Source organism: Alnus glutinosa, chromosome 10 (genome assembly GCF_958979055.1).
Source record: "Alnus glutinosa chromosome 10, dhAlnGlut1.1, whole genome shotgun sequence".
NCBI classification, from domain to species: Eukaryota; Viridiplantae; Streptophyta; class Magnoliopsida; order Fagales; family Betulaceae; genus Alnus; species Alnus glutinosa.
In genome coordinates this window covers 3848521-3971483 of record NC_084895.1, presented here as the reverse complement: position 1 = coordinate 3971483, position 122963 = coordinate 3848521, and the positions used below count along the sequence as shown (strand labels likewise).

Genomic DNA, 122963 nt, shown 5'->3' with positions numbered 1-122963 from the left:
CCGGCCCTTACTGTTTGTGTGATCTCTGTTTTGTGTTATTCCTGTGTTCCTCCGGTCACAGACTGTCTTTGTAATACTTAAATTTGTACTGAACTATTTATTGGCATGTTACTAGATCAACCCTCTTTTTTTAAGAGTGTGCATTATTATAAAGAGAGGCCCAAACGGTGTCCTTGTATTGTTTCTGTATTGCTAGACAGCTGTTTTTAAGTCAGATCCTTCTGACTTATGATTTAGGGTTCTTGTGCCTCTTTGTCATGTAATTGCCTTCGGGCTTTTAGTAATATATTGTAGCACATGCTATTTGTTCCAAAAAAAAAAAAAAAAAAAAAAAAAAAAAAAAAAAAAGATCCCTAAAACTTGAGCAGCTCTTTTTGCTCTTTTTCTTTTCCTATAAGCATCTTTCTTAATAATATGGCTCTTAAGAATCATGGTTTGATCACAGTATTCCTGTGATCTGCTGGGCAGCACGTAGGGATATTATGTTAATTATGATGAGAAATCTGATTAAGAAGTTGGGGTTCTACGTTCTCTTAGATGGAGCTGCAGTATCATGGTATGCATGTGAACTATAGCCTTGACGCAGGAAGGAAGGGATTTGTCATGCCCTCCGTTTTTGGGATATAAGGAAACGTGAACTATAAAAATAAAAGAACGTCCACACATTTCCAAGAGATAACATAGGATAAGAGAATTAACTTCATACTTCTTATATATGTATGTATATTGCAGTTTTAAGTTAGTACAAAACAATGTCAGGAATAAACAAAAGAAAATATTATACAATATATCAAAAGTTGGTCCAGTTTATGAAGATCTATTGTTATAGGTAAGTCATCGCCATCGCTTTAAAAATCCGGCCTACAGTGTTTAAAGCTATACATAATCAAAAAGAAAAGGTCCCTGGCTATGATATTTTATTATTCAAAACAAACATAAACCCAATAATCCTCATCAATGAGCCAAAACTTCGGGTCGTTATACGTTGCGACCCCAATTGGAATCCTGGCTAGGAGGATGATTACGAAAAGAGTCATCTGAAAAGTTTAGAGGGGAAATGGGTGAGTTCGACAACTTAGTAAGTAACACAATATAATAATAGTAGTACAACTCAATAAGTAACACAACAAACCTTACAGATAAAAGAATTTAAATCAAATAATGAAGAATATAATTATTATTCCTTTATCATGTATATTTAAGCCCTTTTTGTCCCAACTCTGCTTTTAACCATGAGCACATGCATGTTTGGCTTGTTCCAAGAGACCCACATTGACTCATCCTGTCGCCAAAGGGGGGAGCTTTATAGGGATGGGGGCTTTCCTAGGTGAAGGCCACCATGTTGATAGTCCACACCTTCGTGTATCCATCCTTCAGTGTGGTTGTTATACTATCCATATAACACATATGATCCAGATTAATTGTAACATTATGGTGTCGCAGAGTAAAACTTTATTCATATAGTGTATATCATATATATAATGTGAGAACTCATTTATAACCAGTGGCGGAGCCAGGATTCTTGCCCAGGGGGGTCAAGATTTAATTTTTATTTTTATATAAGAAAAAAAGAATAAAGTTAAATATAAATTAATTTTTAAATAAATATAGCTAAAAAAAATTCATTTATTGCTTAAAACATATAAATGTAACATACAATTTATTCTATTACGTATTGCCTAGCCTGTTACTTTATTCAATTATCTTTGACGAGTTTTCATAATTGGTTGACAAACTGAAGAAAAAAAAAATACACTTTAGAATTTCTAAAAAGTTTAAATGGCAATTCTCAATTTGTAAATTTGTTTTTCACTGTCAATGACCTTATTTTTAGCTCAGCTTTTCCTTAATTTAGGCCTTAATATACTATTTGCTTCTTCTTCTTCTTTTTTTTTTTTTTTTTTTTTTTTTAAGTCAGCTATACTTGAGGCTTTTTTTTAAAGTATATATTTAGAGTTTAGACACACCATTGTTTTCTGCCTTTTGTTTTTAAGCCAACACGACCCATTGGCCCACCCCATGCCACATACGTTTTTTTTTTCCTAGCCCACTAACGCAATTTACAAAAGCAAAAATAAACTAAAGAAAGAAAGAAGTTAGTCAAGGCAGTGGCCCACAGGCCACAAGGCCACAAACAAAATAGTCCAACGAATTTATTAAAACGGTGTGTTTAAGGGGCATTGTCATTCTCATCATCTTCTTCCCCATTTTCATCTGGTTCTAACCTAAACGTAAAATTCAGAAAAATTTCAAGATCTAGACGTCCCCGTAGCTGAAGTTTGCCCCTAAAGTTTGATGACTGGGTTTCGATTGTCCCTGATTTTGCAGTTGAGGGTGGGCAAAAAGGGCATCTAGAAGATTTCCTACCATGAGTAAGAAATATTTTTGGAGGTTGAGGGGGGGCATGTGCCCCCCCCTCGACCCCCCCTGGCTCCGCCCCTGTTTATAACTATGTATAATTTCACCAACTTCATATGATCATACGAGATTCTAATCACATTTTATAACAAGAAAATTTATCATGGCTAAAATATAAAAAGGCAAGTAACTCTAGAAACATTAAAAATGAAGAAGTTTAAAGGATTCCGACCTTTTCTTCGAAAATTTTAATAAAATTTATGTCGAGGTTTTTAAGGTTGCGTTCCCTTGCGTGTTTTATGAGTGGGATTAACTACCTTCCACCTAGATTAGATCACAAGAATATATTTAGAGGATATTCAAAAGATAATCAAATTCGGTGCACATTTATACTGAAATTTTATTGAAATAAAATTTGTATAATAAAAACATATAATGGAAAAAACTCAGGCACATGAAACCAGATCACCATCAGGCGAGACATTCCTTTGCATGCATAAAACCATAACACATCAAGCATGCAACAAAATTTCCTCAAAACCGTCGAGAGCAAAGAGACTCCCATGACATTCATAAATATTCTCATGCTATTACCCTATTAAACCAGAACAACCAGTAATTTGAAATTTCTTACTACTCACATTCGAAACATGGTAAAACACTCTATTACTAACACAAAAGTCTCATATGGCAGCTTCAAACATTCCATTCTTATGTATGAAACCCACCCCTTAAGCCTATAGCATCATCCAAAACCCATTTCTTGCCATCCATGAACCTAAAAGATGAAAACACATGGTATTCTCCCCTTGGACAGATTCAGTCTACACACAAAGTCACCAAACTTTTCTGTCTCTCCCTCTCCACTTAAGAAGGCTTTTTATCTTAGCAAGAAAATTCAAGTCAATCCACATTATCAGGCCCCTCTATGTTCGATTAGCATGTCATAATCTTTCTTCAACATTCCAGCAATTACAAAGTTTCATGATCAACAAAAAACTCATCACAACTCAAAATCTCAATAACCCAATTGTTTAAAGAGAGCAACATCATCAATTTAGATCTCATAGTAATGTGAATAGTGTGCTCGACTATGTGTAATGGTATGTTGTTTGTCAAATATACCCATTATCAGTCATTATTATCCCCAATATTTCTTGGAACAGTGTAGCTAGTCCCAAAACACAATTCCTTTCAAGGTATTGTTTTCCTTCTTCTATTTTTTCGTTCATTTTTTCTTTTTTTTGCTCCCGAGAACCGTTCGAAGAACAAAAACAAAAACCGATTTCCTAAAGGACCTGAACTTTCTATAGCTACAGCCTTTCAAATATGGATTCCTAACTTGTCCAGTTCAACTTTTTGTAAGCTGTCATGGTTGAAGTGTGTTATAGGTCTGCATCCTATGGCAGAAGAAATCTTGTAGTAGCAAGACTCTCTTAATTTAGAATGAGAATGTATAATTTTATTAGGAGTTTAAGACTATAATAACTTAGAGATAATAAGTTATCTTTATTGATAACATTAGAATTAAGATTTAAATGTTATAGATAATATATTATCAATAACATTAGAAGTGATTTATTCTAGTTAGTCTTTTACTGATACTTTGCATTTTAAGTATCGATTTAAAGACCCCATAAGTTCTTTAATATAATTAAGCAAAAATTAAGAAATTACAGCCTTATGGTATCTGTTATGTTATGTGCTTCAGAAATTAAGCCCATAACAAATGGCAAATGAATATGCAGAAATTGGCTTAACTAACTTAACTAAAACAGCAGACTTTCTTTTTCCTCAGACATGTTCCCCTACCAGAAACAGAGAAACCCAAAAAAAAAACAAAACAAAAGAATTCAGTTTATTTTGATACATTTTTCGACTGAAATTGATTTCTCATGTATTGGGATTCAAGAAGCTCCTCCAGCAACTTATTGTCCAAACACTCCAACTCTATGACTTCCCCTTCTTGTCCAGTACTCGACGAAGGACTACTCAGGCCAGTAGCACCTGAAGAGGAGGAAGACGATGATAAGGAAGCCATAGATGCCGACGAAGAGCTCGAGGAGTTTTGATGATGATGTTGGTACTCATTTGGGAAGTTGAGGATAGCTTGATGGCCACGGAAAGTAAAAGCAGCTCGGTCATAAGCTCTTGCCGCCTCTTCCGCTGTATCAAATGTTCCCAGCCATAGGCGAGCCCCATTTCTTGAAGGGTCACGTATCTCCGCCGCAAACTTCCCCCATGGCCGCCGGCGAATTCCCCGGTAACGAGCTTCTCTTCCCTCCTCTTCATTCCCTGCTCTCTTGCTCTTCCCGGCCTCCATGGATTTCTCAACGTTTTTTTAGGAATTCAAATTTGGTGGTAACAGCCAGCCAGCCAGCCAACATGTGGCATGTTCTACCGCAGTACTATATATATATATATATCGTGGGGTTGATCGAAACAATTTGAGTCAAATTTAACGGTTGGAATTTGACATCGCTATGTTTGGTTTAGTGCATGGTTTCAATATTTTTTTAAAAAAAATAATAATTTAAAATCGGAGTTAATAAAAACATAATTTTTAAAAAAACAATTAAACGTTTCATAAAATTTATGGTTTGAGAAAAAAATAGAGCCTTAAACTACCCTTAAAATGTGTTTTTTTTTGAAAATAAAATAAAAATAAAAAAATAAAAATTGATGAGTTGCTGATGCTCATTCATTACATTTATCCTAATCCTTCTTCAAAAGAAAATATCCCAAAAAGGCAGTTAATTTTAGCTTGTTTTGATAGAGGGGAAAGTATGATAAAGTCAATAGCCTTACTCTTCCACAAAAGGCACATTAAGGAAAGAGGTTTGCTCAAGGCTTATAAAGCCCACAACCCAAGTATACATTAGCAATGTGAGAATCTTAACACGCCCTCTCACATGTGGCATTATTATCCAAACAAGTGTACATCGATAGAGAAGGCTCAACATTGTCCAAAGCCCTGAAGTTCTGATACCTAAGGAAAGAGGCTCACAACCCAAATATACCTTGACAATGTGAGACTCTTAACAAAGTATAGCTCCTCATAAACTACTATGATAACAAAAAAAAAAAAAAAAAAGAAGAAGAAGAAGTAAAAGATCAAAATCACTCTTCATGGAAATACGTTATCAAAATGCCTAAAACTTGAGTTGTTATCGAGTAGCTCTTTTTGTTCTTATTTCATCAATTTTTTTTTTTTTTTTTTATTTTTTTTAACAAGATACCTGTGAAATATCAAAATTTTTTTCTGAAGAAAAATATTACTAGAAAACAAAACAATTAAAAAATATATATATATATAAAACAAAAAATTCCCAGGCCATGGTGGTCTAACCTCCACGATCACGGGACTTCGATCAAGCATATGTACCAAATTGTTGTCCCAGATCTTTATTGTCTATAGTAAATGTGTGTTTGACATTGCTAGTTCGTAGATAAAAAGTGCAATTTTAAATCAAATCGTAGAAAATGAATCATTTAAAATTGTGTTTAAAAAAAAAAAAAAAAAAAAAAAAAAACTTGCGATTTGAAAACATAAAAAAACTGTGTTTCAAAATCACAAGCAATGGAATGCTTTTTTAAAAATGTACAATTTAAAAAGCTAAACAACAATTTTAAATGTTAAACTGTAATTTTACTAAATGCTTAAATGTCTTTTTTTTTTTTTTTTAAAATCATGTTTTCAAATCATATTTAAATCTCATTTATTAAAATTGCAAAACCAAACAAACCTTAAATTAACTCGATATAGGCACTTATTGACTGGAAAAGTAAAAAAATAATGAAATTTTCTTGTTTAACTGTATTTAGATGAATCAACGTGAATGTAATATATGGTTAAGCAAACTTACAAATATGAATTGTTTGGGAGAACAATTTTTTAAAAAAATTGCAATTTGAAAATACAGAAAAATTTACATTTTTAAATCGTAGATAAGGGAATGCATTTTTAAAAATGCACGATTTTAAAGACTAAACTGCGCTTTTAAAGGCCAAATTGTGATTTAATCCAATGCTTAATTGCATTTTTCAAAACCGCACGTTTTAAAATCGCAAACCCTAAATCAAGTAATATGACATCTCAACAATGCTGGAGAGCAGGAAAATTTGCACTCAAGCATCCCTAAATGAACTCTACCACTCGGAAGTTATGAAGGCCCAAACTATCCTCAAACATGCCATCAGGCATCTTCCCTGTGAACATCAACAAAAGGAAGCCATTTCCAAATCATCATTATACAATAACACCTACTTCCCTCTACCATATTCTGAAATTCACATGGATTCTAGTCATAATGTCAAGGGGCTTCATTTACTGATGAGTCAGAACAAATATTCTGCACATGATATTTTATGTATGAATCCTATGGAAAACGGGAACCTCATTTTTCATGATTGTGGATGTTCTAGAAGGATTTTGGAGGGAACTATTAAGTAAAGACCGATGATTGGAATGCAGAAAATTTTGAACGCCTAGCCGTCAATCCAGAATCTTTGCAAGACAGTTGAGTGTCAGGGTGGTACGCCGCCAAAGGGGGAGGGGGTAACGGCACCACCTCCGATGCTTAAGTCAGTAAAAGCATAAAGGTAAGAATGAGAAACATAAATGGAGATTATAACATGAGAGCATACCTATTCTAGCCTCATACTGACCTTACATAGGCTAAATATAGCTTTGTTAGTGTGCTTTCATAAGACAATTGTCTCGGCCACCAATTTGGCATTTGATTATGGGAAAGATTATGATTCCCCTTCTTTTAATGAGTTGTCTTTTTCAAGTGGGTCCAAACGTTCCTTTCCATAAAAGATTGTTGCTTCATATTGAATTTCTCTTCTAAATGTGTGCTTCACGTAAGGCTGTGTTTGGGCTGGCTGTCCACTAAGCCGATGAAAATTTACACATCTCCACAGGAGGCCTTTTCATAATTGCAACAGAAAGAATTTGGATTCAAATTTACACATCTCCACAGGAGGCCTTTTCATAATTGCAACAGTCCATTTATTGTTTTTGAATTGTTTATCTTTTTGCAACAGAAAGAATTTGGATTCAATGAAGAGAGAATGAGCAATTATGCAGCAGCAGAAGTCCAAATCAAATCGGGGAAAAAGTCAAAATGCTATAAAGAGTTTGGCCTGTGTGATTCGACATCTAATAACAAAAAGAAGAAAATGCCAGAAACAGAGGCTAGATGTGGAGTTGCCATTGTAGAAGAAGTTGTAAGAGAACAATAAGACAACATAGTCCCTTCTCTCGTCAACCCAGACAAATCAGTGTCCAACATATTGTCTGTCATTATTATCCCCAATATTCCTTTCAAGGTATTGTTTTCCTTCTTTTCTTTTTTCATTTATTTATTTTTTTTCATTCTCAAGAACTGTTCGAGAAACAAAAACAAAAACCGATTATTGACGTTGAACTTTTGGTCTTAAGCTCTTAACACTGCATTGAGTACTGAATTAATCTCTTCAATGTTTCCACTTCCAGTACCAAAACTGCTTAAACTAACGTAAAACATTGACACGAGCTCAAATCAGGATTAGGAGGGAAGAACATTTAAGAATACATTAACTTTTTCTTATATATTTAGTAAATTTAGTCAATTTAGTTCAAGTTTCTTAGGAATTCAAATTTGGTCGCAACAGCCAGCCAAATTGAGTCAAATCTGACGGTAGAGCGATGTTTCTTGTGCACGCAAAGTGTAGGGTTGATCGTAATAATTTGAGCGAGATCAGACGGTTGGAATTTGCCATCGCCAGGAAGCTTCCTGATCAAAGAGTCAAAGCAGAACGACATTTCTATTCTTCCACTATTTATTCTGTCAAAGAAATTGCTTTTGACCGTCATGGTACTTGTCATCCTGTCATACATCGTACATGCACCGGGACATAAAGGGGAATGGAATTAAAACCTTATGATTTTAACTTAACATATTTTTCTCGTGAAAATCTAGATTTCTAAATTACATGCAAAAAATAACTCTAAGAGTCTTATAGAGAGAGAAAGAGAGAGCTTGAATATTGGTTGTGTTTGTGCCCGCAGGGGAGGGGTGGGGGGTCCGCTTTTTCTCTAAGCCCTTTTAGGGCTATGAAGGCTTTTGCTCCTCCCTGAGTTAATCTAGTGGAGGCTAGGAGTTTTCCAACCATTAGGGCTGTGGAGTTTTGATTCTCCCGAACTAGATTCAATAGTGGCTGACTTTCTTCTAATCATTCTAGGGCTATAGAGCTTTGTGTTTTTTTAGAAGGAAGGCTCTATCGAGATGTCCCGATTGGGGAGTGGCTACTCCGTTCGAGTCGCCGGCGTTATACTTGGCCAAGCTTTAGTCTTCACCATCTATTTTCGAAGCCAGATCTGTGCATTTCAGCGCGTGGCCAACACGCACCAAGGTGTTTGTTACCTTAGGCCGCACGTGATGGCCATGCTCCGTCTTTCTTGCCATGTTCGATGACGCCCGGTGGACCGTGGTGAACGCCTTGCTACAAGAGTTTCCAGAGAAGGCATGTGTTCTATATGTGCTGTCTCCGATGACGGCAGCTCTCCCGATGGTAGCTCTGTGTTGGATGCTTTCTATATCTGTTTCCTTTTTTTTTTAATGTTGTTTCTTCGGCAGTTTGTTCTGTTTGTTTAGATCAACCTAGTCATTACTTTTAGCCCAAAATGTGTGACCTACTCCCAGTTCAAGCAAAGTTTTATGTCAACGTAAATGCATCATTCTGTTTGGCTAGATTTATTTGTAGTAGCTGTCTATGATGGTTTGGTTGTAACTTGTGTAACTATCCGTTTGGTCTTGATTAATGGAAAGTTTACTTTCTTCTCAAAAAATAAATAAATAAATAGGCTATGTAATGCAAAATAGACAAGATGGTTGTTGGAAGGCAAGATAGATCCGGAAACAAAAGCAGGAGCTGTGAAATATTGAATATTATTACTCGCTCAAGTCAAGCAGATGAAAGCATATCGGAGTGCGACGGTGATTTGTCTCATCTTTTTTACGAAATTACAATTACAAGGTGATGCATTGAAAATTAATGACCCGATATGACCAACTGATTGATGGTGCAAAAATTATGTTAAATAGTTTTTTTTTGTTCTGTAGGTTCTACTTAGTATTTGTGAGTGTTTCTGCTTCCATCAGGTTTCTTTCATCCAAAAAGAAAAAGAAAGAAAGAAAGAATTTGGATTCAATGAAGAGAGAATGAGCAATTATGCAGCAGCAGCAGCAGCTAGAATTCCAAATCAAGCTGGGGAGAAACTCAAAATACTATAAAAAGTAAAAAAAAAAGTTTGGCCTGTGTGATTCGGCATATAATAACAAAAAGAAGAAAATGTCAGAAACAGAGGCTAGATGTGGAGTTGCCATTGTAGAAGAAGTTGTAAGAGACAACAATAACACTGCATAGTCCCTTCTCTTGAAAGTAAAAAGTCTTTTATAGAAAAGTGAAAAAAAAAAAAAAAAAAAAAAAAAAAAAAAAAAAAGAAAGAAGAAGAAGAGGGTAGTATTATAGTGATTTTTTTATTTGAATAATAATCAAAAAATTATTGATATGATATAAAAAATAAAAAAATAAAAAGTGAAAATGTTTTGATGTAGGTTGTTATTGAAAAACATGAAAAAGTTGAAAAAAGAAAAAAAAAAAAAAAAAAAAGAATGAAAAAGTAGTGATGTGAATAATGTGCTCCTCTATGTGTAATGGTACGTTGTTTGTCAGACATACCCATTATTTGTCATTATTATCCCCAATATTTCTTATTTGTCATTATTATCCCCAATATTTCTTGGAACAGTGTAGCCAGTCCCAAAACACAAGTCCTTTCAAGGTATTGTTTTCCTTCTTCTCTCTTTTCATTCATTATTTTTTTATTTTTTTTTATTTTATTTTTTTGTTCTCGACAACCGTTCGAAGAACAAAAACAAAAACCGATTTCCCAAACGACCTGAACTTTCTATAGCTACAGCCTTCCAAATATGGATTCCTGACTTGTTCACTTCAACTTTTTGTAAGCTGTCATGGTTGAAGTGTGTTACGGGTCAGCATCTTATGGCAGAAGAAATCTTGTAGTAACAAGACTCTCTTAATTTAGAATAAGAATGTATAATTTCATTAGGAGTTTAAAACTATAATAACTTAAAGATAATAAGTTATCTTTATTAAGAACATTAGAATTAGGATTAGATTATGAGTTAAATGTTATAGATAATATATTATCAATAACATTAGAAGTGATTTATTCTAGCTAGTCTTTTACTGATACTTTTACATTATAAGTGTCTATTTATAGACCCCATAAATATTTTAATATAATTAAGCAAAAATTAAGAAATTACAGTCTTATTGTATCTGTTATGTGCTTCAGAAATTAAGCCCATAACAAAGTGGCAAATGAATATGCAGAAATTGACTTAACTAACTTAACTAAAACAGCAGACTTTCTTTTTCCTCATACATGTTCTCCTACCAGAAACAGAGAAACCCAAAAAAAACAAAACAAAAGAATCCAGTTTATTTTGATACATTTTTCGACTGAAATTGATTTCTCATGTATTGGGATTCAAGAAGCTCCTCCAGCAACTTATTGTCCAAACACTCCAACTCTATGACTTCCCCTTCTTGTCCAGTACTCGACGAAGAACTACTCAGGCCAGTAGCACCTGAAGAGGAGGACGACGATGATAAGGAAGCCATAGATGCCGACGAAGAGCTCGAGGAGTTTTGATGATGATGTTGGTACTCATTTGGGAAGTTGAGGATAGCTTGATGGCCACGGAAAGCAAAAGCAGCTCGGTCATAAGCTCTTGCCGCCTCTTCCGCTGTTTCAAATGTTCCCAGCCACAGGCGAGCCCCACTTCTTGAAGGGTCACGTATCTCCGCCGCAAACTTCCCCCATGGCCGCCGGCGAATTCCCCGGTAACGAGCTTCTCTTCCCTCCTCTTCATTCCCTGCTCTCTTCCTCTTCCCAGCCTCCATGGATTTCTCAACGTTTTTTCAGGAATTCAAATTTGGTGCTAACAGCCAGCCAGCCAGCCAACATGTGGCGTTCTACCGTAGTACTATATATATATCGTGGGGTTGATCGAAATAATTTGAGTCAGATCTGACGGTTGGAATTTGACATCGCCAGGAAGCTTCCTCGAAGAGTCAAAGCAGAACGACATTTGGATTCTTCCACAATTTATTATGTCGAAGAAATTGTTCATTATCAACGTCATGGTACTTGTCATCCTGTCATACATGTCACGTGACATAAACATATTTTTCTCGTGACATTTTTTAAAGAGAAATTATCCCTACACTCATTTCTCATAACAGCCCCACAACAAGCTGACGTAGCTGGTAATATTTTATTATTTTTTTATTGTAAAAAAATAATAAAATATTACCAGCTACGTCAGCTTGTTGTGAGAAATGAGTGTAGGGATCATTTCTCTTTTTTAAATTTCATGAAAAATGTGAATTTTTAAAAATACACGATTTTGTATCAGTCTTTGTATCATGTGCTCCAATAATTTATCAAAATGCCTTTTGGGTTTTTAATTTTATTAAAAAGATCCCTAAAACTTGAGCAGCTCTTTTGGCTCTTTTTCTTTTCCTATAAGCATCTTTCTTAATAATATGGCTCTTAAGAATCAAGGTTTGATCACAGTATTCTTGTGATCTGCTGGGTAGCACGTAGGGATATTTTGTTAATTATGATGAGAAATCTGATTAAGAATTTGGGGTGCTACGTTCTCTTAGATGGAGCTGCAGTATCATGGTATGCATGTGAACTATAGCCTTGACACAGGAAGGAAGGGATTTGTCACGCCCTCCGTTTTGGGATATAAAGGAAACGTGAACTATAAAAATAAAAGAACGTCCACACATTTCCAAGAGATAACACAAGATAAGAGAATTTACTTCATACTTTTATATATATATTTTAGGTTAGTACAAAACAATACCAGGGATCAACAAAAGAAAACATTGTACAATATATCAAAAGTTGGTCCGGTCTATGAAGATCTATTGTTATAGGGAGGACATCGCCATCCGCTTTAAAAATCCGGCCTACAGTGTTTTAAGCTATACAAAATCAAAAAGAAAAGGTCCCTGGCTATGAAATATTATCATTCAAAATAGACATAAACCCAGTAATCCTCATCAATGAGCCAAAACTTTGGGCCGTTATACGTTGCAACCCCAATTGGAATCCCAGCTAGGAAGACGATTATGAAAAGAGTCATCTGAAAAGTTTAGAGGGGAAATGAGTGAGTTCAACAACTCAGTAAGCAACACAACATAATAATAGTAGTAAAACTCAATAAGTAACACAACAAACCTTACAGATAAAAGAATTTAAATCAAATAATGAAGAATATAATTATTATTCATTTATCATGTATATTTAACCCCTTTTTGTCCCAACTCCGCTTTTAACCATAAGTTACGCATGTTTGACTTGTCCCAAAAGACCCACATGGGCTCATCCTGTCGCTACAGGGGAGAGCTTTACCGGGATAGGGGCTTCCCCAGGTGAAGGCCACCCGGCTAATAGCCCAACCCTTTGCGTATCCGTCCTTCAGTGTGGTTGCCATAGTATCCATATAACACATATGATCCGGATTAATTGTAACATTATGTTGTCGCGGGGTAAAACTTTATTCGTATAGTATATATGTAACATATATATAATTTGAGAACTCGTTTATAACTATGTATAATTTCACCAACTTCATACGATCACATGAGATTCTAATCACATTTTATGACAAGAAAATTTATCATGGCTGAAATATAAAAAGGCAAGTAACTCTAGAAACATTAAAAATGGAATAGTTTTAGAGAATTTCCGACTTTTTCCTAGAAAAATTTAATAAAATTTATGTCAGGGTTTTTAAGGTTATGTTCTCTCACTCAGTATTTTATGAGTTGGGATTAGCTACCTTCAACCTAGATTAGATCACAAGAATATATTTAGAGGATATTCAAAAGATAATCAAATTCGGTGGACATTTATACTGAAATTTTATTGAAATAAATTTTGTATCATAAAAACATATAATGGAAAAAACTCAGGCACATGAAACCAGATCACCATCAGGCGAGACATTCCTTTGCATGCATAAAACCATAACACATCAAGCATGCAACAAAATTTCCTCAAAACCGTCGAGAGCAAAGAGACTCCCATGACATTCATAAATATTCTCATGCTATTACCCTATTAAACCAGAACAACCAGTAATTTGAAATTTCTTACTACTCACATTCGAAACATGGTAAAACACTCGATTACTAACACAAACGTCTCATATGGCAGCTTCAAACATTCCATTCTTATTTATGAAACCCACCCCTTAAGCCTATAGCATCATCCAAAACCCATTTCTTGCCATGCATGAACCTAAAAGATGAAAACACACGGTACTCTCCCCTTGGACAGATTCAGTCTACACACAAAGTCACCAAACCTTTCTGTCTCTCCCTCTCCACTTAAGAAGGCTTTTATCTTAGCAAGAAAATTCAAGTCAATCAACATTATCAGGCCCCTATATGTCCGATTAGCATGTCATAATCTTTCTTCAACATTCCAGCAATTACAAAGTTTCATTATCAACATAAAACTCATCACAACTCAAAATTTCAATAACCCAATTGTTTAAAGAGAGCAACATCATCAATTTAGATCTCATAGTACACTAAAATTGATTTAGAAACATGTAAAGCAACCAATTTTCAAATTCCAACATAGCCAATATATGAAGTTCATAAACAATCAAACTCATCTGGATCTATGTCATCCGATTCTTCTCTCCTTGATTTTCATTTTAAATGTTACAAAATTTCAAGGATCCAAAATTATTCAAACCTTACAGACTTTTATAACAATTCCGAAAACCAACTCTACACAAGCAACCTCAACACAGCACATATACCAAAAGGTCTTAGAGGAATTATTACAAACACTTTGTCCTCCTTTATGAACTCCTAACATGCAAACCCATCAAGGATTGAGTGAATCCCATAACAAAATCCCCAAATTGTACTACCCCACACTGTCGAGTATGATAGAAAATCCAAACTTCAATTAACCAACACACTAACATTAACATTAAATCCAAGAACAAGCATCATTATTCCACAAGCGAATTGAGACAAAATTAGAGACATGCAGTGAGGGATTTACGGGTCATACAGCACCTACACCTTGAGATCCTTAAGTGAAATTGGAAAACTAACACTAAAATTTATAACCTTACTTATCTTCCCCTTCTTGTCCACTCGACAAACAACTACTCCGGCCAGGAGCACCTGAAGAGGAGGAAGACAACGATAAGGATTTCATAGATGCCGACGAAGAGCTCGAGTTTTGATGATGATTTTGGCACTCATTTGGGAAGTTGAGGATAGCTTGATGGCCACGGGAAGCAAAAGCAGCTCGGTCATAAGCTCTTGCCGCCTCTTCCGCTGTATCAAATGTTCCCACACACTGGCGAGCCCCATTTCTTGAAGGGTCACGTATCTCCGCCGTAAACTACCCCCATGGCCGCCGCCGAACTCCCCGGTAACGAGCTTCTCTTCCCTCCTCTTCATTACCTGCTCTCTTCCTCTTCCCGGCCTCCATGGATTTCTCAACGTTTTTTAGGAATTCAAATTTGGTCGCAAGTCGCAACAGCCAGCCAAATTGAGTCAAATCTGACGGTAAAGCGATGTTTCTTGTGCACACAAGTGTAGGGATGATCGTAATAATTTGAGCCAGATCAGACGGTTGGAATTTGCCATCGCCAGGAAGCTTCCTGATCAAAGAGTCAAAGCAGAACGAGACTTCGATTCTTCCACTATTTATTCTGTCAAAGAAATTGCTTTTGACCGTCATGGTACTTGTCATCCTGTCATACATCATACATGCACCGGGACATAAAGGGGAATGGAATTAAAACCTTATGATTTTAACTTAACATATTTTTCTCATGAAAAAGCTTTCTAGATATAATACGACAAATACAATTTGAAATTTCTTTAACCCAAACTCTATCTATGATACACACAATAGTCTTTTTGCCTATTGTATGAATTGTTGCATTTGCATCCCGCTTAACATGGTCAATTCTCAAAGATCGCAGTTGCCTCAGCTTCAGTTTGATGCCATCTATAATATGACCAAAGCTGCTCCAATTGTTACATATCGCTTTAATTGCATTGATAATCTGTAGAGCATCTTCCTCTAGAATTATATCATGAAAGCCCATCTCTTTATTTGTTTCCACGGCATGGAGAGCTGCCAACGCTTTAGCCACCTTAGGTATAACTAAAAAAATTTTTGGTAGTGCTCCGTGTAGCTAAGACAACCCTCTCTTGATCCTTAACAACAAGGTCATATCCAATCCGCCCCTTCTTCTTATCCACAATTGCATTTTAATTAACTTTAGAAAAACCTTGGGGGGGGGGAGGGGGGTGGCGGCTGCCATAATGCGAGGAATATTGCATGGATTGGGCTTCATATTGTCAAACCTAATGCTCTTCTATACTTCGAACAATTTAGGTAACTATTTGTGAAAGAGTTTTTGTTGCATTGTTTTGCACTCACATTACAATTTGGATTTAGGAGCCATGGCCCACACAGGCCTTCATGTGGCTCTGCCACTACTCGTAGAAGTACCTCTTTGGTGAGCAAGTCCTTAATGACAAAAGAAGAAGATATGAAAATTGAAATAACAAATCATGCTTTGGCAAATCTTTTGAAAAGAAATGAGATTATATGAAGTATTGGGACAATGTAAAATATCATCAAGAAATAATTTAGTATGAGGTATAACAATTACAGAATAAACAGTATTGGTTGTCATATCTGTAGAACATTGTCATTGCCAACATTGACATTTTCATTTTCTTGGTTAGGTTGCTGCATGGTCAAGTTCTCAAGATCATCAGTCACATGATTGTTAGCACCACTATCAAGATACCAAAGTTGTTCTCCTTTAAATACGACATGGGTATGAGTTGTCATTGCAGCCAATTGAGATGGAGGATGCCTCCTTAATTTGATAAGAAAAATCTATGCCGGTGATAGCAGTTCAAAGCTTGATGATCTATTTGTTTTGCCGCAAATCTGACATGGATAAAATATTCTATATTTTATCTAATTTGAATTTAGTATTTGAATTTCCAATTTCAAGAATAAGGTTTTTAAGTTTTGCCAAATTTTAAATAAGACATTCAGTCACTCTATTGTCAAAATTAACAATTTGTCATCTGACACGTCATGCATCCATGTCAGCAAGTGCCATGTCATCCATAAAAAAAAAAAAAAAAAAAAAAAAAAAAAAAAAAATTAAAGACCCAACTCTAAATACGTTAAACCAATCGAGTAGACATTCGGTGTGGAAACTCTTAGAGAGAAGCAAAAACTTGAGATTTAGAGAAACAAAAAATATATTCTTTGTTATAGTTTCTAAAGCATTTTGATTAGGGATATAATATGCATCTTAGGGCAGGAAATTTATTTCCTTTTCCTAAGAAAAGTTCACCATTAACGCATTTGCGTTAATCCAATCAGGGGAATCATTTTGGTTAAATTCTTTGTAGAGAACTCGTAGAGCATAGATTGCTTTGTGAAGAACCTTAGGGTAGTGTTTCAGATTGATCACCATCCCTCAATGCCATTTTATGTCACTAGTCTTAGCAATATAAGCCATCCCAAGGAACTGTCTGGCTATAGGTGAGCCTAGGAAACCCTGATACAAAAAAATATAAGCTTTGAATTTTTATTTTTTATTATTATTTTTTTTAATGTCTTGATCTGATTTTATGTTCCATGTTTGTGGTTTTGCAGCAGAGGATTACTTTTGCATGACCTCTATGTATTAGTTGCTTTTCTGGAACAAGAATTTGACATCTAGAGATTTTTTTTTTTTAATTTTTTTTTTGATGTAAAATGCTCTCAAGAAAATTATTTTTCAGGAAAAATTTTCAGTATCTGACGCAAACGAAAAATTATTTTTCAAGAAGTTGAGCATTGTTTGGAATAATCTCACTCAAACGCAAGCCATCTAAAAAATCTCGGGCCTCGAGGCCAGTACCGGCCCACGGCCCACCTAAAGAGTCCCAGGCCTCAAGGCCAGCACCGGCTCATGAAGAATTGTGATCCCCAATTCCTCAAGTCCACTATTTTTATACCCAGCAGTTGATCTTAAGGGGGTCATGGAGTTTGACCTTTATAGCCAGGCTCTACTGGCCATACCTTTTTTCTTTTTCTTTTTTTGGTGACAGGGTGTTTGTGAAATGCCAATCATCCAGATGGTCCCCTACTGCGCAACTATGGTCAAAGGATCACAAATGAGTCAGCCATGAAAATGCCAAACTGCTAGTGTGAACATATGGTACCAAGCCCAGAGGATGAGGATCATACCTATTGGGTAAATCAAGGATGTTTGTTCTACTGATGAATGGAATGCAGAAATCGGATGGGCTCAAAGCAACTGGAAAGCAAAATCTCTTCTTGTTTTGCTCTTGAAACTGGATTTGATGGAACATATCTCCCACATATGGATAGAGAGGAATGCACACGATCATGCAAATAGATTTGTTTTTCTTTTATTCCTTTTTTCCTCAGCAATCATGTGAACTGATTCAAAGATGAAGAATGGCTACTCAATACTATTTCCCAAGATGTCAGATAAAGAGTTTCTTCTGATAGACACATCAAATCTGGACATCTCCACAGAAGACCTGCTCATAATTGCAATAGTCCATTTATTGTTTTTGAATTGGTTATCTTTGTTGTTCTGTAGGTTCTACTTATTATCTGTAACTGGGCTTCAGAGTGTTTCTGCTGGCCCCAAAACACAAGTCCTTTCAAAAGGCTAGAACTTTTTATGCCTACAAACTTTCAAATATAGATTCCTCAGTACTGACTTCTCCAGTTCAACTTTCTATAAGCTGTCATGGTTTAAGAGGCAAATGACCATGCCGAAATTGGCTTAACTAACTAAACTAAAACAGCAGACTTGCTTTTCCTATAAGCATCTTTTTCTAAATAATATGGCTCTTAAGAATCTAGGTTTGGTCACAGTATCCTTGTGATCTGCTGGGTAGCACGTAGGGATATTGTGTTAATTATGATGAGAAATCTGACTAAGAATTTGGTGTGCTACATTCTCTTAGATGGAGCTGCAGTATCATGGTATGTATGTGAACTATCGCCCTGACTCAGGACGGAAGGGATTTGTCATGCCCCCGTTTCGGGATATAGGGAAAACGTGAACTATACAAATAAAAGAACATCCACACATTTTCAAGAAATAACACAAGATAAGAGAATTAACTTCATCCTACTTTTATATATATTGCAATTTTAGGTTAGTACAAAACAATACAAGGGATCAACAAAAGAAAACACTATACAATATATCAAAAGTTGGTCCGGTCTATGAAGATCTACGTTATAGGGAGGTCATTGCCATCCGCTTTAAAAATCCAGCCTACAGTGTTTTAAGCTATACATAATCAAAAAGAAAAGGTCCCTATGAAATATTATTATTCAAAACAGACATAAACCCAATGATCCTCATCAATAAGCCAAAACTCTAGGTCGTTAAACGTTGCGACCCCAATTGGAATCCCGACTAGGAGACGATTATGAAAATAGTCAACTGAAAAGTTTAGAAGAAAAATGGGTGAGTTCAACAACTCAGTAAGTAACACAACATAATAATAGTAGTACAACTCAATAACACAACAAACCTTACGGATAAAAGAATTTAAATCAAATAATGAAGAATATAATTGTTATTTCTTTATCATGTATAATTAACCCTTTTTTGTCCCAACTTTACTTTTAACCATGAGCGACGCATGTTTGGCTTGTCCCAAAAGACCCACATGGGCTTATCCTGTCGCTACAGGGGAGAGCTTTACCGGAAGGGGGCTTCCCTAGGTGAAGGCCACCTGGCTGATAGCCCACACCTTCATGCATCCGCCCTTCGGTGTGGTTGCCATAGTATCCATATAACACATGATCCGGATTAATTGTAACATTATGGTGTTGCGGGGTAAAACTTTATTCATATATATATGTAAATTGAGAACTCATTTATAACTGTATAATTTCACCAACTTCATATGACCACATGAGATTCTAATCACATTTTATGACAAGAAAATTTATCAAGGTTGAAATATAAAAAGGCAAGTAACTCTAGAAACATTAAAAATGAAGTTTAGAAAATTTCCGACTTTTTCTTAGAAAAGTATAATAAGATTTATGTCGGAGTTTTTAAGGTTGTGTTCTTTACCTGGTGTTTTATGAGTGGGATTAGCTACCTTCAACCTAGATTAGATCACAAGAATATATTTAGAGGATATTCAAAAGATAATCAAATTCGGTGCACATTTATACTGAAATTTTATTGAAATAAAATTTGTATAATAAAAACATATAATGGAAAAAACTCAGGCACATGAAACCAGATCACCATCAGGCGAGACATTCCTTTGCATGCATAAAACCATAACACATCAAGCATGCAACAAAATCTCCTCAAAATCGTCGAGAGCAAAGAGACTCCCATGACATTCATAAATATTCTCATGCTATTACCCTATTAAACCAGAACAACCAGTAATTTGAAATTTCTTACTACTCACATTCGAAACATGGTAAAACACTCGATTACTAACACAAAAGTCTCATATGGCAGCTTCAAACATTCCATTCTTATGTATGAAACCCACCCCTTAAGCCTATAGCATCATCCAAAACCCATTTCTTGCCATCCATGAACCTAAAAGATGAAAACACATGGTACTCTCCCCTTGGACAGATTCAGTCTACACACAAAGTCACCAAACCTTTCTGTCTCTCCCTCTCCACTTAAGAAGGCTTTTTATCTTAGCAAGAAAATTCAAGTCAATCCACATTATCAGGCCCCTATATGTTCGATTACCATGTCATAATCTTTCTTCAACATTCCAGCAATTACTAAGTTTCATGATCAACAAAAAACTCATCACAACTTAAAATCTCAATAACCCAATTGTTTAAAGAGAGCAACATCATCAATTTAGATCTCATAGTACACTAAAATTGATTTAGAAACATGTAAGGCAACCAATTTTCAAATTCCAACATAGCCAATATATGAAGTTCATAAACAATCAAACTCATCTGGATCTATGTCATCCGATTCTTCTCTCCTTCATTTTCATTTTAAATGTTACAAAATTTCAAGGATCCAAAATTATTCAAACCTTAACAGATTTTTATAACAATTACGAAAATCAACTCTACAGAAGCAACCTCAACACATCACATATACCAAAAGGTCTTAGAGGAATTATTACAAACACTTTGTCCTCCTTTATGAACTCCTAATATGCAAACCCATCAAGGATTGAGTGAATCCCATAGCAAAATCCCCAAATTGTACTACCCCACACTGTCGAGCATGATAGAAAATCCAAACTTCAATTAACCAACACACTAACATTAACAGTAAATCCAAGAACACACATCATTATTCCACACACGAATTGAGACAAAATTAGAGACATGCAGTGAGGGATTTACGGGTCATACAGCACCTACACCTTGAGATCCTTAAGTGAAATTGGAAAACCAACACTAAAATTTATAACCTTACTTATCTTCCCCTTCTTGTCCACTCGACAAACAACTACTCCGGCCAGGAGCACCTGAAGAGGAGGAGGACAACGATAAGGATTTCATAGATGCCGACGAAGAGCTCGAGTTTTGATGATGATTTTGGTACTCATTTGGGAAGTTGAGGATAGCTTGATGGCCACGGGAAGCAAAAGCAGCTCGGTCATAAGCTCTTGCCGCCTCTTCCGCTGTATCAAATGTTCCCACACACTGGCGAGCCCCATTTCTTGAAGGGTCACGTATCTCGGCCGCAAACTTCCCCCATGGCCGCCGGCGAACTCCCCGGAAACGAGCTTCTCTTCCCTCCTCTTCATTACCTGCTCTCTCCCTCTTCCCTCCTCTTCCCTCCTCTTGTGTTCCCTCACCTGGTAGTTTATGAGTGGGATTAGCTACCTTCCCCCTAGATTAGATCACAAGAATGTATTTAGAGGATATTCAAAAGATAATCAAATTCGGTGCACATTTATACTGAAATTTTATTGAAATAAAATTTGTATAATAAAAACATATAATGGAAAAAACTCAGGCACAAGAAACCAGATCACCATCAGGCAAGACATTCCTTTGCATGCATAAAACCATAACACATCAAGCATGCAACAAAATTTCCTCAAAACCGTCGAGAGCAAAGAGACTTCCATGACATTCATAAATATTCTCATGCTATTACCCTAACAAACCAGAACAGCCAGTAATTTGAAATTTCTTACTGCTCACATTCGAAACATGGTAAAACACTCAATTACTAACACAAATGTCTCATATGGCAGCTTCAAACATTCTATTCTTATGTATGAAACCCACCCCTTAAGCCTATAGCATCATCCAAAACCCATTTCTTGCCATGCATGAACCTAAAAGATGAAACACATGGTACTCTCCCCTTGGACAGATTCAGTCTACACACAAAGTCACCAAACCTTTGTGTCTCTCCCTCTCCACTTAAGAAGGCTTTTATCTTAGCAAAAAAAATCAAGTCAATCCACATTATCAGGCCCCTGTATGTTCGATTAGCATGTCATAATCATTCTTCAACATTCCAGCAATTACAAAGTTTCATTATCAACACAAAACTCATCACAACTCAAAATCTCAATAACCCAAATGTTTAAAGAGAGCAACATCATCAATTTAGATCTCATAGTTCACTAAAATTGATTTAGAAACATTTAAGGCAACCAATTTTCAAATTCCAACATAGCCAATATAAGAAGTTCATAAACAATCAAACTCATGTGGATCTATGTCATCCAATTCTTCTCTCCTTGATTTTCATTTTAAATGTTACAAAATTTCAAGGATCCAAAATTATTCAAACCTTACAGATTTTTATAACAATTACGAAAATCAACTCTACTCAAGCAACCTCAACACAGCACATATACCAAAAGGTCTTAGAGGAATTATTACAAACACTTTGTCCTCCTTTATGAACTCCGAACATGCGAACCCGTCAAGGATCGAGTGAATCCCATAACAAAATCCCCAAATCGTACTACCCCACACTGTCGAGCATGATAGAAAATCCAAGCTTCAATTAACCAACACACTAACATTCACATTAAATCCAAGAACAAGCATCATTATTCCACACACGAATTGAGACAAAATTAGAGACACGCAGTGAGGGATTTACGGGTCCTACCCCCAAGTTCCACACACAAACCAATGTCGCTTAATCTTCAACCTAAAACTCACCGTTTAATTCATAAATTCATGCTCCAATTGCAAAGGCAAATCAAAATCACCAAGAAAAGATTCAGAACCTTGCACCTTACTTGGTCTTTGCATGTTAAAAATTTGGGGAAACTTCACTTGCACCCTTTTCTTGCCTATAACTAATTTACTCCAAGTAGTCTACACTGTTATCCTAATCAAGAAGAAAACAAAAGCATTGTGGAAAACACAAGAAATCAGCAGATAAATTGCCATCCAGAGTTCAATTGTTGCTTAGATGAACCTTTTCTTTATCCTAACTTCATACAGCACCTACACCTTGAGATCCTTAAGTGAAATTGGAAATCCAACACTAAAATTTACAACCTTACTTATCTTCCCCTTCTTGTCCACTCGACAAACAGCTACTCCGGCCAGGAGCACCTGAAGAGGAGAAGGACGACGATAAGGATGCCATAGTTGCCGACGAAGAGCTCGAGTTTTGATGATGATGTTGGTACTCATTTGGGAAGTTGAGGATAGTTTGATGGCCACGGGAAGCAAAAGCAGCTTGGTCATAAGCTCTTGCCGCCTCTTCCGCTGTATCAAATTTTCCCAGAAACTGGCGAGCCCCATTTCTTGAAGAGTCACGTATCTCCGCCACAAACTTCCCCCATGGCCGCCGGCGAACTCCCCGGTAACGAGCTTCTCTTCCCTCCTCTTCATTACCTGCTCTCTTCCTCTTCCCGGCCTCCATGGATTTCTCAACTTTTTTTAGGAATTCAAATTTGGTCGCAACAGCCAGCCAAATTGAGTCAGATTTGACGGTAGAGCAATGTTTCTTGTACACTTTGTACCCAAAGGGTAGGGATGATTAGGGCCGGCTTCATGTATCGTGAGGCACACTGATATCTAACCATTTTTTTTTAAATTTAAGGATTTTATCTAAAAACACTTTCCTCACAATAACATTTCTTAATTTTTTTTAAAATTATTAAAATATTTTTTTTTTATTTTTACTTTTTTCTTTTCTTTCATTTTATTATTATAAGAAAAGAGAGATGAGAGGAAAGAGGAAAGAGAATCGAATTTAGGATTATAATAATCATTGGAAATGCTACACTGCTTTCCAATGCATTGGGAAACTTGTAGGGAATTTGCTACGGAGAATTTTTTGTGATTTTTGGACATTTTTCCTATATTTAGGAAAGTGACTTATCTATAGAATATTTGCTACTAGTACTCTTAGGGTGCGTTTTGAATTGTGATTTAGTAGACAATAAGTGCGATTTTAAACAAAATCGTAGAACATAAATCGTTTGGGAACTGCATTTTTAAAAATTGCAATTTGAAAACGTATAAAATCTACTTTTTCAAATCGCAGGAAAGATGGTGCTTTTTTAAAAACGCAAAATTTTAAAAGTTAATTTGCAATTTTAAATGCTAAACTGTAATTTTGCCAAACGCTTAACTGCATTTTTAAAAATCACTTTTTTCAAATCGTACATTTTAAAATTATAATTTTAAATCGCACTTTTTGAAATCGCAAATCCAAAAGAACCCTTAAGAGAAAATTTTATGTAAGGCATTTTTTATATTTAAATATCAAATATTTTTAAATTTTATATTATATTCTGATTTAATCTCTTTTTATTTTTTATGCTTTTGAGATTCAATATTATTATTATTGCTAGTATTAGATTTGTTTAGAATTTCCTTTTTAGATTTAATTAAATTTTTTTTTCAAGTTTATCATATTCAATGCATATTTCTAACAAATATTTATTATTAAAAAAATTTACATAAAAGAATAATTGAACCTAATTCATCAAAGGAGCTTCATTTTTGTAATAAGATCATCTAACACTTTCAATTACGAGTAATGATAATTTTTTTTAATAATTAGTAAGGACTAATTATTCAACATAACAATTGACTAAAAAGAGAAAAGGTAGGAAACACGTAAGGAAGAACCTCATATAGAAGTAATATTACATATCACTTTTATGTCTTTTTTTTGTCCCCTTCAAATTAATATGATTTTTAAAATCACGATTGAATTTATAATATACTACTATTTGATTTTGATCCAACTGTAATTTTAAGAGCTACAATAATTTTGAAGTGACAAAAAGAAAACACAAGGGTGCTATGTCCACCGGGGCCTTAGGCGACCTAGGGAAAGAGCCGACCCTGGAGTTGATCGTAATAATTTGAGTTAGATCTGACGGTTGGAATTTGCCATCGCCAGGAAGCTTCCAGATCAAAGACTCATAGCAGAACGACATTTCAATTCTTCCACTATTTATTATGTCAAAGAAATTGCTTTTGAACGTCGTGGTGCTTGTCATCTTGTCATACATGCACCGTGACATAAAGGGAAATGGAATTAAAACCTAACGATTTTAACTTGACATATGTGTCTCATGAAAATCTAAGTTTTTAAATTTCATGCAAAAAAAAAAAAAAAAAAGTGTGTTTTTAAATATACATGATTTTTTTATCAAAATTTGAATTGTGTGCTCCAAGCTGTTCCAGCTTGAAGCTAGATTTTTTTTTATTTTTTTTTTTTTTGAAAAATATGATAATCTTTATTGAATAAACTTCAATCGCCTAAAGGCAAAAGCTCCCTAGATATAATACCACAAATATAATTTGGAATTTCTATAACCCAAACTCTATTTGTGACATACAAAATAGCCTCTTTGGCTATGGTATGAGTTGTTGTATTTGCATCCCGCTTAACATGGTCAATTCTCCAAGATCGCAATTGTCTCAGCTCCAGTTTGATGTCATCTACAATATGACCAAAGTTGCTCCAAATGTTACCGGTCACTTTTATCGCATTAACAATTTGTAAAGCATCTTCCTCTAGACTTATATCATGAAAGCCCATCCCTTTACTTATTTCCATAGCATGGAGAGCTGCCAACGCTTCAACCACCTTAGGTGTAACTAAAAAATTATTGGGTAGTGCTCCGCGCACCCAAGACAAACCCCTTATGATCCCTAACAACAAGGTCATATCCAATCCACCCCTGCTTCTTATCCACAATTGCATCCCCATTAACTTTAAAAAAACCTGTGGGGAGTGACTGCCATAATGTGGGGGATACTGCATGGATTGGGCTTCGTGTTGTCAAATCTGTCCTAGCCCCTCTTCTAAAATCTTCAATGGAGGTACTTGCTTCCCTGAATACTTGTTGAGGATGAGTAAAATCGCCTCCATGCACCACCCCATTACGACGAAACCAATTTTTTCGAGCCATAACAGCCACGAGCTCTAGGTCTAGAACATCACAGCGTCCCATAAGTTCCTCAAAGATATTTATAAAAGTTGAACCCACATTCATACATTTTTGGAGTTTTTTGGGACTGCATCCACATACATCTTGGGCGGACGGGCAACTACAGAAGATATGCATTACAATTTCGTCTTCTCTCAGGTAAATCAGACAAAAAGAATTAGAGACAACCCCTCGTCAGAAAAGATTCATCTTGGTCGGGAGAAGATCATTACACGTTTTCCACATAAACATGTTAACTACCTGTGGAACTCTTAGGTTCCAAATCATCTTCCAAACCGAATCCCCAACACCTTGTCTAGAGCTCCCACTACGCCTAATAGCTTGTGATTCTGTTTCCATGTGATACGCAGTTCTAACAGAAAACTCCCCATTTGATGTACCTCATCAAATTAGAGAATCATTTTGCTTGCACAGGACTCAAATGAATTTGACAAATAGTGTGAGCTTCATTGATGTAGGACAGAATTTAATAATATTTTCAGTGCAAACGAAAATAGAAGAGATGCCAAAAATAATATTGAAGCAGAGCCGTTTAATTAGAAGTTTACCTGTTCGCAGACAATGGAAGTACAAAAGGAAAGACTTGATCGTCAAGCCAAGAGTTTATTTTATTTTTATTTCCTTATTAGAATTAAGATTTTATTTCCTTTACTTATTAGGACTAGATTTGCTTTATTTATTTCTTTTCCTTTTAGAATAAGTTTTACTTTTACTACTAGAATAAGGTTTACTATTGTTACTAGAATAAGGTTTACTATTACTATTAGGATTAGGATTACTTTCTCTACAAGTATTTCTCTTTTATAAATAGGCTTGCTTATTATGTAAAACTCAGAATCAATTGAATTGTTATAAAATCAGAGAATTCTCTCTCAAGTACTCTGCGGAGTTTTATCTTTCTTTTAGCCTGCGGGCTTGTTTTATCTTTTGGGGTAGAAGACGAAGACGCTTCTCCTTGCAGAATCGAAGACGCTGTTCTTTGATTAGTTACCTTAGTCTTCCGCTACGTCATTCATTTTCAAAAAAAGTATCATGTATGAGCTTGGGGTTCCACCACTTTGTATCTTGGTTGATGAGCTCCATCACCCTTGCATCCGCCGCAAAACCTCGATGTGGAGACTAAATAGAAAAAGAGATTGGAGCCAGAATCCATTTGTCACCCAAAATCCAAATATCTCGACCATCCCCCACCCGCCAAATGAGCCCATTTTAAGCACATCGCATGTAGACATTAAGCTCCTCCAAGTAAAAGAATGTCTTTTACCCATAGTGGCCTCCAAAATTGTTGAATTTAGATAATATTTTGCCCCAATAATCTGAGTTGTCAAAGAAGTGGGGTTCTTCAAAAGTCTCCAACATTGCTTTGTCAAAAGAGCTTTATTTAAGTATACCAAATCTCTAAAATCCAACCCCCCTTGGGTTTTCCAGACCCCCATACGATCATAGCTCATCCAATGGATCTTGGCCTCATTCTCTTGGTGCCCCCACCAAAACTTCTACATCAACCCATTTATTTCTTTGCAAAGACCAATGTGAAGTTGAAAAATGCTCATACTGTACGTAGGGTTAACTTGAATCACAGCTTTTAAGAGGATTTTCTTCCCTGCTTGTAAAAGGAATTTAACCTTCCAGTTGTGTTACCTGTTCTACACTTTATCCTTTATACTCTGGAAAGCCTGGGAGCGAGACTTCCCCACAAGTGTAGGTAGCCCAAGGTACTTCTCACACCTATGCGTGACTTGAAAGCATAATAGATGGGAAATCTCATGTCGCCTTTCTGGACTTGTATTCATGCTGAAGAAGATAGAAGTTTTAGCCTTATTGAGCTTTTGGCTAGATGCAATTTCATACTTCTCTAGCAATCTCATTAATCTGCGTCATTCCACAGAGTTTGCCTTACAAAATAACAAATTGTCATCTACAAATAATAAATGACTAAGTCGAGGGCCCCGCTTAGAAGTTGGGATGCCATTAATGCAACCTGACGTCTCTGCATGGTGAAGAAGAGAACTCAAAGCTTCAACGCACATAATGAAAATATAAGGAGACATAGGATCCCCTTGCCTGATTCCTCTGGAAGGTACAATTCTACCTGCTGGTTGGCCATTCACCACAATACCATAAGAAACCGTTCGGATGCATGTCAGGATTAGCCTTATCCATCTGCTAGCAAATTCCATTTTCCTCATAACTGCTTCAATGAAGTCCAACTCCACCCTGTCATAAGCTTTGCTCATATCGAGCTTTATTCCCATATACCCCACTTTACCCCACAATCTGATCTGCATGGAATGAAGAGTTTCATAAGCTGCCGGGATGTTATCAAATATCAATCTTCCAGGGATAAAAGCACTCTGGTTAACAGAGCTAATGTGGGAAGTACCTCTTTTAAACGGTTGGCTAGAACCTTGGAAATCAATTTATAAATCACATTGTTGAGGCTAATAGGACGAAATTCTGAGACATGCGTGGGTTTTTTCACTTTAGGAATAAGAGCAATGTTTGTAACATTAATCTGTTCATCCAATTGTCCAGAATTTAGGAAACAAAGTATACCTTTACATACCTCCTCACCAACTGTCGCCCAGTTTTGTTGATAAAAGCAAGCCGCAAAACCATCTGGCCCAGGTTCTTTCAAAGGCTACATCTGATTTAGCGCTTGATTGATCTGAATTTGGATAGGAGCTTCAAGTTCATATCTTGGCTGAATTTTCTTTCAATGGCATGAATACAACTCCCAATGTTATTTTGCTCTGCTCTAATGAATAAGTGATGATAATATTGGATGAAGGGATTGGCAATGTCATCATTCGTAGTAACCGCATCCGATCTCCAAAAAAAAAAAAAAAAAAAAATACCAATTGTTTCGAACTTTTTATTTTTGGAATGGAATATTTACAGAATCCCCACGAATAGGATCAAACCTTATTCCATGGTATTTACATGAGATTCCTCTTTATTATCATTAAACAGGTCACACAACCTACCGCTTTCATCTTGGATTTGCACAATCATGTTCCCTTTGCACCTTTGATTAGCGCAAGCGTGAAAGTATTTGGTATTGCGGTCACCATGTTTTAGCTAGTTCTCTTTCGCTCGTTGCCTCCATTTTAAGTCCTCCTGTTCCATTAGCCCATGCAATTCATCTTGAATTTTTTGTATGCCGGCTAAATCAGTTGGCCCATCCTGCTGTTGTTTGTCAACCAGCTCCTTGGAATTTTGCTTGATTACATCCTCTGTCAAATTCACATTTTTTTAACCCATGTCTGCAATGTTTGTTGGCATCTTTTGAGTTTCCCTTGCACAACTCCCCACATATTTCCCGGCCTTGGCTGTTCCTTCCAGGTGGTTTTAACAATCTCTCTATAATCTGCATGCATCGACTAACTTGCTTCTACTTGAAAATTGGAACGCTTTTTCCATCTATTAGCCTCAGATTGAAAAAATGAAATGAGGATAGGATTATGATCAAAGCTTCGACCTACTAGCACAAGCACATCTGCCTCACCATAAAGCTCACACCATTCCTTGTTTGCAATTGCCCGGTCTAATTGTTTGCTTTTTTCAAAAATAATAATAATAATAATAATAATAATTGGGCTTATATATATATAAATGCTCCAGCTTGAAAAAAAGAGTGTTAGAAGAGTTATAAAGGTTTGCTAGAGTTATTAGGGTTGTGGGTATTTTGGTCATTGTTATATTTCTTAAAACCTATATAATAAGATGTGTGAGGTAGGCTATGAAATAGAAACAAGCCTTTGCCTTTTCTCTAAACATTAAAAAAAAAAAAAAATTAAAAAAAAAAAAAATTAAAATAGGACTCAATAGTAATTTTTACTGTCATATCTTAGAATGTGCACGTGAGAGTGCACGTAGCATTTTTCTAATGCATAAACCCACAATCAAATTCAAACTCAACGAACGTGGATTCCCTAACCACTCTAACTTTCAAGCCTAATAGAAATTGGAATCAAGACAAATAACCAAGTACATGGAGTCCAAAAATAAGTCTGTTTGGGTTTATCGATTTCAAAACTAACTGTTTGAAAAAATAATATTTTCAAAACGCAATTAATAAAAATATGATTTTTTTAAAAAAAAAAAAAAAAAAAAAAAGGGTTTAGTAAAATCAGCGGTTTGAAGAACTAGTGACTTAAACTATCTTTAAAATCATGCATTTTTAAAGAAACATCACTCGTCTGTTGCGTGAAAGCATTTTTTTTTTTTTTTTTTTTAATGTTTTCAAACTGACAATTCTTTATTTCAAACCCATTATCAAATAGGATAATTTGTTTAAAAATGTGCCGAATAGGCTAGTTCACACTCCTAGTTTTGAAACCATGCTTTAGCATCGAATCCTATGGTTTAAGCTAATGGGTGATAGCCTACAAGTACATATACCATAAGGTCCATAACCAAGCACACAATCAACCGACTTAGGATTTCTTTACAGCACAATATGAATATCCAATAATCTCAAGGGCATCACAAAATTATGATAGAAGATCAATGAAGTCTGAGAAGTGATGATACCGTAAACCATGAGGGAAAAATCATACTTAGTCTCTAGGTTTTATCTAATTTGAATTTAGTCTTTGAATTTCCAATTTCAAGAATAAGGTTTTTAAGTTTTGCCAAATTTCAGATAAGACATTCTGTCACTCTACTGTCAAAGTTAACAATTTGTCATCTGCCACGTCAGGCATCCATGTCAGCAAGTGCCATGTCATTCATAGAAAAACAAATTAAAGACCGAACTCTAAATGCGTAAAACCGATTGATTAGACCTTTGGCGCGGAAACTCTTAGAGATCGAGAAGCAAAAACTTAAGATTTAGAGAAACAAAAACTAAATTCTTTATTATAGTTTCTAAAGCATTTTGATTGGGGATTTAATATGCATCTTAGGGCTTGAAATTTATTTCCTTTTCCCAAGAAAAGTTCACCATTAACGCATTTGCGTTAATCCAATCAGGGGAATCATTTTGGTTAAATTCTTTGTAGAGAACTCGTAGAGCATAGATTGCTTTGTGAAGAACCTTAGGGTAGTGTTTCAGATTGATCACCATCCCTCAATGCCATTTTATGGCACTAGCCTTAGCAATATAAGCCATCCCGAGGAACTGTCTGGCTATAGGTGAGCCTAGGAAACCCTGATAAAAAAAATAAATAAATAAGCTTTGAATTTTTATTTTTTATTTTTATTTTTTTTATTGTCTTGATCTGTTTTTTATGTTCCATGTTTGTGGTTTTGCAGCAGACCTCTATGTATTAGTTGCTTTTCTGGAACAAGAATCTGACATCCTGAGATTTTCTTTTGTTTTGATGTAAAATGTTTTCAAGAAAATTATTTTTCAGGAAAAATTTTCAGTATTTGACGCAAACGAAAAATTATTTTTCAAGAACTTGAGCATTGTTTGGAATAATCTCACTCAAACGCCAGCCATCTAAAAAATCTCAGGCCTCGAGGCCAGTACCGGCCCACCTAAAGAGTCCCAGGCCTCAAGGCCAGCACCGGCTCATGAAGAATTGTGATCCCCAATTCCTCAAGGCCACTATTTTTATACCCAGCAGTTAATCTTAAGGGGGTCATGGAGTTTGACCTTCATAGCCAGGCTCTACTGGCCATACCTTTTTTCTTTTTCTTTTTTTGGTGACAGGGTGTTTGTGAAATGCCAATCATCCAGATGGTCCCCTACTGCGCAACTATGGTCAAGAGTCAGCCATGAAAATGCCAAACTGCTAGTGTGAACATATGGTACCAAGCCCAGAGGAGGAGGATCATACCTACTGGGTAAATCAAGGATGTTTGTTCTACTGATGAATGGAATGCAGAAATCAGATGGGCTCAAAGCAACTGGAAAGCAAAATCTCTTCTTGTTTTGCTCTTGAAACTGGATTTGATGGAACATATCTCCCACATATGAATAGAGAGGAATGCACACAATCATGCAAACAGATTTGTTTTTCTTTATTTCCTTTTTTCCTCAGCAATCATGTGAACTGATTCAAAGATGAAGAATGGCTACTCAATACTATTTCCCAAGATGTCAGATAACGAGTTTCTTCTGATAGACACATCAAATCTGCACATCTCCACAGAAGACCTGCTCATAATTGCAATAGTCCATTTATTGTTTTTGAATTGGTTATCTTTTTTGTTCTGTAGGTTCTACTTATTATCTGTAACTGGGCTTCAGAGTGTTTCTGCTGGCCCCAAAACACAAGTCCTTTCAAAATTGCTAGAACTTTTTATGCCTACAACCTTTCAAATATGGATTCCTGAGTCCTGACTTCTCCAGTTCAACTTTCTGTAAGCTGTCAGGGTTTAAGAGGCAAACATGCAGAAATTGGCTTAACTAACTAAACTAAAACAGCAGACTTTCTTTTCCTATAAGCATCTTTCTAAATAATTTGGCTCTTAAGAATCTAGGTTTGGTCACGGTATCCTTGTGATATGCTGGGTAGCACGTAGGGATATTGTGTTAATTATGATGAGAAATATGATTAAGTATTTGGTGTGCTACGTTCTCTTAGATGGAGCAGTAGTGTCATGGTATGTATGTGAACTATTGCCATGACGCAGGATAGAAGGGATTTCCACAAAATAGATAAATAACAACAGAAAATAAAGATAAATCTTACGTTAATAACGATAAGAAGGGGTTGAACCAGAATCTCACTGGCCTTGGCAGAGTCTCACCACCAAAAGATAAGAAAAATTGTATCTCAAAGAAAACATCTTTTTTTCATTCATCATAATCTGAATCATAAAGTGAAAAATTGTATCTCAAAGAAAACATCTTTTTTTCATTCATCATAATCTGAATCATAAAGTTACAAAAGGCTGTTTAAATAGACTCTCTGACAGAAACTCTAACTCTAAATTGACCGACTTTTGGGCCAAGCCCATTATTAAATTCTAACTCTTAAGATATAATTCTCGTTAAATATTACTAACCATTACAAAATAAATAAAACTTAAACTAATATTCTTTCTTCATTCTGCATCAAACCCACTTCAACACAGCATCATGTAACAGTGAAGAATTATTGAGAAACCAGTGGCAGATCAGATGATTTTATTGATGTATCCAGCATAGTTAACAGGTATAACTAACAAACAGCCGTGCCCTAGATGCAGAAAACTATTACATACGTGTTATGAAGAGAAAAATATTGGGTCCAGACAATAAAGCTGACCTAGTTGGAAACCTAGAAACAAAAGACTGTCTGGTCTCTTGATCTTGAACCATCCAGCCGTGTCTGGTGCATGTGAACCCAGGTGAACCCGTCTGGTACCTCAGCCTGCTAAAACTCACAAGAAATCATGGGAAATAATTACCATACTTTTGCTCTTTCTGATATAATCATGAACTAGTAAATTGGATTGAGAACAACTGGTTTAAGGTAATACCTTTAAGCTCAATAAGACTGTGGTCACACAGCAGTGCAGCTCATCCCCTATAAGAATAACCAACAATTTAGCAATGAACATGTGTTCTTGTCAAGAAAAATTCCCATGACATTCGCCATCTTTAATTTTTCTTAGCAAAATAAATAATCCAAATAAAAAGGTCAATTAGGCAATTTGATTGTGAGATGACATCTGAGAATTTCATTTTCTTAACTTCTCTCACCCTCTGTTCTTTTCTTTCTCTATCTACCTGCAATGAATACACACCCTCTTGCTGCACAAGCTTTTTTCCCCTATATTTTTGTGTATGCAAAGGCTTGTGTTTTTATTTTTTCTTTCTTTTTGAAAAATAAAAAATATAAAAAAAATAAAAAATAAATAAAAAAGGAAAGAAAACCCCATGAAATTTTTTCAACAACCACAGAACCAGCTACGAGCTGTTGCCTTTCATAGTTTTCCATTTGATTCATAGATGTCAATGGTTGGAGTTAGCAACATGGATAATGATGTGAACATGTTTCAATGCTACTGCATAAGAGCTTTGTTTCACATCTTTTAGAAAAATAAAATATTAAAAATAGCAAATTCACAATAAACAATAAGTAACAGGCATCTGTGAACAAATGCCATTCATTTCATCCATGCAATATCCGAACTACTGAAATGAAGAGACAACAGCTGAAACGCTTAATTTATAGAATTTTTCCTATACTGGTAAAAGGAAAGAAGTAAGAGAAGATTGCATCACTGAGAGACAGAGTTGGAGTTATTCCAGTCCTAAGGCAAAAGAGAATTTGTATTGCCACCTGGGATATGGAAAGAAACTTTATATTTGGGTACATTTTCTAGGAAAAATAATATGTCTTAGCCAAATTCATTTATCTGCTTTATGCACAAATTTTGCGTTAAAAACTAACAGCACGGAAAGTTGCAAAAGATGAGGCTAATTTTGGGTGATTAGACAACAATTTGTTGAATAGTCTAGGACAGCATAGTCAGGACCAGTTCTGATTAGGATCAGTAGTCTGCATTGAGTTCATAACCGAGACATGCTTCAAATAGAGAGGGCTGAAACAGGACTGAACCAGGCTGAGCATAGCCCAATTCATCCCTAAAAATGTAAAGTAGAATAACAGACTATGATCTCAGATATTGATATCAATTATGTTAAATCAAGCAAACCTCACCAGATAATTCCCACTTATCAAACTTCACCAACCATGTGTCTGAACCAATTTGTGCCGAAGATACTCGATCTAACCATATTCGAAATCGGTGCCCCTGCTTGTCCCCATACAACTTTGTCATAGAATCTATACACTGGTGGAAAGGTTGCTCAACTCCTGAGGGATGGACAAAGATACCCAATGGACACTGGAGGATAGAAGGGAAAAAGAAAAAAGCAAACTGGTAATTGAAATGCTCGATTTTTAGCAAATTTAATAAATTGTAATGACGGAAAAGAGATGCATGGTCAGAATTTACAATCCATACATAAAGCCGTTACAAAAAGTAAGCCAGGACACTTAAGTTTGGAAAATGGGTCAATGACTTCCCAAGTTCAAATCATATCAAATAATTCGTGAAAAGCTCTTATGTCAAACATATTTTGAGATTTAAAGCAATTATCTATTCCAGAAATTTGATTCTTGACAAGCACACAGCATGATCCATAGAAATAAAGAAATGGGTAGATATTGATTCTGCCACAAATTAGAGAACACTTAACTCGATGCAGCAAACCATATCCTAGCTATTTAGGGTCATCTACACAAATCCAAGTTTTCCATTTTTCTCTATCTCCGGTCACATTTGTTATTGATCAAAGAACATAATTTCTTGTCTCACTGCCTAAATCCACCTGTTTCTTCACAACCCCCCCCCCTCCCCCCCCCCTCTACATCTTCCAGCGTTCTGTAATTCTACTAAACATTATCAACTCTTAAACCCAAAAAAATCAGTCTTCAATTTTGCAAATGGACTTCTAAATGGCTCTTGGCAGTCTAGAATGCTGGGTCTACAGCAATGCTTAAAAAAGGAATGAAGGTTCCATAAGATTAGTAAAACTACTACCAGATCACACTTACAAAGACTGACTTTAGATTTTGCACATACTGCTCAGATGTAACGACTTCTGCACGTCGCCATCTCTCATAAAAGAAATAAAACTTCACCACTTCATGACCAGGACTGAAGATGTCCACTTTGCATTTCTGGGAGTCTCTAATATCTCTAGGAGACACATTTGGACCCAGACAAAAATTACCAACGGCTTGTATGATCCCAGCCGCGCATCTCTCAGTGGCATGAATTATATTAGGATTGTTCTTTGCATTTTGTGTATACCACTGCAACAATTCTTCCTGCGAGTTGCTAACCTGCATATTCAAGAACAAGCAGCACTTGACATCACAAGCATCCAATGTATGATTATAAGGACATAAAAAATGTACATGATGAACTAAACAATGCTTATGAGACTACAAACCATCACACCATAGACTTCAGGAACGCTGAACAGTTCAGCATCATTTCCGGAGTCACCACAAACAAGAGTATTTATCGGAACTTTTCCATCAACTTTGAAATTTTTAAGCAAATATGCAAGAGCTTGTCCTTTGCCAGCACCTTGTGGTAATATGTCCAATGCAATCCCACGATTCCCACTGCTATAAATTATTTTGACATCTAACTGGCCATGAACAAATCAAGATTAGTTATATATGTCTACAAGAATAAGGAAAAGGAAGCTTTTTATGTTTGGATCAACAAAAGATACTTACACCACGTTTCTCCAAACGTTCAGATAGAACATCCATTATTTCCAAGGCCTCCTCCACAAAAAAGCTAACTTTGTGAGGTCGTTGCTCAGTTTCTGACTGCAACAAACCCAAAAAATTCTATGCATGAAAATTCATTACAAATAACTCCATCATCTTAAATGGTTTCACATAATACTTGTATAACATAATACTCGATAGTGTTAAGCACACAGCCCATATGACGGCCAAAGTTATATCAACTACTGAAGTCTATAAGAATGTACCTGAGGAGTAAGTTGAGGAAATTTGGCTGTCTCCTGTATGACTATGTCTCTGTTCCACTTCTGGTTCAGATATTGTGTCCAGTTAGTATCTGGTACCATTGATTCACCATATGTAATCTCAGTTCCCACAGACATTATAGTTATATCAGGGGTCAACAAAGGTTTCCCATTCCTCAACCTTTTGTAACTTGTAGGGGACCTTCCCGTTGAAAATACAAGCAACGAATCATGACGGTAATAAGCTTCCCATAGTGCATTAAATCTAAGAAGAGAGAGGTTCTCTTTATCATTATGATCAACCTGCAACAAGAGACCCCTAATCCATTTGAATCACTTGAGGGATAGCATGAAAAGATGAATTAAGACATCATAAACAAGTTAACAGGAAATCTACCATTGTAGAATCAAGGTCAGAAACTATCATGAGATGGGCAGAACCACTAAGGCGATCCATAAGTCTCCTATCTGCTAAACTCTACAAATACACATCAGGTAAATTGCTGATAAATAACTTTGTTGAATAATGTTCATAACATGACCAAATGCGAATTCTCCATTTTCTATAAAAAGAAAATTAGGAGCTCAAAGTTCCCACATGGTGAATATTACTTTCTCAAAAAGAAAAAAAAAAAAGGGTTATAAAAATGACCCAGATTATAGTGTTTCATAGAACTCATTATCTTTCTATGCTGATTTTGCTTATTTAAAATGTTGGACGGCTGGAAGGCTGCAACTTATTAACCGTGGCAGTTTCTACTATGCTAATAGTTTAGCACACTCTTTGTTGTTACTCTGGGATCCAAAAGCACAGATATTTATAATGATAATGACAACGATAACAATGATAATGGTGACCATGTTGTTTGACCTAATAATGATAATATTGGTGTCCTAGGCGTAGAGAAACCACACCAATCCATCCCAAACTTGGTGGTTAAACTCTACTGCGGTGACAATATTGTAGGTGACGTCCTTACACCTAGGACACCAACATATCAAACTATGAACAAAGAAATGAATGAGAGAAAAGCATATAAATAGTGATTGTGAGACTCTAATTTTTAATTAGAAGGGATACCAAAAGCCATTTCCCTTTATCCTTGTTAAATCACTAATCATTCTAAAAGCTTAAGCTAATAAGAAATGGTGAATTCAATCATTTATTTAGTATTCTAACACTCTCTCTCGCATGTGGGTCCTAACTTCTCCTTAATAACTGAGGCCCAACATGCAAAATTGAAGTAGGAGGTGAATAATAGAGAAAATATTAGAACTCATGACCTTTGCTTTGATACCATGTTAAACCACCAATTATCCCAAAAGCAGACCACCTACTTCGTCCACCTCCGAAGTACATAGAAAAGACGCTCAAGAAACCCCAGCACAACTCTTGTAGCATCTATCACCATGGCATCAATATTTGGATGCTGCAAGGGTCTTCAATTGAGTTATGGTCTTCTACCACCACCGACAAATCACAGACTCCTATCGTGTAGGATACTAATGTTCTAATGCCAGGAAGAGAAGGAAAAAAATGGAGGAAGAAGAATGGAAAAATACTCTTATTTTCCTTGATTATTACTCAAGACTATTACATTGTTATTATAGAAAAGTGATACAATATAATATAGATATATAATCAATGAGAAATAAATGGAAATAAAATCATATTAGCCATTTGGGAAGTTTCCTTCTTCAACAATCCTTTGGATAGATAGAGAGAGAGGTAATGTCACTACAATTGTCAATACCAGTTAAAATGTAACTATCAATACAAATTTGTCAATGAAAATAACTACTAATACAACTCTTAGTGTGATTTTTCCCACTCTATTTAGTGTCGTATATGTAAGGATCATCATAGGGATTGTCACTATTAGATTTACTACTCAAATAACTAAAACTCCAATAATTAGAAAAGGAACCCAGATATACAAATAAAAATAAATAAATAAAAAGGAAAGGATCTGCTTTGACATGAAATGGATATATTCATATATTTCCGACTTCTATTTATGAGATGATAAAATATATGACATAGAATAATAATGATGGTAACATTGATATTATTTTGATAATGGAGCTGACCATGGAAATGTTTATGATGATGTTTACCATGAGCTTGTAGTGCTCACCATCCCACTATAACAATAATCAGTACGACTGTTGAAGGATAACTATTCCCATGATTCCAAAGACCATGAAGCTAATGATGACTACATGACAATAATGGTACCGATTATTCCTTAGATGGTATCTCAATTGTGAATGATAGTGACAAGAAAGCAACGAAGTTGACCATAGCATATCCACTAAATACATTGGTCATGAACAGTGATGAAAAAACAGAAAAAAGCATTGCAGGTGGAGAATGACCATATGCATGATGTATGCCACTCTTGATTATTGGCGAAGTTCATCGAATCAAACTGCAAAAAGCAATTCTAAAATTCATCTTCACACTCTTTTTACAACAGTATCAAAACTGAGAAAATAAAATTCGGCAGTGCCTATTAAATACATTAGTCATGAACAATGATGAAAAAACAGAAAAAAGCATTGCAGGGGGAGAATGACCATGCATGATGTATGCCACTCTTGATTATTGGCAAAGTTTATCGAATCAAACTGCGAAAAGCAATTCTAAAATTCATTTTCACACTCTTTTTACAACAGTATCAAAACTGAGAAAATAAAATTCAGCAGTGCCAACTAAAGTTCACTTTGTCCAATTTTCCATTGAAGAATGAATGGAGACCATCAAGAAACCAAGACCATCACTCTAAATAAATCCCACACGCTTTAAACCCACATCAAAACCTAACTAATTTAGTATATGTAAAATTGCATATAAACTATAATGTTCAGTAGGTTATGCTTTTTGCAGAATAACAAGAAGCTAAGCTTGTTAATCATGATGTGATAAGTTTTAAGAAAGGTAATAAAGGTCATATCCTGCCTACCCTGCTACAATCCCCCACCCGAAGAAACAACCAAAAAAAAAAAAAACTCAGACCCATTTATTGGCCAAGTCAGATATTACATTGCACATAGGAATGGTAATATCATTAATGCAGTGATTATCAGTTGGACAGTGATCACCAATTGAGCTGTAATTCTTCAAAAAAACCCTACCATTGTATAAAAAACCCCACAATCACATTTGTTACCAAGTGCAAATATATTGACTCATCAGCAAAATCACACTGATTACCTTACCTCCAGAATCTTCCTTCCACTTATCTTTCTAAAATGAGATGCTGCCCTCGACAGCAATATTTGACACTACTTTGGCCTAAAACTTAAGCTTTTTGGATAATAGGTGATTTAACATAGTATCAAAACAAAGGTGTTTCGAACTGTGACTCTACAATTTACTCCCATTTCAGTTAAATATTTCATGTATTAGGCTTCACCTATTGAGAAAGAGTTTAACCACACACGCGAGGGGGTGTTAAAATAGTAATAAAATGATTAAATTCATCATTTTCTATCAGCTTGAGCTTTTAGATAAATGGTAATTTAACTAATTTAACAAATACCATGTTGAATAAATTCAGCATCGGCATGAACTATTACGACAAGTGATTCACGTTACACTGTTGCCTTACCTGCCTCCCTCAACCCTACACCAACTTGTCATTTAAATCATTAAACTGCGACATCTGTCACAGGCTGCTCAACTGGCACCTCCAGATAGCTTTCTTCACAAATCAAGGCCAAAAAGAAAAAACAAATAAACAAACCATAACAGCTGCAATCAATTAAATGAACATCCCCCTCCCCCTCCCCCTCTTTATAAGTGAGCTTGGCCCCAAGGCCCGGAGAGGGAGAGATCCAAACTAGTGACAACCGGTTCATGAAGCATGGTCTCTAAGTGATTATGCTACCCCTTGGGGTTAACATGCAGAAAACGCTGCAGCCGTATGAACACAAAGTGCTCGATCAAAATTATAAAATCTCAATTTTTTAGAATCATTTATAAAATCATAGATTGGAGTTAATATTTGAAACATGTGAAGGAATTTTACCAAAATTACTGTTACATTAAATTAATATTCATGTTATCCATATCTAAGGAATGCTGAGAAACTTTCAACCAACATCCTGATAAAACAAATATTCTGCTAAACAGAACACAAGTGGACTTAGCCACCTCCCATGTCAAAACATCCATTCCAAATCCTGGAATCAGCCTAATTTATAAAGAGATCCAAAATGTGTTAAAAGACTATATATTCTTGGAGAAAGGTGAGGAAAAAAAAAAAACAAGGCACGGCTACAAACAAAACGAGAAGCACATTTGTAGGCTTTTACTCATTCAGAAGGGGTTCATAAATATATGTTCTTGGTATTTGTTTTTAAAACATCAGCTTAATACAAGCAACGAAACACCAAGTAACACAAAACCCAACACATATAACCGCAGCCCACATATCTTCTTTAACAACAAGTGCTAAAAATCATGCCTCGTGCATTATCAGCTTCAACAAGATTAAGTTTTTTCTTTTTTTTCTCTTTTTTTTCTTTTCTGGGTCGGTAAGTTTAGAACAACACTACTGTAAATTCTCTATAACCAACTCTGGGAAGGTAATAATAACAAATTTTCGTTTTATGTAATTTGGAGTGACAATGCTAATACTAATTATTGAAAGGAGAAGCTAAGGGAAAGAAATAGTTACCCAAAATGCGAATCCCACAGATAACAGCACTCCACAATGAGAACTGTCTATATGTTCAGCTCTTAGTTTTCAATTTCCTATATATAGAGAGATATCCCAAGTTTATTGGTTTTTTTTTAAAAAATAATAAAAAAAAAATAAAAAAAAAAAAATAAAATAAAATTCCAAATTTTGGTTGGAGAAATGCTAGCATCTAATTCCTTGGGAGTGGAGAACCACGTCTATTGTCTAGTGTGCTTTTCAGATATTTTATTTGGAATAAAAATTAGAATTAATTCTTAGTGTGACTCTCAACCCTTTCTCTTTATTCGTTTTGGCTCAACAGGATTTAATGTAAAAAAAAAAAAAAAAAAAAAAAAAAAAAAAAAAAAAAAAAAAAAAAACTGGTTTTACAATATTATAAAGAAATTTCAAATTTTGGGTGGGAAAGAAATGCTGCGATCTTTCCTTGCAAGTCCAGAAACACTTTCAGTTTGCTTGCACGTATTTTATTTGGGACTTACAAAAAGAAAAAAGTAGTTTTTATTTGGGGTCAAAAGTCAAAACTATAATTAGTTCTTTGTTTGACTTTGAAGTCTATGTTTGATTTTATATAAAGCGAAAACAATTTATATGAAAAAGTAAAAAAAAAAAAAAAAAAAAAAAATTGTATTAGAGTGAGTTTTTTATTTAAATGATAATAAAAAGTTGTTGATGTGATATAAAAAATAAAAAAGATTAAGAATGTTTTGAAATTAATATTTTTTTAAAGAATGTGAAAATAAGAAAAGGAAAGGCAAAGGGGTTATTAAACGGAACATATTGATTTGTCAAATCCTTTAAAAAAAAAAAAAAATAATTGTCAAATCAAAAAGGTAAAAAAAAAAAAAAAACGTCCTTATAAGCAGGTAGTCTAAAGTTTGCATTAGTTTTTTCTTGAGGTGGTTGGCTTCTATTATGCAGTCCTTGGTTTGGTGTTCCGGTCGTTGTCCACCAACAGGGGCTTTCTTAATTTTTTTTTTTTTTTTTTTTTAATGCAGGAAAAAAAAAAACCATTTAAATCAAATTTTTTTATTGTTCTCTAAACTAAAAAAATATTAAAGAAATCAAAAGTTGTAGCCTACATCTAGAGAAGCAAAAATTGTTACTTTAACATTATTTTAATATAAAAACTTTTATCTTTCTTTTATCATTTCTTTAGCATTTACTTGAAACAATATTTAAATAATTTATCTTTCCTCTTTCTTTCTCCTATTATTTAATTTAAATAATATTTGAATGGTATACGGAAAAGATAACAGAGTTCGCTAATGGATTACAATACAAATTATATTTAGAGGTTGTCTTACTATTTATATGATATGGCAAACTAACGGATTCTATTAATTTAGTGGACGGAAAACGGGTTCAGTGAGTGATTTGTAATTATAATTTATCACAAGGACCCTTCATGAACTTTTTGCACCATGGAAGTGATTCATAATTTATGCAACCCCAAGGACCAGTGATGCAATTATCCCAAAGATAAATAAAGCTACTGTGAAGTGCATTTAAATAAGAAAGAAAAAGTGATTTAGTTCCCTAAATTGAGAAAAAGTTTAAGAAAAAATGTTACTAGTGCTATTACAGGATTTACTTAATCCGAAGAGAAATGCTCGACTTCCCAACAAATTTTCCCCAAAATTGGTTCTCAGGGGATGTGTTGTCATCCTATAAGATGGTCACACATTTTTCAAAATAATAAATCTCATCTATAATTGACACATTATTTGAGAATCAATTTCTGAGAGAAAAAATAAATAAATTGGTAAGTGTAACACTTTTCTACTCCGAATAGCTTAACCTTTAAGGATGGCTCATTTATCCTAAGGAAGTGAACCCGGATTAGGATCATTTACAATTATTTGTCCGAATTCTCTCAAATTTGAGCAGGTAATTGTGAGAGACCACTTATGGGACGCACCTGATCAAATAAAAATTGGGTTGTCCAATCACTTATTCGGTTAGGTGTGTCTCATAAGTAGTTTCTTATAATCACTTGCTCATATTTTCTTAAATCTAAACAAATAATTATAGAGAATTCTTATCTGATGAACCCTCCTAGCCTCACTCTCTGCGGGCTGTGCGAACAGGCACGCCAATTATAGTAAATTCCGATATCCTTGGAGACGGGCTCTCTCCTATTTGTATTTAAGTTTAACTTTTTTAATGAAATTTTTATTCATCCAAAAGCGAATCTAAATTTTGGGAATAGCTATGAATCTCAGCATTATATGAATATCTTAACTTAAGAGTAGAGATCCATCGTTAAAATGCATGTTGATATTTTTCCTTACTCGTAACTTGAAACCTTCTATATCTATATTTGTAAATTTAAAAACTTTCTGGGTAAAGTCCTCAATTGTCAAATATATCTATATATGAGCAATGTTACACATCATCCTCTTGTCCTTTTTTTATCACCCCAAAATTGATGTGGCTCTTAAAATCACCATTTGATCAAAATCTAATGGTGATCTATCATAAATCTAATGGTAATTTTAAGAGCCACATCAATTTTGGGGTAATAAAAGGAGGACAAGGGGATGATGTGTAGTATTACTCTATATATATATATATATGTTCATCCTAGTTCATATACGGATAAAAAAGAAAAAAAGTTAAATATTAATTAGCTCCTCAACTGACAATCAAATTTGATGAAATACTGCAAATTGACAAATATTATGATTTGACTTTTTAAATGGTCAATATGCTACGCCCATCAATTTTGATCGTTTTTACAAATATTTTTATTTTGACCATTAAAAAATTAAAATTCTTCAAATTTGGTAAGGAAAGTGGCCGGCAGAATAATTAAAGAAAATTGGATGTGACACATACAGTGTTTCTACCCAGAATTTCAACCAAGCGTGGCCGGTCAAGATGGTGCGCCAAAAAGCTGGACCAACCCACTTCATATCAAATTGAATCTAGAAGATTCAAATACGAGGGGTGATTGGGACCCGAGGGGTGCTACACATGCACCCCTCATCTCTCTCTCATCCTCTCTTTTCATTAAACAAATTAATTTTAATAAAAAAATAGTCTATGATGTAACATTAAGAGACTACTTTTTTATTAAAATCAATTTATTTAATAAAAAGGGAGAATGAATGAGGAATAAAGGGATGTTTTTTAGCATTTTCCTTAGGACCCTAACCGCCCCTTTTTCCTTTTCAATAAATAAATCAGTTTTTTTTTAAAAAAAAAAAAAAAACAATAAAAAAAAATCACTTTCTGAATAAAATTATTTTGAATTTTTTTTTTTTTTTTTTTTTTTTTTAGATACTTGCTAAACAGATTACATCAAAAAGAAAAATACAAATAAAACACGATTGGGCTGGGCAACCCAAGAACAAAGCTAAGAATGAAAGTACGCGGAGCAATGCTTCCGAAGATGCAGACCCTTTGGCTTGAGGCACGGATGCAAATTATTTTGATTATTAAAAAGAGGGGAAGGGGGCCGTTAGTGTCCCCCAATCATTGCTCTTCAAATGCTAGCATTGTTTGAAAAGAACAAGAATAGAAAAGAATAGTGGGTTTTTACTGTTCACATTTTTTTTTGTTTTTACATTTTTTAAAAACAATCAACATCAAAATATTTTTATTTTTTTACTTTTTATATCACATCAATAATTTTTTATTACTATTTAAATAAAAAAATTTACTATAATATAAATTTTTTTTCACTTTTTTATACAATTTTTTTTTTCTTTATATCACATCTTTATTTTTTATTAATTTCAAAATTAACAATCCACTAATCTATTGTATACATACATCTACCAAACAACACCACTATTCATTTCCCATATAAGAATGATCGAATCCTGGATCATGCCACCTTTTGTTTTGTTTTGTTTTGTTTTGTTTTTTTAATTTTTTTTATTATTATTGTTATAATTTATAAGTATGCATGAAATGTGGCTTTTATAGACCATCTTATTATAATTATCATAGTTATCGTCAGTGCATATTTTTTGTATATGCCGTCCAAACCTCAAACTATAATACATATCATTATTGATCATGACGGCCATTCCTTTAGGGTTTGTTTGGGGTACGATATCAAAAAGCGTGATTTAAAATAACGATTTTAAAATGTGCAATTTGAAAAATGTGATTTTTAAAAATGCAGTTAAGCATTTGACAAAATCACAGTTTAGCCTTTAAAATCGTAAATTAGCCTTTAAAATTCTGCGTTTTTAAAAAAGCATTATCTTACCTGCGATTTGAAAAAGCAGATTTTTTGAGTTTTCAAATTACAATTTTTAAAAAAGCAGTTTCCAAACGATTTATATTCTACAATTTGGTTTAAAATCGTACTTATTATCTACGAAACCTCAATCTCAAACGCACCCTTAGCCCTTTCCCCGTTTAGTCAATGAACTATGGAATTATATTTTTTTATTGGTATAAGTATGTGTGAAATGTGGCTTTTATCGAAGGTCTTATTATAGTTAATTATCATACTTATCGTCAATGCATTCTTTTTTATTGTTGTCGAAACCTCAAACTACAATACATATAATTATCACGACGGCTCTCTCCTCGACCTTTTCCCTTTTAGTTAAAGACTATGGAATCAGATTTGTTAGGATTCATTTTCCATTTTAATTTATTGCATTGTATTGGTTATTTTATAAGTATTTGTTGGGTTCCTCATCCCTCTTTTTGTAATTTTATTTTATTAATGTAATGTTTGGTTAAGTTGCTACAAAAAAAAATAAATAATCAAGACAACTGATTGAATAGGTTTTGTTTGGACAACCTTGAATGTCGATGTTCACAATGTTCATGTCAATGCCTAGCCTATTACCTTAATGCCCTAGCCTACTTTTTGCTTTTGTATTTAAATAAACTTTACAATAACTTTCTTTATCATTTCTCTATATCATTTAAGTATTCTTTAAATTAAATGTTTAGAAAAAAAAGAGAGAAAGAGAGATGAAAGAGAAACCATTTAAATAATGTTTGAAATAAATGTCAGAGGAAAGAGATCGAAAGCTTTTTTATATTAAAATAACATTAAGGAACCACTTTTGCTTCCTTAAATTTATGGTACAACATGCATTTTATTCCCTTTGTGTTTCCTGTTTAGATAATAACAAGAGCATCTATTTCAATGAGATTTTTTAAGAGTTTTTCATATATTTAAAGAAAATAATAAGTTTTAAAGAAGATGATGCCGTGCTCTAAGGCAGAACCATATAAGTGTTGAGTTTATATTTAAAGTAAAAACTAAGCGTGCCTAATTGGATGTATTATTTAGAAGGGTATTAATGAAAGGATCAATGTCTTTGATGGGAAGTGGCCTTTCATGCAAAGTATTTATAATAATTGGTCATTAGAGAAAAGAGTATATATATATATATATACACACACAAACTAGTTTGTAGGAAATTTCATATAAACTATAAATAAAATTAACATATGTCTCTATATGATTGAGAGATCTCATCTCTTATTCATACTTGGAGATTAGTGTTTATCTCTAGAAGGATTATTCGTATGTTCTATTCGCTTAAGTTTTTCCTTTGCAAACATCTTCATCAAAAGTTATGAATTTCATGAATTAAGATAAGTACAATATCTACGATCCGTTGATGATAATGAATTCTTACAATATGGTATCAGAACAGGTCATTCTATTTGATTCTTGTTTGAAGCATGCTAGCTTATTCAAGTTATTGCATTAAGGGAGAAGAATTATTGAAATAAAAATGATTTATTTTTATATTTGCCATCTTCCATTCTGATATTCAAAGAAAGTTAAAAACAGGGGTCGAAGATTCAGCGGCGATGGGTTGAAAGATTCTCCATCCCCACAACGTGCAGATTCATGCATTCTCCATCCCCACGGCCTTGTTTGATAAGTTTCTTTACATTACACGGTAATGCTCCTGAGTCCCACCGCAGAAGGTTTCAGTCCACTTTATGTCCAGCCCACGTGATGCAGCTTCTTTTAATTTTCCTGCAACGGTCAACCACGAATTGTTTCAATTTTGCCCATGATTTCAAAACCTCTCTCTCGTGGAACAATTGGAACAATTGGTGGTTGACCGTTGCAAGAAAATCAAAAGAACCTGCATCACGTGGGCTGGACATAAAGACGACTGCAGCCCTCTGCAGTGGGACCTAGGAGCATTACCGTGTACTGTAATGAAGCTTATAATTGACGATATACCAAAAAGATCTTTTTGGTATATGAGATCTTTTTGGTATATGCTGTCTATATAATTGAGAGATCTCATATCTTACTCATGCTTGGAGAGTTGTGTTTCTCTTTAAAAGGATTATTCCTATATTCTCTTCGTTGAAGTTTTTCCTTTGCAAGTATCTTCATCAAGAGTTATGGATTTCATGAATTAATCAAGATAAGGACAATATCTTCAATCCGTTGATGATAATGAATTCTTACACGATGGTATCAGAGTAGGTCATTTAATTTGATTCTATCTTGTTTGAAGATGCTTATTCAAGTTAATTATTGCATTAAGGGAGAAGAATTATTGAAATAAAAATAATTTATTTTTATATTTTATATCTTCCCATTCTGATGTTCAAGAAAGAAAAAACAGGGGGTTGAAGATTGAGTGGCGATGGGTTGAAAGATTCTCCATCCCCACAACAGTTTCATGCATTGTTTTTGTATGGAAATTAAGCCATGACGTGACTTTGCATAAAGTCGTATTTTTTTATTTTTTAATATAAGTGCATAAAGTCATTTCAAAGGGCCAACATTTGCCTGTTTCAAAGCAAAAACAGTGAGCATAAATATCTTTGCCCTTTGCATGCATGGTTGACTACGTGAATTTTTATTTTTTATTTTTATAAAACATGCTTAGCCAAACTTTTTCATGTAAAACTTGCTTTATTTAGATCAGAAAAATCGTACAATTTTATGAAATCATGTGCTAGGACTCGAAACCGTAGTCAATCCTATTTTCAATAGGACTCCAAGTTGTTCAACAATAGTGGCTATGAGTTTCTAGACCCTTTGACTTAATATTAGTCAGTTCTATTTCTCGAGGGGGGCAAGGGATATAACTCAGCGGTAGAGTTTCACCTTGACATGGTGGAAGTCATCAGTTCAAGCCTGAAGACTTCACGTAATCTTTGAATTTTCATCACATTTACAATACTTTCTAAACTTCAAAAACTTTTAATTTGATGTATTCATCTTTTTATTTTTTTTATTTTTTTTTTTCAATTTCACTCATTCGTTATGATTTTCCGTTAAATCATAACAGAATAGTGTCAAAAAATTTCAAAATACACTTTTTTTTTTTAGGAAAAAAAATTGCAAGGATTTAGGCTTTGGTCAGGATTTAACAAAATTTGCAAAAATACTCACACCTGAATCTTTGAAAACTTTAAAAAAATAGGTATTTTAAAAATTTTGATAAGATTTAACGGAAAATCTTAATGGAGTGGTGAAATTGAAAAAAAAAAATTAAAAGATGAATACACTAAATTGAGAATTTTTAAATTTTAAAAGACTAATTGTAAAAGCTACAACAATTCTGGAGAGTTAATTGAAATTTTTATTTTTTTATTAAAAAAAAAAAGGAAGAAGAAGAAGAAGGAAGAGGTTTCTTGTGTATCCTTTTGCATGCAAATGGCGGTATCTTTAAAGTATGGCGTCTTTGAGTAATTCTAGGAGTACATTAAATGTCCATAAAAAAATGAGGTGTCTTTTAAAATCATCATTGGACGTGTGATTAATGAAATGATGATTTTGATTAAATGATGATTTTAAAAGTTACTCTATTTTTGAATGGACATTTAATAAACTCTTAATAGATACTTAAAATGATGTGTTTGTTTTGAAGATTATTTTGAATAATATATTTTTTTTAAAAAAAAAAATCATATTTTTTTAAAATTTTTTAAATTTTTTTAAATTTTATCTCACAAAGTTAAACTTTATAATTTGTGCAATAAATTTGAATAATATTTAAATTTAACACCCAAATAGATCCTTAATATAATCCTAAAATTAAGAGGTGACTTTTGATTTAAAAAAAAAAGAAGACTTTGAGTTTCATGGTTGAAAAATCATAGTAGTACGTGCTTTCAAACCATGGCATAACTTTTCTTTCCAATGCACACGCTTTTCAATGCAATTGGGTTTTTCGATAGAATATTTTGGCTATTTTAAAGTAAAATTGAAATCGATTAGATCATTGTTTTAAACACTAGATCATATGAAAAGTCTTATAATTGTTTATATGTCAATGATAAAAGGGAAATTTAATCATAACATCTTATGTATGAAAAGTATATAGTTGATTATTTTTAATTTTATGATAATGAGACCATACATCCCATAATTTTGGAAAATAATAGATTTACAACACCACCACAATAATTACACAATATTCTCTTACATAGAGTGGGTCTCAATGTGTGGGGCCCATCCCATGTGAAGAAGTGTTGTGCAATTGTTATACCGGTGAAGTGTAGGGATCAAACCCCCATAATTTTGACATTCTAGAAAGTTTATCAGACTCCAATTCTAAGTTCACTCAAATCATCTTTGCTATTAGTTTGAATAAGTTTTCTTACTTTTTTTTTGTTTTATAAATAGAAAAAAAAAAAATATTTGCACATTAAAGATCTTCGTGTTATTGAAGCATAAGATAAGGAGAAGGAGAAAGATCCTCAACTACCTGTGATATTCTAAACAAGAGTTTGAAACTGGGACTACAAGAAATTTCATCATTTTTTGCGTTTATTTTGAATCAGGAAGTAAGTATTAAAAGTCAAGAAACTTCTCCCGACTTTTAATTTTTGACATTAGACTTAAGTCACAACACCCTTAGTCGAGAAAATGCATTTTCTATCACATAACTTTTGTGGCAGGAAAGTTTCGTAGCACATAAGTAATGTGCCTAAAAATATAGTCTCTTGACACATAACTTAAGTGGCAAGAAATAGTTATTCCTAGCACATAATCTTAACGGGTGTGTTTGGTAAATGGTTGTGTTGTGGAATTTTTGTTTGAATAGTAATAAGAAGTGATTATTGTGATATAAAATATAAAAAAGTTTGAAATTATTTTATAGGAATGTGGAAAAGTTTTGTTTTGTAGTAAATTTTTTTATTTGAATAATAATAAAAAAAAATGATTGATATAATATAAAAAGTAAAAATAAAAAAAATAGAATGTTTTGAATTTTACTTTTTTGGGAGAAGTGAAAAAAAAAATAGAAAGGGAGATAAGAGTGTTGCCAAACACACTCGTTACTTCTTCCCCGTTTGGTAACCCCCTCCCCTCAAGTATGAGGGGAAGTTTTTTTTTATTATTTTTTTGAGTTGTTGTAAAAAGTGATTGATGTAATATAAAGTAAAAATAATTTATATGAAAAAATGGGAAGGAAAAAATTTGTATAATAATGGAGTTTTTTTTATTTATTTAAATAGTTATATAAAATTGTTGATGTGATATAAAAAGTTAAGAATGTTTTGAAGCTGAATTTTTTGGAAGAAGTGAAAAGAAGAGAAGGGGGAGTAGTTCTAGATGTCATATTCATATCCCTCTTGGCCTCTTGTGTCCCTCTAAAAATGATATAACTTTTAAAATTACCATTTCATTAAAATTCAATTTTGATAAATCACAAGCACAATGATGATTTTAAAAGCTACTTCATTTTTAGAGGGGTATGGGTATGACATCTAGAATTACTCGGGGAGTTGATTGCCAAACGAGACTAAAATTATGAGAAATACTAGAGTTCCTTCTAGTGTTTTTCTAGTATACATCTGGAAGGATATAAATGTAATAAAAAAAATTATATTTATATCCTTCTGGATGACATTAATGCAATTTTTTATTTTTTTTATTATATTTATATATTTTCAGATGAACATCAAAAAAATACTAGAAAGAATTCTAGCATTTCTCGTAAATTATAATATTCAAGTTTAGTGTAAATTGGGGATTGATTTTTGTACAATCACTCACATTAATGAGACCCATGTGAGTAGAATGGGTACCGCCAATATAAGTGATTGCGGGCCAAATCTGATATGCAACGAGCTTTTTACGTGTAAATTATCGTACAGTTACGCATCTATCATCGACGACGGTTCTAAGGCCCCGTTTGAAATCCCCCTTCCCCTCCCCTCCCCTTCCCTTCACTTCTCCTAAAAAATATCAATTTCAAAACATTCTTACTTTTTTTTACTTTTTATATCACATCAACACTTTTTTTATTACTTTTTAAATAAAAAACTCAATACAATACAAATTTTTCTCACTTTTTCATATAAATTATTTCAACTTTATATCACATCAATCCTATTTTTTAATCATTAAAAAAAATTCCAAAGGAAAGGGAAAGGAAAAGGGGATTTCAAACGGGGCCTAAGTCTATATAAAAAGACTTAGTCAAAGTCAATGTCAAAGTCAAAGTCTTCGTCAAAGTCTTCGATAATTATAGCATTTTGGATATTTGAAAAAGTTCAATAAAAAAACAAAAAAAAGTACAAAGTTTCAACAGCACAGAAGCATGGAAATCTCGCAATTATCAACGACAATAAACGGACCACTAAGATCATCTGATCTGTAGACGAGTCAACGGGGTGTCGGTCGAGGAGGGATCGACAGATCTGAAGAGTTGTGAGGAGCGTTCAAAGCATCAATGGCTGATCACTCTAGCCTACCTACGATCGACAACAAAACTAGAAAAATTGAGAATCATCTGTACCGTTTATCCTGCCACATACCCCCAAGATATATACACGTTTACGTTTCCGACAAAAAAAAAAAAAAAAAAAAAAAAATCTCCTGAAAGATGCATAACGCCTGAGGTTTCGTAATTTTAAGTCAAATCGTAAAAAATGAATTGTTTAAAAATTATATTTTTAAAAATTTGAGATTTGAAAGCTCAAAAAGAATGTTCTTTTGAAAACACAGAATTTTAAAAATTAATCTATGATTTTAAAGATTAAACTGTGATTTTATCAAATATTTAATTTATTTATTTATTTATTTATTTTCCAAATCACATATTTTTAAATTATTATTTTTAAATCAAATTTTTTAAAATCGCAAACTTGGCCGCTGCAAATCTATCACTGAATTGGTTTTCACATTCTGGTAGAATCAAAGGGCTTGTTTGGTAAGTAATTGGGTTAGAAAATATTTGTGTATTGTATAGTAAAAAGTTATTGATGTGATATAAAATTTGAGAATGTTTTATAGAAAAGTGAAAAAGATTTATTTTTTAGTGGATTTTTTTATTTGAATAATAATAAAAAAATTATTAATGTGATATAAAAAGTGTAAAAAAGTTAAAATGTTTTTGATTTGATATTTTTGAAAGAAGTGAAAAGAAATAGAAGGAGAAAGAAAATAGTTTGCCAAACTAGCCCAAAATCTCTTTCGATTTTAGAGATGATTACGAGAATCAAATATGTCATTTTAAATTACTATCTATCTAGCGGTTGGAAATCTAGAGGGCGCGTGGCATATCAAAAAGTCGGTTGCTTTGGATCCCGTGTGCTAAAAAGTCAAAGTCAAGGTTGTATTAAAAAATTTGCCCGCACCAATTAAGTAGTTAAGGTTAGTTTGGCAAACCATTCTAACTCTCCCTATATTTTTTTTTTCACTTTTTCAAAAAAAAAATAATATTTTTTTTACACTTTTTATATCACATCATTCATTTTTTATTACTATTCAAATAAAAAAAAAAAACTCACTATAAAATAAAACTTTTTTCACTTTTCTATAAAACATTATCAAATTTTAAATCACATCAATCACTTTTTACTACATAACACAAATATTCCACAACACAACTACTTTTATTACTTTTATATGATCTCTCTTAAAATAAAAATAAAAAAACTCTTAATTTAATATATCGAACTTCTAATTTTTTGCAATTTCACATTTTTGGTAAAGGTTTTAGATTAAATCTGATTGTCAAAGGTAAATTTTCCTTATACCTTTGTAAACTTTATAAAATTTAGAAATTACCTTTCAATTATAATTTTTTATTTTAAAAAAAAATGATGGGGCATTTTGTTTATTTACTGCGCTACAAAAATTGAGAATCATCTCTACCGTTTATACTGCCACATGCCCCCAAGATATATACTGATGTACACAATTTTTTTTTTTTTTTTAAAGCGTTAGCAATGCATGAAAGCATTGGGGCTATGGAAAAGAAGGTTACTCCAGCTATGAATCAGAGGCTTCTTGCTGCTTTTACCCAGTATGATATTAATACAGTTCTGAATGAGATGTCAACTCTCAAGGCTCTTGGCCCAGATGGTTTCTCAGTATGCTTCTTTCAGCAAAATTGGGCCACGGTCCATAGGGAGGTCAGTAATGCTATTCTTCATTCTTCCAATCTGGGGAGTTAGATGCTTTTATAAACTCCACAAACACTGCCCTTGTTCCAAAAAAAGTCCCCCTACTCATGTAACAGACTTCAGGCCCATTAGTCTATGTAATGTTATCTATAAACTTATTGCCAAAACTTCAGCTAATCGTCTTAAGGAAGTTTTACCGGATATAATTTCCCCTGCCCAAAGTGCGTTTATTCCTGGAAAGTTGATAACTGATAATATCTTAGCTGCATATGAAATTTTACACTCCATGCAAACTAAGATGTGGAGCAAAGTGGGTTTTATGGGCATCAAACTTGACATGAGTTCGGCCTATGACAAGGTCAAATGGAAGTTCTTAGAGGCTGTCATGAGGAAGCTTGGTTTTGAGGATAGATGGATTAATCTGGTTATGTCTTGTGTGCGGTCAATGTCTTACTCGATGGTGATCAATGGCAATCCGGTTGGGCATATTCGTCCTACTAGGGGGATTAAACAGGGGGACCCAATCTCCCCTTATATGTTCCTCCTTTGTGCAAAAGCTTTAAGTACCTTGTTATCTAAGGCAGTGCATTCAGGAACTATCACAGGGATCCCAACTTCTCCCAAGGGTCTTCGGATTAGCCACATTTTCTTTGCGGATGGTAGTTTGCTCTTCTGTAGGACAAATTCAGTGGAATGGAGGAGGTCAATCAAAATTTTGGGGGTTTATGAGGCTGGCTCGGGCCAAAAGCTAAATCTGGACAAAACTTCTGTTTTCTTTAGTCGAAATACCAGCCAAGAAAAAAGGCAAGAAATTCTTAGTTTGTCTGGACTATTTGAGGTTCATCACTTTGATACCTATCCAGGGCTCCCATCTCTCATAGGTAAATCCAAAATTCAAGCCTTCAATAATACTAAGGAGAGAGTTTGGAATGAGTTAACAAACTAGAAGGTAAATTTTTTTTCCCAAGCTAAAAAAGAAATCTTGATTAAAGCTGTGGTCAAAGCGATTCCTACTTATTGTATGAATGTGTTTTTGTTCCCTGTTACCTTATGCAAGGATCTGAATAGTATGATGCAATCTTTTTGGTGGGGACATATGTCTAAAGAGTCAAAAATACATTGGATGAGTTGGAAAAAATTGGGGAGATCAAAATCTGTGGGGGTTCTTGGTTTCAAAGATCTACTTATGTTTAATAAAGCTCTTCTAGCAAAACAAGGATGGCATTTTATTCAAAATCCGTCATCTCTAACAGCCCAAATTTTCCAAGCTAAGTACTTTCCAAAGCCCTCTTTTTTGGAGTCTTCACTTGGGAATAAACCTAGCTTTGTTTGGAGAAGTATTTTTGCGTCCAAAGACTTACTCAAGCAAGGGCTGGTGTGGAGGGTTGGTGATGGAAAAAGTATTCAGATATGGCAGGATCGGTGGTTACCTACCCCTATATCCTTTTCTGTACAATCCCCACAACGCATCATTGGAGCTAACTCTCGGGTTGAGGCTTTAATTGATCCTGAGGTGTGTTATTGGAGGGTAACTTTAATCCAAGAGGTTTTTAATGCAGAAGAAGCAAAAGTGATTGTTAATATCCCTTTGAGCCCTACCCTTCCACCCGATAAGCTTATATGGAATGGGACCATAGATGGAGTCTTCATGGTGATGAGTGCTTATCATATGGGAATGGAGTTCTAGGCACTCAGTAAAGGTAGTACATCTTCTGGTGAGAAAGGCCAGGAAATTTGGAAGACAATTTGGAACCTAAAGGTGCAAAATCCTGCGAAAATTTTTTTATGGAGGGCTTGCCACAACCTCTTGCCTACTAAGGTTAATTTATGTCGTCGGAAGGTAGTTGAAGATGACTTTTGCCCTTGCTGTACTAGGGAAGTAGAATCAATTATCCATGTTTTATGGTGCTATCCTGCAGCCCAAGATGTTTGGGGAAGGGGGTCTATTGTTTTCCAGAAATGCAAGACTAAAGGGGAAAGTTTCAAACAATTAATGGATGAATGCTTAAATCGACCAAGTAAGGAAGACATGGAATTAATGGCAGTGATTTGTAGACGGATTTGGCTTAGAAAAGATGGTTTTTTATCAGATTTTTACTCCCCCCATTGTTGTATATGAGGAAGCTGTTAGGCCCCTTGAAGATTTCAGATTATGTAATTCTACTGAGGAATAGGAAAGTAACCACATAGGGGGATATGCAGCCCTAGTTTCTATTGTTCGTTGGCAAGCTCCACCTTGTGGTAAGATTAAAATTAATTGGGATGCATCTCTCAATAAGGGCATGGATATCATTGGGATTGGAGTGGTAGTTCGGGATAGCTCTGTGAATTTTTTAGGTGGCCGGTGCATTTCAAAACAGTTGAGAGTGGATCCACTTATGGCTAAAGCTATGGCTACTATGGAGGCTGTTATTATCATTAGGGAGGCAGTTTTTTTGATGCTATTTTTGAGGGGGACTCCTTGCAAGTTGTTAAAGCCATCAATGCTAGTACTCCGAATTTATCTAAGATTGGTCATTTTATAGAGAGTATACAAACCGAACTGAGTTATTTTAGGAGTGCTTCTTTTGTCCATGTTTCTAGGGAGTTTAATAGTGTTGCTCATGCTCTTGCAAAAGGAGCTTCTTGTAGTTTGAGGGATTCAGTTTGGTTAGAAGAAGTCCCAGATTTTATTGTTGTTGCTGTACTTAGGGAACAATTGTGTCCCTAGATCCTCTTTTGGGGGTCAATTCTTTCATTATTAATGGAATGAAGTCTCTGTTCTAAAAAAAGACAGAAATATCAAGTGAAAGGTGCATAATGCCCGACAATATTTATGGTTGGTAGTATTTTACACGACTCGCGAATCGATACGAACCCAACACGAAAGTAAAGGATTAAGGTTGAAGAGTCTGACTCGTTTAATTAAATAGATCGAGTTATGATTGACTTATATAGTCTTATATATATGTTTTGACACAACTCAAACCCGACAAGCGACATAACGCAATTTTTTATATAACCCAAACCCGAGACGCGACATAACGCAATTTTTTACATGACCCAAACATGACATGCAACATAATAGCAGGCAAATTTTTATATGACCTGTGAATCCAACACGAAATCAATACAAAATTTATTTAGGATTCATTAACTATTGAGGTTATTAGTATTTCGTTTTATATTTTATTTAAATTTTAAGATTTGTGTTATTTTGTAAATTGTATACGTAATTTAATAAATGGGTTTAGTCCAAGTCAGCCAAATTAGGTTTAGAATTTTTAGTAGTGACTAGTGAGTTTATTTAAATGCTTTTGTCCTATGTCCACCAAGAATGTGGCTAAAGTATTGCTCAAACTAAGAAGAACAAAAGATGCATATCCACTCAATTATACAGTTTTGATGACTAAAACTATAATATGTAATTAACGGTTACATCTAGATTTCTATACATTACAATTGATATATAGGACAACAACCTCCACTACTTTCGGTGCAAGCAAAATTAAGAAAAAAAAAATAATAATAATAATAATTAAAAGAAGAAGAAGAACATCAATCGGAGAATTCGTTTGATGTCGTTCGAGTGGAATCTCAACAAAAAAATGACTTGATTTCCTATAGATTTAGGCCGCCGTGCTCCCTGAAGAATTAGAATTCCAACTGATTTTCTTTTCCTTGTTTTGCATTATTATACTCTGTTTGTTTTGGAGTAAAATGGTTTTTGTTGTAAAATATATTTAGGAAAATCATTTTTCAGAAAAATGTTTTCCGACGTTTGGCGGGAATGAAAAATCGCGAATATTTTTTATATTTTCATTCAATCATATTAATTTATAAAAATCAATTTTTATTCACAATATAAAAAATATTAATATAAAATAATTGCTTAGGGGTGGTCAGAAGGTAGTCCATGGGTGTCTCGTGGTGGTTGAGTGATCGTCCAGGAGTGGCTTCGTGGCGGTCCGGCGGTGGTTTAGGGGGTTCGGTGGTGGCTCAATGATGATCTAGGGTGGCCCAACGGTGGTCTGGGGGTGGCTTGGCGACAGACCGGGAGTGGCTTGGTGATGGTCCAGTGTGGCTTGGCAGTGATCTTGGGGTGGCTAGGTGATGGTCCGGGAGTGACTCAGTGATGGTCCAGTGTGGCTCAGCAGTGGTCTTGGAATGACTAGGTGGTGGCCCGAGGGTGATTCGATGATTGTCCAAAGGTAGTTCAAGAGAATATTTTACATTCTCTTTGACTTTGAGGGTGAATGTTAAAATATTTTATATTCTCTATATTAGGCCTTTATTCTATTTCATTATAGGTCTATTCTCTTCCTTATTTAATTTAGGATTTTTCTTGTCTCACTCATTGTAATACAATTATCATGCATCAATAGTTCGCTTCCTTCGTAACTCAACCACAAAGCCACAATTTATTTGATCACATACATGAACTAGGTCCGATCCCAAACTTGACATGATAGTTGCATGTATTTAATACCAAATGATACAAACTTTAAGTAAAAATCACCCTTTAAAATTGATTTGCAAGAGAAGAGTGTTTAAAAAGCTTATATATATCATGGTTAAAATTAGATTTAACATAAAGATCGTAACATACTCCTGGCACCGGCAAGTCAAGCTTGATAGCAACCATGACTAATTACCTTATCAATGATGCCGATGTTGGTAATTTTATGATGTCATGCATAACTATTTCATGAATCCCAAGTCCCTTCATAAAATTTTCTCAAAAATCAAACAAAATATAATTTTCAGTCCCTACGTATTATCAACTAATTGCCTTGTACATTAATTATGTGTCATCATCATAATCACATTAAAGGAATATCACTAATGATATCAGAATGTTTGTTCTTATATATTACTCAACAGATGACATTTTCGGGACTCCTCAACTGATGAACGAATCATTATTTTCAACACCAATCACAAAGATAGGCTAGCTAGAACCTACTTTGTTGATGCCTTATAATTTTTTATATAATACGAAATGAATGAGTTATAGTTTTATGTAATTGGGTTTAGGTAAAAGTGAGTTGATCCAAATTAATCCGTTTAATAAAAAAAAATTGTATAAAATATAAATTAAATTAGAAATTTTTTATAATTAAAAATCAAAACCCTAACTAAAAGAGTACAAGGTAAAAGGACACAAATTAGCTTTAAACTAGTTTGTAACAATTAACTACAAATCAGTCTAATAAAGTGACATGTGTCCCTTAGCATGTGAGAATTGAGAAACACGTGTTTTTTTAATGAGATATGATACGTTTACAACTCTTGTACAACTTTAACAATTTTTTTTTTTTAAGATCAACCATTGGATATTTAGGACCCACATGTAGGAAAACAGATCCAATGGTTAGTTTGAAAAAAAAAATTATTGAAATTGTACAACAATCATTTCTCTTTTTTAATAGCATGTGTTTCTCACATTTTTTTTTTTTACCTAACCTGAAGTTCGCCTAAATTACGAATCACTCCCTGTAGTATAAAAAATTATTGTAGGGTCTTGTGGTAAACTAAAATTGCGAATCACTCCTTGAAGTCGTTTTTCGTCCACAAAGTTACCAAAAACAGTTGGATTGCCACGTCAGACCAATAAAAATACGACACATGTCGCTCTTAAAAACATATGATACTTTATTGGGATTTGATTCATACACAACACCATCACAACAACCACACAACAACCCCTCACATGAGGGTGGGCCCCAATGTGTGGGGTACACCCTCATGTGAGAGATTGTTGTGTGGTTGTTGTGTTGGTGTTGTAAATTTAACATTTTCCTACTTTATTAGACCGATTTGTAGCTAATTTTTATTGTAAGTAAAATTAGCACGCTTAATCTCATTCTCTGTTCTCTGGCTCTGTGAATCCTTTTCTCTCCCACACTATTGAAGTAACACCAACGGCCAACAGTCCCAACACCCACCGACCGTCGGGACCGCCCAGAAGAAAAGGACAGCCAACAGTCCAACACCCCTTCTCCCCCTTCAAACTCGAGTCCCCTTTTCCCCCTTAACAAGACAAAATTTCTCCCTTCTCTTCTTCGGTAATCACCGAAGGCAGGAAACCAAGAGAATTCGGTTGGGCAACTACTTGAGGTAATTCTCTCTCAAATCTCGCTTTCTTTTCCTATTGAGCTTCAAATTTGTCCCACTACATATATAGTAGATCTTGTATATTAAAGCTAAAGGTTGGACTCAAGCTAAAACTTTGTATCCCCAAGTTTTGATGTTTAATGTTAATACTTTCAATATGTGTGGATCACTTAAACTTATTGAGAAATTTGGATAACAATCAAAATGAATTGGACCATTATACAGACTTGACTCAATTATACCAAGTGTACTATCACTAAAATTAGTGAATCGTGCATCTCTTAAGCATAACAAGACACAGGCGTTAAGACCTTTTCTTGTTAATGTTTTGACTGCAATTTGAACTAAACCAATGTAGATGTAATTATGACCATCTGACCTATGCTTTCTAATGAACTCTAAGCTAAATAGTTGACATGCTTCATGTTCTTTACTTAAAGCATAAACTTGTTCTAGTGTTTTAACATGATGTTCACTTTTAAAGGCTGTGATTGACCATTTTTATCTGTATCTTTCTTTACCAGGGACTTTGGGAATGTTCCAGTCATTTAAATCAATATTAGAGTCTTCTAATTGATATTCAACTTTTTCCTCATTTACTATAACTGGAATCCTGGATATGGATGACCTAGAGCTGACTTATGAATTGGATCTAAAAAGCTTCATCTTTCATAAGTTACTAATTATCTAAATTCTTAATTTAAACCTTTTTACTGTTTTCTTCTACTCAGAAACATGCTTTATCTTTGTGCCCGCAGGATTTGCATACATACCCTCTCATACCCTATTAAAATAACAAGTGAGGAATCACGTGAGTTGTTACTCTTGATGGATAAACAAATAAATAAATTTCTAACTCAACATATAATGATGCAGAGAAATAATATACTCGTAAATGAACATATATATATATATATATATATTGATGATCAAATACTTAAAATTACTCGGTTGACTATTTGAAATCAGAAAACTTTCGAGTACATGATAACTAAGACTGCTTAGTGTTTACAAAGGGAAATAGGATAAAATATTTTGTGAGATACAAAGGATCTTAGAGAATTGAATTTGGGTTGTTCTTCAGCTTGCCTTCAACTTCTGATAGGAGGTCCTTAAATAGGCTGGAGACTGCTCTGGAATTATTGGAGTCTAGCTTGGATTGACTGAATGCAGCAACGAAAGTAAATTCCTTCTGCTTTTACTTTTGCTTTTCCTTTAGATATATCGCACCGAAAGGAAATTTTTGACTAATGGATGAATAGTAAAAAGTCACTATTCATAATATGGTGACTATTTTTGCCTTATCCTGTCAACAGTATTGTGCTGTTGAAGTTGGATGATAGAAGACTGTTTTAGTCTTAAGAATCTTGACCATCTTGAAAATATGGGTCTAACTGGAGTTGCATTTTCTTGATTACTTTACTAGTTGAAGAAGCTTCAGAAGGGGTTGAAGAAGTACTCATCTTCGTCTTCTCCCATTGCTTGACTAGTTGAAGAAGCTTAAGAAGAGGCTGGAGAAGTACTCTCATCTTCGTCTTCTCCCATTTGGTTTACTTGTAGCATAAACTAAGTTGCCAGTTCTTTTAACTCAGACTTAGATCTTCCTTCGATTGAGAGGGAAGCTGAAGCGAATGTATTCAATCTAGCAGGCTTGGGGAGCTGCAGATTGACCAAAGGGAATTTAGAACTTTCTTGCGAGTTCTTTTAACTCAGACTTAGATCTTCCTCCGATTGAGAGGGAAGAGGAAGAGAATGTATTAAATCTGGCAGGCTTGGGAAGCTGCAGATTGACCAAAGGGAATTCAGAACTGTCTTGCCAGTTCTTTTAACTCAGACTTAGATCTTCCTTCGATTGAGAAGGAAGATGAAACGAATGTATTAAATCTGGCAGGCTTGGGGAGCTGCAGATTTTCTTGATTGCTTTACTAGTTGAAGAAGCTTCAGAAGGGGTTGAAGAAGTACTCATCTTCGTCTTCTCCCATTGCTTGACCAGTTGAAGGAGCTTCAGAAGAGGCTGGAGAAGTACTCTCATCTTCGTCTTCTCCCATTTGGATTACTTGTTGCAAAATTTCTTTTAACTTAGACTTAGATCTTCCTTTGAACTGTGTTGCCAGTTCTTTTAACTTAGACTTAGATCTTCCTTCGATTGAGAGGGAAGATGAAGCACATGTATTCAATCTGGAAGGCTTGGGGAGCTCCAGATTGACCAAAGGGAATTCAGAATTAACTTGGGAGATAATTCGATCATGGTTGAATTTTTCCCACCATTTTACTGAGAAGCGTCTGGTGACTACGTCTGAATTGACTTCATAGTGCCATTTGAGGATCCAGGGCACTTTGTATTTACCCATAAAGTGCATCAGTATTGGGAACTTGGCTTTATGCTCGCTCCAATTGAAAACTGTGGAGAAGTATATGACCGAGTCCTGTAACTGAGCAGGAATTAATTCATGGACAGGTCCATGAGCTGACCACCAACTTAGAAACCATAAAGGAAATTGTCCTCTGAATTTTTTATCAAAATTGATTGACCATGAATGACTAAAATTTTCGTTTTGGTATAAAAGAATTTTATACCAAGCATCAATATAATCATGATAACTGTATTGGATTGGATGATTATTGAGATTTCGAAGGGTGTAGGGATGAGATCCCCAATCTTTTTGACTGACAATTTTGTGGATATAAAGGGAATGGTGAATGAGTTTGGTTTGATCACTCTTATCATAGGTAGATTTAATACGGATTGACTCTGTATCACGGAGAATATCTCTATAATATGCAGGTGACTTTGCAGGATGAACAGGGGCAAAATGCCATGATGGAGGAAAGTAAGCTTTGGCTAAATCTTCTGGTGACTCAAGATGACTCATATTGGGTTCGACATAAAACAAGTTTTGACCAGGACTTATGGGAACATAACCAGATGTTTGCTGGGGAAAGTTTACTGGGTGTCTTGGAGAAACTTTGATGGAAGGTGTTTTACTGTGCGATTTGGGTGGCTTTTTATCTGCCATCTTTTCCCTGCAGAAATTTCAAAACAAAAAAAAAAATGTTTAAAATTGATTGCCATCTTGCAAAAATTTGTTTAAATAACATGCTTTGCACTTTCACAATCAACACGAATTAAAAAATTTTGATTTAAAAGATCAAACTATAGATAAAATCTCTTTTTTGATAGTACTATAATTACTTTGAGCTGGTCCCAAATTCTGGAATGAAAACATATCTCATGCGGATCGCCAAAAATAATCTTCAGAAACTTTCTTAAAACATTTTCATGTATCTCATGTTGTTCTCCAGCATTTCAATTTCAAGTTTCAAGTCAATTAGTCTGTAATTTGTAAGTATTTCATTTCAAGTATTTGAGTAATTCATTTTAAGTATTTTTATATATCTTAGGGTGCATTTGAGATTGCGATTTCATAGACAAATAGTGCGATTTTAAATCAAATCGCAGAAAATGAACCGTTTGAAAATTGCATTTTTAAAAAATTGCGATTTAAAAATGTAGAAAACTGTTTTTTCAAATCGCAGATAATTGAGTGTTTTTTAAAAACGCAGAATTTTAAAAGCTAACCTGCAATTTTAAAAGCAAAACTGCAATTTTGTCAAACGTTTATCTACCGTTTTAAAAATCATTTTTTCAAATCGCAAATTTTAAAACAGCATTTTTTGCAATCGTAAATCCAAACAGACCTTAAGTAATTTTCATTTCACTATATATATTACTAAACATATAAAACTACTTACAATTTTGGAAGCAACAGATTTCTTCAACAAAGGTTCCAGAGTTTGTGCGGCTGCCAAGACTTCAACTGTAAGAACTGCCCAACCGGAGTCTTCTACAAAATTTATATTTGTATATAATTAATTTCTGAAATAATAATAAGAATCTTTTGTTTTCTGAAAAATCCCAAGATGATTTTTCCAACATATCAAACATATTATATGTAATCGTTATTTAGTCCAAAAGCATCCAATTCACCGCCGACGACAGGCATCGGTCGGTGGGCGATCAGGTTGATCGGCTTTCTGTCTTCGATCCTCACCGTTCCTTAAGACTGAAGTTCAAGCAAGATTTCAAAAAATATAACAATACTATGAAACACTTCAAACTGGATGCACCGAATGAAAGGAAAATCCAAATCGCAGCCGAACTTTCCATTTTAAACTATACATTATTATTCGCAAAATTGAAGCAACACCAAAAATCATCTATTTTTTTTTAAAAAAAAAACCTTCTGTAACAAAAGGAAAAGTGCTATCCACGCGCTATCATCCCAAAATAATTAGTCAATTTGAAACTTTCCTAAAATTTTTTATAAAGTCCAGTTTCACTTATGCTCTTTTATTTCGACGTAAAATGGTTTTAGGTAAGTCATTTTTCTAGAAAATATTTTTCTCCGAAAACATTTTTCGGTGTTTGGTGCTTACGGAACATCACAAATATTTTTTATATTTTTATTCAATCATATTAACCTAAAAAAATCAAATTTTATTCAAAACATATAAATATTAATGTAAAATAATATAAAAATCATCAGTGACAAGATTCCGTCACTGAACGATGGGATTCCAGCCACTTTTACCGGATTTTGGCTACTATAGCCAGAATCCGAGATAAAGGCCGGAATTCGAATAGTTTCGTCGGAATCTAGGTTGGTCGGATTCCGGCGAAAGTGCCCGGATTCCGGCCAAAACTGCCGGAATTCGAAACAGGACGGCTGGACTCCAGCCTATTGGCCGGAATCCTGCCAGATCCTGGCCAGTCGGCATGGATCCGACCGTTCTGGCCAAATCCGTCCAGCCCGCCGGCAGTTCTAGCCGAGATATTCTGACCAGATGGTCGGAATACGACCAGTTTGGACGTTGGAATTTGGGCAGACCGAATTCCGGCGATATTGACCGGATGTTGTCGGATTTTGGTACAGGCAAGATTTTGGTGATGGTCGACTGCTTGAACGTGAAGGTCGACTGTGTCGTTTAAAAGGGGTCGAATGCGTCTGACGTCTTCGGAAAATGATTTACACTTTTAAAAAGCGTAAATTATTTTCTAAAATTTATTAAGCATTTTTTGTCAAACAAAAATCATTTTCTAGTTGACTATTATTTTCGCCCCTACCAAACACCGGAAATTGCCAAAATCATTTTCCAAAAATCATTTTACTCCGAAACAAACGGAGCATTAGTAACTAGTCTAACATGGGACTTAGCATTGATAAAGATAAACTGCTCACTCTATATGAGTTATTCATCTCTTTTCAATATGAAACAAAAAAAAATAAAAACTAAACAAATTCTAAACTAAACCATACAAAATAAAAAAGGAACAAAAATTTTAAAAACACTAACCTTAATCACCATCGCTAAAGAAACAACTTCGCAGCTCATCGGAATGCCAAGTCTGTGGGAGGATCTGATCTGAAGACTGAAGAGTGATGGGGTGTGATGGATCTGAAGAGTGACGAGGGGTCTTTAAAGGAAAAGAAAGTGAATGTCAAGAGTGAAAAGGTAAGAAAAGTGTTCGGTAAAAGTGATAGGAATAGGGAAGAGTCACGGGCGTGGCAAGCGATAGATGGATTCAATAATCGTGGGCCAGAGACATGGAATACAGCTGGATTCCATAAGCGTGAAAGGAAGAAGAACGGGTAATCATGAGATGAGAACGGGTAACTTGAAGTTTAGTGTTGATTCTTCGCTTCAAGTCTTCAAGATGACTTGCTTTCCATAAACAGTAACGGTGGATGAGCATCACGTGGAGGGGAGGATCCAGTCTTTTGAGACATAAGTGTCTCAAATGAGAGGGTGTCGGTGATAAGATGTGAAATTACTTCCAAACTTAAGGTAAGAATATTTTCCTAATATGCATCGGGGATGACTAAGGGAATAGAACTAATGATTTGGATATCTTTCTTCTTTGTAAATTAGACAATAATATTTTTCACAATGATCTTCATCAATGTAGGTGAGCTTGACGAGATGATTATCATATATGTGCTTAGCTAAAGATAAAAAAGCTCTGATACATGTAAGAACATATAATTTGAAAAAGAGTTGAGAATAAGAAAGAGAGACACATAGAATTAAGGTGGCTCAGCTTATGACCTACATCCACACGTTAAAGCTTTTTATTGGCTACATCTAGGGGTGTTAGATGAGCCCGGCTGCTTGTGAACTCGGTTTGACTCGACTCGCTTAAGCTCGATTCGGTCTCGGTTCGAAAAATAAATGAGTCGTTCATGAACACAATAATTCGCTCCTATATTAAATGAGGCATACTCGTATAAACTCGGCTTGGACAAAGCTCGTGAGCTCAACTTGCATAAGTTCGACTCGACTCGTTCGGCTCGAATCGTTAGCTCACTTGTGTGTGTGTGTGTGTGTGTATGGTATTCATATTTATTAATATATATGTATAAAAATAAGTTTTAGGGTTAAATACAATTCACCCTCTCAAAGTTGTACTTAAACCCCCTTTTCAATCTTGACTCCAATCTTTAAAACTTTGCAACGTGGCCCAACGAAGTTTTTCGATTTTTCAATGTGGCCTATTAGTTAACAATTTCCGTCAGACCATATGGAATGGGCGTCACGTGCTCCACGCGTGATTTTTTTCGATGCAAATATCTCCATTTTACCCTCATTTAGACCTGGTCAATTACCGAATTGACCTTCCCAAATCTCATGCATGCCCATCGAAGTGGGCGTTGCGAGTAGCTTCCTCGCCGGAGTCCTAATTGGCACATACGATGCCAGAGGCTCCAAAGCCTTATAACCCTCTTGCGAAAACATGGCATCCAGCTCCTCGTCGGTTCCTGTCCTTAATATCCTTTTCCCACCTCAAAAAATTGTACTGCTTTGGGGTGATGGAGCCACACAGATTGATTGCCCCCAGCGTCAGGGTCGCCAGATCAACTCCGCCCACGGGAGTAATCCCAGGCATGAATGACGCCACTGCAGCCATAGGCGTTCCCCCTCCATTGGGGTTGCGTTACCATCGTGGCAGGTGTCTCATCCCACCTCGACCTCTGCCTTTTGGAGTGGGTGTGGCGAGGCTTGAAAGCTTTGGCATGGCATCCCACGTCACTAATCAGGTAGGACCGAAATGCCATGACGCGGTACAAATCCAATAGTCCTTTCTTTCTTTCTTTTCTTTTCTTTGCTTTTTTTTTTTTTTTTTTGTTCTTTTTGTTCTTTTGTTTTTTTTTTTTTGGCAAACATTGCCTCTTGTCCCCCACTAGGGCCAACCACCAGTCCATATAATCTTACATTCTTACCTTATCTTATACAATATGCGCGTTAGAGATAAAGGCCACCTGTTAACCCTCTGTTAAGTTCCAAACTGGGCAGCGAAATCTCCAAGCCATACTTCCTCACTAGTTTTATGTATCTAAAATTGAATGAAAAAGGGCATAAAAAATTGTTCAGTGGACTGAAACATGGTCACTATGAAACAAGCTATTTCATATCCAATACTCACTCTTCTGCATTAAAATGTTCAACTCCCAGGTCTTCATCCCACATAAATATGTGGTCATACGGAGCCACTATGCCTCGATGCAGAAATCGTTTGGCATACCACCTTGCAAAAAAATTCAGAGGGTAAAAATAATAAGCATAATTTGAAGAAACCACCAATAAAATATGGTGCACACACATAAAAGCAGTACAATTATTCCTAGATGGAGGAACACACACACACAGATCTTGACATGGACTGTATAGATAAAAACTTAGAAGAAGTGATGTTATCGTTATAATTGAGAATAGGGTCTTAAATTCTCATAAATAGTTTTGGGGAAATGATGCTGCAAAACAGCATATTCAAGGAACAATCCCTGAAAGTGAAGTGAAGCAGGAGAAACACACAATGCAATGTCACACTGATTAGAGCACCAAGCCCTTTATAAGAAATATGAATCACAGTACAAGAAATATTGCTTTACAACCATGTGAATCAACTCCATCTGAGGATCTGAACAATGCCATCTCTTCGATAGTAATTGGGGCTCATGACAAAGCAAATAATATATCTGAAAGATGCCAGAGCACCCAAGCATATAGTTTCTAATTATTGCAGTTGCAACAGTCAAACCATTACACCTAATGCAAAATTTATCGAGTAATTTTCTTTAATTAGTAATCGAAAAAAAATATCATTAAAAGCATAAAGTCGCCCCTATTTATCTAGTAATCCTTTGGACATTATTACACATACGTTTCAATACATATTACATACTTCCCAATCTTCATTTTATTTTCTCATCTTCCATATTACATATTACCACTCGTCAAGCACCAACCAGGTCAATTTATTTCTTAGAAGACAGAAAACCACATAGATATAAACATCTGAAGGAGGTATGGAAGACAAACCTTGAGAGCGTAGCCCACCATTTTTTAAAAAGCTGCAATAGTCACATCTGTTCCTTCTCTCTCAATCTGTGAGCAGTAGACAATTACAAGTGAACAAGAATTGACATTATAATGAGAACACAGTAGGATAACAGTAACAGGCACATCTTTGAGATAATTCATAACGTCACCTTAGCTTTCCTATTGGGAGGCAAAAACTGGAATCAAGAACTTTAGCTGAAACAGGGAATGACTCACCATATCTGAAGCACAATATTTACATCAATAGCAACAATATTTAGCACGATATTCATAATCTTAATACATCATAATCACAATGCACTGATATACTCACAACAACTCATTTTCAAGGAAAACAACAGGATCAGGATCCCTTATTGCAGCCTTTATCAGTCCACGATAATCTTCAGATGGGTATGGGGACAACACTTTCAACCCAGCAGGGCAGGAGGCATACCATGCAGCATAACACTGCATTAAACCAACAAAAAAAAAATTATTATTTAATTAACTATATAGAGCATCGACACATGTTTGTCTCCCTTATACTGTGAAATGAACCCCAAGCATGCTGTGTCATAAAGGACATTGGGAAAATAGGTACACAAATAAAGCCAGCAAAAACATACATGAGAGCACTGGGCGCCAACTCCAGCAGCAGTACCATTAGGCCCTCTAAAAACTATAGGCACAGATATCTGGCCAGCAGACATATAGTTTGATTTTGCAGCAGAATTAATGATGTGGTCAATTGCCTGCAGCGATAGGTAGAATGAGATTCTAAGAGGAAATGAAAGATTTGAAATAAATTAGCAAGGCAAACCAAAACAACATACAAGTAATACAAAGAAAATTAGAAACTGAACAGCATCAAGATAGCTATAAACTAGAAAAATGCACTATAAATAAATGAACCAAAAGTTGTGTTCAAAATTATTAGCATATCAAATTATCGCAGGAGGAAACACCCATTATCCTTCAGTGAAAGACTTCTATGTATGTGTGTGTTAGTTTGAGAGCGAGAGTACAGAAACCATGTTATCTTGATATCATCTTCTTGGAAAAACAAGTGGTTAATTTTAATATGTTGACCTCTACTAGATGTTTAAATTATGCCCTTTAGGGTTTTAGAGGGTAGTTGCGTGCTTGAGTCAACACCATAAAACATTTTTTTTTTATGGTGTTGCAGGATCATCACTAATCTACTTGACCAACTATAGAAGCAACCAAAGAACCAACAAATAGAGGGCAAGTCAAACAGAAATAGCTTCCGTAATTGGTGTATCAAGAACCCTCTCAGGACCATACCTGTCCAAAAGCCCTTTGGATATCTATACAAAATTGAAGATAAGGAGCTGATTGTTAGACAAATGTATAAAGTCGACATCTGGTCTTCACAGGAATACAAAGCTACGAATTCATCTCTTCAAATATTGAAGTCTAACCTTGTATGCACCTTGATATTCCCCAACCTGCGCTCAAAAGATAAAACAGGAACATAAGAAGAAAGAACGAACATCAAATCCAGGAAATACTAGTTTCTTTCCAATTGTCCTCACCTCTCCACCCATCAAAAATACTTTAGGATCAGCAGACATTTCCTCATCAAGTGCAGAGTTTAGAGCGTCTCTCACCGTCATCTGTCCATAATTATCACTTCAATAGAAAAAATCAGTGTTTTCTAAAGAAGAACCATCATGAAGGAGAAAAGACAACCTCTCGTAACATCCAAAAGAAAAAGACTAACCCTTTCAATTAGATCTCTACACCACACCACTGGGGTGAAAAAAATTATAATTCAGGTAAAAAAACGGTTTTCGGGTTCCTTAGATGATGCCCCAATCTTCATACATACTCGTGAGATCGAATGCTCACAAAAATAATTTAAAAAGCATAATTTTTGTTTACGATGTCCTCCTCGATGAATTTCAATTATGCCCCACCGCAACCAAAACTCAGCTTCCTCATGGTCGATTTTCAAATATTACGAAGAACAAAGTGGCATAGCTTGAACGCCGTGAAGAAAATACCTTGCACGTATCAAACAACTGAGACAGATTTAAGCATCACATATAATCTCAGCACGTGAAGAAAACATTCAAATTAAAATAATAAAAATATTTAAAAAACAACAACGCCAGTCCATTTGAAATGCAACGAGCAGCACAGAAATTTATACAAAAACCACCACCATTACCTCTTTCGCTGCTGATGAGTAACTCCTCAACGCCGACGCAGCAGAACGAGTCCTCTGTAAGGACTGTCACAAAATCTACGCAAACCGAAATTCACAGCTAAGCTAATGAAGCTAATCAGAAATCGTTAAAATTAAAACGGAACAAAATCTACAACTATATGAACCTAACATTAACAAAATATAAACAGTAACAGAGAATTTTGTCGGGTGTACCAGAAGAGAAGACCCTCCGGCACCGACTTTTTGCCTCAAAATCCCCAGCATCTTTCTCCCCCCTTCCACTCAGTCTCTCTAATCAAACAAAAAATCGAAGGCCCATTTTCCCTCTCCTAACTCCCTCCCCTCAACCGAAGGCGACGAAGGAGGAGCGGAGGAGCTTTACCATCCGGCGGAGAGAGAGAAAGAGCAGTACAGAGAGATAGGATGTACCGTAGTGGCCGGAGGAGTGGCGGAATTCCGGCGGAGAGAGAGACTAGAGTGATGGAGAGAGAGATCAGATAAGTGATGGCTGGGGGTATGGCGCGGGACTGAAATGTCCCGCGCGCACGCCGCCAGACTCCATGTGGAGTCGTTTTGTATATAAAACGGCGCCAACTAGAGTCGTTTAAACTGTAAAAAGATTCCGGTTGAAGTCGTTTCGGCAAAAACGATTCCAATTGTTTTTAATTTTTTTATATAATTTTTTTGATGCTATATCTATCTATCTATATATATATATATGACTCATATTTTGGTTTAGGGCTATAAATACATATATAGCTAGGGTTAATTAGTCCAACTTGATCGCTCACCCAACTCGTTAGCTCGTTCATATCTCTTATATATATAAAAATATATATTAATATATTACAAAAAATGAGTTATATAAATTTAAAAATGTATATTAGTAATTAAGTAATATATGTTACTTAATATTTATATGTGTGTGTATTAGTTAACATATATACTAATTAGTTAGTTTATAGGGTTAAATACATATTTGCCTCTGTGCTTTACGATCTTTATTTTTTGCCCCCTCAGTTTCACTTTTTATCAAATTTGGTACTGTGGTATATGAAAAGACGGAAATGGTACCTCCGTCTGATTTCCCGTCCAAAACTAACGTCCACCCACGTCATTGGATACCTAAAAATTTGAAGCCCGGAACCCAATTCTTTACACATCGTTTCCAACAACATCCAGACAACAACATGACAGAAAATGCCGTGGGTGGACATTAGTTTTGGACGGGAAATCAGACAGAAGTACCATTTGCGTCTTTTCATATACCACAGGTACCAAATTTGATAAAAAGTGAAACTGAGGGGGCAAAAAATAAAGATCGTAAAGCACATGGGGCAAATATGTATTTAACCCTAGTTTATAAACTAATAAATTATCTAGTTAATTAACATATACTAATACTCCGTTTGTTTCGGCGTAAAATGATTTCTGAAAAATGATTTCGGCATTTTCCGGTGTTTGGTAGGGGCGAAAATAATAGTCAACTGAAAAATGATTTCTGTTTAACTAAAAATGTTTAGTAAATTTCTGAAGAAAAAAAAATCATTTTCCGAAGACGCCAGACGCATTCAACCCCTATAAACGACACAGTCGACCATCACCGAAATCTTGTCGGTACCGAAATCCGACAGCATCCGATCAATGTCGTCGGAATCCGGTGACGAAATTCGGTCAACCCAGATTCCGTTGACCGTATTCCGGCCAATTGGCCGGACAGATCAGGCCATAACGGCCGGTTTTGGCCAGATTATTCCGGCCAGAACGGTCGGATCCCTACCGACTGGCCGGGATCTAGCCAGAAAGGCCGGATTCCGGCCGGCTGGCCGGACAGATCAGGTCAGAACGGCCAGATCCCTACTGACTGGCCGGATTCCAGCGGTTCTAGCAGATTCCAGCCAGTATGCCGAAGTCCGGCCGTTCTGTGTCGGAATCCGGCAATTTTGGCTGGAACCCGGTAACTTTTGGTCGGAATCCGGTCACTTTCGCCAGAATCCGGCCAACCCAGATTTCGACGAAATTGTTCGGATTCCTGCCTTTATCTTGGATTTTGGTTATAGTAGCCGAAATGACGAAATCCGGTAAAAATGGTCGGAATCCTGTCGGTCAGTGACAGAATCTCGTCTTCGGTAATTTTTATATTATTTTACATTAATATTTATATGTTTTGAATAAAAATATTAAAATATTTGTGATTTTTTGTACACGCCAAACACCGAAAAATGCTTTCGGCGAAAAATATTTTCCAGAAAAATGACTTTCCTAAAACCATTTTACGACGGAAACCATTTTATGTCGAAACAAACGGAGCATAAGTAAATATAATTAACTACATGTCACTCGATATTTATATGTATATTAGATATAAAGTAGTTAATTATAGTCTATAGGTCATTGCCAAAGATGCTTCATGGGGATCAATAGGTAAAGTCCACGCATCTAAAACTTGCCTTGTCCCGACTCTCCTTTTTTTTATAATTAAAAAAAATTATATATATATATATATATATATATATATATACACACATACATATATCACATCACACATGCATGGTTAATAATAGTTATATATTATACTTATATTATAATTACTTAGTTATATAGAATATATTAAACTTACTACTTGTTCACATTATACATATATCATAGTTTATATTTTCTAGTTATATATACAATAACATACTGTTAATTTGTTACTTATAGGCTATATTTTATAATATGCCTTGTATACTTACATATTATATATTTCTATTATTAATAAATGTATAAATGTTGTTCACAACTTATATAGTGTTATATATAGTATTATATATAATAGGTTTATACATATATAATATATATACTAAATATAATTATAACCTATATATATAGGGTTTTAAGAAACCGGTTAAAGATAAAAATAATTATAAACTCCAAGTCATTTTTAAAATGGCTCCAAGTGGAGCCGTTTTGTTAAAACAACTACAACCAAAAAGCGACTCGGAAATGCTGATTTTTTGTATTGTAGTGTCAGCCGCCTTTAGTAGGCATCCTCCTGCCACCGCCTCTAGCAGCATTCCTGCGGCATCGCCCTAGCAGCCTCCTCCGACCACTGCCAACAACTATCCTCTAGCCATCTCAACCTTCCACTTGCCATATATTGTCGTCCACTAGCTGGCAACCTTCCACTTATGAGCTAACAATCATATTTTTCTCTACATTGTTATTTTTTGCGGAGACTATATAGATAGCAAATTGGCCTATCCATACAGGAACTTTAACAAGTGCTTGGGGCTAGGCCCGTTCGGATAGGCAGCAGAGCCTATCCGAACAGGAGTTCTAGAAAGTGTCTTGTTTGAGGCAAGTTTGGATGGCGCGTTAGCATGCCCAGACACGCGGGGCGTGGAGCTATGGAACCTTAGTTGCATCCAGACACATCGCGAGGGCTTCAAGACACAGCTGCCTAAAAAATCCGATTTTCTATTTAAAGACCTACTTTGAGACTTTGTTGTGATGAGAAAATTGTAGAAACACTAAGAAGTCTTTTATAGGTTTTCTATAAGGGGGTTTGAGAATTGAATAGTTTAATCAACATCTCTGTATTGTAAAAGTCTCTTGTATTATTTATCCATTGTAGTGAAATATGCTGCAACTCTGTGGACGTAACCTTTAGTGGTGAACCACGTAAATCTTGTGTTCTTGTGTGATTGCCTGAAAGTCCTTCATTATGCTTTCTTCTTGTTTTTCGCATCTCGTGGGTAGGATTAAGTTCCTAACATAAATCACATTGGATTTTTTCCCATTTTAGCTCACATACATTTTTGCTCTCATGTCGCACAGATCGCCATCAACTTCATCAACAGTTTTGAAAGTCGAGCTCATGCTTAGATTTTATTGTTGTCCAAATTAGTTTCAGCTTCAGCTAAAAAAAAAAAAAGAGATCATTTCTTTTCGAAACTCAAGCTTCTACCTTGAGTTTGAGGGTGAATGCTATAATATTTTATATTCTCTATGTTAGGCCTTTATTCTATTTCATTATAGGTTTATTTTATTCCTTATTTGATTTAGGATTTTCTTGTTCAGCACTCTTAATGCATCTATAAATATCATTAATTGTAATACAGTTATCATGCATCAATAGTTCGCCTCCTCCGTAACTCGACCACAAAGCTATAACCTATTTTATCGAATACATGAACTAGGTCCGCTCCCATTCTTGACATGGTAGTTATATTTAATACCAAATTATACAAACATTAAATAGAAGTATTTCTTTATAATTGGCTTACAAAGAGAGAATGCTTAAAAACTTATATACACGTAGTTAAAATTAGATTGAACTTAATTACATACATAAAGATCACAATACCCTCCTAACACTGGCAAGTCAAGCTTGATGGCAACCATGACTAGGAGAGAGCAAAAACCCGCGGACCCACCCCAACCCGCACCCCCCGCCCCGCGCCTAAAAACACAAGTTTTAGTGTTTTTTTTCGCAGGTACTGGTTAGATTTTAACCAACCTGTGCAAGGCGGGGCGGGGCACGGGTTTAATTTTTTTTTTCCACGGATCCCCGCCCCCCCCCCCCCCCCCCCCCTTCTCATATTTCCTTTTTCTTTTCTTTCAGATTCTTCTTATTCTTAGCGCCGTAGCCCTTCTTCTTCTCTTATTCTTCACAGAATCACGAAGATGTAGGTCACCTCCTGACTGAGGGAGGAGTTTGTCAAGAAGTGCCCCAGATGGGTCTCCCAAGCGAATCAGAAAGGGGTGTGGTTTTAGTCCCTCTTCTTCTTCTTCTCCAAAGCCTTCTTCAGGTACTGCTCTATCTTCTTCTCCATGTTCTACTCTCTATTTTTTCTTCAGGTTCTGTTCTATTTTCTTCTCTAGGAACTGCTCTATCTTCTTCTCCAGGAACTGCTCTTTCAAATTTTAGTTTTTTTCCTCTTTTTGTTCGACGATGCCTAGCCTATATATATATATACTTTAACCCATTTTTATTTTTTGTTTTGATGAAACTCCATATTTAGTAAAAGAGAAGCTTGTATTACTCTGAATGTGATGGTTTGCTCATTATATATACATAATTCTACTTATGATTATTGATATGGGTTTTTGGATTATGGTTGATTTTTAGTTGTGTTCTATGTTTGGATGCTAGGAAAAGGGAAAGAATTGGAATTTTGAATTGTGGGTCTTGTTTTTCGATTTTTTGGTTATTTGGGGAACTAAACCCGCGGGGATCCCTGCATACCCGTTCATCCCCGCCCCATCCCCACCCGCCTTGCGTGGGTGCATGGGGTTTTTCACGGGGTGTAAGGTCAAAAAATCCCCATCCCCCCCCCCCCCCCCCCCCCTCTGGCCGCCCCCCACCATGGTCGGCCCTAACCATGACTAATTACCTTAATAATGATGTCAAGGTTATTTACTGCACTATGCCACTATCAAATTGTAGAGCTGATAATAGAGGAGAAACCAACATGATAAGACTGATAATTTTTTATATGATTTGTGAATTTGAGGTAAATTTAATACGAAATTAACAAGTTAAAATTTTGTATATTTTTTTTGTTGGATTCAAAAATTTTGTATAATTGAGTTTAGGTCAAAGCATGTCGATCTGGATTAACTTGTTAAATAAAAAAATACTTATTAAATATAGGGTAAATGTCTACTAAATCCCTGAGTTGAAGCGTCATTTGAATTCGATCCCTCACTTTTTGAAAGTAAGTATTCAGTGCTTAACTTTTTCGTGAATTTGAAACAGGTCTTTCCGTAATTTTTTCATCCATTTTTCTAATTACCGTTAGTGCCACGTCAGCACTTTCGCCACATCATTTTAAAATAATATTATTTTATTTAATTATTAATTTAAAAACTTAAAATGTTGTTTTTATAAAAAAAAAAAAAAAAAAAGAAAAAGAAAAAAGAAAAGAAAAAAAGGGGGTTTGGGGGTGGCTACCGGTAGCAACCACCCCTTTGGGGAGGGGGTGGCCACCCCCAAGGGCCGGGGGTGGCCGCACGGCTACCCCCAGCCACTGAGCAAATTTTGTTGTTGTTGTTGTTGTTGTTCTCGACTCTGCTTTGCTCTCATTCATCACCATCATCATCTTCTCCATCTTCCTTTCCTCCATCAAAGGCACCATCACAGCCTCCGTCCCATTTGACTCCAAATAAAGAAACAAACATTCAATCCACAAAATACCCACACCTATATAATTATGGGAGCCACATCCAAAAGTTTGAAGGCAAAGATCAAGACATTAGCAAAGATCAGAGATAGGAACATTGTTAAAATTCTTGGTTTTTGCCATTCTAATGACTCAATCTTTATAATTTATGAGTTCCTACAGAAGGGAAGCTTAGGGGAATCAAAATCTGTTTGTTGACAACAATTCTCTTGCTTCTACATGCCATTCTGAATATGGGGCTAGTTAGTCAACCACACCGAGATTAATTTTCAAGCTTATCAAATTGATTTCTATGGGTTTTTGTTGTTGAAATACAATTTTAATTGATGTTGTTGTAAAAAGGAAATTGTTTGAATTGAAAATAATTTCTCCAAATCTGGTAGGAGACACCCCATACAAGTTGTTTGTAGAAATGTCTCAATGACTTGATGAGTTGTAGGAATGTTGTTTCTTGGAAACCTTGATTTGGGGTTTGGGCATGTAATGAAATTGTTTTGAAATTTTGGCTTGTAATTCGTTAGTCAACTTAGTCTGATGGTACTGCTTGAGCTATTGGACGTTCCTGTAATTTTCTAGCTTTCATGCTGGGAATGGGGCAGGCCACTCCAAAGGGAGCAGCACCACCTTCGGTGGCAGCCCTCCTAATTCCATACCTTTTTTGTTTATTTTTCTTCTTTTTTTTTTTTTAAAAAAATATTATTATGTTTTTAAATTAATAATTAAATAAAATAATATTATTTTAAGATGATGTGGTTAGTGTGCTGACGTGGCACTAACTGTGGTTAGAAAAATGGATGGAAAAATGACGGAAGGACCTGTTTCAAATTCGTGAAAAAATTAAGCACATAATACTTACTTACAAAAAGTGAGGGATTGAATTCAAATGACGCTCCGATTAGGAATTTATTAGAAATTTAACCATAAATATAAATTAAATTAGATATTTTTTTTTTTTTTTATAATTAAAAATCAAAACCCTAACTAAAAGAGTACAAGGTAAAAATAGCGCGCTCAATCTCATTCTCTGTTATCTGGCTCTCTCCCACACTGGTCTCGACTCTCTATTCAAGTGACGGCTGAAGCAACAGCAACGACCGACGGTCCCAACACCCACCGACCATCGTGACCGCCCAGAAGAAAAGAGCAGCCAACGGTCCAACAGTCCAACATCCCTTCTCCCCCTTCAAACCCGAGTCCCTCTTCCCCCTCAACGGTACAAAATTTCTCCCTTCTCTTCGTCAGTAATCACCGAAGGCAGGAAACCAAGAGGATTTGGTTGGGCAACTACTTGAGGTAATTCTCTCTTTCTCTCGTCTCTCTCTCTCTCTCTCTCTCTCTCTCTCTCTCTCGCTCGCTCAAATCTTGGTTTCTTCTCCCATTGGGGTTCAAATTTTCAGTGTTCGTTGATAATGATGAATCGGTAGCTTTCTTTGAATGCCCATTCGAAGATTTAAGTCAAAATTGCGGCGAATTGTAGAAATTGTGGTAGAACCCAGTAAACCCCCTTTTTCAATTTGTATCGAAGTGTGGGTGTTAGTTGAGTTCAATTTTTGGTAAGAACGGATATGGGTATTTGTATTTGACAACTATTTAAAGAATTAACAATTGGAATTGGGGATTTCGAAGGGGGAAACCGTAAATCTATATATTGCATGTTACGGTTTTGTCTCGATTGTGGAGTATTGATGTTAGCTTCGGATTCCATTTGTTGAGTGGGTGCTAATATGGGCTGTGATTCTCGGATTAAAGGTTGTCCCGAATAGCATGTAGAGAATTTATATTAGTTTTGGATTCTATTTGTTATTAGATACTGATATGGTTGAGAGTCTTGAGACTTTTGGAATTACAGATGCTTAATGGATTTTCTTGTGAATTAATTAACATTCAATAGAAAATGCAATTGATTGTTTAAACTTCTTGTGAGTTGTTTGATGTTTTTAGAAAGTGTACAAGTTGCATGAATTGGCCTTCGATTGATTAGGTGCTGGATTTCCTGGCATGTTGTTTTCAAGTTAAAGTTTGATGTTTGGACCACACGGCCTTAAGATGATTTGATGATTGTTTTTTTTTACAGAGTGTCAATTTATATTTTCGGGTAGCATAAATTTCATGAAGCTAACGTTGGTGTATTCATTTGGATAACCTATGGATTGGTTAGATTTTGTCATTTATAATGTATGCTTTGGAGTGGTAAATTGTTATTTATAAACAACATGATTTTGGGCTAAGTATGAGGAGAGGAAGAATTGGGGATAACTGAATGTCACTTGGAAAAAGGGTTTGAAACTTGAAAGGGATGCCGTTGCTCTCTTGAAACAATTAAATTATTATTAAGCAGGAATAAGTTTTATATTAAAATTGCGTAGTTGCTGGAATTTTGATAATATGAATTGTGAAAAAGTTCAGCCAAGTATACAAGTTGCTCACAAGCTTAAAGCTCGATTTTTTTTTTTTAAAACTGTTTGGAAGGAACCTTGCTACCTTGATAGCAAAGAAAAACAAAAGGGGATGATTTTAATAAGTTGTAATTCTAGTTGTTTGGATTATCACTTGCTGTTCTGGGTTAAATCATTTATGAATCTAACTAGCATGATTTTGTGATAAGTAATATGGTTCTCTACAATGTTGTTGGTTTGTTGAGAAGGTTATGCATAGGTTCTTGTGTTAAAATACATGACTCTTTGCCGTGGAATAATGAGGAAAATGGTGGTTATATTATTTCATTTTTGGTTAGCATGCAAGCTGGATAGCTTTGCTATTTAGTTTATATTGTTGTTTTGGTGGATTTACATGGTGTTCATGACATGTCTGAGAAGGTGGCTGTACTACTGAATTTCATGTTATGTTAGTTTGAACGATGCAGTTTGTTTTTGTTGAGTTGTGTAACTTGTTGTGGACTTAGTTATGCTCTTACATAAATTGCTTTATATGGACTAACATATGTAATAGACCCTACCACTAGTTATTATTGCCTTTTCTTGTGAAGTATGGGAGCATTTTTTTAATGATGTGTACTTTTTTTTTTTATGAATAATAATAATTTTATTGAAAGAAAAGGGGCAAGCCCTTGTGCACGAAAAGCATACAAGAGAACCGAATACCCTAAAGGCTACTCCAATTTAGAAAACAAATCAAATCTACTTGATTCTCTAAGTCAAAATTAGAAACATTTACAATCCAATCCAAAAGAGATCTCAGAAATGAGGATTTTTGAAAAAGTTCATTGGACTCGCTGTCCTCAAAGAGATGCCGATTCCTTGCTCTCTAAATGCTCCACATTAAGAGAGTAGGAATAACTTTCCATATTGCCTCTTTGGGGTGTCTCCGCCCTTGAAATTTCCAGCAATGAAGAAGCTTTAGGATGTTACTAGGCATGACCTAATAGTCCCCGAAAATGTTAAGAACCAAGTGCAAGAGATTAGCAGTATACTCACAATTGATGAGAAGATGATTAATAGTTTCCTCATTCTTTTTACAAAGGCAATACCGGTTAGCTAGATGGAAACACCGCCTTCTGAGGTTATTCGCTGTGAGGATTCTACCCATTGCTGCTGTCCATAAGAACAAAGCAATGCGAGGAGGGGCCTTAACCTTCCAAATACTTTTCTAAGGGAATGAACTATGCTCACCTGACTGTAACATATTGCAAAGTCGTGCCTGCTAGATGGTGTTCACAACATACTATCCATTATGATGCTAGGAGCCTTGGTTCTACTTGGGGCAAAAACAAGAGGGCCTTGCTGTGATGTAATGTTACTGAGGGTTTTTGGGCTGGTTTTTGTTGGGGTGTTTTGGGATTTCTGTTGTGGTTGGGTCTTTGTGGGTTTTGGTTTTTTTTTTTTTTTTTTCTTTTTTTCCCCTTGTTTCTTTGCCCTTTTTGTTTTTATGTCATTTTGTATACTTCCTGTATGCTTAGGGGCACCTACGTTTTTTATAAAATTTCTCTGATTACCTATTAAAGAAAACATACTATCCCCACTTCTCTCGGATGAGTATTCGAAGAGTATAATACCTTGAGGTTGGCTCAAGTAGTAAGGGCCTTGGTCTTTGTGGTAGTCCCACGAGGTCTAACATTCAAATCCTCTTGGCTGGGGCCAGCTCACGGAGTATTACTTGATCTGTGTGGAGGGCTCTTTACACGGGTCCGAGGTTGACCTGACAAAAGTTGGTATATGAAGTGACTCTATCTTGGAGGGGTCCTTTGTCATAAAAAAAAAAGTTGTCGTCAAGAGATTCTAGTTTCCAATCATGGGCTACCGTAATGAAAAACTTGGATTACAATGGATTGGGGAACTAGAGAGGTCCAAATAGTTTGACACTAAGGCCTCGTTACGAGCTATGGAATAGAATTCTGAAAATGAATACTTAGGAGCCCCTTCTCCGCACCACACGTCATGCCAAAAGCAAATGCGGGAATCGGCCCCAACCTTGTAGGAAACTAAGTTGGAAAAAGAACCCCAACCGTTTCTAATATTCCCTCCATAAGGTCCTTGAGCTTCCTTTGAACACCAACCCCCTCTATGGATCTCGTACTTCATAATACTCACCTGTCTCCATAAAGAATGTCCCTCATGCCCGAATCTCAAAAGCCATTTACCGAGGAGAGCTTTGTTGAACAACATGAGATTTTTAATACCCAACGGCCCTCTAGGAACTAGGGAGCAAATAGTCTCCCAATTCACCAAGTGCAATTTGGGTTCCCCGCCTGGACCATCCCAAATAAAATCTCTTTGAAGGCGTTCCAATCTCCTAGCTACTAGGGAATGTGAAAATTATGATAGTGGTATACCAGAATTGTTAGCGATAGTAGTAGCTACCAGGGAATGCGAAAATTATGAAAGCAGTATACCGGTATTTCCAGTGGTAGCAGTGGCTATTGGGAAATAGATTATGGCACAATTGCCTTGAGATTTTTAAAAGTGAAAGAATTTTTTATAAAGAAACGAGAAAACAAATTTTATTTTGAAAACTGATTATTTCTAGATAGAAATGATTATTTTGGTCACAAGGTTTACTTATGGATGTATGGATTTACTTGTTTGTTTATCATGGTAATACTATTATTGATGTTGTTTTTATATATGCTTACTGAGACGTAGATTCATCATTTCAACTGTAAGTTTTAATTTACAAAGAAAAGGAAGTATGGTGTCATATAGGATTAGAGGATAATTAATACCAGAATAGAGACTTCGACTTGACGCCCTAGTCATCAACATAAGATAAGGTAAATTTTAGGGTTAAATACATTTTAGCCTCCCAAACTACTACTCTTTTTCCAGATGGCCCCCCAAACTACCAATACTTAGATTTTGGCCCCCCAAACTACCACTTTCTGATTTTTTTTGTCCCATCCGTCCATTTATGCCGTCAATTCTAACAGAAATTGGGTCATGTGCACGGCACGTGACCCTTTTAGCCCAAAAATTTAAAAATACCCCTCTTACACTTTGAAATTCCCACGGTTAAGGGAGGGGTATTTTCGGATTTTTGGGCTAAAAGAGTCGCGTGCCGTGCACATGATCCAATTTCTGTTAGAATTGACGGCCTAAATGGACGGATGGGGCCAAAAGATCATAAAATGGTAGTTTGGGGGGCTAAAATGTATTTAACCCTAAATTTTAATATAGCTGAAAGCAACATATTATACAATTGAGGTTTTAGTGCTCTGGTTTATTGGACAGGTGGACTGAAAGTTTGAAATTTTCTGTTTTAGATTTGTCAAATGTTTATTTTACTCTTTTCCGTTGTGAAATTGAATCAAGTTTAGTTCACACCCTGAAGTTTCCCCTTTATTGTGGATTCAAAGTTGGCGTGACATAGGTCCTCTCTGCTCTGCAATCAGATACAATTCGAGCTACACTCAGCCATGCCACGGTGCGTTCTTATTTGTCCTCTTTGCTATGCGATCTTTCGTGTATACCTCATTATTATGAATTTTTCATGCTGATATATATATATTGAGGGATATGATTTTGCAGATACTACTGTGATTATTGTGACACGTACTTGACCCACGATTCCGTAAGCCCCTTTGTTCCACTTGATGATTTTCAAAATTGATTGATGCGTTTGGTTTTTTGTGTATATGTTCTAAGAGCTTCTGATCTTGTCTTTTTCTCTGGTTAATTTGTTGCGAAATTTTTGAGCATAAGTGCCAAGATTGAACCCCATGACGCAAATGTTGTCAATTTCTTTCACTGAAGTTGACTGCAAATAGTGCAGGGGCTAGTTACTTTAAGTGGGGAACTATGCAAGTTAACTTTTTTTCTTATTGGGGTTTTTCTTTACTAGAAAATGTCTTTTTTTTTTTTTTTTTTTGTCCTTGTTTTGACATGTGCAATATTTTTTGGTGCTTTTAATTTTCTCTTTGGGTGGTCGCTTAATTGTGAAACAAAGAACTGAAGGTTGTTTGTTTGTTTTTTTGAGTCTAAGGAATACAATATGGTTGATGTTGGGAGGTTAGTTGTCTTTAAGGTTTTTGTCATTTTGAGTCGCAGGGTCTCTTTATAAGTTGGCTCCTAAGGAAGTCCGATTATTTTCTGTATACAATTGGTATTGTTTGTCAATGGACGTTTTATAGCATGTAAGAATCAGAATAGTTTTTCCCGAACTTTTCTTGTTGTACCAGAGCTGCTTTGCTTAGCATATTAATGGTTTAGCCTTTTCAACTTGATTGTGGTCTTAGTTTGAATTGTCAATATCACTTATCACAATAAAAATTAAATGAAGCTTAGCCTATTATTTGCAAGCTCTAGGTTTTGTTAATTGTTGTTGTGGGTTTACTAGGCTCTTCGGTTTTTTGAAATTAATGTTATAAAAACAATTGCATGTCGGTGATAACCTGATTTCCCAGTATCTTTGCCTTTTGAAGTCTGAAATATTTTATGTGCAGTCTCATGTTTATCATACTTGCAGCTCCTAGAAAGTGAGATAATGAACATTCTTGTAATGCTGAAAATCTTGTTTTTATATTTCAGCCATCTGTAAGAAAGCAGCACAATGCAGGTTACAAGCACAAGAACAATGTTCGGACATACTATCAACAATTCGAGGAGCAACAAACCCAAAGCTTGATCGACCAAAGGATTAAGGAACATCTTGGGCAAGCTGCAGCATTCCAGCAGGTTGGTGCTGCTTACAATCAACATCTAATGGGTCAAAGGCCCCGCCTTCCGGTTCTACCTACACCCGTAATGTCACAGATACCTGGAAGTTCACCATTACTCCTAGGGATTAGGCCTCCTGTTTTACCAAGACCAATGGCCGGACCTCCAGGTAAATTGGATAGTGTATATATTATTCGCACCTCATTTGTGGTCCATGCATCGGTCCATGTTTTTGCACATTTTGCATGTAGACTCTCATTTTGTGTTTTGACCTTGTATGTGCCTGCTATCGTTTCTTCTAGTTCAAACAGTTTTGATGTATCTGACTAGATGTATTGCTGTTGCCACTGCCAATTGAAATTATTGTGCACATCTCTGTTCTTCCTTCTAGTGATTTATGCTGCTGTAGGCCATCCAACTTTCAGTGCGTTCCCCACATCGTAGTAATCAAACAGTAGATAGACAAGAACTTTGGTAGATTTCCTTATGTGTTTGGCGTGTTTTCTAAAATACTACCAGTATGTTCTCAATCAATCAAATAGCTTACTTTTCTATCCTTGTCAGACACATGTGATAGACTTTTTATGCAAGTCGTCTTCCACATTTATGTTTTATGCTTGGATCTTCATACCATCATGTTTGATCCATATGCAAGACATGCAATCTTTCCTTTGTCCTTAAGGATGTACTATATTCAATATTTCTGTTGGGGTTGGCAGGGTATATGTCTGCTCCGACAATGGCACCTATGATGGTTCCACCTGGTGCTCCTTCCTTACCTGGTCAATTGAATGCTATTCCAAGGCCTCCTATGAGTGCACCCACAACAGTTCCTGGAAGCACAGCAGCAGCCACTCCCAATGGTGCCCCACGTATGGTTGCACCGCCATTGTATCAAGCCAGTCCAGTGCCATCAACAAGTGGGGGCTATGATCTCAATGCCAATGCCCAAGCTACTGAGGCTAATCATTAGCTTTGAGAAACTGGTTGGTTTTACTTATGTTTCTATTTGATTTTTTTTTTCCTGATCTATCTCTGTCATTACACTTGTCAAAAAAAAAGGACTCAAATTTATCTTGTTGAGTTATTACGCGAAAGAGAAACTTGTGTAGAAACTGGTTGCCACAGCATGTAATGGCCTCACCTAAAATTTGAATCTATTAGAGAAAATTAACAAAATTGTGTCAACTTGGAAATTGAGAAATATATCGGTTACTAAATTTATGAATGAATCGTTTGAAGAGTTATGCATAAATGTTATTCTATGTTTAGCTTTTGTCTCTATGCTCTGGTCGGCATATACTTACTGCAGAAGTTCTTTGACTTGTTAGCTGAAGTACAGGAGGAAGAGGGAGAGGAAGGATGGGGAGAGGGAGAGGAGTGGGAAGGTGATGGATATTTTAATTAATAAAATGTTCTTTAAGAGCTTGTCACCTGGTGCTAAATGTAGAGAATAGTTGTGGAATCTGATTTTTGTAAACATTATATATAATGGATTCATTTCTAGTTGTGGCTACTGGAGAAGTTGTGCTTGTCCAGAATTATTATCTAATTTGAGCTGCTCTTATTCTGTAGCAGAGATTGTTGCTTGAAATATGTATTTTGGAAAAACAATTTACAACCAAGTGGTGGTTGAAGGATGAGACAAATATTTTGACAAATTCTATTGTAGTTTTCTTTGGCTCTACCTGTGCAACCTTCACTATCTTCACTCTTCACAGGAAGGACCATTTCCTTGTTTATGAATGGCAATAGGGCTTGAAGATAAATGCTACAGTAGGATTCTTGGTGAGCCTGTGGCATGTTTTTAAAGGATTTAGAATAGATTGAAAGAATAAACATGTTCTGCATGAGATAAAAGCAAGGCTGGCGTTTTTATTTTAATTTTTTAGAACTTTATGAATCCTCATGTATTTATTTTGGATATTTATTGTTTTTTTTTTAATAAAATAAAAAAAGCCCTAATGGGCCTTCTGTGCTGATCAATACTGCTTTATCATGAGGAGGCTTTTGTTCTGATCTTAATGATTCTTGGAGCAAAAAGGAGGAAGTGAATAGTCTTTTTGGAGCAAAAATGAAAAAGTCTGGTAAAGATGACAGAAACTTCAAAGACAAAATGAACGCATTTGAGGAGTAGTTACACCATTCAGCAGAAAATAGGATCATTTAACTGAATAAAATAGGTTCAACTCTGTTATCTTTCACTGATGTTCACAACAAATATGAACGTACACTTCATCCCTTTCTGTCCGAATGCTGATTTCGCTGCAAGCAATGCTATATATTATGATGGAGAAAAGAATTGTTAGATTTGTTTACATGAACAGAGAAGTTCGGTCGATCATGTGCTACAGTATTCCTTTTTACTATGTAGGGAGAGCTTACCAATGTGATTTGCAAAAATGAAAAAAAAAGAGAGGCTATTTATCTTTACTTGATCTATGAAGAGCTTATATCTATTGTTGAGAAAATGAAAAGGAGTGTTAAAGAAGCAAATAGCTGAAAAGATGCACTACATTTTCTAGAAGAGAGTAGTAGTAGCATACACTCACCAAAAAGAAAAAAAAAGAAAGAAAGAAAAACTTCACTTGACCCCCGGTAAAATTTCGATGTTTTTTCAATTAATTATTTTCTTAAATTTTAAAAACTTTCAATTTAGTTCATTCATCTTTCATTTTTTTTTTTTAATTTATTATTTCACCCCTATGTTAAGAGTTTCCTTTAAATTCTGTCAAAATTTTAAAAATACCATTTAAAAAACAAAATTTCAAATATTCAAGTATATGTATTTTACAAATTCAGTTAAATCCTAACCAAAACCTAAATCCGTGCATTTTTTTTTTTCACCTAAAAGAAAGGATGGATATTTTAAAAATTTTGACAACCTCCGTTAGGATTTTACGAAAAATCCTAACGGGGCAGCGAAAATGAAAAAAATTGAAAGATGAATACATTAAATTGTGAGTTTTTTAAGTTTAAGGAGATAATTACAAATATGATGGAAGCTTAGGAAGATTAAGTGAAGTTTCTTCAAAAAGAAAAGAGTAGCATACTGACTAGATGATTCGTCCGATAATGGGTATACTCAGATGTTGATTGAGAAGCTAGGGTCCTTGATGGGAATAGATGTTGGTGGTTTGGTTTTGGACGCGTCCGTGGTTTTGGAGACTTGGGAATTGGTCGAGACTTTGATTGTTAATGGGCTTGTTGAGCATTCTTGTTATTCGAATTTGGTCAATAGACTTGTGGCAAAGAAGAGGTCAGACTTGATTTGTGTTTGTATTAAGCATGCTTTGGATCTTGGGGGCGTCTGAATTACTTGCCATTTTGAAATATTTTCTTTGTCCTCCAAAAGATGCTTATAGTAGCATGGTGAATGTGAGGAAGGAATGGGAGAAGCAGGCTTTGTCAGCAATTGAGAAGGTAAGTGATAAAGAGTCTCACAGGGAAGAAAGCCTGCTGGGTAAAGGATGCTTCAATTTTGCTTATGATGGCGCACGACGGGTTTGCACTACTTGCTGGCCTCATCAAATGTTGATGCAGTGATACTATCGTCCTCCTTCAATAAGTTGAGTGGCAAGAGATGATGAAATTGATTCAGTATTTAGGGAAGTGGCTGAAGAAGTATGAGAGGTTTCCTCAAGCAGTTCCATGTTCTGAAACGTCATCTAAGTTAGGTTTGAAGGCCTGCAGTTGGGTTCCTAAACTTGAAGATGTCATTGTCATCAACTGTCTTGGGTTGGTGCTGGATGAAAAGTTTTCTTTGCTGGTGTTGCATCCTGAGTCTCATCAGGAGCTGAGATCTATGGAGGGAATGGTTTGTTCTTTAGCCTCAGAAGCCAGACTATGTTGTTTGATGGGTAATGTAGTTGAGAAGCTGAAAGTTGAAGTTTGAAGCCCATAGAACTAGGAGCTGTCACTAATATCAATGCTCCTGGTATTGCATTTGCAGAATTTGGCCTGGCCTATACTGTCAGTAAATTTTTGTGTTTCTTTTCTCCTTTGGGGATGTTGCTTTGTCAGGTTTAATCTGAACTTGCAATAGGAACATTAAGCTTCAATTCTATTATGCCTTCATCTACTCTGGCTCCTCACACTGCAAACAGGTAGGACACCAGAATGTGAGATGAAACAAACACTAACTACAAATAGTCCCCTCACTATGACATATGTCGAACAAAAACTAGGGTTTATGGCATCAATTTGTGTTTAGTCCAATAAAAATTGTTGTTCAACTGAGTTGCCTTAATTTGTCTCGGTAATACGTCGAAGGCGGGTAGTGTTAGTGTTCTGTAAATATATTTCAAGACTAATGCTAGAAATCACATTTTTATTCTATTATTAATATGTTGATATGGCAGTGCTAATTAATTATTGGATTAGCACGTTAGTAATGTATGATAATGGTGAAATAAAGTGTTGTTTCTAGCATTACTCATATCTCAATAATGATGATCAGGATGAAACTTGCAAAAATGTACAATTTATTTGACTCCTAACATCAAAACATCTTAACTTAGTTTAAAACGAAACATAATGCAACTAATACTGTTAAGGGTAATTGGACGTTCAATTTTTTTCACAAAAAGCAAATTCCTTCGACACCTCTAATGTTAACAAAACATATTTGGAAGATGGTGGCGTCTGAATAGTGTATAAGCTTGGAATTTGGAAAGTAGCATTCAATTCACCACTTTTTATCGGCTTAAACTTTTGAAATAAGTGATAATTTAACATATTATTATAGCAAAAAGTCATAAGTTTAAACATTGGCTCCAAATTCACATTCCATTTTATCTAAATATTCCACATGTTTTAAGATAAGTGGTAATTTAAGAAACACAAATTTCAAATGGTAACTAGGATTTTCTTTTTAATCTTTTGTGAAAAAAAGCTAATTTAAGTTTCTTGTGTGAAAAATTAGAGTTTTAATTAGTGTTTTTTTTCTTTAATTTTTTCTTATTTTAAGGAGTCGCTAGTAAATTTCTTTAATTAGGATTCGATTAGTGCTTCATCATGGCCTATAAATATTCAATGTCATATTATCACTGTTATTATGAAATTTCAATAAAAATTTCGAGGTGTTTATCCTTGTATTCACTTTCGTGCTATGTCAATATAAATATCAACACATTCTATGGTTAATGCAGAAAGAAGAAAGAAAAAGATCTCTTTGCTGCACTTCCCATCAGAAGCCTTCAGTATGAGCAAATACTCGACCTGCCAAAGGTGGAGGCAACGCAGATACAGCTTGTTCAATTTCCTGATAAATCAAAGTACAAATTAACAATTTAATTACCATTGATAATAGTGGAGGATTCATCAGAGAAAAAAAGATAATATCTTGCTGACAGAAATAATAAATTACAACAGAAATTTGTATAAAGATACCACAACTCCATAACGAGCTGAAAAGTGGGTGAGAAGAATTGCCTTGTTCTCAAACCTCTCTGCATGACTTATTATCTGACAGCTCAACCACCAAATAAACACAAACAGTAAGTACACCCAGAAAGATGCATCATACGAGATAGTCAGATAGAGGCCAGTGAGGGCAGGCATGAAACATGATAGTTTCTAATAGAAGGGTTTGGAGACTAAACCTCAGATAGATGAGTGTGTCCATAATCTCTTGCCTGCTCCACTGAAACGGAGTTATCCACAAAGGTGCTCTGCAGGAAAAGACATGAGGTATAATATCATAAAAGTATATAAGAGCCTCGGTCAAAGTGCAACCTATCATAGATGCTCACATGAATTTGAGGATAGTGGATATGAGTGACTGCATCATATGTATCTCTGTGTGCATGCATGCTTGGGTGATATGACACATAGGAAGTGTCACTTTGAGCAGAGACTATAAATCGTACCCATCCGAAGAGCACATGTTGCAGAATTGCAACTGATCAATATTAAAGACCCAAGAAGTGGAGAAATATGGTGATTTTCAGTAAGCTTTCGCCTTTCTCTCACCTGGTCCACATGATCTAAATCAAGTATTTGTTATTGAGAATAGCAATCTACAAAAATCTAGAATTACTTTTGGTTAAAACTACAACTATAAATACTCTGGTTAAATCTCAATGTTCCAAAATGTCAAAGCAAAAGCCCATCTTTCGTATAAACCCTATGTGAAAGGCAAAACGCTCAATCATAAGCAGCATTCAATTGTTACCATTATATGTTTCCCTAAATCACTGAAGTTTCTTTTTTATAGTTTTTCTTCTGTGTCAATGTGTGGGAGTGGGTGTGTGTCTCACACACACACACAGAGAGCACTAGATATAAATACATCCAGTGAAATAGGGAATTTTAATAAGTAATGAAATGCACCTCCATAACAAGAATCCTTGATCTCAAAACATCAATGTTATTTTGGTCAACTATGAAGTCAGACATGGTATCTCCAGTGAAAGCAATTTCAGGTACTGTCACAGTGTTTGTAATCTGCAAAAGCAATCCCATCCTAGTTATAAAGTATAGTCTATAAGCACAAAAAGCAAGGTGAGTAGGGACAGGGAGATTCAGTTATAAAAAGGGGAAGAAAAAAAAAAATTGAAGGCCATGTGACTAGTGAACCAAATGCCAAAAACTTTTGTGCATTAGAATATCAAAGAGGAAAAGGCAAGGTGAGCAAAAATAGCATGATGAGTAGGGAGAGGGAGATTTAGTTATTAAAAGAAAAAAATGAAGGCCGTGTGACCAGAGAACCAAATGTCAAAACCTTTTGTGCATTAGAAAATCAAAGAGAAAAACCAACACTCACCAAGATATCAAGTTTAGAAGTAAAACTTCCTATTGCAAACATCTATCAACCATGTCCTTATGCCCCATAAAACTCTAAGCTTATTTTCATCTCAAATAATTTCAACAAGAAATTGCATACATTGAAAGAACGCGTGATAACAAGAAAGATATTCTAATCTTTTGAACAAGAAACAGTACAACATATCTTATTACTGTATGCTATACGCTGATATTTTGAATTTTAAAAGGAGGTGAAAACGATCAAATTTAGAATATCTATTGGTTTTACTCATGGCCATGCTTACTTTCCCACATCTCGTTTCTAGTTCTCTCCTTATCAAATTAACAGGAGAAAGAAAAATATTGCATTCAAGAGGTGCTAGAATAGTTAGACAAAAAAAATTGCATTATGAAGGGTGTTGTTAAAGTAAATGAAGCAAATTACCAACCCGTATTAATCACAAGAAATCTATGAAGGCAACTCTCAAGACAAACCTCCACGCCTGATGACTTCAAATTCTTAATCTCATTTCCAGGAAGGCCAAGGTACTCCTGCTTAAGTTTCTGTTTTACAGAGTAAACGACATAACCCTGCCAGGAATCATTCATGGTCATTCAATACTTACAGATAGCTCCTAGTATATACTAATTGATCAGCATCTACAAGGAAAGCCAGAAGAGAACAAATTACAACTAATTATGATACCTGGCTAGGTATGCAATGGTAAGTCTTAAAAGCTCTTACTTTAAGGTCTTTTCTCAAATAAAACTCTTCTCCTGTAACATAATCTATTAGCTTAACTTGAAATTATGACGAGAAGAGAGCAGCAGACACCAATTTTCAGTTGGTGAAAGAATTGAAGATTGGCCATTACCAATATCCAAACCAATTAGATTATGCTTCAGCTCTGATTGGTCCATTCTTCTGTGCACCTCAAAGAGTTGTTCTACATCTTCTTTTATACATTTTGGTATAATGATTGTAGGGGGCTTCATCCTGTATAAACCACGAGTTGCAACATACATGGGAAGACCTCCCTGTAAATGTATTAGGTCGCAAGTAACACCCAAACAATTATAAATAATATGCCATAACATCAGATAATGACAAAAAGGACCAACAATGTGATGCATCACAACAATTACAACTGAGACCATCTAGGCATTACAAGTCATCTCACAGCAAAACTGCAAATACTGAAGAATTTTTCAACTTTTAATTCCAAATTCATTCAAAACCATACCTAAGCTCTACAATACTCCACCAAACACTCCAAATTACATAATTTCTTACATAGTATTTACCATTTAACAACTCTAAATTATGACACACTCCAACAGACCCAATACAGAATAGGGGCATACCGAACCAAAATAAATAGCTCTACACCAACATCAAGACAAATAATAACATGAAGTACCCACGATGCTGTCCAGATGGTGTAACAAAAACATATGCATGAAAAATAAAAATGAAACAGTTCCAGTTCCAGTTCCAATTCCAACAGCAACAAAAACAAATAGGAAGCCAAGGAAAGCATAAAAGGGACTCACAATGTGGTCCATGTGGGCGTGTGAGATACAGAGGAAGTCGTGGTAGATAGCGTGCTGGGGGCAGCGGCCGATGTCGAAGGCCAATTTGAGAGTGGGGAACATTATGCAGGTTTCGTGGCCTGCAATTGACAGACCCTTCACTGGGTACCCTTGTATATTCATAGCACCCTTCGTTTTCTCCGAGCCCGAGCTCGAGCTGGGTCTCTCTTTCGCCGTATCGTAGTCTTTGGTTTCCGTCTCCATAGGCTCCAAGAAGAAGAAGAAGACGACGGAGAGTTAAAAGCAAATTAGAGCACAGCGCCACCCGCCAGCCGCCACCGGTGGTTTTATAGAGACAGGGAGGCTGTTGGGTCTAATTAAGAAAAACAAAAAAAAAAAAATGTAAAATTGGTTGTACTTCACTTAATTTACAAATTATTTTTTATGGTTTAAAAATTAATTAAAAATAAATTGAGAGGTCGATTGGTGAAATTGATAAATTACTTTCTGAAGTGAATTTTCGTCCAATACTTAACATAAACCATTAAACTGTCATGTCAAGTTCAATAAAAACATGATACGTATATCTTTTAATAAAAAAAAAATATTAATATACTAAAAATTAAAAACCTTCAAATATTACTATTTCTTTAAAAAAAAAAAAAAAAACTTCCTGTTTGAGCAGTTACTGTCACTTAATTGAAGATACCAAAACCCAGCTTCAAAGTTTTCTTTCGTTCCAACTAAGGCACACAAGAAGGATTGCCAATACAGCGGCTCACCTCTTGGCTAAGATAGCCGTTAGGGGAGTGTTATGGTAGACCTACCTTATGTGAGAGGGTCTGTAAATTTGGGTATTTTTTTTTAACATTTTCCTAGCCATTAAGCATGTGTTTGATATTTGTTGGGCGGATGAATGACCTTCCTATATACTACTCATCCATTTGATTTTTTTTTTTTTTTTTTTTTTTTGAGAGACATTTGATTGTTAGAATAACATGATCTTTCTTTTAAAAAAAAAACTACTAGATATTGTTTCTTTTCTTCTTTTAATTGAGATTGCAATACGCTTAAAAAGTACTTTTAGGTAAACAAAATTACTAATTACTTTTGTTCTTCTTTCACAAATACAAACATAGGCACACCTTGAATCACCGAAAACTTATAAAGACACAACTATTCATATAGTCATAGAAATTTTTTGTTGGTACAGTTTCCGATACGGTGACGTGTTGCCTTGTGATTCGTTGCCTTCCTTAATCTTCGCTCTCCTCGTAATCTGCAAAATAATAAACGGCTCGTCGGACTATGGGGGTGCCGACCGGGCCCCCACTCCGATGCCTAAGTCAGTTCAAACTAATTTTCTGAAGAATATCAATAATTTCTAAAGCTCAGAGAATGTGCCTTTTGATACCTGGCGTAGTAGTCTTATTTATAGGCTCACAGTTCACAGTTATAAAACTGCTAGAGTGCTTGGAGCATAATCTAATTAGGAGTTTGAGTCCTAGATCATATAGTCTTGAATCTTATCTTTCTAATTAGGAGTCTGAGTCCTAGATCACATGGTCTTGAGTCTTATCTTCATAGAATTCAAATTGGGTAGTAGAGTCCAAACTGGATATGACACTCTCTTTAGCTAATGTCATTCTATTAGGTACCTTATTCCATATTTGATAGGATAGAAGTCTATCTTGATATACTCGAGATATACGTCTTTTTGGAGATAACGAATGGTCTTATAAATTGGGTCTAATCTTGCTGGGCCGACCCGATGGGCTCGGCCCACATGTCTTTGGAGCTAATTATTTCTCCACCAGTTACCCCCCTAATTCTCTTATTTGAATTTAGAATGTAAGAGAATTAAATACCTCAATTTCTGAATCTGGATCTTCCATAATCTGTATCTGACAATTACTACCTCTTTCAAAGTAATTATGACGAATAATGCCTCGAATCTCTGGAAGGATTAGAATTCCTGCTCTTTGTCGATCTAGAACTGCTGTCAAAGTTCTAATTGGACTCTGATCCTTTATTAGACTTCTAATCTGATATCTTCTTAGACTTCTGATCTGATCATTCTTCTTATCTGATTGGACCATAAGTCCTTTCCCAATTCTACCAGGGATAACTGATACCTGATTTCCCTGAAGTAGTTGCTAAATGTTTATCTCCTCCTTGGATCGGGTTGAGTGGATCCAACTTGTGATCTGTCATAGTACTAATAGCAACTTCTCATAGATATCTTCTTCATAAATGCCTCTACATAATATTGTTGGTAGGGCCAAAGTTGTCAAAATGATCTCCTACTCTCGGTAGGAGATGGATCGGACTGATGTAGTTGATTTCACCAAGATTGTGGTGAAATGCCCCTCTGAGAGAACACTTTGCGTACACCTTTCCTGAGGTCAAGGTTCTGTCTGAAAAAAATGGTAAACCGTTGAAGAAAAGGCTTAACATATCCGAAGCTTGTTCATCGGTAGCGCTTCGTAGACCGCTTCCACCAAAATCTCTCTTGGGGGTTTCGGAGGCCCAGACTAGCGCTGAGGCTTTGGTTGTCCGAGACTTATAACGACTAGGGGCTTCTGGTGGCCCGAGGTTTTGTGCTTGGCGTACTGAATCTTCTAATCTGAATACCATCTAGCTTGGTCTCACCTGTGAATATCTTTATTTTCGAACTTTGTAATGTTTGAATTCTTTGTTATGGAAAAACTTTCCATGACAAATCAATTCTCACTTATCCTCTAATAACTTGAACAAAAAATCGGTTTGTGTAAGTTATGACCGAGGAGGATATGAAAAAATCTTTTAGAAGCGATGAACTTACTTGGTTATTTTTTGTAGAGGTGATATCCCCGTATGGTTTGTTATAGGGGTTGTCTCCCCGTATCTTTGTTCGAGTTGCTCCTGAGAGATCTTAATTTGAGAGTTTGGTGTAGCTTCGGTGATTTTCCCTTTGTAGAAGCTTTAACTTTGTTGAGCTACCCCCCATAGCTTTAGTCCGCGACCGCGGGCTAAGTCGTTCGAGGCGGATAGTCAAGTCCTCTTGGTATCCTTCCTGAAGCTTTTCCTTCCTGAAACTTTATCATTCTGCAGCTTTGTCATCCTAAAGCTTTGTCGTCCTAAAGCTTTGTCTCCTTGAACCTTTTCCTTCCTGAAGATCTGTCTTTCTAAACCTTTACCTTCCTATTTGTTTTCCTGAAGCTTTATCATCCTGAAGCCTTATCTCCTTAAACCTTTACCATCCTGAACCTTTGTCATCCTGAAGCTTTGTCATCCTTGAAGCTTTGTCTTCCTGAATCTTTACTGTTTACCTTAATGAGCTACCCCCCATAACTTTAGTCTGCGACCGCAGGTTAAGTCGTTCGAGGTGGGTAGTCAGGTCGCTGAGCTTTACCTTTCTTTTCGGAAATCTTTGTACCCTGTAAAAGACTTTATATATTACTGAAATGAAATCATAACTTGAAATCTTTACCTTTTAATTTCTTTATCTCTGAATGCTCCAATCTTTTAACGTCTGGAGACCTCCAACCGAGAGGTTTTCTTGTCTTGGTGTCCTTTCCATAACCATTTCGGGTCGTTCGAGGAAAGGACTCGGGCCGATTCTATCTTGGATGTTCTTGTCCTTCCGAAAACCTGCAATCCTGCCGTTGTATCCTTTGTTGGACTAACCGTTAGGTTTTTCTTGCTCTCGGTATTGGATAGACCGAGAGACTTTTTTCTTTTTCTGCTCTTGGTGTTGGACTAGCAGAGAGGCTTTTTCTTTTTCTGCTCTCGGTGTTGGACTAACCGAGAGGCTTTTCCCGCTCTCGGTGTTGGACTAACCGAGAGGCTTTTCCTGCTCTCGGTGTTGGACTAACAGAGAGGCTTTTCCTGCTCTCGGTGTTGGACTAACCGAGAGACTTTTCCTGCTCTCGGTGTTGGACTAACCGAGAGGCTTTTCTTGCTCTCGGTGTTGGACTAACCGAGAGGCTTTTTCTGCTCTCGGTGTTGGACTAGCCGAGAGGCTTTTTCTTTTTCTGCTCTCGGTGTTGGACTAACCGAGAGGCTTTTCCTGCTCTCGGTGTTGGACTAACCGAGAGACTTTTCCTGCTCTCGGTGTTGGACTAACCGAGAGGCTTTTCCTGCTCTCGGTGTTGGACTAACCGAGAGGCTTTTCCTGCTCTCGGTGTTGGACTAACCGAGAGGCTTTTCCTGCTCTCGGTGTTGGACTAACCGAGAGACTTTTCCTGCTCTCGGTGTTGGACTAACCGAGAGGCTTTTCCTGCTCTCGGTGTTGGACTAACCGAGAGGCTTTTCCTGCTCTCGGTGTTGGACTAACCGAGAGACTTTTCCTGCTCTCGGTGTTGGACTAACCGAGAGGCTTTTCCTGCTCTCGGTGTTGGACTAACCGAGAGACTTTTTCTTTTTCTGCTCTCGGTGTTGGATTAACCGAGAGGCTTTTCCTGCTCTCGGTGTTGGACTAACCGAGAGGCTTTTTCTTGCTCTCGGTGTTGGACTAACCGAGAGACTTTCCCTGCTCTCGGTGTTGGACTAACCGAGAGGCTTTTCCTGCTCTCGGTGTTGGACTAACCGAGAAACTTTTCCTGCTCTCGGTGTTGGACTAACCGAGAGACTTTTCCTGCTCTCGGTGTTGGACTAACCGAGAGGCTTTTCCTGCTCTCGGTGTTGGACTAACCGAGAGGCTTTTCCTGCTCTCGGTGTTGGACTAACCGAGAGACTTTTTCTTTTTCTGCTCTCGGTGTTGGATTAACCGAGAGGCTTTTCCTGCTCTCGGTGTTGGACTAACCGAGAGGCTTTTTCTTGCTCTCGGTGTTGGACTAACCGAGAGACTTTCCTTGTTTTCTCTGCAAGGTTGTCTCCTTGGCTCTCGGTGTTGGACTGACCGAGAGACTTTCCTTGTTTAATTTGTTGTAGGGGTTGTCTCCCCGTATCTTTTCTGCAAAAAGGGTTAACGAAGCACTGCATATACTAAAACAAAATAGCAGAATGCACAGTAGCACCATATATTCTTTTCATCCGTCGGGATGATTTTGTGATCCTTTCACTCACGATAGGAGTGAAGCCTTAACATATGAGTCTATTTTATCAAAATATATATACATTTCGGCAAAGCGTACGAGTTCATGCATATATATATTTTTTCCTGGTTGGTAAAAACCAACATTTATCCATGAATCATAGTTGTAAAAAAAGAGTATGAACTTATCTGGTGAATTCAATGAAGATGAACCGTCTTACTTGGAGTTCCTTATCTTGCACGCCACTCGATATGGGGCTCTTTGGGAGAGTTCCTCAAGCTGGACCTCCGGTTCGGATTGGTCCCTCGGCATGTGACTGTGCACTTCAGAGGATGGCAAATTTGGAGGGGTCCTCAAAGTGTGCTATTTGGAACTAGGAGCTCGGGCATAGTCTCCTCGGGATAGTACCCTTGGAATAATACTCTCGGTATGTGTCATCTCGGTACATACTTTTCGCCTCGGTAGAATACCCTCGGATCAAACTTCTCGGATTATACTTTCTTCTCGGTATATCCCCTTGGATCTAACTTTTCGCCTCGGTAAAACACCTCGGATCTAACTTTCCGCCTCAATAAATCACCTCGGATCTAACTTTTCACCTCAATAAATCACCTCGGATCTAACTTTCCGCCTCAATAAATCACCTCGGATCTAACTTTTCACCACAATAAATCACCTCGGATCTAACTTTTCACCTCAATAAATCACCTCGGATCTAACTTTCCGCCTCAATAAATCACCTCGGATCTAACTTTCCACCTCAATAAATCACCTCGGATCTAACTTTCCGCCTCAATAAATCACCTCGGATCTAACTTTCCACCTCAATAAATCACCTCGGATCTAACTTTCCACCTCAATAAATCACCTCGGATCTAACTTTCCGCCTCGATAAATCACCTCGGATCTAACTTTCCACCTCAATAAATCACCTCGGATCTAACTTTCCGCCTCGATAAATCACCTCGGATCTAACTTTCTGCCTCAATAAATCACCTCGGATCTAACTTTCCGCCTCAATAAATCACCACGGATCTAACTTTCCACCTCAATAAATCACCTCGGATCTAACTTTCCACCTCAATAAATCACCTCGGATCTAACTTTCCACCTCAATAAATCACCTCAGATCTAACTTTCTACCTCAATAAATCACCTCGGATCTAACTTTTCACCTCAATAAATCACCTCGGATCTAACTTCTCGCCTCAATAAATCACCTCGGATCTAACTTTCCACCTCAATAAATCACCTCGGATCTAACTTTCCGCCTCAATAAATCACCTCGGATCTAACTTTCCGCCTCGATAAATCACCTCGGATCTAACTTTCCGCCTTGATAAATCACCTCGGATCTAACTTTTCACCTCAATAAATCACCTCGGATCTAACTTTTCACCTCAATAAATCACCTCGGATCTAACTTTCCGCCTCAATAAATCACCTCGGATCTAACTTTTCACCTCAATAAATCACCTCGGATCTAACTTTCCACCTCAATAAATCACCTCGGATCTAACTTTTCTTTCTTTCTTTCTTCTTCTCTTTTTCTTTTTCTTTTTTTTTTTTTTTTTTTTTTTTTTTTTTTTTTTTTTCCTGGACTGAAACACTACCCGAGCCCCAGTAGTTTGGCCCAAAAATCTCCCTTCTTTTTTTTTTTTCTTTTTCTTTTTCTTCTTCGTCGCCTCGGAACTGGGAGCCTCGAAAGTTCAAGGTATCTAAGCTACGAAAAACAGAGCCCCGGGATTTCTGTTTTGATGTCCTGTGGCATCATTGGGGCTCTCGATATCACCTGTTCGGGGAGATCCGATGTGCAGTCTATCCGCAACAAATCTGGTGGTCACGGCGCTGGTCGATGGTCTCGGAGTCAGAGGGGAGGATCCCGAGCTGGACCTTCTCTGTTGTGGGTCCTTTGTCACCTGACTCGGCGTCATCGGCGAGGATCTAAACTCGATTCAAGATGAGCTGGCGCGAATCTTCCTTTGGGGCTCGAACTGAGTTCCAGAAGCCTCAGAATTTAGAAACTTCTGGGTATATCTCTCGTTGCCTCGGAAGTTTAAGTCTACATCGGAGGTCCAAACCTTCTTGGTGAGTCTCGGAGGTTCATGGTTGAGCCGCAAAAAACCAGAGCACGGGGATCCGAATTCTTGGTCCAACCGATCTAGGTTGGGCCTCTTTACTTTTAGCTTTTCTGCATACCAGTCTTCCTTTCTCCGACGTCTTTCTTTCCTTGAAGATCTCCATTCTTTCTCCTTGATTGAGTCACGGCCTAATCACCAGCCTGGCGAGGATTCTGACTTCCTCGGGTCGATGGGCGTTTTTTTTTTTTTTTTTTTTTTTTTTTTTTTTTTTTCAAAACACAGCTGAGAAATTCGCTTCTTGGAGCTTCTAGTGGTGAGCACAAGCACACTGAACCCCCTACTGGCAGAGACCACCCCCTTCCTATGGCCGACGCAACCCACGCAAAACCGTCTTCTTCATCCTTTTCATCTTCGTGCAGGTCGGAGATGTCCACCGTCCGACGTCTGGCTTGGGCCTAAGGTCCACCGACTCCACTCAGTAGATTCTGAGTGGAATCTCTTCGTCGCTTCTGCCTCGGAAGTCAGGGAACACGGCTTGATGGAGACTAGTAGATGCCGCGAGTCTTGGAGGATTGGTCGACCTAGTCGGCCTCGGATGAAACGAGGGATTCAAGGGCTTCTTGACTCGGTGGATTCTGAGTGGAGTGGGGAGTGGTCGTCGCCGTCGTCTCGGAGGTCCGGATCTTTGTCGTCCTGTGACTGTTGGTACAGTTTCCGGTACGGTGACGTGTTGCCTTGTGATTCGTTGCCTTCCTTAATCTTCGCTCTCCTCGTAATCTGCAAAATAATAAACGGCTCGTCGGACTATGGGGGTGCCGACCGGGCCCCCACTCCGATGCCTAAGTCAGTTCAAACTAATTTTCTGAAGAATATCAATAATTTCTAAAGCTCAGAGAATGTGCCTTTTGATACCTGGCGTAGTAGTCTTATTTATAGGCTCACAGTTCACAGTTATAAAACTGCTAGAGTGCTTGGAGCATAATCTAATTAGGAGTTTGAGTCCTAGATCATATAGTCTTGAATCTTATCTTTCTAATTAGGAGTTTGAGTACTAGATCACATGGTCTTGAGTCTTATCTTCATAGAATTCAAATTGGGTAGTAGAGTCCAAACTGGATATGACACTCTCTTTAGCTAATGTCATTCTATTAGGTACCTTATCCCATATTTGATGGGATAGAAGTCTATCTTGATATACTCGAGATATACGTCTTTTTGGAGATAACGAATGGTCTTATAAATTGGGTCTAATCTTGCTGGGCCGACCCGATGGGCTCGGCCCACATGTCTTTGGAGCTAATTATTTCTCCACCATTTTTGATACCCATTATCCTATACTTTCCATAATTCTTCTCGGCAACCATAAAGAGGGTAAAGAAAACGTTTTTGTCTCAAGCAGTGTGAGTCTAACCCAATACACGCCCAAAAGAAAATAGCTAAATGAAGAGCTCGAAATCATAGGACATACCTAGAAAAACACCATTGAGAATGAACATCTCATTCTACAAATTCTGATAACTTTTTGATAATTTAAAGATAAAGAATTTAAGAAAAAGAAAAGACTTTGTGCTTGCCTACTTTCTTGTTTGCCTCTATGTAATATTGAAAAAACCTGTATTGACAGTGAATGAGTCGCAAAAGGAGAGGGAGGAGGAACGGAGGTGGTGGGGCGGAGGAAAGGACGAGCTCTGAATCGGAATGAATTTGTGCTCCGAAACACTTTTAGGATTGGGGAGTCTTCGTGGGTTTTGCGTGTGGGGCTTCGGCGGTCGGCTGTGACGTTGCGTGGGGCGGAGGAATGGAGACGTTGGGTTTAGGTCAATTGGTTTCTCTTAAGAGAATAACATGTGATTGGATGTTTTCTTCTCAAAACATTTTGGTGTTCCATAATGACGTGGTCTATTTCTATTGGGTGTGTAAAGAGCATTCTCCTCTTCATTCAACACTTTCTCAGGCAAAAATATCCGGTGCAATGGCCTAACTTGGGAGAGCAATATTCTAAACTTTTCTCCTAATCAATTAAAATTGCACCAATATAATTAAGTAGATCTTCTTAATATTTTATCTTCTGAATAATACTAATAATGATGATGATGATGATGATGATGATGATGATGATGATGATAATAATAATAATAATAATAATAATTAGGGTAAAGAAAACATTGTTTGCTCAAGCAGCATGAGTCTAACCCAATACACACTCAAAAGAAGATAGCTAAAAGAAGAGCTTGAAATCATAGGACATACCCAAAAAAAAGCACCATTGAGAATGAACATCTCATTCTACAAATTCTATTAACTTTAAGACAATTTAAAGATAAAGAATTTAAGAAAAAGAAAAGACTTTGTGCTTGCCTGCTTTCTTGTTTTCCTCTATGTAATATTGAAAAAACCCGTATAGACAGTGAATGAGCCGCAAAAGGAGCGGGAGGAGGAACGGAGGCGGTGGGGCGGTGGGGCGGAGGAAAGGACGAGCTTTGAATCGGAATGAATTTGTGATCCAAAACACTTTTAGGACTAGGGAGTCTTTGTGGATTTTGCATGCGGGGCTTCGGCGATGGGCTGTGACGTTGCTTGGGGCGGAGGAATGGAGACGTTGGGTTTAGGTTGATGGGTTTCTCTTAGGAGAATAACCTGTGATCAGATGTTTTCTTCTCAAAACGTTTTGGTGTTCCATGATGATGTGGTCTATTTCTATTGGGTGTGTAAAGAGCATTCTCCTCCTCATTCAACACTTTCTCAGGCAGAAATATCCGGTGCAATGGCCTAACTTGGGACAGCAATATTCTAAACTTTTCTCCTAATCAATTAAAATTGCACCAATATAATTAAGTAGATCTTCTTAATATTTTATCTTCTGAATAATAATAATAATAATAATAATAATAATAATAATAATAATAATAATAATAATAATTAGGGTAAAGAAAACGTTTTTGGCTCAAGCAGCATGAGTCTAACCCAATACACACTCAAAAGAAAATAGCTAAAAGAAAAGCTTGAAATCATAGGACATAACCAAAAAAGCACCATTGAGAATGAACATCTCATTCTACAAATTCTTATAACTTTTAGACAATTTAAAGATAAAGAATTTAAGAAAAAGAAAAGACTTTGTGCTTGCCTGCTTTCTTGTTTTCCTCTATGTAATATTGAAAAAACTTGTATAGACAGTGAATGAGCCGAAAAAAGAGCGGGAGGAGGAACTGTAATACCCCGTATTTTAAGATATTGAGTAAAACATCTTAAAATATGATTTAAGGCCTAATAACATACATATGAATATTTGTGGAATAAATATTCATCAAGATAGGTATAAATATTTATTAGAAATATGTGTATAAGTATATAAGAGTTAAATGGATTAGAATTAAATTAAGTTTAATTCGATCGATTGATTATAGAATCGATTGAGCGATTGTTTAATGTCTTAAAATCGATCGTGCGATTAAGGAATCGAACCCTTATTAGAAGCCGAAATCGATCGATCGATTAAATAATCGATCGAGTGATTTAGTTATATAGGTGCTGAAACGGGTGAAAATTTGCTAAGTATAATAGATCGATCGATTATTTTATAGTGTAAAAGTAGATCGATCGACCTACTATTCAATTAGATCGATCGATTATTTCATAGTGTAAAAATGCGATCAATCGACTTTCTGCAGAAACAGATTCATGCACCGAATCTCCGAAAATCTGATATTTAATACCAAATCTTCCCAAATCTTCTCCCCAGCCGTTAGATGTGATTGTTTTGGAGCAATCTTGGCCGTCCATTTCACTATAAAAGGAACCCAATCCTTTCCTTTGATCACACATCTCATTTCTCTCCCAAAACTCTCTCAAACTCTCTCCCAATCTCTCTCAAATTCTATCTCTCTCTCTCTCTCTCTCGGTCTGTCCAACAGAAGAAAGGTAGAAGAAGATCAGAAGAAGCATCAAGGAAGCTCTCTTTCTCGTGGGTAATCTCTCTAGTTTTCTTTCTCTCTTTCTCTCCCTCTCTCTTCTCTCTCTCGGTTACTTGCAGTAAAGAAGAAGAAGATACAAAAGGAAGAAGAAAGAAAAAGAAAGAAAAGAAAAAGAGAAAAAGAATAAAAGAAGGAAAATGATATTTAGCTTTAAATAAAGTATTATTTTAATATTTTGGTGACTTTATAGCTTTTATTATTTTAAGTACCTAATGTTTTTAAGATGTGTTTTAAACAGGGTATTTCAAGCGAAGTATTGAAATATAAAAATATGTCGTTATGATGCCCGAGTGAAAATATAATATTTTACAAAAGTGCCGTTACGTTGCCCAAATACTTTTAAAGTATTTTAAGCATTATTAACACTAATGTCGTTATGCTGCCCAGATTTTAAAGGAATAAAATAAGGTTATTATTCTGAAACATAAAGCTCATTATTTATATTTAGTAAGTTGTTATGTTTATTTGATATAAAAATAAATATATATGATTTTTAATGTTAAAGCTTTTATAATGCTATTTTAACTAAAATGGGTATTTTGGTTATTATTTATAAATGCTATTATCATACCCGCATAAAATATGTGGCATTATAATTAATCAATTTTATATGCCGTTATAATGTCCAAATGAAATTATATTTATTAAAGATAAAAAAAATAGAGGCAGGAATATTATGCTTAAGGATCTCAACAAAAGCCGATATAAATCCCGCATAAAATATTAGTAATAAAATGTAATTGGACCAATTTTATATGTCGGGGTTATGCTCAAGCGAAAATAGGAAATTATGTTAAGGTTTAAAGGTTAGAAATGAGAATAGAGTTAAAGGTATTTTTAGTGAATTATATTAATCTATTATTGTTTGTATTAAATTATATTGCAGAGAATATTTATTTGTAAACGCTTTTCCTGAAGCCAGAAGAATTATTGTGAGTATTTCTTACTCACTGAGGATGATACGTGTGGTTTAGTCTTTAATGACTAGTGATTGCTGTCTTTATTTAATTGTATGCATATGGTTTAACATTTGATATGGTTATCATGTTTTGGTTGGAATTATGCATATGATGTGGTTTACACGATTATATTGTGGTAAAGTTATGAGTTATGAATAGGTTAATAAAAAGACCGGAGGTTTAGGTACCAATGCGTCAGTGATTGAGGAGACCAGCGGATGAACTGAGGTTTACAAAACAAGGCGTCAAGCAATTGACTAGACCAGCGGGTAAACCAAAGTTTAGGTATCAAGGCATCAATTCACTGATAAGACCGACAGATAAACCAAAGGTTGAAGGAATGAAGATAATAAGTTGGTGGGCACAAGGCCCCCAAAGGGAGCACAGGGCTCCATAAAGATGATAAGCTAGCGGGCACAAGGTTCACAATGGGAGCACAAGGCTCTGTAGTAGACTGGCGGGCACGAGGCTCACAGTCGAGGCACAAGGCCCTAAGAACCAATAAGCAAGTATATGACTTAAGTAAATAAAGAGTTAGAGCAGATAAATGAATGTGATTAAATGTATGTGAATCTAACTGTCATCATTTGATTGCATTGCATATGGTTAAATAAATCAGTGTATCACTGTGGTTGAGGACTGTTGACTCACTCGACTGCAGCATGAGTCAAGGATGAAGCTTTTAGCATATAATCATTATTTGGAGAAAACAGTAGTAATGAATTTATTAAGTGCTGCATGTGGCACATATGTTATTATTTTGGATGTAATTATTATGTCAAGACAAAAAGGTTATTTTTTTTATATTAAGGTTATTCAGTCAGCTCTAATGTGTCATTATAAAGAAAGAAAAATATATTCCACTGCCAATATTTATAACTCTGATGAGTTAGTAATGTCACGTGAAATGTCAAATATTTTCGCTTACGCTTTTTGTAAAAGCGGGGCGTTACAGGAACGGAGGTGGTGGGGCGGAGGAAAGAACGAGCTCTGAATCAGAATGAATTTGTGCTTTGAAACACTTTTCGGATTGGGGAGTCTTCGTGGGTTTTGCGTGCGGGGCTTCGGCGGTCGACTGTGACGTTGCGTGGGGCAGAGGAATGGAGACGTTGGGTTTAGGTCGATGGGTTTCTCTTAAGAGAATAACCTATGATTGGATGTTTTCGTCTCAAAACGTTTTGGTGTTCCATGATGACGTGGTCTATTTCTATTGGGTGTGTAAAGGATCTGGTTTATAGAAGTCAAACTCAACAAGAGTGGTTTGGAATGGATCCATGACTAATTTTGGGCCTAATAAGTTTGAGAAATGTTAAAGTTACCAAATCTTTTACTAAAAGATGGGTAACAAGATGATGTGAAACTTATTTATTGGTGCTTGAAGCATTTTTTCTTATTAATTGTTTTGATCATCTCCAATGAATAAGCTCTACATCAATGACATCATCTTAGTACCCATCTCTTGATAAAAAAATTGGTACACCTAGCATTTCTCAGTAAGTTTAGCCCATCTCCTTTTTTTTGGTGTTTTAACAAACTAATTTAATAAAATGGCGCATGTCTCATAGCATATAAGAAATACATGTTTTTTTTAATAGTATGTACTTCTCACATGTTTTTTTTTAATAACATTAATAAGAAAACATGTGCTTTTCACATATTTTTAGAATATACGTCACTTTATTAAACTGATTTGTAGCTAATTTTTATCATTTATCTAGGAGTGGCAAAATGTGTTGGCGTATTAGGTTCGGGTTGACTCGTCAACTCGAGCCTGACACAATTAGTTAAATGGGTTAACACCGGAAACCCGAACATGGCACGTCTGACCTGTTTAGTTAATAAGTCGTGTCAACTCGACACGAGCCGAATGACCCGATTATGTTTTTAGGAATTTTTTTTTTCCTTTTTAAAAGTATGAAAAACAATCTAGGATTAGGATAACAAAAAAATTAAAAATGATTTGATTTTTTTATGGAGAGCATTCTCTTCTCTTTATTTTTTTTCTTTTTTCTTTTTTATATGAAGAGCATTTTCCTCTTCATTCAACACTTTCTCAGTCAGAAATATCCGGTGCAATGGCCTAACTTGGGAGAGCAAAATTCTAAACTTTTCTCCTAATCAATTAAAATTGCACCAATATATTTAAGTAGATCTTCTTAGTATTTTATCTTCTGAATAATAATAATAATAAGGGTAAAGCTAAAATAAGGATCCTATTTTAGGTGTGATAAAGCTGAGGATAAGACTGAACCATTTGATTTTGCAAGTATTGTAGGCATCGAACATTCAGTGTACGATCAAACCAATAGTCTTAGGGTTTTAAGCGAACGTTCGACTGTAATATTGAACGTTTGGAGTACCATCGGACCAATGGTCTTAGGGTTTTACGCAAATGTTCAACTGTACTATCAAACATTCGGTCTAAGGCTACAATCGAACATTCGGCTCTACTATGGCTCATCTAACCACTAGCCCACTCGACCCTTGCTTGTTAGGTCTTTTTAGGTCTGTCCCTTGGACTCCCTAAATGCCTTCCTATCCTATAGGCTTCATGATTGTTTTGATGAGGATGTTAGCCCTCATCATTATGTGGAACATGTTGCCTGTCCAAGGCACATTGAGTTCACCTACGAAAGAGCGTGTTTCATGCATGCCTTGGTGAAGGGCCACAAGATGGACATCTGTTCCTACATAACCACTCTCATGGTTGTTGTACATCAAACCGATATGTTGTCTCTTGCTTATGCTGGTGTCAGTATCTCCTTGTTCAAACATCTCCAAATTCCTCTTTTTCTTGAGCCAGCTTAATCTCTCGTCAGTCCCCCTTGACAAGCATACTAATGCCAAGTCTAAGGCTCAGTATGGGACCAAGTTTTCCTATTCTTAGCCTGGCCCCTCAATTACTCTTGTTGCATCGGATGCTTCTTTGACATCATATTTGTTTTAGTATCTTGACCAACTATTTGCAACTCAGAGAGGGGTTTTTAAAGAGCAATTGGAGGTTTTGAAGAAGGAGAATGTAGACTTGTAGGCCCAACTCAAAGAGACTAGCAACGCTCTTTCTTTCACCTGTGCAAATGTAACACCCAAGAAGATAATTAGAATGGTTTATTATAGTTTGGGGTAATTACCTTGTTCCCATATGAACGAGCAGCCTATGTCAATATGTCCCCACGAACTAACACTTTCACCACCCAACCGCATCGAACTACCATTTACTTATCAAAACCCCCCTCCGTTAAGGAATCTCGTTAAATCGGATGGAATATTCTAATTTTAGATGTTAAATTTTGTTTCAAGACAGAAATATCCTCAAAAAATAATTTAATAGAAAATATCAAACCTAAAAATACAAATATATGAAAAATATAAAATCTAAAAATTTAAAATGTTAGGGGAGGGGGGGTGGCCGCATGAGCTTGCTCTAGGGTGGCCCACAAGCCACCCCAGATGCAAGCCAGGGGAGGGCGCGGCACCTTGAGCATGCTTTAAGGTGGCTCACGAGCCACCCTAGATGCAAGCCGGGGGTGTCTACACGGCCACCCTAAGCTTGCTCTGGGGTGGCCAGCAAGCCACCCCCGGCTTGCATCTGGGTGGCTCGCGAGCTAGCCGTGCGCCACCTACAAGTTTGGAGGTGGCCGCGAGCCACCCAGAGAGGGGTGGTTTAAAGGCCACCCCAGATGCAAGCTGGGGGTGGCGCGCAGCGACCGGTGCCACCTCTGGGGGTGGCTCGCAGGCTACCCGCCTTCCCTAAGTGGCAGCCATCCCCTTTCTTTTCCTCTTTCTTCTTTTCTTTTTTATTTAAATTGTTTAATTTTGAGGGTATTATATTTAAATTTTGATTAAAAATTTAGGGTATTTGAGTCATTTCAAGTTTTTTAACGAGGTTGGCTAACGGAAAGGGGGTTTTGGTAAGTAAATAGTTGTTTGATGCTGCCAGGTGGTGAGAGTGTTAGTTCGTGGGGGCATATTGACAGAGGTTGGTAGTTCATGGGGAAAAAAGGTAATTAACCCTTATAGTTTATATGAACTAAACAACAATTATGAGTAATAGCACATGAGTTTTACTTTAAATGTTTGTAGGAAAACCTAATCTTTGTGTCTGATTCGAATTGGGAGGATTCTTGTTTGAACAGGACTCTAAATGAACAGAATAATGCGTTCCAACAAGTCTCGTTTGAACGGTAAGCTCTAGAGGTGTTCCAGAATGTCTCATTCCATTCTGTTCCATTTCCGTTTGAACAGGCATCAGACATGATGTCTTGTTCGATTCCCGTTCCATTTCCGTTTGAATAGGCATCAGACAAAAGGTCTCGTTCCATTCTCGTCTAAACACGAGATAGACAAGTGTCTCATTTTTAGCTTATTTTGAGGTTGTTCGAACGGGAAATTAATCTGTTTGAACATGGATCGCCAGAGATGACTATAAAAGGGATGAAACACGAATTTTTCGCCATTTCAACCAATTCTCTCATCTCTCTTATACGTTTTCCTCTCTTCCCTCTCTAGGGTTTGAACCCAATGCTTTGGTATTGAATCAAAGAGTGTTCCATAGCCAAATCCAATTTTGGGAACGCGATTCTTGGTGCTAAAACGTCGTTTTCACTGATTATTTCAAGGTAAATCCATAAACCATAAGTTTAGTTAAGTTAAGCTACATTTTAAAGTGTGATGCTTAGCCTTAATGATTTCTTTAGGGATTTTTCTTATTGGTGATTTCTTGTCTTGGATTAAGTTCCGAGTTGGGGTTTTGTGGACTATAATTTATCTCCTTCAATTGAGCAAGGTATAGAGCCAAACCCTAATTTTTGTAAAGTTATGTAAATTGAGTGTTTTGGGTGCCTAACCCTAGAGTTTCTCTATGATTTAGCTCATTAACTCGTGGGTAGTAAAGGTAAATCCTTGCTTGCTATGAGTTGTCATAAGAGGGTTATACTTAAGGTCCTCATGTATGTTATGTTGTGACTTGAATCTTATAGTGTATTTACAATGTGTAAATGTAGCTAGGCATTGTAAAGTTCGAGTTGGGGATCTATCTCAAACATTAAGCGAATATTGTGAGTATATTACTCATTGAGAAAAGATATTATGTATTATTGCTTTAAGGGTTTTAACGTTTAATGAATAGTAAGCATTTTACTTATTGAGCAAGAAAATAGTTTTTAAGATGATTTCTAAAGCATGATATATGAGTTAAAATTGAGCCGATTGTATGTTGTATTGACAAATGTATGATGGTTACTTTCGATGTTTTCAAGTATGTTCAAGATATGTTTGATGAATTATGAGTGAGTAAATGTTGTTGAATGATGCATGAACACGAAGCAAAAGTCTGATAGTTTTATGGCATGAAGCATGATCATGAACTCGAACGAATAAATGTGTATAAGAGATTAATGTATTGGGACAAGTCCTTAGCATTACACTAAGGGACAAGTCGCTGGGGCAAGCACTCGATGTTGTTAACATGATATATGGAGGACAAGTCCTCAAAAGAAGTGAGTAGCATGTTCTCAATGTTTAGGGACAAGTCTCTCGTGATGATATTTATATTATGCGCAAGAATATCCTAAAATCTGTTGAGACAAGTTCCCATAGATATAAACAAGGAAGAATGTAAAAGACTGAAAGGATCGAATGAAAGCATGCATTGCATAATTTATGATTGTGAATATGTTGTGAATTGTCAGGCTTTTCATGTTAGATATATCAGTGTGTATATGCGTTTGAATGGGACATATCATATGCATACAGTTATGGCTAGTTGCGTGTGATATTTTCATATGTTTCATGCTTAGAGATACATATATGCTAGTGTTTCGCAACTCAAGATGGCGGGACACATGTATATAGGTGTAGTTGAGTTATGACATTTTATGGTTTCATGCTATGATATGTGTGTATGCTTGTGTTACACTAATTAAGAGGTTGGGACACATGTATATGGGTATAGTTGAGTTATGATGCTATATCTTTCCATACTTAGATGTGCCTATATGCTTGGGTTTCACTACTCCAGAGGGCGGGACACATGTATATAATACTTGGGTTGTAGACCGAGGTCATGGGATGCTGGGCGTTTTGGGTTTGGCTAATAGCTTAGTCAATATTTTGTATATCTTTTGTCATGTCCATAGAGCTTTATGGTACATATATATGGCTTGTGTCACATGCAACACTTTTGTATAGCCATTTTTTGTAATATAATGGATACTATGTTTAAGCTTTAATGATATAGATGTATTTGTCAGGTCTATGTTATGTATGTTTTTGTTTTAAGTTAATGTTTTCATTGCTATGTGTTAAATATGATACGTTCATGCATGAGATAATGATGGGTATGTACAGGTTATTTTGTCGGTTCGGGTTAAAAGAAAATGTATTGAACCGGGTTGTCACAACAAAGGTTGTACAAGTTGAGTTGGATGTGAAGACTCTTATTCAGAGGACTCAAGAGGAGGCTGGTGAGAATGAATTTTCTTCGGAGGATACACATTTGAGGTTGATTTGAATATATTGGACTTTGGAGTGATTGATACTTCTTTTTTTGATGACCCTCCTACAGCGCCAGTTCAGGATCCTCCCCAGGACGCATATGAGTCTGCTTGAGTTCTTTCCTTTTGTCCATTGTGACAATAAAAAGGGAGAGTGTTGAGAGCAGGTTGGGACCTTGCTAGGAAGTTGTGCTTTGTTTGAGGGAGAGTTTCAGGCTGCTACAATTTTAACAATATATATAATTTTTATTTTTATTTTTTTTTACCATGAATACTTTTACCCTTGTATCAGTTTCGATGTATTTAAATTGGAATTTGATGTATTGTGTTGTTGGATGAATTGAAACTTTGGATATTTTGGATTTCAATGTGAATGGATGGCTTTATGTTTGTCAATTTAGCTTATAAACTTCTGATCATACGTATTTTTTATTCCATATCTCAATACGTGTAATGAGTTTGTAGATTGTTTCAAGAGAGCATGTACTTTAACATATTCTATAAACCAAAGTCTAGTAGTGGTTTGTTAGGCTGGGGTTGGGGTTCTAAACAATTATTTACATGTAAGTGTTGTTGTCTTTGATGTATTTTGGTTTTGTCACTGAGTGGTCAAAGGGGAGATTGTAAAGTCTTAGAAATTTGTCTCATTCGGTGATCAAAACTTGGATTGTAAAAATTCTTCCACACCCAAGTGTTTTGGAGAAAAAAGTTGAGTCTTTGTATCATTTGGTGTCACATAAGCTGACTGTCACCTAGCCATGCTTACGGTCCTCATTATGAATACTTTGAAGAAACTAGTAGGTATCGTCACCTGGATGTCACCTAGCCGTGCTGATGTTGGTGCTCGAGGGACTCCCATTACTGAAACATCACATGGACATCACTTCAACGTGCTGGCAAAATTCAACACATAAAGTTTCGTCACCTAGATGTTACTTAGAGGTGCTGATGTTTTCCACTCCCGAGAGCACATGCCACTTGGACATGTTGACGAAATCTTTCATAGAATGTTTTGTCACTTGGTCTATTATATTGTCGTCTTGATGCTGTTGGTTTTGTTAGAAAAGTTAGCGATGAAACCCTAGCATTTGTCCTAACGTCAAATGGGCCGTCTTGACCCCGCAAGGATTTCTACACTAAAAATGCAAATTTTTTCACACGTTGTATGCATCTTATCCCTTTGCTTATAAATAGGAAATGACGTCCATTGTTGTTGTAGAGAGGAATAGGCCATTCTTGAGCCCTAGAACCTCTTGTGAGGAATCCATAGCTTCTCCATTGTAGTGCTAAGAATGTAAAAGGCTTGTAGTTTTCTCTCTAGTGGAGCTTGTTCTTTCAAGCCACATCATACACAACCTTTAACTGCAAAGAAGTCTCTGAAGGGGTCGGAAAGGAGAGACACTGGTAAGAGATTTTCCAACCGGTAAGGGTGTACAAGCGATTACGGTTAGTGGTTAATGCATTTAATCGCAACCGCGCCGCCTTAGGCGGTTATTAAAACTCATAACTGCACCATATAATCGCCTTTTAGTTATGGGTCTTTTAGGCCTATTTTAGTGTTTTGAGCCTTCCTTGAGCCTCTTCTATATGGTTTTGAGCATATTTTAAATAATTAGAAGGCTTCAACTATTTGCTATGAATCTTAGAAAGAAAAAAGAATACTTGAATGAAAGATACACACGAAATATCTTTGGTAGTGAAAACAATGATTTAATCAAAAGTTCATCAGTAATAATAATACTTAATGAAACAGAGTAACCTAACAAACTAGTTGAAAGATGCTACATGTACAATCAATCTTGGTCTCAACTGGATAGTTTATGAGTTTCAATAGAAAGTTGTAGGAAAACAAGAATAACCCCACCAATTACCCAATAACCATCATACTTATCCAATCACAAAGTTAGGGATATCACATCCAAGTTTGAGGAACATCACAAATACAAATAAAACATTGCAAATCCAAAACATTGTAAATCTAAATTCCGTGTAAAAAATGGCATCATTTTGTATATTATTATCATTATTTTATATTTAATATTATAATATATATTACATATAAGGGTAGGCGGTTAATGGTTATTAACCAACTCTGCCTACCCCTAAAACCGCTAACCACATCACCCTTTGTTGTTAGCTATTTTTTTCCAATCGCCTATAAAAGCGATTATGTTGTTAGCGGTTATTAGCGATTACTATTGATTAGACGGTTAATAACCGTCCACTTATACAGCCCTACTAGCGGGAAGCTAGAGAAAAGGCAAGTGATTGAGGAGTTTGTTGTTCAAACAGATGATCTGAGTAATTTACATGGGTTGTGAGTTTACTTTGCTTGTATTTTTTTTCTTCTAAATTATAGTGATTTTTTGGATTTAGTTGCTTTGGAGTGATTTTACCTTTGAGGTGCTTAAAGTGTTTTCACTTTTGTAACAAAAATCCTTGTGCTAATTTACTGTTGTCATTTTAATTATGTGATTATGTTCTTACAATAATTTTATCTTTATGTTGTTACTATTTTATTGTGTTGGGGTTGGACCTGGTCCTATTTCAATATTCCTTTTCCTGCGGTTGCCTCATAGGTCGCCATAGATCTGTCATGTACATGATATTCTAACAAGTTCCCCCATTTATTTTTTTCTCTTAATTCAAGGATTAAAAAGATTACTTTATCTAATTTTACATATACATGAACACCGCGAGTAGATGCTTCATATGTCTAAATGGAAGAAGATGTCGTAAATCTAACATATGGTCTTAAATTTATTTCTAGATTTATTGGTTTATTTGCTTTGTTACTTTCTTTGTTTTGGCAAGAACGCAGGCCCTATATGATGAGAGACATTTATCGGTAAGAAGGTTGTGATAGCGGTTATTTGAGTTGTCGTCGGAGTGGCCTCTGTAGTTTTCATTGGCCTGGTGCTAACCATTTTTATGGCATCACTATTGGCATGTGGACCCAATGGCTATTATCATACTAAGGTTACCTATTTACGTGTTTGTTCCTTGGGGAGAATCCGGTTTTGGAGACAGCTAGCGCAGCATATGTCTAACAGACTTTGTTGATAGGGAGCATCTACACGTATTCTACCATGTGGATACATACACCATTGATGATGTCTTAGAGATTTGGTATCTTTAGGGAGAGCTACTTGTCCTGAATGTCGTCGCACTTTTGGGATAATGACCCATATGAGATCGATTAGAGTAGTTTGTTACCATTTTATTATTCATAAACAATAGTTATCATACCCTATATCTAGTTTTATCATTTATGAGGTTTTAATGCATATTTAGAATTGTTGTAGATAATAAAGCTTTGTTTTTTCTTTTTTTTTTTGGGTGATTTTGACTGTAGAGCTTTACAGCCAAAAGCTTTACAAACAAAAGCTCTATTACTCATACCAAGTCCAAATATGCACTAAAACTTCATAAAACTAGAAATACAATATGATAACTATTTATGAATCATAAAATGGTAAAAAATCTACTCTAATCGATCTCATATGGGCCATTATCCCAAAATTGCAACGACATTCTGGACAAGTAGCTCTCCCTAAAGCTACAAAACCTCTAAGACATAATCAATGATGTATGTATCCACATTGCAAAATACGTAGGCGCTCCCCATCTACGAAGTCTGTTAGACCTATGCTACAGTGGCTGGCTCTGAAACCGGCTTCTTCGATTGGGACAAATACGAAAATAGCTAACCTCTATGTGATAATAGCTATTGGGTTCACATGTCGTTAGCGACGCCGTGAATTGTGTAATACCAGTCCAGTAAAAACTGCTGACGCCACTCTAACAACAACCCAAATAAGCTCTATCGCTTCCTCTTTACCGGTAAAATGTTCCTCATCATATAGGGCCTACGCTTTGGCGAAAACAAAGACACTAACAACGCAGATAATCTAATGAAACTAGAAACTAATTTAAAACCTTATGTTAGATTTACAGTATATTTCTCCATTTGGACATACGAACTATTAGCTCGTTGGTACATTTGATTAAGTAAAATTAGAAAAAGTAACATCTTTAATCATTAAATTATGAGAAAAATGAATTGGGAATTGGTTTCTAGGTTCTTTTAGTTGATGTATACTTAAAGAGTAACGCATGGAAGCGATGATGCAATTTGTTGGATTTCATCTAAATGAAAATTATTTGAAGTTAAGTCTTACTATTAGGTATTATCTAATCCTATAAGGTCCTAAGACTTCGTTGAGAGCGGCGTTTTATTTGTAGACGACTGTTTTAGTGAAAGTCTTAACTTTGAATAATTTACGAAAGATGAATGTTATTGTGGTGGACTAATGTTGCATGTGTAAGAAATGTGGGGAGTCTATAAATCATCAAATCCTTCCTTATGAGGTTGCAACAGAGTTGTGCAGTGCCATTCTTCAATTGTTTGGTGTTGCTTGAATTATGTCTTGAAGGGTGAGTGAATTGTTGGGAAGTTGGAGGAGACAATTCGAAAACCATAATGCTTTGAAAGTTTGGAGGTTGAATCCTTTGTGTTTAATGTGGTATCTTTGGAAAGAGTGGAATGCAATGAGCTTTGAATATCGTGAGACTGGATTGTTAGAGATGAAGAAGATGATGTTACAATCATTTTATACATGGAGAGTGGCATGTAATAGTTTGCTCACTTCTAGTTTTGTTAATTTGAGTTTTTGAAGTTATTAGAGCTCGAGAGAATATATATTTTTTTTTTGGCTTATACGTATTGTGGGTTTTAAATATTTACTAAAACGGGTGACACTTAGCCTAGATCGACAAGCATAAATGTTGAGTTATTGGGTTTTAGTGACCATCGCCTTAAGCCGCATGTGGCGGCCGCGTGCAATTGCAGCTGAGATGTAGCTGCCAACCCTTAACGAAGACCATGAAGCGCCGAGTCGTCCAACACAAGCGGTGACCACATGTGGCCCTACCGATTTTATATGCCCTCTTGCTGCGTGCCACTGCATCCCCGTGCGGCAACCTAGTCACCTCGAGTCCTCCTTTTCCTAATATGCCACCGCATATCTGCCATGTACACATGTACATGATATTGTAACAAGTTCCCCAACTTTTCACATTCACCCATTAATTTTTCTCTTAATTTAAGGGTTAAAAAGATTAATTTTTCTAATTTTACCTTCTTCTTTTTTCTTTTTTTCTTTTTTTTGAAATTTCTCATACTAGCCCCCTAATTGGATTGAAATGAATCACTTATTATTGAAATATATAAAATATATAATTATCTTAAACAATAATTAAATTTTGTTGAATTTTCTATAAAACAATAATTAATATTTTTTTAATTGTTTTATTTATTTTGTTAATTATATAATTTTTTAATTTTTTAATCATTTTTAATTCATTTTTTTAAATTTTAATATTGCCGTTGATAAACCAAAATTCTAGGTCTACCACTAGCAGAGCGGTCTTCAATTTGAACTTCTTCATGTTAAAAGTGAGATTTGTACTGCTAGAGCTATCCTTCTTGTCTTTTGCTATGTGCTGCTATGACTACAAATTTGCATGCATGACAAAGATGGGTTAGAAATTGAGGCCATCAAACTCGATATTGGAGTTTTGAAGCCAATTTTTTTTTTTTTTTTTTTAATTTATTTTAATTTATTTTTTTTATTTTTTATTTTAAGAAATATGATGCCAAACTTCACTTCTATATATATTAAAGTTGAACTCAAGCAGTTATCATCACCCTTCAGGGGGCTTTTTGAAATCCTCAGCTACTTAAAGCCAAATCTTGTGGTTTTGAGAAAATTGCGCGTGGATTTGACCCAAATAGTGTTGCCTTTGCCATCTAATGTAACCTGAATATGATGAGAAAGCTCATTTTGTGCCATTTAGAGGTGTCGAAAAAAAAAAAAGAAATTAGGGCAAAAATTCGAGTAAGAAACACTTGTTCAACTCTAGTCAAACGTGAAAGTCAACAATTAATTGCCAACTTTGGTCAACGGTAAATTGTTAACTATGGTCAATTGTTAAAGTCAAAGTCAACCTTAAGTATTACTAATGACATGTCAGGTGATAAGGATTGATGTGTTTGTTGTTGATGTGACACTAAATCGATAGTTTCTGTTGGCACATATGCTAACGTGCCATTAGAATTGATGTGAACTGTTTGGATGACATGTGGCACATAGCATGTATAGAAAGTGTGTCGGCACGTGGATGACACATGAAGCAAGAGTGGTAGCACCTTGTAGGAGTAGCCAAAATTCGAGCTGTACATGCAAGTGTGTGGCAACTTCGATCAGAATGGTCTCAAATCTTTCAATCGGCGTGACCACCGACTCAATGGATTGATCATTGCAACACGGGGCTGCACGGGCAGAACCTTTAGGCGTGCACGTGTAGCAACTTCGATGAGACTGATCTTGGCAGCTTTGGAGAGATCGTCTTCCTAGGTTTTGATTGGTGTTGTCATCAGCTGAAAAGATGCTTGGAAGAAGGATATCTGAAGAAGGCATAGGTACTAGAATTGCCAAAAATACTAGCGGCACTGGGAGGATGCCGAAAAAAGAGAGAAGGATTGAGAAAGTAATTCAGAACCTAGTCTCGGATACCATGTAGAGAAGATGACTATATATTAAATCACACATAAGATTGTATATGATGGGCCTATATCGACACACACACACGCAATAAGCCAATATGGAACAACATTACAATATTGTACAACATAAAACCTAAGAAGAAGAATAAGAATAAGAATAAGAATGATGATGTGCACAAACAACAATGGAAAGCTTGTAGAAGTGGATGATTCGTAATAAGCCCGGCCACCGTTCTCTTGGGATTTGAATGGTAAATAATGCCAATAACAAACCCTTATCTTGTCTTGAAAAAAATGTATTATAATTAAATTAAAAATACTTGTACCACTTAAGCTATAAGGCCTTACGCCAATCAAAATTGTTTTTATGCATCCTGATCTATTTAATATTGGGAAAAAAAATTATTGAAAAGTGGTATCTCATAAAGATGGAAGTACCTGGATCTTGTGATCTTTCAACAAAGGATGGTCAAATGGCAGTTTCTAGCTTGATGATATCAATTCAATTTACAATATGTCCAAACTCTAGCTGTCTGCAAAATTAAAGACCAACAATCTTTCTTATATAACAAGAAAACAAGTTATATCCGAAGAAGAAGATGAAGAAGACGAAGATGGTGCAGATAATTTGCTAATTAAGAAACAAGAAACTATATTAACACAATAACAACATTTGCTAATTACTTCTCTTTATTCCATATGATTGATGAATTTAAGAATATCGAGGTTTTTCAAAGACACAACATCTAATACACTATCTTATTTAATTTAAATAGATATAAAACAAGTAACAACTATTAATAAAAAGAAAAGCCAGAAAGCAAACGAAGAATTAAAAATAAATAAATAAAATCAGACATATATCATCAGGCTGCAAAGTAAGATACCTTTCTTCCGTACGAAACTCCTGTGAATGGTTTCTTCGCCATTCTGCAATCCACAAACCGATCAAATTCAAGGCTCATGCAGCAAATACTAACCAAACAACTAATCTACTGCCAAAATAATGGATCTGTTTGGATCAAGAAAACGAGAAGTCAAAATTTATTCTTTCCACACCTTCATGATATAGAAGCAAAATAATGGATCTGTTTTAATTCCCACGTTCAAATTCAATTTCTTTCATACGTTTTCTCACCACCCAAACAGAACATTAACGTGTAAAAAGCGAGAAAATTCAAAAACCAGCCTTAATTACATCCAAATTGAAAACTTGGATTCACAATCCAAACCTTTCTCAACGATCAAGCCCATTCATAGAAAAACTTCAACCTTAAAAACCCATATCAACAAAACCACAATACAGCTCAACAAATCATCCCAATTTACCAACCTTCTCTCAGCAACCAAACGCTAAACTAAACCAAAACCAACCAAAAAAAAAAAAACAAAAACAAAAATTTCTATAAACCTCACCTTGATCACCATGGTGGACTTCATAGCCGCAAAGAAACTTTTACACCTAAGCAGCAACCTTTGAGATTACACACAGAAATTGCGACAGCTAACGAGAGATCTTTGAAGGTGTAAGAAAGTTTCCATGGTGGTCTGGACTCTGGACTGTTTGTGTATACGTAGGCCAACAAGAAAACAAGAGAGACCGGAAAGTGAGGTATTGCCGGTAGGCCAGCATTGTGAAGAGCGGAAGAACAGAGGGAGAGACAGAGAGAAACAGAGGAAGAGCAAAACAGAGAAGAAAACAGGTCATGTATGTGGTGTACGTTTGACAATCAATTACAACTCTTTTTATTGGAAGCATTTCTTTTTATTCATCTCTTGGTGAACTGGCATATTAATTTTTGTATATATATTTAGTAAAAAACTTGGATTATTGGGGTATATATTGGTTGAGCATTAATATCCACTTAATGGGGATAGTTTGTATTATTGCTTATTACCTGCCCATTAGCAAAGGTCTCCTTTTCAATTTATTTATTTATTTATTTTTATTTTTACCACAAAGAAATAAAGAGGGCTGGGTTAACCTTTCCCGTCGCATTGCACACATCACAAATACGGATGGATATTTTCAACAATTATCTGTCTAAATTAAATGTGAGAGAGTTTATATGAAATTTACCTGTCCAAATAAAATTTAGAATGTCTAATTAACCGCCCACCTGATCGGGTATGTGAGTTCTATCTAAATTAATTTATCATATGTGCTATCCTAGCAATTTAGACATCTAATTGCTTATCGCAATCAAACCAACATCAATTGTTTTAAATGATTTTATTGCATCAATGTCTTTTCAAACTACTGAAAATTTGCAATGTACCCCAAAATGACAAAAATAAACTTAATAAAAAAAATTAAAAATATAAATTAAAGATTTGAAAGGGGTTGATTGGTGCTAATGTGGCACATAAATGGATTCTGTCAGCTTTTCTAACGGTAGGGACCGATTTGTCTGTCTTTTTTTTTTTTTTTTTCTTAACCTATAGAGAATAGAGTACTAATTAATAACTTTTTTAAACTCAAAGAGTTATTTCTCAAAACCTCAAACCACATAGATGAAGAAAAAAAAATGCATTTATTCCTTTGATATAGACGATTAGATTTGGCTTTAAGTACTGTAAAAAAATTATAGCATATGTGCTGTAGTTTTTTCAACAGTTCAAATTTAATTCCAAATTTTTCATAAGAAATAAAAAGTACAATTAAATCTGAACAGTTCAAATTTAATTCCAATTTTTTCATAAGAAATAGAGAGTACAAATAATTCAGGGCCTCAGGTGATTCTAAAGAAACAAATTCATGGAGTCATGTGGTTGCTTAATTATTGCCATTATTGATAGAAGGGGTACACTTCATTAATGGGAAGTTAAACAATAAATTCTTGTTCTTCTTTTATTTATTTATTTATTTTTTATATATATATTTGCCAAACTTTAATTAACTGGCCGGCTAAGATATTAAAATGGTTAAAAGCTCACTTATGAGTGTCTAGTATTAAAATTGAGAGAGAAGTATTTTTCAGTTTTAACTCTTTTCCAACCTACCTCACTTAATTACCACATGTAACACAATTGAATAATCGAGTCATTTAATAAAAATATAATGTTATTAGACTCTTCCCAGTGGTGAACGTAGGCTCCCCTGCCACCAGTGTACAATGTTTTTCTATTTATTTATTTTTTATGCTTTCGATCACTACTCTCTTACCTTTTACATTTTATTATAAAATTTACATAGATATTGATATTCAAAATGTATATCTTTTGTTCAATCATAAGAGTTTTGCCATTTGATTTTGTAGATACTTAAATTGCGAAATTTAGGCCTTTTTAAGCATCAAAACGCTTGTAAAATGCCACCTATTAAAAAGATGGCATGTTACTGAGAATTGAGTATATTTTCATCAGATTCTTGCTCTCTATGTTGTAAGAAAGTTGAGTAGTTGAGTGAAAAACTCTCTTAATTGGTTTTCTGAAGAAAAAAGTCCTAAATTCCGATGCCTAGAAACGACCTAAATTTCGTAATTTGAGAATCTACCATTTTTTTTGAAATTGTAAGTGATGTGTTTCCCACCACTTTCAAGCACTTAAGTTACCAAAGCAAAAGGCATGCATGTAGGTGTAGAAGCGGGACGGTTAATTATTATCTGTTAATAACCACTAACAATCGCTAACTGCAATCGAACAACTGGATAACTGGTTTTATAATATATGTTATTAATAATAATAATTATTAAAACCTGTTGTTGTGTTATGTTTTTTTACATTTAGACTGATTTTAGATTTGTAATGTTTTGGATTTATACTGTTGTTGTTTGTTTGTTTGATTTTCTTTATAATTTTGTAAGATTAATTTTATTTTAATCATTTTTCTTGAAGATAATTAGAAATACGCATGCATTTTGACTGCATTGGGCATACTTTTTTGGGCTCCCAGTTGCTGGATTGATGCCATTTGCTGTACAAGATTACGTTCCTAATTAAGGTAGTGATCGACTTTTTTGTGCAAAAAAGTATTATATATATATATATATATATATATATATATATATATATATATATATATATATATATCTCCATTTCAGCCTAGATTTCGAATCATTAACAGTTTTTTTTAAAACAGAAAATAAAAGTGAGAAGGCCGGGAGAATGATTTAACAGACAAAGCGTTTAAATAAGATTTTATGAAACTACAAAAAATTAAAATTTCAATTATTATTAGTATTACAATCACACTAAATCTATGGGTAAAAAAAGCATGAGAATCACGACACATGCAATATTTGTGTGCACTGGGCACAAGAAATTGTCATGTACAATTTTTTCCATCACTAACCAAACTTGTCTATAAAAACTAAGTAAACTACGTACTTCATAGTTATGAAACCACCCTTTCTCCCTCACTCTCAGAAAATTGTATTTTTCTGATTTTCTCCCTTAAGCAATATCACACGCGCAGTTTCTTGTTATTTCTTTTTATTGATTCAATGACAAATTTTCTTAGATGGAATATATTAGAAATACCGAGGCATTCTTTCTTCTTGTGGTTGCTGTACCGGGATGCTATTGTTACTAGGCATAAGATGTGTTCTTGGTGGTATTCTGGTCACAGCCAATATTGCTTGTTCTGTCATGCTTGTCAGGAAAGCAGAGAACATATCTTCTTTAATTGCAGCTTCAGCCGTAGGATATGGAATGCCCTTATGACTGATTGTTTGTTTGATAAGGTGCCAGTTGGATGGGAAGAGGTTGAAGTTTGGAGTGCTAATGCGTTTTCTGTAAAGAGCTTGAGAACTTGTTTGGGTTGGCTTTGTCTTGCTGCAGTGGTGTATATGATTTGTGGCAGCAAAGAAATTCTCTCTTGCATGGTAATCATCCTAGAACGGAAGAAACTATCTTGGCTCACATAAGATGGGAGGTTAGAGCAAGTATTATGGCTAAAAGGCACTTCAAGGGGTTAGGAAATCAGTTAGCTCTTGTCTCTAGATGGAATCTGGTGTAATTGATGCTGTCTGACTTGAGCGTTTGCTGGTTGGAGGGTTTCCCCTGCAAAGGGGTTTTATTGTGAATGGGATTTAGTTTGTATTTTTCTGCAGGATTTGTGAGATTTGTTTCTGATGTTGTAGTAGCTGCTTGTTCAGCTTTTGAGTGTTTGAAGTTAGTTGTTTTGCTACTGTATTCCGTAGCTGTGTAAGTGTTCCGATTGGATGCGTTCCAGTTTTTATTGGAGAGATGTACTGATTTGGAGTTTGGTTATAAAAAGGCTGCAAAGTAAGACCTTTCTTCCGTACGAAACTCCTGTGAATGGTTTCTTCGCCATTCTGCAATCCACACACCGATCAAATTCAATGCTCATGCAGCAAGTACTAACCAAACAACTAATCTACTGTCAAAATAATGGATCTGTTTGGATCAAGAAAACGAAAAGTCAAAATTTATTCTTTCGACACCTTCATGATATAGAAGCAAAATAATGGATCTGATTTAATTCCCACGTTCAAATTCAATTTCTTTCATACGTTTTCTCACCACCCAAACAGAACATTAACGTGTAAAAGCGAGAAAATTCAAAAACCAGCCTTAATTACATCCAAATTGAAAACTTGGATTCACAATCCAAACCTTTCTCAACGATCAAGCCCATTAATAAAAAAACTTCAAGCTTAAAAACCCATATCAAGAAACCCACAATACAGCACAACAAATCATCCCAATTTACCAACTTTCTCTCAGCAACCAAACACTAAACTAAACCAAAACCAACCCAAAAAAAAAAAGAAAAAAACACAAACAAACAAACAAAAACCAAAACCAAAATTTCTATAAACCTCACCTTGATCACCATGGTGGACTTCATAGCCGCAAAGAAACTTTTACACCTAAGCAGCAACCTTTGAGATTACAAAGAGAAATTGCGACAGCTAACCAGAGATCTTTTAAGGTGTAAGAAAGTTTCCATGGTGGTCTGGACTATGGACTGTTTGTGTATACGTAGGCCAACAAGAAAACAACCGGAAAGTGAGGTATTGCCGGAAGGCCAGCATTGTGAAGAGCGGAAGAACAGAGAAACAGAGGAAGAGCAAAACAGAGAAGAAAGACAGGTCATGTATGTGGTGTACGTTTGACAATCAATTACAACTCTTTTTATTTGAAGCATTTCTTTTTATTCGTCTCTTGGTGAACTGGCATATTAATTTTTGTATATATATTTAGT

General features: G+C 35.7%; 7 protein-coding genes, 1 long non-coding RNA gene and 2 pseudogenes across 17 annotated transcripts; 2 read left to right on the top strand and 8 right to left on the bottom strand.

The window, feature by feature from the left end:
* Positions 1 to 4118: 4118 nt before the first annotated feature.
* Positions 4119 to 4734, bottom strand: LOC133880609 (ethylene-responsive transcription factor ERF098-like). The gene has a single exon (XM_062319593.1). The coding sequence runs from the start codon at positions 4679 to 4681 to the stop codon at positions 4217 to 4219; it is 465 nt and encodes a 154-aa protein (XP_062175577.1). The 5' UTR covers positions 4682 to 4734; the 3' UTR covers positions 4119 to 4216.
* A 5951-nt stretch (positions 4735 to 10685) lies between these two features.
* LOC133880522 (ethylene-responsive transcription factor ERF098-like) lies at positions 10686 to 11391 on the bottom strand. The gene has a single exon (XM_062319472.1). It carries the CDS (start codon positions 11335 to 11337, stop codon positions 10873 to 10875), a length of 465 nt encoding a protein of 154 aa, XP_062175456.1. The 5' UTR covers positions 11338 to 11391; the 3' UTR covers positions 10686 to 10872.
* Positions 11392 to 12254: 863 nt separating this feature from the next.
* LOC133879368 (uncharacterized) lies at positions 12255 to 15143 on the bottom strand. 2 transcript variants are annotated; one of them, XR_009902058.1, is made up of 2 exons: positions 14605 to 15143; positions 12255 to 12593 (listed from the first exon to the last, which is right to left on the bottom strand). It is a non-coding gene; the product is annotated as an uncharacterized LOC133879368 (long non-coding RNA). The 2 variants fall into 2 exon arrangements; XR_009902057.1 differs by having other exon boundaries at positions 14610 to 15143.
* A 3518-nt stretch (positions 15144 to 18661) lies between these two features.
* LOC133880161 (ethylene-responsive transcription factor 1A-like) lies at positions 18662 to 23570 on the bottom strand. 2 transcript variants are annotated; one of them, XM_062319050.1, is made up of 4 exons: positions 23059 to 23570; positions 20991 to 21410; positions 19644 to 19678; positions 18662 to 19001 (listed from the first exon to the last, which is right to left on the bottom strand). In XM_062319050.1, the coding sequence occupies exons 1-4, from the start codon at positions 23421 to 23423 to the stop codon at positions 18886 to 18888; spliced, it is 936 nt and encodes a 311-aa protein (XP_062175034.1). In that variant the 5' UTR covers positions 23424 to 23570; the 3' UTR covers positions 18662 to 18885. The 2 variants fall into 2 exon arrangements, with proteins under 2 accessions (XP_062175034.1, XP_062175035.1); XM_062319051.1 differs by lacking the exon at positions 19644 to 19678.
* A 9456-nt stretch (positions 23571 to 33026) lies between these two features.
* Positions 33027 to 41197, bottom strand: LOC133880678 (sucrose-phosphatase 2-like). 4 transcript variants are annotated; one of them, XM_062319666.1, is made up of 9 exons: positions 41122 to 41197; positions 36834 to 36914; positions 36440 to 36739; positions 36177 to 36272; positions 35882 to 36085; positions 35481 to 35771; positions 34581 to 34767; positions 33394 to 33440; positions 33027 to 33287 (listed from the first exon to the last, which is right to left on the bottom strand). In XM_062319666.1, exons 2-9 carry the CDS (start codon positions 36891 to 36893, stop codon positions 33192 to 33194), a joined length of 1281 nt encoding a protein of 426 aa, XP_062175650.1. In that variant the 5' UTR covers positions 36894 to 36914; positions 41122 to 41197; the 3' UTR covers positions 33027 to 33191. The 4 variants fall into 4 exon arrangements, with proteins under 4 accessions (XP_062175650.1, XP_062175652.1, XP_062175651.1 ...); XM_062319668.1 differs by lacking the exon at positions 41122 to 41197 and adding an exon at positions 40051 to 40139; XM_062319667.1 differs by lacking the exon at positions 41122 to 41197 and adding an exon at positions 37721 to 37866.
* Positions 41198 to 60499: 19302 nt separating this feature from the next.
* LOC133879405 (uncharacterized) lies at positions 60500 to 65829 on the bottom strand. Of its 2 annotated transcripts, none has more exons than XM_062317970.1 (3): positions 64921 to 65829; positions 63319 to 63410; positions 60500 to 62589 (listed from the first exon to the last, which is right to left on the bottom strand). In XM_062317970.1, the coding sequence occupies exon 3, from the start codon at positions 62580 to 62582 to the stop codon at positions 61506 to 61508; it is 1077 nt and encodes a 358-aa protein (XP_062173954.1). In that variant the 5' UTR covers positions 62583 to 62589; positions 63319 to 63410; positions 64921 to 65829; the 3' UTR covers positions 60500 to 61505. The 2 variants fall into 2 exon arrangements, with proteins under 2 accessions (XP_062173954.1, XP_062173955.1); XM_062317971.1 differs by having other exon boundaries at positions 63319 to 63407.
* A 1050-nt stretch (positions 65830 to 66879) lies between these two features.
* Positions 66880 to 70675, bottom strand: LOC133880121 (pyruvate dehydrogenase E1 component subunit beta-1, mitochondrial-like; annotated as a pseudogene).
* Positions 70676 to 77315: 6640 nt separating this feature from the next.
* LOC133879978 (U1 small nuclear ribonucleoprotein C-like) lies at positions 77316 to 85104 on the top strand. Of its 3 annotated transcripts, none has more exons than XM_062318814.1 (6): positions 77316 to 77601; positions 82118 to 82185; positions 82290 to 82332; positions 83289 to 83586; positions 84137 to 84403; positions 84749 to 85104. In XM_062318814.1, the coding sequence occupies exons 2-5, from the start codon at positions 82178 to 82180 to the stop codon at positions 84388 to 84390; spliced, it is 603 nt and encodes a 200-aa protein (XP_062174798.1). In that variant the 5' UTR covers positions 77316 to 77601; positions 82118 to 82177; the 3' UTR covers positions 84391 to 84403; positions 84749 to 85104. The 3 variants fall into 3 exon arrangements, with proteins under 3 accessions (XP_062174798.1, XP_062174797.1, XP_062174796.1); XM_062318813.1 differs by having other exon boundaries at positions 82079 to 82185; XM_062318812.1 differs by lacking the exon at positions 77316 to 77601 and having other exon boundaries at positions 82070 to 82185.
* A 1380-nt stretch (positions 85105 to 86484) lies between these two features.
* On the top strand, positions 86485 to 87449 carry LOC133880622 (uncharacterized; annotated as a pseudogene).
* A 998-nt stretch (positions 87450 to 88447) lies between these two features.
* Positions 88448 to 92031, bottom strand: LOC133880330 (tRNase Z TRZ1-like). Of its 2 annotated transcripts, none has more exons than XM_062319283.1 (8): positions 91719 to 92031; positions 91040 to 91202; positions 90871 to 90941; positions 90660 to 90755; positions 89751 to 89864; positions 89021 to 89089; positions 88809 to 88883; positions 88448 to 88680 (listed from the first exon to the last, which is right to left on the bottom strand). In XM_062319283.1, exons 1-8 carry the CDS (start codon positions 91959 to 91961, stop codon positions 88606 to 88608), a joined length of 906 nt encoding a protein of 301 aa, XP_062175267.1. In that variant the 5' UTR covers positions 91962 to 92031; the 3' UTR covers positions 88448 to 88605. The 2 variants fall into 2 exon arrangements, with proteins under 2 accessions (XP_062175267.1, XP_062175268.1); XM_062319284.1 differs by having other exon boundaries at positions 88851 to 88883.
* Between the last annotated feature and the right edge of the window lie 30932 nt (positions 92032 to 122963).

Excerpts from the sequence above, each read along its gene's own strand:
- LOC133879405 (XM_062317970.1), bottom strand. The coding sequence starts at position 62,582 with ATGGCAGATAAAAAGCCACCCAAATCGCACAGTAAAACACCTTCCATC.
- LOC133880609 (XM_062319593.1), bottom strand. The coding sequence starts at position 4,681 with ATGGAGGCCGGGAAGAGCAAGAGAGCAGGGAATGAAGAGGAGGGAAGA.
- LOC133880678 (XM_062319666.1), bottom strand. The coding sequence starts at position 36,893 with ATGGATCGCCTTAGTGGTTCTGCCCATCTCATGATAGTTTCTGACCTT. Across the intron at positions 36,740-36,833 it reads CTGACCTTGATTCTACAATG|GTTGATCATAATGATAAAGA; the intron begins GTAGATTTCCTG and ends CTCTTGTTGCAG. Across the intron at positions 33,441-34,580 it reads TGATAAGTGGGAATTATCTG|GGGATGAGCTGCACTGCTGT; the intron begins GTGAGGTTTGCT and ends TTATTCTTATAG.
- LOC133880161 (XM_062319050.1), bottom strand. The coding sequence starts at position 23,423 with ATGGAGGCCGGGAAGAGGAAGAGAGCAGGTAATGAAGAGGAGGGAAGA. Across the intron at positions 21,411-23,058 it reads GGACAAGAAGGGGAAGATAA|GGGGAAGGTAGCTAATCCCA; the intron begins GTAAGGTTGTAA and ends GATCTAATCTAG. Across the intron at positions 19,002-19,643 it reads TCCCACTCATAAAACACCAG|TTGACTATTTTCATAATCGT; the intron begins GTAAAGAACACA and ends TAAACTTTTCAG.
- LOC133880330 (XM_062319283.1), bottom strand. The coding sequence starts at position 91,961 with ATGGAGACGGAAACCAAAGACTACGATACGGCGAAAGAGAGACCCAGC. Across the intron at positions 90,756-90,870 it reads ACCATTGCATACCTAGCCAG|GGTTATGTCGTTTACTCTGT; the intron begins GTATCATAATTA and ends GATTCCTGGCAG. Across the intron at positions 89,865-90,659 it reads TGAAGTCATCAGGCGTGGAG|ATTACAAACACTGTGACAGT; the intron begins GTTTGTCTTGAG and ends TTGCTTTTGCAG.
- LOC133879978 (XM_062318814.1), top strand. Across the intron at positions 82,333-83,288 it reads CGTACTTGACCCACGATTCC|CCATCTGTAAGAAAGCAGCA; the intron begins GTAAGCCCCTTT and ends TTTATATTTCAG. Across the intron at positions 83,587-84,136 it reads ACCAATGGCCGGACCTCCAG|GGTATATGTCTGCTCCGACA; the intron begins GTAAATTGGATA and ends TGGGGTTGGCAG.
- LOC133880522 (XM_062319472.1), bottom strand. The coding sequence starts at position 11,337 with ATGGAGGCTGGGAAGAGGAAGAGAGCAGGGAATGAAGAGGAGGGAAGA.